This window comes from Canis lupus, chromosome 2 (assembly GCF_048164855.1).
Source record: "Canis lupus baileyi chromosome 2, mCanLup2.hap1, whole genome shotgun sequence".
NCBI classification, from domain to species: Eukaryota; Metazoa; Chordata; class Mammalia; order Carnivora; family Canidae; genus Canis; species Canis lupus.
Genome location: NC_132839.1, coordinates 76,693,237 through 76,837,415, shown reverse-complemented (window position 1 = coordinate 76,837,415; position 144,179 = coordinate 76,693,237). Strand labels below are relative to the sequence as shown.

At 35.3% G+C, this 144,179-nt stretch overlaps 2 long non-coding RNA genes across 12 annotated transcripts; one reads left to right on the top strand and one right to left on the bottom strand.

Annotated features, from left to right (window-relative positions):
• Window positions 1–46,397: 46,397 nt before the first annotated feature.
• On the top strand, window positions 46,398–95,663 carry LOC140622202 (uncharacterized). Of its 4 annotated transcripts, none has more exons than XR_012021944.1 (6): window positions 46,398–46,630; window positions 47,864–47,931; window positions 75,136–75,190; window positions 87,140–87,298; window positions 91,371–91,510; window positions 95,280–95,663. It is a non-coding gene; the product is annotated as an uncharacterized lncRNA (long non-coding RNA). The 4 variants fall into 4 exon arrangements; XR_012021945.1 differs by having other exon boundaries at window positions 47,864–47,990; XR_012021946.1 differs by lacking the exon at window positions 87,140–87,298.
• LOC140622212 (uncharacterized) lies at window positions 65,204–138,173 on the bottom strand. 8 transcript variants are annotated; one of them, XR_012021962.1, is made up of 5 exons: window positions 138,061–138,173; window positions 115,174–115,357; window positions 111,306–111,405; window positions 66,063–66,259; window positions 65,204–65,329 (listed from the first exon to the last, which is right to left on the bottom strand). It is a non-coding gene; the product is annotated as an uncharacterized lncRNA (long non-coding RNA). The 8 variants fall into 8 exon arrangements; XR_012021971.1 differs by lacking the exons at window positions 65,204–65,329; window positions 66,063–66,259 and adding exons at window positions 83,594–83,780; window positions 112,912–112,997; XR_012021968.1 differs by lacking the exons at window positions 65,204–65,329; window positions 66,063–66,259 and adding exons at window positions 105,549–107,182; window positions 112,912–112,997.
• Between the last annotated feature and the right edge of the window lie 6,006 nt (window positions 138,174–144,179).

Here is a 144,179-nt window from a genome sequence, read left to right as displayed (position 1 = left end):
TTGGTAGCCAGGCGAATGCAGGGTATCTGGGAAATAAAGAAACAGATTTTGTTTCTACACTCATTAGGAAATTCCATTTGGAGGTCTAGCAGCTGTTCATGGCGATAAGAAACCTCAAAATTGTTTTCTTTTAAAATCTATAATAAGCTGAATTTATACAATCTACCTAAAAGATTCTCACTTGTTTAGCTTGGGTGCTGAATTTTAATTACCCAGAGGTCTTATTTTCTGGCTCATTTCCTTTGTCATTTCATTTTCACTTTTATCTCCTTATAACATTCCTGGGTGCAAGAGAACATTACTCTATACTTGTCGTTAAATAATGTCAGTTAATACTTCAAGCCATGAAGAAAAGAGCCAAATGAAACTCACCTCCCTCCAAATTCCTGCATGGACAGATAGGGAGAAGAGTATAGGCAATATTCATTTTGAAAGCACTAAGATTGAGAAATTCTTCTCCCACGGGGAATACTAATAAGCAAATTATGTGTTACAAGATCCAGGAATCCTATGAAAGCATCGACTATATCACCTTCCAGTGCTATAAAGTAGCTAAAATACAAGTCTCTTTTGCGACATTGCGAAATGGCCCTAATCTTTCACCTTTCCCTGTATCCATCCTTGTTGTCACATTACTTTGTAGTGTCCCTCTCCTCCAACTCTAGCCTCAGCCACGTGACTTGTTTTGGTTAGCAGGAAGTCAATAAATGTGACCAAAGTGAGTTTTGAAGCATTCTTTTTCAGTTGGTCTTGCCTACTTTTGCACCTCTGCCATCGTTATAAGAATGCCAGGGCTGGATAAAAGATACATGGAGCAGTGCCAACTCACCGCCATCATCCCAGCCAAGGCCATCCCTGATCAGCCGGCAGCCAGCCAGACTACTCCCACATACATCTATCTATGAGTCCAGATGGTGGCAGCAGAGCTGCCTGAATGTGGATGCATGCGTGACCCTGGGCCAAATTAGCTAAACCATGTTACCAGATGAGTTAATCAATGTCTCTAATGAGTTGTCTGTTATGTAGCATTCATGTGGCAATAGATAATCAGTACAATAAGTATATGATAGTGAACTGATGATTAAATATGAACATTCAAGATATCTAAGTTTCATTTAATTTCCTTAAAATGACTTTAGGATACCAAGAAATCAAATCCACAAGAAAATGTTCAAATTATTCAGACAAGAAATGTCTCTTGTATTTCAAAACAGTTCTCTTAAGTGGCCCTCAACACAATCAGATCTTTACAAAGTTCTAATGTTTGAAGAGAGCAGCTATATGTGCGATTATTTTTTTGAAAATTTTTACATAAATTCAATTTAATTAACATACACTGTATTATTAGTTTCAGAGGTAGAATTTAGTGATTCATCAGTTGTATACAACGCCCAGTGGTCTTATATTAAGTGCCCTCCTTAATGCCCATCACCCAGTTACCCCAGCCCTCCCACCTCCCCTCAGCAACCCTGTTTGTTTCCTATAGCTAAGAGTCTCTTAAGACTTGCCTCCCTCTCTATTTCTGTCTTATTTTATTTTTCCTCCCCTTACCCTATGTTTATCTGTTTTGTTTCTTAAATTCTACATATGAATGACATCATACAGTATTTGTTTCTCTCTGACTGACTTATTTCACTTAGCATAAATACCCTCTAGTTCCATCCACGTCATTATGTGCAATTATTTTTTAACACATGCTTCAAATTCCTACATCATTTTAGGCAACCATATATTTACGAAAATCTTCCTAAAGTGGAGGTAATGAGAAAATTTTGTTGTGGGGAAAAGCCAAGATGTCCTACAATACTGAGTTTTGAAGAGACAGAATAAAGTCCGGGAAAATGGTTGGGTGTAGCTTATTTTGGGCCTCCTTTCATTTCACTTCTCTGAGTGTCATGCTCCTCCCTTCCTCACCAAAGAACATGAAAGAAAACAATTTATTAATAGCCTGATAAAGGAGACTCTCATTTTCTGTATCTGTCCTCTTTTCTTGACCTCCACCAAAACTTATCAGTCTTACATCTTCATGGCCATTCTTGGACTTTTAAACTTTGCCTGTGTATAGGATTTTTTATAAACAAGCCTCCAAATATTGTGAAGCATTTTTATGTTAAAATTGCTTCCTTTAAGAGATGAAGACTTACTAAAAGACATGAAATTACAACAGCATAATGGTAAGAAGAAATTGGTGTGAAAAGAGAATGATGGAAAAATAGTAAAATGGTATCAAAGTGTGCTGTGCACAGAAAGACAAGCCTTAGAGGCAAATTTTATGCATAATAATTCAAAGTGGGTAAGAAATTTGACAAAGTATACTAGTTCCCTAAGCAAAAGAGAAGTATCTTTTACAAGGTTAGTATGGTCCATGAGACAAAAATATACTGGTTATTTAGGACAAATAAACTTCCTGAAAATGGTCTGGAACAAATATTCCATGTATGTTTATTTGGGTGAGTGACCTCAAATATATCCCTACAATAAATAGAGATTACAGTAAGACAGTTTTTAAAAATTCCTACATGAATGCTGCAATAAAAGAAATGATATAAATGGTAAAAAATGTAGTGAAATTGTGCCACTTTCTGGCTGTCAGATTGATCCAAAAACAAACTTGAGAATACCTAGAGAGATGAAGGAATCTCTTATCCTTCAGACATTCTGTTATAAATATAGCTTCTCACATCCTAACTCCTGGCTCATAGACATTTTAAGGTTGTATTTTCAGATGCTGAAATAAGTTCAACTAGTAAGAAAGGTGATGTCATTCACCTCACTGGAAAAGTAGCACTATGTACTTCTTATTGTTTCTGAGTTTGCAGCAAAAAGTATGTGTAGGTTTTGAAGATTTTGTTTTTCAGTAATCTCTACACTCAATATGGGGCTTGAACATACAAGAGTCACATGTTCTTCTGACTGAGCCAGCCAGGTGCCCTGGTAAAATAAATTTTTAAAAGTGAATAAAATAAGATGAAATCAAGAGGGAGACAAACCATGAGAGACTTTTAATTCTAGGAAACAAACTGAGCATGGCTGGAGGGGAGGTGCATGGGGTTATAGAGTAACTGGCTGATGGGCATTAAGGAGGGCAAGTGATATGATGAGCACTGGTGTTATACGCAACTGATGAATAACTGAACTCTACCTCTGAAACTGATACACTATATGTTAATTAATTGCATTTAAGTAAAATAAAATTCAAAAAAAGAGAAAGAGAATTAATGAAATATAAACATGTTGATGTTTATCAACATCTAGCAGTTTGATTCTGTTTATGATTCAATTTTGTACTTGGCTTGGTTGGTTTGATTGCCAATAAAGTGTTATGTGTGCTCCCTAAAAAATCTGGGTCCTAGACTAGCTCTTCCAATTGTGAATTGTGGGATAATAGTCAATGTTCTTACTTCCTTAAAGCTAATTCTTTATTCAAGAATGGAGCAAATGAATAATAACCAATTCAATAAAATATTACAAGAATTAAATGTGTTGTTATATTCAAAATGCCTCTCACACAGTAAGCATTCAATAGACATAATTAACAGTAGTGGGCGTCATTTGCATCAAGTTTGGTATCATCACCACCACCACCACAGCCACCATCATTGCCATCCTTGCCTTAAACTGTATTACAGAAGGGAGACAACCCTGAAGGTATGTGGTAGGTTTATGACTTTATTCAGAAACTTCCATTTTGAAATATTTTATTTTTTACTTTCATATAACTTTAAGCACTCATACTGGCCATCTTATGATAAGGAAAATAGCAATTATCAGCCAACTATTCCAAAATCATGTTACATTAAAAAACAAAATCTACCTCTGAAAAAATAGAATTGAATTGTAGATTGTTAAGGATCAATGGACACGATAAATAGGAAAATGGCTTAGCAGGTAATGCCACCTTGATAATGTTTTATTTATTTTGTGTTTTGTATTGTTAAAAAGTAAGATTTTTATTCTCTAGAGTAATAACTTCTTTTTCTAACTATTCTTCTTTTAAAGTGTTTGTTTACCCATTCATTTATTTATTCAAACATCTCTAAAGTGCCAAATCTATGTCAAGCAGGCACTAGGGATAAGAAAGTAAGGTAGATCTTGCCCTCAAGGAATTCAGATGGGGAGGCCAGGTAGATATGCCAGAGAACTGTAGATCTGGCCCTAAGAGAAAGAGATGATTGCTATAATAAGGGCACACTTGAAGTGCCATTAACAAAAAGAACAAAGAGAACAGTTTATTATGGAAAAGGGCTGAGAGGAGAAGTTAAAGAATTTTTAGGACTCTGCACAGTTTCTTCTAATATAACATATGGATTCAATATTCATAATGAAACAGCTGCCTTTGTGTATATTTGTAGTTGATACATGCATGAGCCTATTTTCTATCCATTAGATTTTTTGTTTCCCAGGGAAGATAAAATATAATAAAGTTATAGAATTTTAAAGAAAGGAATGAGCTTAAAAGAGCTTTAGTCCAATATTGCAGTTGATTTAAAGCAAACTTAAATGAAACAAAACAGGTCTCAGATAGTTTAGGATATGTTCAATTTGGGGACACATATTTAGTGGGGAAGAGAAGCAAAGATATGCCCCATGTCTCCAGCCCTAATCCCAAGTCAAGATTTGGTCTGTAGAATGTCTCCTTTCTTAAACTCAAATCTGCATTTCATTCCGGGCCAAGTAAAATGCTAACCTTCAGGAGATGTTTACAAGAGATGCCTGTAAAATAATGGCTAGACTTCTTTTGGCCAGAACAGAACAGAATTCAGTGGAGCACCACAGCACTTTATTAAAAATGTGTGGTTGTCCTGAAACTGTTAATATAGCTCCACAAATTCATACCTTATGCCTTCAGAGTAATTTATGCACTGCCAAATCTCGTGTAAATCTCATTTCACAAACCATGCTTGAGGAATACTGAAATTGGTGCTATTCACAAGGCAATATTAGCAAATGTATTTGTCCTGTGCTAAATATATCCTTGTCATTTTTATTATCTACTAGTGTGGTTTTGCTTTTTACTGACAAGAAAGATTTATTCAAATAATTTCTTATGGCCTTCAGATCTATAGAAGCCACAGAATAAATTTATCTTGTTTTCCATTAATTTATTCTCTACCTCACCATTATATTGTCAGTTCTATTAACTAACTATAGATTTTGGTAGCCATTCCAAGATGCCCATTAGGCTTAGTTTAAAAAAGAGAAGAAAAGGAATCAACAGAGTCAGTGAATCCCCCGCAAATTTCTTTTACTTATAAGTGTCTATTTAATTTTTAAAAAAAGTTTTTATTATTAGGCATGCCTGATAAAAGGTATCATCCTGAGAACTATATACTTAGGGTACATTCTAATAGGCCTTACTGGTTAAGCTACTCAACTGATTTCTTAGCTTTAGTAAATGAGTATGATCCTGCACACAGAGATTCACAAACTGTTAATATTAACAAAATATATATAAACTTAACTGTCCTTCATTCTTAACATAGGCTTGAGAGTAAATCATCTTTCTATATCTTTTGATGAAAATAGCTACTTTCTCTATTGCTATATTGAAATTATTGCCAGACTCGATATTCCATTTTCACACTTCTGAAATAAGAAATTTCTCTTATTATTAAGGAAACTGTATCATACTGATCATGACTTGAAAGTCATCAAGAAATTGTATCTATGATTTCTGAAAATCATAATTCAAAGTTAATTTTAAGAATATTTACATAAATAATAAATGTAAGTACTACATATGATTTATGAAAACTCATTGATCTGATAATATTGCTGGAATTCTAGAGAGATTTTAAAGCTATTATTCTAAGTGGAATCTGTTTCAGTTGAGAACTGTAATGTTTTTAGTACATCATTCTGTATCTATGACTTGTTCTTTAACATTTCTTCTGTATAATATCTACACCTTACGGATGTTTATATTTCAGAGTTCTTATACCAACAATATAACCTTTCTCATGAAGTATTCAAAGAGCTTTATGAATATTTCACTATATATTCTTATCTCAAATTACTATAATGAGAAACTTTTTTGGAACATTTTGGTTGAAAAACATAAGTTCCACCCAACAATGTCTAGTTTTTTGTTTTGTTTTGTTTTGTTTTTTAAGATTTTGTTTATTTATTCATGAGAGAGAGAGAGACAGAGGCAGAGGCAAAGGCAGAGGGAGAAGCAGCCTCCATGCAGGGAGCCCGACGTGGGACTCGATCCCTGGACTCCAGGATCACTCCCTGGGCCAAAGGCAGGCACTAAACCACTGAGCCACCCAGGGATCCCCAACAATGTCTAGTTTATGTCAAAATGAAATTTGGAGACATCTACAACTGATAATTCCAGGATAAAGTTAACAGAAGGGGATCCCTGGGTGGCTCAGCGGTTTGGCGCCTGCCTTTGGCCCAGGGCGCAATCCTGGAGTCCCAGGGTGGAGTCCCAGGGTGGGGTCCCAGGGTCGAGTCCCACGTCGGGCTCCCGGCATGGAGCCTGCTCCTCCCTCCTCCTGTGTCTCTGCCTCTCTCTCTCTCTCTCTCTGTATATCATAAATAAATAAATAAATAAATCTTTAAAAAAAAAAAAACATGTCATATTCAGGGTACAAATTATGTCATCAGTTCTCTGTCTTCATACCTGGATGATCTCAATCCTCAGGAATGTTTTTCCTTTGTTGTCACATATGATACCTGCAAGCACTAGGGTTACTAATATTTACAGAGAAATGAGTCCTATTTTTCTTTTAAGACCAGAAAAAAAGTTCCAGGGATAACTCTTACTGGCTCAACTAGGTCACAGACTCATTCTTGAATGAATAGTTTGTGGGCAGGTTGTGAACTGCTTTGCTGGACTGGGTTTGGGCCACATGTCTTGCCTTGAAGCCAGAAGGAGGAGTCAGCCCTATCAAAGCCACACTAACAGAGAGGGGTAAAGTCGTGATTTCTTAAAGCAAAGTAGTACAGGAGCATATTAACTCAGCCTTATATAGCCAGCAATGACATTTATAGCTTCATCTTCATCTCTGCTTTCAGAGATTTTAAAAAGAAAATGTGATATCCCTGAGACATTCAATAAACCCATCGGCACACCTAACAAGAGCCATATTATGACATTTACAGCATTGTTGGAATCTGTACTCCTTACCAGATTCTCTGAATCCTGCCAAACGCCTGAATTTCAGAGGTAGCATTTTCTATCTACTATCTAAAGTTAAGAGGAGAATAGAAGGAAACCTTGCATGAACTTTGTAACTCAGAGAGTTGGTTGCTGCTATAGTTGGTCATAACTATACTTTCAGGAACTGAAGACTTCAATTAGGAAATGAAGACACATATAATGGAAAACTGATTGTGGATATTCAACTTTTGAATAATGATTATCCATTTTACAGTCAACCCAAAGGGCATTCCACCACTCAGTATCATAATGAATTCAATATATTTCTTTTCTTTCTAGAGACAATAGCCAGAACAGTGAATAGGATCTCAGGCAGTCATATCAGTTGATCAAGGAACACACAATACTTGCAGAGAAAAAAACAAGAAAAGGATGCCCATCTATTTAACAGTTACATACTGGTGCCTATTGTGTGTTGCATTCTGGGAATAGATTAATTAAACAAACAAGGGAAGCCTGGGTGGCTCAGTGATTGAGCATCTGCCTTCAGCTCAAGGGCATGGTCCTGGGGTCCTGGGATGGAGTCTCACACCAGGCTCCCCTTGAGGAGCCTGCTTCTCCTTCTGCCTGTGTCTCTGCTTCTCTTTGTGTGTTTCTCATAACTAAATAAATAAATAAAATGTTTAAAAAATAATGATTAAACAAACAAAAAACCCTGTCCTGATAGAGTTTGTATTCTAATGACTCGAGACATATTGACCCTTTTGTTAAACTTCCTTCTCTTTTTTGAAGTGGGACTTTGTTCTAAGTTTTTCTCTAATGTTGCACATTGGGAATCTTGGCTTGTTAAATTTATTAACACTGACAGAAGTACTGTTTGAGGTATGATCTGGAATGATGCAGAGTAACTTGAGGAGGCCTTGACTTAAGTTACAAGTCTGAACTCGGAGAAGAATAACCCCATGATATCCCACTCCCACTCTCCTGTTTGTCAGGCTTAATACATTTTTATAAATAACAATTCTATAAAAATCACAGTGAGCTGGACTAGTGTCTAATGTTTTTCCCTGATTATAGAGGAGGAAGAGATTTTTGTGCTTATATGTGGGATATTTAAAATACATTAATAGTGACATTTTGATAATCTAATCTATGTACAGAAAGAAAAGCAAGAAAGAATGTGTGTAGCGAATTGGTTGAAAGTAGATGTGGGAGTATGCTATCCAGTCAAACAGAAGACTGTTCTCCTCCTGAAAAATTGCTTTCTTACCCCAGCAACCTGGATCCTACAAGGCTGCCATATTCTTATATGACCCCAACTCTGGCCACAGATTATCTGTTGAGATATATGTTTGCATGACCAAAACTAGGCAAATAGGTAAAATTCCTGGTAAAATTCCTGGTGTTTTTAAATTTTGTATTAAAATAATCGTTTTTCCCCTATGGCTGAAGACATCATATTTAAGAACTATTGTTTTCATGTTTTGAACCACAAAGAGAGAGGCAGCCTGAGAGATAAGGCCCCACAAAAAGAAACAATGAAGAGAGGAAGCAAGCTCTAATGGCTCCTATCCCCCTATTGCAGTACTTCAGATAAAATTCTTTCATTACTGCAGATGGTTCAAGTTGGTCTTCTGTCACTGACAAATAAAATGTCCTAACTAATGCACAATTAAGTGTCATTAGTGTCCTTAAATTTCCTCAGACTTTGTCCTTATAGTTTTTTAGTTTCTTTTCTCCCTGTCAGTTTTAACTCTTGCTCTTTTTTAGCACTTTCCTGTCTAGTTGGGAAGTCAATTAACCAATTCTGCCAAAATTACATCTAAACTAGGGTTTCTAATTGCAGCTAAACTAAGATTTCTAATTGCATTGAAATTAAGTTTAAATACACTTTGTGAGGGTATGGACAGTTCTTTTTTGATCAGAATGCCTGAGCATTCCTAAATACATCTTGTGACAGCTATTTTGATAGCGTGGAGTCTTTTTGCTTTCTTGTACAGGGCACATGTCACATACACAAGGTTTGTTAGTGTGATCAATGTCCTGGTTTGCTTAAGATCAAGGGGCAGGGTTTTCAGTGCTAAAACAAAACAAAATCGCAGGCAACCTGGGACAAGTTTGTCACACTGGTTCTAGAAGTAGCTGCATGAAAATGGGAGGCACCTCTGTATCTTTAAGGTAAGTACTTGGGCTCTGGAACCAGATCCTCTGGGTAAAAAATTTGACTCTGCTGTTTAATGTGTCACTTTTCTCAAATTACTTAACCTGTTTGTATGCCAGTTTTCTCCACTGTAAAATGCGAATAATAATGATGTCTATTACTTAGATATGATTCAAGCAAATTAGTTAAAATCTGTGTAGCTTGAATATAATGCAAAGACTCAATTTTATTGGCTCTTGCTGTTATTGTAATGACTGAGTTTCTAGTTGCTATCACTAAATCAATGACATGCAATTTAAAGGACATTTCAGGACTGGACTGCCTACAAGCCTTCAATAGAACATATGTCCTAAAGTACTTTAAGTCTTTACCACCATCGAAAATTTAGTTCTTCTATTAATTTTGCACAGTGTCAGAAGAGATTTTATTTTTTTGTGGTTTGTTTACCTTTCCCTAATCTGCACTATATTATTAGAGATTATTCTATATTTAATTTAAAACTGAAGCACTTATTTTGCCCCATGAAGTTCCCTACTCTATCCTTTCCTCTAACCATGCAAAAAGAAAATGAGGAAAGGAACAAAAAGAAGAGGAAAAAGCAATCAAATAGTCATAAAATGTCATAATTCTAATTAGAAAAGAATTTGGTATTTGCTCTGAATTTAAATCCAAGAGAATTTACACTGAATCTACATCTAATGACTTTCTTTTCCTTTCTCCTTTTCTTGAAAGAACTCTTTCAGAAGATCATTTGATATAACACAATAGTTTCGAAATATTAAATCGAACATGACAGTGTCTTTTTAAGTGCAATAAAAGTTGATTCACACACAAAAATAATAATAATAATGGCTTTTGATTTTTATTGGGGAATTCGATGAGTTCAAAGACTGGATTAAAAGTATTTTGGGGCAGCCAGGGTGGCTCAGCAGTTTAGCACTGCCTTCAGCCCTGGGCGTGATCCTGTAGACCCAGGACCGAGTCCCACATCGGGCTCCCTGCATGGGAGCCCTGCTCCTGCTTCTACTTCCCTGCTTCTCCCTCTGCCTGTGTCTCTGCCTCTCTCTCTCTCTCTGTGTCTCTCATGAATAAATAAAATCTTAAAAAAAAAAAAAGAGGTATTTTGGATCTCATGTTTGCCTTTACAGTACTTTATGACTTAAGTACTCTTCTTACCCCTTTACACAAAAGATCAAACTGCATGAGTCTCAGCTCACAGACAATAATTAATTTCCAAAATAATATAACTATTATTTGAATATGTATTTTGTTTTAATGTACCCAGGCTAAAGTTGTAATTTTCTCATTCTATTACTTATAAAATGTTTGTCATTTTATAAGTAATAAAATGCCCAGTTCTGGCATTCCTCCAGGGTTGCCCTAATTACAGTTACTTACAGTTACTTTTGGACGTGAGATGACCCCTATTGATATCTCCAGTGTCACCTAGATTTGGGTAACAGTTCTTTCAATCAGAGCAGGGGTATTTCTAAGAAACTGTTAATCTGTCAAATATGCTCTGCTTATGTGTCTTATACTGATTCTATTCTGAAATTATATTGTGATTGCAGTAATGGACCCAATTTCCTGTGGCTCCAAACCTAAGTCCTTGCTAGCCACTCTGCTTTGTCCTTGACAAGATCTATGCTTCTCCCCACTCTGCCTGACTCTTTCAGGGACTAGGTCAGCAAACTAAGGCCAGTGGGTCAAATCTGGCTTACCACCTGTTTTTGTAAATAAAGTTTTACTGACACAGAGCCATGTCATTCAATTACATGCTATAACGACAGAGGTGAGTAGATGCAAAAGAAGCTATGTGTACTATAAAGCCTAATTATTTACTACCTAAAAACAAAAAGTTTGGCAGCCCTTGATCAACTAAACTATTGATCCAAACTAGTTGGATTCCTCTGGTGCAGTTTTCCATTCACCAGAATGAGATTTACTGGGTTTTTTTGCCTGCTAGTTGAGAGTCTTTCATGCTGGCCCTCCTCTTCAAACTTTATGATTAAACCTTCCATAATAATCTCCTTCATTTTTCTATACTCTGTGTCATGGTCATTGCATCTGGGCTATTGCAAAGCCTTATGTACGTTTCAAGGAAGCAATGCCATGTTATCTCTCGCTAGTCCACTCGTTCTAATCAACTCAACGGGAAGGTGAGATAAAATGTGTTGGCATCCTACAAATGGGACAATGACATCACAGATGGGTTTACTTAGGGAAGTGGAGTTATTCATTCTTTTTTCTCCCAATAACAAATACCATTTCCAATATATTTTCATGGTGCTTTATTTCCTTGTTTGGAAATGGTATTTAGGAAGGGAAAAATATAGTTGTTGTTTTTTTTTTACCATTGACATGTTATGGCCTTTATTTTTTTAAAAGTAATAAGAACAGAATTCTGAATAAGACTCCAATACACACATCTTTTCACAGGAGGCTAGGACTTCATCAAGCAGGAAAGCGATTAAAGCATAATCACTGTTATGTCAAATTAAAGCATTTAAAATATCATAGCCACAGCTGTAGAACTCCCACAGAAAAAGAGCTAAAATTAAAAATTCTCAGGTCCATAGCTGTGGCTCCCCATTGGTGGGCTGCACTTCAGATGCCTTGCCAAACCACCGAAGGTTGCATGACTGTTCTTTGAGGCAAGAAATCTTTCCTTGTTTCTTAATCCTAATTGGGCTAGTTAGAGCAGGGCAGGCTGCTACTGATTAAGACAACTCCCTGAGGATTTGGAACCAAGCGATGAACTGTGCAATTGAGGTCTGGTGCTTATGGCCAGGATGTCTCAGGGATGTGGCTGCTCCTAGAATAAGAAGCAGAAGGCCTGCAAATTCTTAGATAAAGACTCTGCTTCAGTAACTTCCTTATAAATAATACCTTCACTGGCACAGATTATAGAAGAACAATGTTCCCACTTGAATTTAGGGAGCTCTCTATTCACTGTAAATTGGGAAAACAGGGGAAGCAGTTACTTTATAATAAAGGATTTGTATTCTATGGTCATTTTTACCACAGAGAACATGAACTACATTTTATTTCTGATGTGATATAGAGCTCTCCTTGAAAAATCTGAAGCTGAGAACAGCACCTGTTGTACATAGGTGATTTTCCCCTCCTGGTAGATTCAAATTGCTGGCTTGATCTTCTGATTACTGAAAGCTGTTTCTCATCCATCTGTCATAACATATAACAAGATATTTAAAAGAATGTCTGACAACCAATATGAAAAGCTATTTAGTTCCTAGTCTAGCTTTTCCAAATGGTAGTACATTGATCAGTCAGGCAGTTTAATGAATCTGCCACCCTGCATCAGCAGTTCTTCTCTAAATTAAGTCATATTCCATGTAAAAAAAGCCTTATTGTTATTCAGGGCGCTTCCCAGCCACAGCTGTAAGATTTGATTAAATCAATATGTGCCTATGAAGAACAGCTTGTTGGGGGAAGGCAATGTGAAAATGCACAGGACAACAACAGAACAATGCAGGATTTTGTTTTACTGATAAAGTTTCAAGGTGTATTCTCATATTCTTGTAATGTCTCTTTTCAAAGACCTTTCCTTTGTAATTCAAAGTTTTACCACCTTTAAATGATGTGGATAAGAGCTCTTTGAAAGTGAGAAGATGAGTTTCAGAAGGTTGTTTTAGCTAAGAGCAACATGTTACACATATAAGGCCTGGAATAGTCAGTAAATGAAGCAAATTAGCCTCATTTATCCAATGACATTAATATAGAATGGAATTACATCATCTCTGTTCTTGTCTGCATGTAAATTATGGGTTCTGTCATTTTAATCCTATCAAAATGTGTAGGTAACTTTGAAGTGTTTGTAAAAAAGAGACCAGCCTCTATACAATTCCAGGCTCTCCTATTCACCTTGTATGTGAACTAAGCCATCACTTAACTCTTTTGTAAAATGAGTCACTACGTCCTTGTTCATTTCACAATGCTGTTATGTTATGTCTCTTATTTGTTTTTGTATCTTCAGGAGCTAGAACAGTGCCTGGAACATGATGAGCAGTCAAAATTTTTGAGAAATGAATTTAAGTCCTGTGAAACCCTATAAAGCTTCATGAACTAGTATTATTATTGTGTATTTTAAATCATTGAATGTGACTGATTGGATTATTAGCCTATGTCCATCAGCCTGCCCTTTTCCTTACCCTTTGTCACGTGACCCTGCAGTTCTCTAAGCCACTAACAGAGTATATATTCTTACCCCCTTGATTTCTGGCTTGGGCATGGAACTGGTGTTGACCAGTGGAAAACGGGTAAAAATGGCAGTGTTCTAATTAAGCCTAGACCTTAAGAGGTGTTGCATGTTACAGCTTGTTCTTTTGCCCTCAGTCATTACCGTGAGAACATGACATAACTGCCCCCTTGATCCAAGGTGGATGAGAGGAGTGTGAAACATTTCCAAACTGAACCTGCAGGTGAAAACTTCTTAGTCAAGTCCAGACTGGATTAGGTGAGCCGCTACTAAACTGCAAAATCGTGAGCAAAATAAATGTTTGTTGTCGTGTGCCCCAGAAATTTTGTAGTTATTTGTTAAAGCAGCAATAGTCAACTAATACAATATGCAATTAAATACTTAGTGATTGTGTATTGTGTGGTAATACACTCCTAGGAAAGGAAAAGTAAAAAGTATAAATATGGCATAGATATATCCTGACTCTCAAGAAGCTTAAAGGTTTTTGTGGTTACAGAAAATAAATTGACTACTATCATATGACACCAAATAAAATGTAAAAAATACACTACAAAATTAAAGATAGAAAAGTAGTGATAATGTGGAGGTCAGGGAAGATTTGTTCATTTATTCAACCAATGTTTATATTATGCCTAATACATGCTGGGTATTGGATAAACAGTGGTTTGCAAAACAGATTCAATACCTATCTTTACTGGTATTTCACCTAGTAAATGAAAAGAAGAGATAATGTTTGAGCCTGGATAAAGAGGATAAACATTTTTTTCCCCATTGGCAAAGATGAAGGAATGACAACTCAAGCAAAATAGACAACTTGTATCCAGGAGTGGATGGAATGATCTGAGAAAGGAGGAAGCAGATGTCTCTGCTAGACTATACAGTAGAGGGTTCAGGATCTTAGAATTCAATAATCAAATGCTAATTTTCCTTTGTGTCATAGGTATCTCCCCCAAGATACTCATTGAGTCTTCTAGATCTTTAAATATTTCTTTCTCCTAAATTTAATTTCCATACAATCTTCTGTCATTTGTATTCTATTTCTTAAGTGTTAACCTTGTTTTTACCACTAGGTTTTAACTTTGTTTCACTTATTAATTGTTGTATTCATTCATTATAATAATGGCACTTACTATATGCCAGGCATTGGTGATATAGCAATTAACTAAACAGTTTAGTTATCTCAAAGACCTTATATTAAATTGCCATAAGAGGCTCACATGTAACCATAAAGCAAAAAATTAAAATCAAATCAATATGCAAAATATAAATAGGAATATAAATGTACTATTAAGAAAAGTCATCAAACCACAAAGGAAGAGAGCAAGAAAAGAAGAACAGAGAGGAATTATAAACACAAACAAAAAAATTAACAAAATGCCAATAAATACCTACCTATCAATAATTACTTTAAATGTAAATTCTTCAATCAAAAGATGCTGAGTGATTGATGGGTAAAAACATAAGACCTATCTATATGCTGTCTATAAATAAATACATTTTGGATGTAAGAACACACACAGATTAAGAGTGAAGGGATGAAAAAAGATATTGTATGTAAATTAAAAAATAAAGCTGGAGTAGCTGTACTTATATTAGACAAAATAGACTTTAGAACAGAGACCATAATAAGAAACAAAGAAAAGCAAATAGTAATAATGAAAGGATCAATCCAACAAGAAGACATAAATTTGTAGGTATTTATACATCCAACATAGTAGCACTTAAATATATAAAGCAAATATTAACAGACCTACAGGGAGAAATAGATAGTAATACAGTAATAGTAGGGGACTTCAACCCATCATTTATATCAATGGTTAAGTTGTCCAAATAGACAATAAATAAGGAAACATTGCTGATAAATGACATGAACTTAACAGATATTTGTGGAACATTCCATCAAAACAGCAGAACACATTTTTCTCAATTACACATGGAACATTTTCCATAAACAATCATAAATAAGACCTACAGGGGATCTCTGGGTGGCTCAGTGGTTTAGTGCCTGCCTTCACCTAGAGCATGATCCTGGAGTCCCAGGATGGACTCCTGCAACAGGCTTCCTGCAGGGAGTCCGCCTTTCCCTCTGTGTCTCTGCCTCTCTCTCTCTCCATGTCTCTCATGAATAAATAAATAAAATCTTAAAAAAAAAAAAAATAAGACCTCCAAACAAATCTTAATAAATTTAAGAGGATTGAAATCATCAAACAGTTTTTCAGACTACAACAGTACAAAACTAGAAATTAATTACATGAAGAAAATGGAAAAATTCACAACTATGTGAACATTAAACAACAGGCTACTGACCAGTTAGTCAAATAAGAAATCAGAATAGAAATTAAAAAAATATCTTGAGGGGATCCCTGGGTGGCGCAGTGGTTTAGCGCCTGCCTTTGGCCCAGGGCGCGATCCTGGAGACCCAGGATCGAATCCCACGTCGGGCTCCTGGAGCATGGAGCCTGCTTCTCCCTCTGCCTATGTCTCCGCCTCTCTCTCTCTCACTGTGTGACTATCATAAATAAATTTTTAAAAAAATTAAAAAAAAATATCTTGAGACAAATTAAAATGTAAATGTAATATACTAAAATTTATGGAATGCAACAAAAGCAGTTTTAAGAGAAAATTTCATAGTGAAATGCCTATTTCAAGGAATAAGAAATATCTCAAATAAACAATCTAACTTTACATCTCAAGGAAGTAGAAAAAGAACAAATGAAGATTAATGTTAGTGGGAGGTGGGAAATAAAAAAAAAAGATTAGAGCAGAAATAAATGAAATAGAAACTAAAAAGATAATAGAAAATACGAATAAAACTAAGAGCTGATTTTTTTGATAAGATAAAATTGACAAACTTTTAACTACACTTACCAGGAATAAAAGAGGACTCAAATATATAAAATTAGAAATGAAAGGGAAGGTGTTATAATTGATACAATGAAAATACGAAGGATAAGAGCTACTAAGAACAATTATATCCCAACATATTGAGCAACTTCGAATAAATAGATAAATTTCTAGAAAAATACAACCTACCAAGACCAAACCATGAAGACATAGAAAACCTGAACAAAAAAAAAAAAAGAAAGAAAGAAAAGAAAAGAAGAAAAGAAAAGAAAAGAAAAAAGAAAAGAAAAGAAAAGAAAAGAAAAGAAAAGAAAAGAAAAGAAAAAAGAAAACCTGAACAGATTGGTTACTGAAGATTGAATCCATAATAAAAAAAAACTACCCAACAAAAGACAGTTCAGGACCAGATGGCTTTACTGGTGAATTCTACCAAATATTCAAAGAACAATTATTATCAGTCTTCTCAAACTTCCCCATGTTCCCTCACCAAAAATAGAAGAAGATAAAACTTTTCCAAACTCATTTTATGAGACTAGCATTACCTTGGTATTAAAACCAGATAAAGATTCCACAAGAAAAAAAAAAAAAAAAAGATTCCACAAGAAAAAATTATAGGCCAAGATCCCAGATGACAATGGATGCATAAATTCTCAACAAAATATTAGTGAAACAAATTCAACAAAACTCCTAAACCGTGATCAAGTGATATTTCTTCCAGGGATGCAAAAGTGGTCTAATACTGGAAAATCAGTGCTATACACCACATTAACAGAATAAAGGATAAAAATCACATGTTTATCTCAATAGATGTAGAAAAAACAGTTGATAAAATTCAACATCATGTATGATAAAAACTCTCAACACGTTGTTCCCTATATTGAGAATTTACTTCAACATAATAATGATTATATATGAAAAGACCATACCCATAATATTGGCTGGTGAAGTTAAAAGCTTTTCCTCTCAAATAAGGAATAGGACATGGATATTCACTTTAGCAATTTTTATATAACATAGTATTAGAAATCCTAGCAAGTGCCTTTAGGCAAGAAAAAGAAATACAAATCATCCAAATAGGAAACAAAGAAGTAAAACTGTCACTATTAACAGGTGACATTATATATAGAAAATTCTAAAGATTCCATCAAAAACTGTTAGCATTAATAAACAAATTTAGTGAAGTTATAGGATACAAAATAAATATGTGAAATCTACTACATTCCTATACGCTAATAATGAAGTATCAGAAAGAGAAATTAAGAGAAAAAATTCCATTTACAATGTCATAAAAAATTGAAAAAATTATCTAATGAAGTGTATATTAAAAATTATATGACATTAATGAAATAAATTGAAGAAGGCATAAATAAATGGAAAGATATTCCGTACTCATGAATTGGAAGAATTAATATTGGTAAAACGTCCATTCTAACCAAAGTAATCCACAGATTCAATGTAATCCCCACAAATATTCCATTGACATTTTTTACTAGAACTAGAATAATCCAAAATTATATAGAACTATAAAAGACCCTCAAACAGAAAAAGCAATATTGCAAAAGAACAAAGCTAGAGCCACGTATTTCCTGGCTTCAAACTATATTACAAAGCTATAGTAATTAAGAGTGGAGTGTTGGTATAAAAACAGATACATAGATCAATAGAACAGAATACAGAGCCCAGAAATAAACCCACACATACATGGTTAATTGCTTTACAATAAAGGAGGCAACAATAGAAAATGGAGAAAGGACAATATCTTCAGCAAATGGTACAAGGAAAATTGGATAGCCAGATGCAAAAGAATTAACCATACACATGGTCTTATACCATACACAAAAATTAGCTCAAAATGGATTAAAGACTTAAATATAAGACCTAAAACCATAAAAGTCCTGGAAGACAAAGGCGATAAGCTCCTTGACATAGGTCTTAGCAATGATTTTTTGGATTTGACACCAAAAGCAAAAGCAACAAAAGCAAAAATAATCAAGTGGGACTACATCAAACTAAAAAGCTTCTATTTTTTTTTTTTTTTTTTTTTTTTTTTTTCTAAAAAGCTTCTAAACAAAAAAGGAAACCATCAACAAAATGAAAAAAAACAACCTACTGTATGAATGAAAATATTTGCAAGTCATATATTAAAAAAGGGGCCAATACCCAAAATATATAAAGAACTCATACAACTTGATAACAACAACAAAAAATCCAATTTAAAAATGGGCAGAAGATCTCAAAAGAAATTTTTCCAAAGAAGACATACAGAAGGCTACAATGTATGTGAAAAGATATTCTACATAATTAATCATTGGAAAAATACAAATCAAAATCAGAATGAGATATCACCTCACACCTGTCAGAATGGCTGTTAACAAAAAGACCAGAATGCAGAGAAAAGGCAATTGTTGGTGTACTGTTTGGATAAATATAAATAGTTTCAACCAGTATGGAAAAGATTATGAAGGTTCCTCAAAAAATTAAAAATAGAATTACCATATAATTCACATTTCCATTTCTAGGTATTTATCCAAAGAAAACACTAACTTGAAAAGATGTATGCACCGTCATGTTCATTGAAGCATTATTTTGAATAGCAAAGATATGGAAATAATCTAATTATCCAGCAGTGGATGGATGGTTAAAAAAGATGTGATATATATATTATATTTGTGAATATATATTAATATATATCATATATTTAATATGTTAATATATATGAATAATTTCCTATATATATGCAAAATTATTCACTTTTTAGACATTTCACTTTCCAAAGGTTCACACACACACACACACACACACATGCACATGAAATTATTCAGTCATTGGAAAGATTAAATTTTGCTATCTGTGACAACATGGATGGACCTCAGGGCATTATGCTAAGTGAAATAAGTCAAACAGAGGAAGAAAAATACCATATGCTCTCTCTGATATGTGGAATCTAAAATAAATAAATAGATAAAAAAAATTTAAAAATAAACAGATTTGTAGTTGCCAGAAGCAATAACAGGGGGAGGGGTAGAGAAATGAGCGAGCTGGTCTTGTCTTGATTTGTTTTGTTTTAGTTTGAATAAATTGAATTCAAAAATAAGCAAGCAAAATACAAAAATAAGCCACCAAGGTGGGGGAGAAGATGAAGAGACACATTTCTTTCAAAGGAGAAATGATAGCACTGATAACCCATCAATAGAAATAAAAATGAGAAGATAATGAATACTATTTTTATTTTTTTAATTTTTTTTAAAGATGTACTTATTTATTTGAGAGCTCTAGCACACGTAGGGGAAGGAGAGACAGAGAGAGAGAGAGAGAGAGAGAGAGAGAGAGAGAGAATCTCAGGCAGACTCCCTACTGAGCACATAATCCGAAACAGAGCTTGATCTCATGACCCTGAGATCATGACTGAGCCAAAATCAAGAATAGAACACTCAACCAACTCAACCCCCTAGGTGCCCTGATGAATATTATTTTTAAACTGCTAAAAGAAAAGAAATGTCAACCCAGAATATTCTATTTTCACAAAAATGTCTTTTGAAATAAATTTGAAAGGGACATTCCTATTCAAAAACCGAGAAAATTTGTTGCCAGCAGATCTGCAGTAGAAAAAATACTACAAAGAGTTCTTCAGGTAAAATAAAAGTGATCTCAGGTAGAATCATAGACATGTAGGAAAGAATAGAAGGCAAAGCTAAGATTATATGTGTGAGTGAATAATAAATGAGTATTGACTGAACATAGTGATAATAGCAATCTTTTGTTAGTTGTAAAATACATGTGGAATTAAAATGACTAACATCAATAGCACAAATAATTAAAATGGTAGTAAGCAGAGATGGAGTCTTCTGAGATCAGAGCATTGTCTAAGAAGTAATAAAAAGTAAAATTTGTGTGAGACTATAAGATATGTAAGTTGTAATGTCTAGGAGAATCACTAAAGGAATAATAACAGACTGTGTGAGGAACAACAAATGGTTATAAAAAGACAGAATAGGGATCCCTGGGTGGCGCAGCGGTTTGGCGCCTGCCTTTGGCCCAGGGCGCGATCCTGGAGACCCGGGATCGAATCCCACATCGGGCTCCCGGTGCATGGAGCCTGCTTCTCCCTCTGCCTATGTCTCTGCCTCTCTCTCTCTCTCTGTGACTATCATAAATAAATAAAAGTTAAAAAAAAAAAAAAAGACAGAATAAAGAGAAAATGAAGGCTAGAGGCTGCAAAGGAGAAAAACAAAGACGGCTACAAAGGAGAAAAACAAAATAAAGTGCAGTAGGATAATTAAGAAACAAAATCAATGAGTAAATTACATGATATGTAAAGTGATAGATATTATAGAGAAAAATAAAGCAGCACATAGGAAGGGGACATTCTAAAGGGGCATAATTTTAAGTAGAGGAAGCCCTCACTAAAATGTTGTTATTTCCTGAAAAAATTAAGGGAGCAGAACATAAGGAGATCTGAGAAGAAAGCATGCCAGGTGGGAGAACAGCAAGTGTAAAGAGAAGTGGGATCATAGTCAATAGTTCAAGAAACAGTCATGACACCAGCATGACTAGTGTAACACGAGGGAGAAATTAGACATTGTGTCAGAGTGAACAGGAGCTAGATTGCATGGGGACTGGGTAGACTTGGATCTTTACTCTGAGTTAGAAGAAGAACCATTGGAGGGTTCTAGGAACGGGGCGGGGGTGTTGTGATCTAACTTACATTCTAAAGGCTCTATATTGATAACAGACTATAGAAGTGCAAGCACAGTTTAGAGGCTATAATTCAAGAGATGAATGAGAGTGGCTTGAACCAAGGTAGTAGCAATAAAGGAGATGAAAAGTGGTCGGTGTTGAGTGTATTCTGAGAGTAGAGACAACAGGATTTGATCAATAATTGAATGTTACATATGAGAAAGTAAGAGTTAAGAATTAGTTTAATGTGTCTGGCCATAGTGGCTGGAAATATAAAGTCGCCTGTTGATCTAGAGAAGACTGTGGGATGAACTGCTTTCCTGCAGAGTAGCAGGAATTTAATTTTAGACATATTATGTTTAAGATACTTATCTCTGAGTGGGGATGTATTCAGTCAAATTTATTAGTCTAGAATTCAGAGAAGAGATCTGTGCTACAGACATAAATTTGGAAGTTGTTGGCATGTTAGCAGAATTTAGGACATGAGACTGGATGAGATCACCAGATATATAATTGAAGTAGAAAAAAGAAAATGTCTTAAGACAAAGCCCTGGGAAGCCCACATTTCAGAAGTCAGGGAGATTAGAAATAACCAATAAGGAAGACTAAGAAGGAGATGTCTGTGAAGTAAGAGAAAAAACTGGTAGGATGTGGTATTCTAAAGCCGAGAATCAGGCAATGATCAACTGGGTCAAATACTGCTGACAGACCAAAGTGAAAAGGGACAGTGGCCGTGAGATGAAAGGTGTTTTAGAGAAAAATAATGCCGAGCACATAGGTACATAGTCACATAGGCACATAGGAAGAGGACATTCTAGGGCCTCTGGGTGACTCAGTCAGTTAAGTGTCTGCCTTAGGCTCAGGTCATGATCTCTGGGTCCTGGGATCATGTCCCACATCAGCTCCCTGCTCAGAGGGGAGCCTCCTTCTTTCTCTCCTCCCTGTTGGTGCTCTCTCTCATTAACTCTGTCTCTCTCAAATAAATAAATGGAATCTTTTTTAAAAAATAGGACATTCTGAAATGGTTTAATACTTGTACAATAAGAGAAAATTTGTAAACTGATGAAAAATATTTAGTAAAAAGAACAAATGGGATACAGAAGCAAAGGATAACTGCTAGGGCTATGTCCTTGATAAGAAGGGATGGAGCCTTGAGAGCTACTGCCGGTTGCCTGCATTCCATGGCCTAGAACAAGGCTAATTGGAGTTCAAAATACAGGTTGACAATCAATTTCTCCCATGCATTCAAAAAATCAGGAAGATGATTGTTCTGGAAAGTCACTGAGAAGACCTGAATGCCAGTTGACCCATAGGCTGAACCTGGATGATCAAAGGCTTCACTCCACACCAAGGACTTAGTGTTGAGATAGTGATGTGGTGTTGCGAACTCCTGCACAGTAAACTTGACTAAATCCAGTTAAGGCCTCTCTCTCTATTTTTAAGACTCAGCAAGTGGGTACGGGCATTCCCTCATCTTGCTGCCACTCAAACAAGCCTCATATGTACATTCCCTTTGCTTATTAAAACTGCCACCTACCCATCTGGAGTAGCCTGCCTCTTTCCTCGATCTCTCCCTGCCCTGCCCTCCATATACAGGGGCTAGTTTCAGATTTCACTCAGGAAGCTCCCAAGAGGGTCATGAACCAACAATTGGTGAATCAGCCAGCAGACTTAAGAAGTGGGCCTTGGGGAAAAGGTATCTGTGGGGGAAATTCCATGTTGGCCATCTACCTATACATGAAGAAAGGTGACATGTATGTCAGATGCTTGTGGACCACCACATGAGTATGGGGGCACCTGGAAATGCAGGCTGCTGTAAGTTTTTCTAAGCAGAAAACCTACATGGCACACTGCAACAAGAAAGAAAAATGGATGAGCTGCTGTAGTGGACCGGCCTCCCTTGTGGGCAGTTCTGTTAGCCACCAATGACCAACTAGAGACTAAAGATCAAATTACGAAGTCAGAAGAAGAGCTACTATTAGAGAAGGATATTGGAATGTCCACTAATCTGCTAGCTGCAGGGCTGACAGACACAGGAGAGCAGAATAAAAAGTTAGAAATTTTTGTGTGTAGCTCTGCAAAGCTAGAAGGATGCAAGCTGCCACAGGTTTAGATCTGAGTGTTCATGACAAAGATTGATTAAGACACTAAGAGAAGGAATCTCTGCAAAGGTTTCTAATACAAAGAAAAATTCTAAATAGCAAGTAACCCAAGACTTTCAGGAAAAACCTTACATTCTTTTTAAGTCCCATGAAGCTATAAATCTTATCATGTATTTCAAATATAAAAACACCCAGAAGTTAACCAAAACAATGCCCACAAAGACTGAATTTTTAAAAAGGGAATTGAGGAGGCTGACAAATAGAGAATGTGTGGCAGTTTCCTTGCCTCCTCAAAATCCAGTCCATAGTCTCCATAAGATCACAGTTATCACTGAAAAACTTTAACTATATGAATGGATACCTGATCCATGGCTAAGTTTTGAAATAAAACCTAAATAGATTTAGGGAGATGTAGAAAGTTTATAAAGAAAAGAATATTGAGAGAAAAATTTATATAGCCAAGCTAAGATTAAAATGGTTTTAGAATTTTAATTAAAAAAAAAAAAAACTATTTTGGTGCAAAATTAGAATTTGGTTTTCTCTCTGTTAAAAAGACAAAATTTTCTTAGATAATTGGTTTGCTCTTAAGAGAAGGAATATATATATATAATATATATATAAAGGAATATATATTATATATATAAAGGAATATACATATTATATTTATTATATAAATATTTTATATAATATTTAATAATATTTATTATATAAATATTTTATATAATATATATAAACATATATAATATATATATATATAAACAAAGCTTTGCCTTTACCTTTAACATAATAATAAATAACATAATAATAAATAACATAATAAATATTTTATATAATATATATATAAACATATATAATATATATATATATATAAACAAAGCTTTGCCTTTACCTTTAACATAATTTACCTAGAAAACAAAAGATTGTGTGTTTTGTATTTACTTGGTCTTTGGTCAGTTAAAAGCTGAGCCTTCTTTGTGGAAAGAACTAAGTTTTTTATAACTATGTAACTTTTTATATATGCTAAATTTCATAGAAAGCATTGTCAAATAAGAAATAATGCTAAACTTTCTTTAGGGTAAATTTACATAAAATTGCTAAAAATCTAATAGGTCCTTATATAATGCTACCATAGTTTTAAAATGTATGTCACGAAATAACCAAATTCCCCTGTCAATTGTATTGTAATGAACTTTCATCAGATCTTTGACCATGGCCATCTTTTAGTTTGTTGTCATTTGCAGACAGTTATTGTTTTCTGCGGATGCTTTGAGAGACAAAAAAAAAAAAAAAAAAAGTATTCCTACAAATGTGCTTTGTCTTCAAGGAGATTTGTGAAAAAGACTTGACAAATACAGGTTTCTGATAACTAAGATCAATGTGCCTTTATGTGGGAGAGATAATAGTGGTCCCAGTTCTGGAAGGGGACAGAAATCCAATATACCCCCATATAGCAATAGTTTCTCACAGTGTATATAGTACTCCTCTAGGTAGAGCCTCTCACTAAGGAGTAGCTCATTGTAGTAAGAACTTCCTTTTCTATCAATGAGTGCGTAAAAAATATGTTCCGTTGACTCACCTTTGTCTTGGTTCAAACTCCCACTTTGACTGAATGGCATGCCTATTTGCAGAAGAGGAGCATCCTGTCCACCAGCCCACCATCTCTAAAAATTGAATGGAGGTTCCATCTTCCCTCTAACTCACAAACAGAAGGGTTTATAGAAAAGATATACATATATTAAAATATATATTAATATATATATTAAAACAGCCAATTAAATTATCCTCAGCCAGATAGACTAAAATACTGTTCCAGGCTTTAATACATTTAAATAACCAACCAGTAGGGTGTATTGCCCCATATGCCAGACTGGAAATCCCTGCTGAGGCACCCCAAACTGTAAAGGTATGGGAATCATGGGAGACAGCAGCCATTGCCTTAAATCTCACCTGGATCAATGTGCTATGCTGCTGAGAACACCAGACCCCAACACACCTGGGAAAGGAATTATCTGCTAGAATTTATAATGGGACATCTGACCAGAATAAGTGAGTTACTTCACACCCCTGGGTGAGGGGAAACTATTCATTTTCCATTGCTACAAGCTGGCCTTGTTAAATCACATTATACCAGAAATAGAACATGCCCCATTGAAAGAGGGGGGGGAAAAAAAGAGATCCTGGTCTAGCATATCCCATCTCCAGTCCATCTCCCTATGCCTGTTAATGCTGCCTCCCCTGGCCAACTATATGGTAGGTCAAATTCCAAAAGCTATTAACTTCCCTCTCCTCAAAACCAAATAGGCACTGTTTTCCACTGCTATGATTATTTGACTACCATCTTTGTTTCCTCCATTGGTCTAGAGGACATTATAGAAGGACACATAGAAGGCCTTACTAAAATTCACCCAGCAAACCTTATATGGTAGCCAACAAACCTTGTCCATACTGAACACTGAAATGATTCTAATGAGAAAAGCTGTCCTCCAAAATAAAATGGCCTAGAGGACAGACATTATAGTACACATAGAAGCCCTTACTAAATTTACTCATAGACCTTAAATGATAATCAACAAAGCTTATCCTTACTGAACACTGAAATGACTCTGAGAAAAACTGTCCTCCAAAATAAAATGACCTTAGATCTTAGGTATTATTACTGCCTTGCAAGGAGCCACCTATGCTTATCCAAAGAGAATGTTATATGTTCATTCCTGGTAAGTCTGCTCATGTATCATTTTTACTGAATCACATAAGAACACAAGTAAATGCCCTGAGTGAGGCAACTCTCAGCTTAGGAGACTTAATAAATCAATGGTTCAGATCACAGGCTCTCAAAAAAAAAAAAAAAAAAAAAAAAGGTGTCACTAATTTTGGAAACTATTGTCACAATCTTTATTTTCTCTTACATGTGTCTGTATTGTTGTGGCATTTGCCTCCAATGCAGCCAGAAAGCCTCCAAAGGAGTTCACCTCAGTGCTAATGAATCCTCTTGCTGATTGCTCAAGTCAGCATATATGAGGGAGGGGAGGCATATGAAACTGCAAAACTGGTCACAAGAAAGGAAATGTTGGGGAAGGTCATCAAGATGTGACTGCCAGATGACCCAGAGCTGGACCTGGGAGACCATCCCCACCCCTGTCCTTAAAATACGGGTTCTGATTGCCTTTCCTCCTCCCAGGTGCTGGCTACTCCAAAGACATAGCCTTGAGATGATGAGATGAGAACACCTGCAGTATATGTGACTGACCCTAGTTAAAAGCTCTGTGTAAACTTAAGATTTGGTGGCAGATGTGGGAATCTACTCATCTAGCTGCCATCGAAGACAAGTCTCATATGTAAGTTCCCTTTGATTATTAAAACTGCCACCTACCAACTTGGAGTGGTGGCCTATTTTTTTGGTCTCTCCCTGCCTTTCACATATGGGGGCCAGTTTCAGATCTTACTTCAGAAGCTCCTGAGAGTGTTGCAAACCAAAAATGAAACCAGAAAAAGAACTATCTGGAAAATAATTCTTTATCCATTCATTTTTTTTTTCTTTAATTGAGATTTACTATGTGCCCTGCAAGGAAGGTACTGTTATTTTATCTATTTTACAGAGAGGAAACAGACATAGTGAAATCATATAATTTATCCCAGCCATATAGCTAGGAAAGGGTGGGGCTTTGCTTCAAAGAGAAAGATTATTTTTATTATGATAATGATGATAACAGTCATCATTAAAACAAAGTACAAGGTTATCGGAGTCCCTTCCAGAAATTCCATAAAAACATCCATTCAATTTTACTGAAGTGACTACTTACCAAGTATATGAACAAATATGTTCAGTGACCTTGAAATATAGAGTCTTAAAACATCATTGCACTTTCCCAGTATCAAGACACAAATTCTCCTATGAAACATAATGTAATTCTAATGAAAATGATGTAATTCTCTAACTAGTTAATCATGATACTATAAATATCTAAAGCTAATCACCATTATGTTGAGGACTGTTATACAAGTTGATGAATATTAATTACTAATTAGTATGCATCTGGATTTCAGTGTTCACATGGAACATGCATATAAAAGGATAAAATGAAAATGCATGGTAGAAATGAAATTAATGTTTTATTACCTAACTTCATCAAGCTCTGGCCCCACTATGAGCCCTGTCTCAAATGCATAACTTTTTCTTCATTTTATTCTTATCTGAATGATCATATTGAAATAAAAAAGAATGTTATTGCTCTTTAAATAGCAATATTTCCCAAGATAATTTTCATCCCTAAATATATTCTTCTATATCTCTTTGGGATTTGGAAAAATGAGGTTTTCCTTTTAGTATCTTGCCATCACTTTAATGAGGACCCATTCTAATGGAATCTACAAAAACCTTTCAAGAGAAAAAAAAAATTACTAAGAATCTCTTACAGGTCTAGAGCACTTTATACTTTTTAAAGTGTTTTTAAATAATGTCCTTTCAGTTGATCAGATCCTTATAACTCTCCTGGATCTGAAGAGCCAACCAGAGAGGGTCTGAGAGCAGATGTCAGAATTGGAGCCAAAGATTTATTAACAGTACCTCCTGGAGAATTGTGCCCTGGGAAGTGCATTGCAGTCATAGGTTGTGGGATAGTTGTGCTAAAGCAACAACTATACCAAAAGAAGTTAGTGTAGGCTTTTGATATGAGCTGTCATACACAGAGGGTTTCTGGAAAGGGAGAACGAGTGATGGACCCAGGGAGGTGTTGATGATGAAGAAACAAGCTCAGATTCAGATTCCCCACTTAGATTTTTTTTTAAGATTTTTGTTTATTTGTTCATGAGACACACACACACACACAACAGAGGCAGAGACCCAGGCAGAGGGAGAAGCAGGCTCCCTGCAGGGAATATGACGTGGGACTCCATCCTGGGTCTCCAGGATCACACCCTGGGCTGAAGGCAGCACTAAACCACTGAGCCACCCAGGTTGCCCCCCACCTAAATTTTTATAAGTCCTAAAGCTAGCTTTAGAAGTTGCTTCTAATAGATGTAATAGGAGGTGATTGCTTTATCTTGAAAGGAGACTCAGAGATGCTAACCAAGAGTTTATCATGTTACCAGTGAGCTGTAATTAACATCAAACACTATTTGGTCTCCTTCTACAATGTCCCTCCCTGACATTTAGAGATAATTCTATGGTATGTTTTATCAATTTGATTTAGAAATTTTAAGCAAAAATATTTTTTAATATTGATTAAAAGCATTCAAAAGATTTCATTTCTATTAAATTCAATTTTATTTCCTAAAAAAAGAAATAAAATAATTAATTAATTAATTAAAGTCAGAAATAAAAGGGGTTAAATGATACCTGTGAAACTAGTCTATAATTTTAAAATGTCAGGCTTTTTTCAAGTTGTAAAGGAAGAACACTAGTATTTTGATTGCCCATCATTAACTCAAATGGAATACTATATTTTTTTAGGTATTATTTAATGTGCTTGCAGATTTAGTTTCCCCCTACCCCCTTCTCAATGTGATATTAAGAATGATCTTGGATCCAAACTACCCTGGATACACAGTTCAAAAATGTGGTTATATTGTAATATTACAGTAATAGGAAATGAAATGAATTTGGCTTAGAGCTGGATTGGCTTTGCAGCTCTACCACTTTCTTGCACTATGATTTGATCACACCCGAGTCTTCATTTATTCATCTATTAAGGAGTGTAATACTACTTTCCTGGCAGTGTGCCTGTGAGTTTAATTTATAATGGTTATAAAATCCTTAGCCTGGAAACAGATACATAGATAATAATATGGTAGTTTTCTTCAAGCATAATTGGGACACAAATCTGCCTTCTTCTACAAAGAATCCAAGTGTTATCGTAATAGCTCAAATCAAGTTTTCAGAGGCCCTCTCCCAACTGCATCTTTCCTAAATGATGTCATAACATTCATGTTCTCAGTCCACTTCAAATACACCCATGTAATGCCTTGAACTCTACCATTTCTCAAATTTAACAAAACATACTATCACAATGCTTTTCCATCTCTTCCCTGAAAAAGAAAAGAAAACAAAAATGCTCAAGTTACTAAAAGTATTGCTCAGTATCAGGCAATTTTCTGTGAACATCTATCCCAAGAAAGCCTACCAGATTGCAATCACTTAACTCATTTAATGACTCCAAGACCTTGTTTGTAACTAAAATGTGTTCAGTTTTGTCATCCTAGTTATTTTCACTCAGGAAATGTTTTAGAAACTAATTTTGGGTCAGGTCCTACTAATATGTAATTTTGTATTCCTCATAGCAGTTAGGAAATGCATTCTCCAAGAGAAGTATTTAATAAATTGTCTTACTCTTAAAGGATGCTACTCAGTGCTTTTTAAAACTTATCTGAGGATAAGAATCATCTGCTGTCTGGCTAAGATGAAAATTCCTAGGTCCCAACCCAATTCAATGAATCCAAATGTCCAGGGAGGAGAGAGCACCGTAAATGGTTCATCTCTTTAGGGAGGCTTGGGGAACTCTAATTCATTACGGAAAACAGCTAAACTGCTTCCATCAACCCCCAAAAGACTTGTTAAAGTTACAGGAAGAGAAATAATCTCCCTTTGAAATGCAAAGAGAAAGAAGTAAGAAAGAATACATGTTCATATCAATCTGTGTGTTGGGGTATGGTAGAAAGTGGAGAATATTAATGATTAAATGTCTGATGAACTTTATTTTCTCTGAGAAATAGGACTAGCCCTCTAGAGAGACCACAGGAGTGAGATAGGCAGTGGATCTTCTGAGGCCTGCCAGAAGCCACAAAAGTCAGTTTAGTGGATTTTTGGCTTCCACCAACAATGTCTTCATAGTCATGGAAATGAAGTTTGAGATGACTGAAGCTCTGATCAACAGCTTGATTGCAACCCTGTGGGAGATCCTGAGCCAGAGTCACCCAGCTAAGCTACACCTGGATTTCATATCCACAGAATCTGGGACATAACACACATTTGTTGTTCTAAGTCATTAAATTTTGAAGTAATTTGTTACACCAGAGTGGATAACTAATACAACAGGCATATAAAGACAGAAAGACAAAACAGACATTGGCTAGAAATTAAAACTTGATATTGAATAATTTTTGTAATCATAATTCTATTTCTTTAATCTTAAAAACATTTATATGATTAATACTATTTTCTATTTCTCACCAAGTACGTAATTCAGTTTCTTATTTATAAAGCATGTAGCATATCATTCTCTTGATTTTTTTTCTTTGGGTGAAAAAATTCTGGTCTGATGTGCTTGCTGCATGCTCATGCTCAGGTACCAGTGAAAATAAACTCCCAGAAATAAAAGCAGAGGATAAAAGAAATAATATATTTTTGATATGCTCTAGGTCTTAAGTCCCTTATCCCTAATAGCATACTAAAGACAATGTAGCACTTGGTGATGACTGCAGTATTATAAATAACATATTTATAATATACAGATTTATAAATTCTTAATATTCAGATTATATCTCACACTCCGAAACAGAAATATTTCCCACTTTGTATTCTAGTAAATCAGTTAATTAATTTATCTCAAAACTTGTTTTGTATGTGTAGTGATGTTTATTAACAATAACATCTATATAAGTAGAATGTACTGTATTTTATATATGTCATGGACAATGAAATTAATAATTATCCTGGGAATTTAAAATTAATAACAAAGAAAATCAGGAATGGTATGATAGATTTACAGACAGAGCTCTTCAATCTATCGTGTACCTGATTTAGATAATGTGATTAAAATACTGATTAGATTGGCTTAAGGAAAAAGCAGTCTTTATGGAATTATAAATATTTATCCACTAGCCTTTTGTATTACCATAATGAACTTACTTATGCATGCCATGTGCTCATAGATCTTTGGAAATTATCCTTGACACTTGATTTATTAAATAATGAACACAGACTTCATAGGATATATTGTAATGGCACGCACACACAGCCACACTCTCACACATTGTTTTGTATTCAAGAACATCATTTCTCTCTTGCTACAAAGGAATACAGGGAAATATTTGTGTATAATGGAGAACATGAAAAATGTACTTTTAAAAATTTAAGTATTAATTGTGTAAGCTACTAGAACTGAACAGCAGCCTTTTATTTACCATATAGTAATGATCAAAAAGAAAGCAGCAATTTCTGAAAATTAGAACCTCAACATTTTGAGCAACCAGCTAGAACAAGAAGATATAAACTTGTATTTAGAGAATAGCTTGATTAATCATTAAAAGTGGTAAAAATTAAATAAGACCCTTAAAAAATTTCAGTGATAATTATTAGTAAGTGGGAAAAATATCTGTTCTAATTATATGAGCCTTTTCAAGGGTACTGAAGCTAATATATTTGGCTTGTTAAATATCTACTTGAAACATATCATAATTTTACTTTGTTAGGCACTCACTACTCAGTTACATTATAAAACAGCTACTGAGTCTTCAACATAGTTTCAAAAAATATCTCATATTGGAATCACATCTTTATGATTACCTTGCAATTTAAGAATTTTAGATCTTAGCCAAGTTAATTCATCTAATAACTTGAACTAGATTAACTGATTTTTGCATTTCATTTCGGGTAACTTTAGTTTGGAAGAAACAGATCACACACGTACATGTGTACACATATGCATACATATATTGTGAACACACAAACCACACATGCCTATACACATAAGCACACTTATGCAAACCACACATGCCCACACAAGAAGCAGGAGCAGACAACTGAAATGCCCAGCTCAGGGCATCATACAGCTGCATGTGACTATACAAGTTGGAGAAATTCAGATCATGCTGGGACCAACTCTGTGTTTCTCATGCTTACACCACCTTAACAGAAGAACTTAGATTACCCATCTATTCATTGCCACATAAAGAAATGTTAATACCTGCATGGCTCTCTTTGAAATGAATTTAAGTCCACACTATGGGTGGGGAGGAAAGAAAAATAGTCAGGTTATGGTCTATCCTTGTAGGATCCTGTAAAATCTCCTCTCAATACCTCTTTTTATAGCACTCATATCACCTAGGTAATTTTAAAGAATTGATTACAATATTTTTTTACTTCTTCCCTTTCTACTCAATAATCTGTTTCAAAATTTGTATCTCAAAAAAAAAAAAAAAAGAAATTTGTATCTCATAGAGACAACTAAATTTTTTTTGGCTAATATTTCTCTTATGTGTAACCTCTACCCTAAATATAAGGTCTACATTCCCTCCCACTTTTTAGAACTATCCATCTGGAATTTACCATAAGAACAAGTGGTACAAAAAGACTAAAACCAAATGTATTACCTTGTTTCCCTACTCCCACTTGTTTCCAAATAACCCTCTATTCCCATCTTTCCTATGTATGACCATTTTCTCAATCAGCGGCAGAATCTTTGAGTATTCATAGTTCCTTGAGTCTGTATTTTCTTCTCCAGCTTCACTGACAATCTTTGTACATGCTTGTACTATTATTGTATTATTTATTACCTCAGCTATTTTAATCACTCCTAAGTGGCTTCCATCCCTTCACATCAGCCTCTTCTGCTTATCCTCCATGTTATAAGATGGGATCATTTATTCATTTATCTCAAATGTGGATCAAAACATGACCCTCTTCCATTTGGAAGTCTCCAGTGGTGCATCATTATTTTCAGAATAAGGTAAGTGCAACAAATTATTTATTTTATGATCTTCTCCCTCTATGCAACCCCTCCACCATCTTGCCACAAAAACGAGTTGCTATTTTTTGTATATGCAGTATGTGCCCTTGCAGGGCCCTGAATTCATACAGAGTGCTTCATTATCTACATAACTACTCCCTTCCCTTCCCTTTTGGAAAATTTATATTTTGAGGACTCAGGAATCATTTCAACACTCCTCATTCCTGTTGGGCAAATATTTGAGGTCTTGAAAAGAATTATAAGATCTTGAGGCTGTACTGCTTTTAATTTAGCCCTTTCTATATAATGTTGTTAAAAACAAATAAATAATGACAGAAACTTATTACTGTACAAAACTGAACCATGTAAATAAAGGGCAGAAATTTAGACACCATTAAGCCTCATGTTTGCATGCATCTGCTCTCACTCTCATCTTTCTCTCTCCTGCTTCACCTCAGAATATTCACTTTATTCTCTACTGCACAGTAACTTTTGCCCATGGTGAGGAGAATAGGAACAAGGTCTCATTGTGTTAGACTGATATACTATTGACACACAAGATCTAAAATAAAATGCAAGAGATTGTTTTTCTCTAGGTCCAGTTATAAAAACTCTTAGAAAAGATTCATGGTGCTTTTCTTGTGCCATGTGTTCAATCTATCAGTGTGACCCAGAAGATCGGGTACCAGAATTGATAGTTTCTGATGTACATCCTTCTGGTGAGGTATTCAAGATTTAGGATGCTTTCTGTGCCAGTTCCAGGTAGAAAAAATGCTTGGCCTTCCTGGGTTACATACCTACCATGTGACTAGAGTAAGGGCAAAGACATCGGGTTCTGTCAGTAGAATGTAGGTTGTGTTAGAAGAGTCCCAGGTCAACAAAAATAAGAGTAACAATTGCTTCTAAACTCTTTACTTTTGAAATCAGTCTAATTTAGAGTAATGGAGTCAGAGTAATCATCTTAAAGCACAATTTCATTCATGCTAAACACCCACCCACACTTTTTGATTCTTCCAGAGCAGCTCCTAAATAAGAGTCACATCGCCGGGAAGTCATTCAACCTACCCCTGCAACGGGTGAGGTTGAAGTGGATTATGATTATCAGAAACATTTTTTTTCTTCTGAAGACTTCATCTGATTTATCTAAACAAAGCAGGAAAAGTTTTTGTTACTGAAGAAAGGAATTCTTGATCTTCAAAGATAATACAACTCCTAATAGGTATCTTCTTACATCCTGAATTCAGTGAAATGTTATAAACCCACATTCTATCCTGTGAAATTTTGAATATTTTCCTTCTGGAGGGACAAAGGAGTCTGTCACACATTAGCAATGTTTCTGTCTTGACAAATTGCTGTTTATGTTTCCTTTGTTTTATAAAGGTGATGTTTGTTTTTGGAATTTAAAGTGAGAACTATTGCTTTTAATACAAAATATGATCTCAAAGCCAACAAATGTGCTGTTGTATGTGTATACAAGTGTCAAGAAAACAGTAAGTTATTTCCAACAGTGAAAGATAATCTTTCTCTGGTAATACCACTTATAAATAGAACAATTGTATGAAGACTCAATTAGAACTACACAAAGGAAGATTTATAAAAAAGGGGTAGCATGTAAAGGCTTTATCGAAAGATCTGAAACATTTATACCAAATGTATAATTATTCACTGTCCAGTGCTTTTAAAAAAGACTTAAGCTGCCTAAAGAAAGGGAATATTAAAATAGGGGTGAGTTCTCAATTTTAGGTAATAGATTTGTAGTTTTCCTATTTCAAAGCTTTAGGATATCTTTAAATTAGTGGACAGACTCTGAAAGGCAGCAATGATCTCAAGTTACGAGTTCAGTCCTCAGAGTATGAGCTATCTGGCTTCAGCTCTAAGTTCAACATAAAACCCTGGTTTGTCAATCATAGTCAAAGAATGTGTTGCCAGTGATAATTCCCGCTAGTTACAAAAGGATGCTTAGTACAATTTATCTTTCTAGGGTCAGTTGCTCTTTAGGGCTTGGCTTCCCCAGTAAACTATAGCAGATTAATCTCACAATTTTCATCTCAGATGAGAACGTTTCCCACATCAATCCCCTAATGTTTGTCTCCACTCTATGATCTAGTCAATAAGCAATATTTTTACTTCAACCTAGACAGTACTATCAGAATAGATGCATCAGGTATCTAAGACCTTTTATTTTAGAGCCACAGTATGACTCTCTGTTCCCATCATAAGAAGGGAACATCATTTTCCCATCCTACATGTTGTTACATGGAACATTACTTGTACTTTGATCCATGTTTTATTCATTGCTCCTTAGAGGAGGAGGAGCAATTTTCTAATTGGAAAAATATTTTACTTGTATGGTTCCACTCTCCTTCCTGCTTGTGTGCGTGCGTGCGTGTGTGTGTTTGTGTGTGTGTGAGTGTGAGAGAGAGAGAGAGAGAGAATGAGAGAGCGAAAAAACACAGTTGCCTGTGTCAAGGTACAGTCTAGTCAGCTCTCTCCAAACTAGGTTAACTTTATTGGAACGGGCTCTGCCTGTGTGAGAAAGTCTTGGATCTCTTTTCTCTTGGAGTGTGGGCAGGGGGAGAGGAGTGGAATATGTAAATATTCCTCAATATGGCTAATATCAGCAACAATTTCACATTTTTATCTTTATCTGCTAAACTCTTATGCCTCAATTCAGACACAGAACAAATTTTATTTAGTAGACCTTCTAAGATATAAACATTAGAATACTGGCTGGCAGCTTTTGGGAAAGAAAGGAGTAGAACTTGAGAATCAAATAACTGGTACAACCTGGGACAGCGTCTTTAGGCATTACCTCAAATGAGATCAGTATTGAGTGATTTTAACCTTAGTAATTTGCAGTGGCTCTGTTGTCTGAGGTGGCTGAATTTTACAGTTGTGGAGATGATTTCCTGCTTGTACAAACTGGACAGAAATGTAGGAATTTGACTCTGGTAAATATAATTTGTGTGCAATTTTGAAGTTGGCAAAGTCCTACAGCTTTGACAGTGTGGATCACAGACTACTGGTTTATATCTGGAACGGGCCCCAACAAGTTCAGGCCATGGCATAGAACTCCTCAGGCCTGAGATGCAGGGGTGTTGATACGCAGTCCCCACAGTTTGACCGTGGCTTCTTCAGGCACCTATGCCATCCACAGAGTGGCTACAAGGGTTATTAACAAAGAGACTCTTTTAGTCCCAAGTAAAGCTCACTTTGCAAAAAGTAAATTCTCAATTACTATTTTATTGGAGGTTTTGGTCAGATATGCATTAGGAGACTAGGACTTTAAATTGAGAAGATGTCTAAAATCTACATGTGTCATAGAACGTTAGAAGTTGAGACTTAAATTATTATTCTCTGATAGAGATAAGTAATGTTAGATGTCCTACTTTGAATTCTGTTCCTCTTTAATGTTGTTTTTAATTACCTTCAAGGCCAAAAGAATGAATTGCTGTTTCTCCAGGTTCTTTTTTTTTTTTTCTCCAGGTTCTTAAGGGTAATGTTGAACCAGACAGCCTCAAATGTGTTAATTAAACTCAGAACTTGCCATGCTTTTATATTTAAGGGAATAGAAATTAAAGCTTTTACCAACAGAAGATTGGCAGAGAAATAATTCAATAAAAATGTTTCAGGTGAGTGATATCACCAATATGGTTAATAGGAAGTCCTACTCTCCTTCTCCCCAGAGGCACACCAATTTGATAGCAACAAATGGAACATTCCTTTTTGTGAAAAATCCAGAAACTAGCTAAAAGGCTCCTGCTCCCCAGACAAGTGTTAAATTGGTAATATAGAAACAAGTACTAAAAGCAGACACCCTCTTAACAAAATCCCCACATCTATCACAGTGCCCCATGACTGGGGAGGAAGCTCCCAGTTCCTAACTTCTCCCTCAAGAGTGAATGAGTTAGACTGCATATCTAGCATCCCAACTTTGGGTGCTACCTACAGGACTGACTTCTATCTTGCCTCTTGGAGAGCTGATGGAGCCTGGTTTATACTAGTTCCCTGGGGGACTACAAAGAACAAAGTGTCAGTTAAAACTAGCATGTTAGCACTCACTACAGCTCTTCTTTCTGGGTCAGGATAGAGTGAGTGGTAATATACTCCAGTTCCCAGATTCTCCATGAGAAGCAAAGGAGTTGAACTATGCTTATAATGCCCCAACTTTTTCAGGTAGAACCTGAGGACTATCTTCTATCTTGCTTGTCTCAGAGAGTTATGCTTATGCTAGTTCCCTGGGAGCTACAGAGAAATGAATTTGAACTAGTGTGATTTGAATTAGTAGGCAGGCATTTGCCTCAGTTCTTCTCATCTTCAGTGTGGCACAATAGTAGATAGGCAAAAAGTCCATCACCTGGCTTCTCTTTGAGGAGAGAAAGAGTTGGACTACACACCCAGATTCCAATTTCTCTGAGAGCTAATTAAAATATGGGCTTTTGTCTTGCTCCTCTCAGAGCAATGGTAAGATGCCTGAGGGCAGCAAAGAACAAAGATGGCAATTTGAACTAGCACAAAGGCTTGAGAGGCTTACAAAAGCTCAGGCCACATTAATTAATGACCTTTTCCTATATAAGGCCAATTTGGGAAGACTGAGAGAAGTGGCAGTTTCTTGAATGTATAGATAGCAACAAAGAGTCAAGAAAAATGAAGATACGTTTTCCCCCAAAAATGAACAAGATAAAACAAAGAAACAAATGCTAATGACTTTTGAATATATTTTACTGGGTAGAGCATTCAAATTAGATCAAAATGATTAATGACTTCAAGAGAGCTATACACGAGCAAAGGGAGATTTTGATGGAGAGGAATTTTTGAAAAGAACCAAAGAGAAATTTTAGAACTAAAGAACACAAATTAACTAGAAAAATTAATAGAGGAGTTTAATAGACTAGAGAAACAGAAGAAAGAACCAGTGGACTAACAAATAGGTCATTTGAAAAAATCCAGTCAGAGAAACAAAAAGAAAAACAAAATAAAAAAGATTTAAGATAGTTTTAAGGGATTTTTCAGACTCCATGAAGTAGATCATTAACACACTATGGGAGTCTCAGAAAAAAAGAGAGAGAAAGGACTATAAAGTGTGTTCAAGGAATTGATGGCTGAAAAATTCCAAAATCTGGAAGAGAAAATATACATGTAAATTCAGAAAACTCCAAAGATTACAAATAAGATAAAGCAAAGAAAACCACATTGAGGACCATTATATTAAAATTGTGAAAAGTCAAAGACTGATCACTTTAAAGCAGCAAAAGAAAAGTGATTTGTCACATATAAGAAAACCCTACACAACCACCAGTGGATTTTCTGACATTTTCCAGGATAGAAGGAAATGTGATATATTCAATGTGCTGGGGTTGGGGGCAGGGGGACTCTCAACCAAGAATACTCTACCTGGCAAAATTGCTCTTCAAAAATGAAGGAAAGATAAAGACTTCCCCAAACAAAAGCTAAAAGAGTTCATCATCACCAAAACTGTCTTATAAAAAACACTAAAAGGAGTTCTTCAATTTGAAATGGAAAGATGATAGCATTAAAAATATAAAACTCGGGATCCCTGGGTGGCTCAGCAGTTTAGCACCTGCCTCTGGCCCACGGTGTGATCTTGGAGTCCCGGGATCAAGTCTCACATCAGGCTCCCTGCATGAAGCCTGCTTCTCCCTCTGCCTGTGTTTCTGCCCCCCTCTCTCTCGTCTCTCATAAATAAATAAAATTTCTTTAAAAAATATATATATATGTATATAAAACTCATTGGTAAAGGTAAATATATTGACAAATACAAAATATGACTGTAATAGTAGTGGGTAAATTACTTTTACTTCTGGCATAAAAATTAAAAGAAAAGTATTAAAAATATAAACAAAATATATGTTAAGAGATATACAATATAAATATATGTAAATTATGAAATCAATAACAAGGTTATTGATGGGAGTAAGGATATAGAGATTTTGTATGCAATAGAAGTTGTTATCCGTTTAAAATAGACTGCTAAAATTATAAGATATTTCATATAAGCATCATAGATATTGGCTTTAAGTCATAGGAGATGAAGAAGAATATTAAATAATTATAAAAGAGTCAATCTGCCAGGAAAATATATTAATTATAAATATAGATGCACCCACCATCACAGCTCCTAAATATATAAAGCAAACATTAACAGAACCAAAAGAAGAAACAAGCAGCAATATGATAATGTTAGGAGACTTGAATACTCCAATATCAATAATGGATAAGACAACCAGACAGAAAATAAACAATGGGTTTTAATAGTGTAGATAAAATGGACCTAACAAACATACAGAACATTCTACCCAAAAGCAGTAGAAGTTACATTCTTCACAAGCACACAAACAATGTTTTGCAGGATAAATCACATTAATTCACAAAACAAATCTTAGCAAAATTTAAAGGACTGAAATTACACCAGTATCTTCTCTAGCCAGAAGGAAATGAAACTAGAAATCAAGACCAGAAGGAAAAGAAGAAAATTCACTAGTATATGGAAATTAAAAAATGCAATTTTGAATAAAAAGTGGATCACAAAAGATATAAAAAAAAGAAATTGGAGAAGATCTTCATATAAATGAAAATACAACATACTGAAACTTAGATTTTGGCAAAAGCAGTCCTAAAACGGAAGTTTATAGCACTAAATGTCTACATTAAAAAATAAGATCGATCTCAAGTAAATAACCTAATTTTACAAGCCAAAGAACTAAAAAAAAAAAAAAAGCAAGAATAAATACATGTAAAATCTGCAGAAGAAAAATCTAGAATTTTACTAGATCTGTAAAATCTAGTCTTTCTGCATAAAGACTAGAGCAGAAAAAAATTAGGGAACACAAAAACAATTTTTTAAAGATACAACTAAGAGTTCTTTTTTGAAAAGATAAATTGACAAAACTTTAGTAAGAAAAAAAAAGGAATACTCAAATAAAATGAGAAATAAATCGGAGACATCACAACAAATGCCGCACAAAAATGAAAAAGATAAGAGTCTACTATGAACAATTACATGCCAGAAAATAACCTAGAAGAAATGGATGCATTCCTAGAAGCCTACAACCTACAAAGATTGAATCATGAAGAAATAGAAACTCTGAACAGTTCTATGACTAGAATGGAGATTATATGAGCAATGAAAAAAAATCTCCTGACAAAGAAAAACCCAGAATCAGATGGTTTCACTGGTAAATTCAATCAAACATTTAAAGAAGAATTAAGGCTGATGCTTCTCAAACTCTTTCAAAAAAATTGAGGAGGAAAGAACACTTTCAAATACTTCCATTTTATGAGGCCAACATTACCTTGATGCCAAAGCCAGACAAAGACACTACAAGAAAAGAAAACTATCGGCCAATATCCCTGATAAATACAAATGCAAAAATCCTCAACAAAATACTAGTAAATTAAATTCAATGACACAGTTAAAAGATCATTCAGCATGATCAAGTGGGACTTATCCTTTGGATGCAAGGATGGTTAAACATATGCAAATTAATGTAATATGCCATATTAACAGACTGTAGAATAAAAATCACATTGGATGCAAAAAAAAAAAAAAAGCACCTGATAAAATATTGTTTTGTGATAAAAATTCCCAACATTTTAGTAGAGGAGAAATTAAGTCAACATAATAAAGGCATATATGAAAGCCTATTGATAACATACTCAACAATAAAGGCTGAAATCTTTTCCACTAACATCTAGAACAAGACAAGGAAGGATATCTACTCTCACCACTTCTATTCAACATAATACTGGAAGTTCTAGCCAGAGGAATTAAGCAAGAAAAAGAAATAAAAGCTTACTCAACAAAAAGGAAGACATAAAATTGTTTGCTTCCAGATGACATGATCTTATAGGCAGTAAACCCTAAGGATGCCACAAAAAACTATTAGAACTGATATAAGAATTCAGTAACATTCAGTATAGAAAAAACAACATACAAAAACTTAGGGTTTTTTTTTAATTTGAGTATAGTTGACACACAAGGTTACATTAGTTTCAGGTATACAAATTAGTGATTTGACAAGTTTATACATTATGCTATATTTATCACAAGTGTAGCTACCATCTGTCTCATTATGTCTCTAGTACAATATTACTGATGGCATTCTTTATGCTGTACCTTTTATTCTGGTGACCTATTAATTCTATAACTGGAAACCTATATTTCCCACTCCGCTTTATCCATTTTTTTCCAACCTTCCACCCAAACTCCTCTCTGGAAACCACAGGTTGTTCTCTGTACTTATAGATCTGATTCTGGTTTTGGTTTGTTTATTCATCTGGGGTTTTTTGCTATGTTTTTAGATTCCACTTATGAGTATAATAATAATATATTTGTCTTTCTCAGTCCAACTTATCTCACTTAACATAGTACCCTTTAGGTCCATGCATGTTGTCCCACATGGCACAATATCATCTTTTTTTGTGGCTGCGTAATATTCCTGTGTGTGTGTGTGTGTGTGTGTGTGTGTGCACAGACTACATTTCCATTATCATTTGTCTATTGCTGGACACTTAGGTTATTTTCATATCTTAGCTATTTTATATAATGCTGTAATAAACATAGGGATGCATATAAATTAGTTATGTTTCTAAACACTAACAATGAACCATCTGAAAAAGGAAAGTAATCCTATTCATAATGGTATCGAAAAGAATAAATTTAAGTAACCTTATACATGTAAAATCCTTAAACATTGATGAAAGAAATTAAAGAAGATATAACTAAATAGATATCCCATATCCATGTATAGGAACTTAATATTGTTAAAATGTCTATACTGCTCAGAGATCTGCTGATTTCCATGCAATCTCTACAAAAGTTCAATTGGCATTTTTAGACACCAAAAAAACAACCTTTGAATTCATTTAGAACCACAAAAAAACTCTGAATAGCCAAAACAATCTTAAAAAGGAAGAGCAAAACTAATGGCATCACTGTTCCTGATGTCAATATATATCACAAAGCTACCATAATTAAAACACTATTTTACTTGCATAAACTCAGATATATAGACTATTGGAACAGAATCGAGAGCTCAGAAATAAATCTATAATCAACTGATCTTTGACAAACATGTCAAGAATACACAGTGGGGAAAGGATCAACAATGGTGTTGGAAAAATTGAATTATCACATTCAGAAGTATAAAATTGGACCTTTATCTTACATCATACAGAAGAATCACATCAAAATAGATTAAAGATATAAATGTAAGACTAAGAATTATAAAATTCCTAGTAGAAAACAAAGGGGAAAATCTTCATGATATTGGCCTTGACAATGATTTTATGATTGTGACATCAAAAGTATAGGCAACAAAATCAAAAATAGATATGCCTACATCAAATTAAAAAGCTTTTTGCACCATAAGGGAAACCAATCAATAGAGTAAAAGGACAACTTACAGGATACGAGGAAATATTTGCAAACATATATCTGAAAAGAGGCTAATTTTCAAAATATATAAATAACAACTATAAATCAATAGCAAAATACAAATAATACAATTACAAAGTGTACTAAGGACTTGAATAGACATTTCTTCAAAGAAGACACACAAATATCCAGCAGGTAGATGAAAAGATGTTCAAAGTCATTAGTCATTAGAGAAATGCAAATCAAAATCACAACAAGATAGCACCTCACATCTATTAGCAAGGCTATTATCAATTAAAGAAGAACAACATATGTTGGTGAAGATGTAGAGAAAATTGAACTCTGTTGGTAACAATGCAAAATAATTCTGCTGCTATTGAAAATAGTATGAAAGTCCCTCAAAAAATTAAAAACAGAATTACATATGATTCAGCAGTCCCCCTCCTGGCTATTTATGCAGAAGAACTGAAATCAGCATCTCAAAGAGAGATTAACACTCTCATGTTCGCTGAAGCACTATTCACAAAAGCCAACATCTGGAAATAACCTAAATGTTCACTGAAACATAAATGGGTTTAAAAAATGTGACATATACATATGATTAAATATTATTCAGTCTTAAAAAGAAGGAATTCCTGCAATATCAAAAAAAAAAAAAAAGGATAAACCCGGAGGACATTATTCTAAGGGAAATATGCCAGTCAGAGAGGAACAAATACCATAAGATTCTACTTTCAAGGTATCTAAATAGTCAAACTCATAGAAGTGAACCATAGAATTGTATTTGCCAGGGGTTGCAAATAGGAGTAATAGGGAGCTGCTAATCAACAGGTATAAAATTTCAGTTAAGCAAGATGTATAAGTTCTAGAGATCTAGTGTACAACATTGCACATAGATGTTAATATTGTGTTGTTATATTTAATCTGTTAAGTGGGTAGATCTCATGGTAAGTGATTTTTCACAATAATTTCTTTCGAAAAATGCCAAATAAAAATTTAAAAGTTGCAAATAAAAAAGTTAAGAAAGATAATTTAAAAGGCTAGTGTCTTTAGGCATCAGATACCTGTCCAGAGAAACAAGTAGGCGCTGGAGTTTGGGGAAAATATACTTCCTTGTTATGGTTAGAATAGGATCAATAGGGCAGCCCCGGTGGCGCAGAGTGTGATCCGGGAGACCCTGGATCAAGTTCTACATCGGGCTGCCTGCATGGATCCTGCTTCTCCTTCTGCCTGTGTCTCTGCCTCTCTCCCTCTCTGTGTATCTCTATGAATAAATGAATAAATAAAATCTGAAAAAAAAAAAAAGAATAGGAGCAATAGAAGAATGTAAGTACAATAAAAGAAGATAGGCTGATGGAGCTGGAAAAAGAGAGATTTCCATAAGAAAAAGTGTTGACATAGAGAACAGACCAGAGATGATGTGGAAAACAGGAACTTAAATATCTATACAAAGAGAAAACAAAAAAGAATTTGTGCCAAATTTCTGTATCTATCTTGAAATGATTTAGGATTCATCCCTGGATGAAAAGGGAATTATAATTTATCAAATAGCCCTACCCTTTCACATCCAAACATTAGTTTCAGCCTACTTGATATTATTGGAAATGCAAATATCCTCTTATTTACTATACAAAATCCTTAGCAGCAAATTTAAGGCCCTTCTCAATCAGGATCTAGCCTGTCCTCCTAATCGCATCTCCTCGTTTGTTTATAATTCATTTATTTAATAACATTTATTTGACACTTAACAGTTGCCAGGCACTATGGTACTACACGGAATACAATTTTAACAAGACATATGCAGTTCTCCTGCAACATAGATTCACCATCTTGATGGTAAGTTAAATATTGCAGACAATTTTCAAAGTTTGTTTTTAGTTGAAATTTTAATGAGTAAAGGAGACACACAACTGCCTCAAAGTCATATTAACCAAAGGACTTAATCAAGTCTTCAGTGTCAAAGAAGTGCCCTGAGGAAATGAGGGTTAGGCTCCGGCTATAAAGATGAGGAGGCAAAAGGGGGAGTGAGATCATTCTAATTAGAAGGGAAACACAAGTGAGTCCTCAGGTAGTAAGGAGTAGGCATGGCCCCTTGAAAATATAAAATGTTAGAATATAAAAACTGCAAGGCAGCTAGAGCTCTAAAGAATCCTCCATTGCCAAGTCAGGACTAACGACAACTATAGAAAGCCAAGTCTTCATACCTGTGTAGAAGTAGGTGAAAAATTGAGATTAGTGGTGAGACTACATGAGTTCTGTACCAATGAAAGTCAATATATGCAGTGGTTTAAAGCTTGTTACTAGGGCTCCTAATGTAAGTGGAAGTAAGAAATGAGGCTGGAAGTTTTGATAGGGGCCAGGTTATGTAGTGTGAGGGAAGTTTAAGGCTTTATTGAATCAAAGATTTATTCATGAGAGACACAGAGGGAGAGAGAGGTAGAGACATAGGCAGAGGGAGAAGCAGGCTCCATGCAGGGAGCCTGATGTGGGACTCGATCCCGAGACTCCAGGATCACGCTCTGGGCTGAAGGCAGCCACTTAACCGCTTAGCCAGCCAGCCATCCCAAGGCTTTATTGAATCTTTATCAAACTTTATTGAGAGCAATTAGAAACCACTGAAGTTTTCTAAGATAGGGAGGACAGGATCATATTTGCATTTTTTGAAAGATCGTCATGGCTACAGTGTGAAGTATGGTATCCAGAGACATGTGTGGATAAAGAAAGAACAGATGGAGACTGTTGCTCCCATTTACCATTTCCTGAATGTACCTTGAGACTTCTCAACCCTGCATTCCTGCTCTTGCTTTCTTCTTTTTGAAATATGTTGCCTCTGCCAACCTCTGTTCCTATCTCAATGTATCAAAATTCCACATGTCCTTTATTGTCCAGCCACAATGCTACTCCTTCATAAATTTAACCATCAATTTTTTTCACAGATTTATTTATTTATTCATGAGAGACACAGACTGAGAGAGAGAGGCAGAGACCTAGCCAAAGGGAGAAGCAGGCTCCTCGCAGGGAGCCCAATGTGGGACTCAATCCCAGATCCCAGGATCACGACCTGAGCCGAAGGCAGACACCCAACCACTGAGCCACCAGGGTGTCCCAAACTTAACCATCAATTAAACTCAAGAAGATTCTGAGAGATCATATTAGCCTCCAGGAATTAATCCCCCTTACTTTCAATTGATCCATTCATACCTAGAACATTTTTGTACCACTCTGTCATCTTTCAGACAGTTTACTTTCATTTTGTTTTAGGGGCAAGGATTTTTCTCATCCTCAATATTTTTGAGGACATTTAGTATTTCTTATCCATCTACACGTATCCTTCTAACATCTAGGATACTGACTTATAAATAGCAGATGGTAATTTTTTTTTTTTTTAATTGCAGCCATCCATCACACAGATCCTTAATGCATGCTTTTGAAGGAGGTTGGGGCACTTAACAGAGAGATCCAGATGGGAAGTTCAGCAGAGAACCAGAACTGATTTCTGCAGAGCTTGTTTCATTACTCCCTTTCTGGGCTGCCAATATCACCTAATCCACACAGAAAGACTTAGTTTCCAGAGATTTCTTCAATTAGCATTTGCCTCTCTGATTAAGAAATAAATGCAACCTTTTGAATGTTTTACTGCTGGAGTTAATAAATGCTGTTTGTATGGTTGATGGATGTGATTAATAAAACCCATCAGGACAAAAAATATAAATAATTGCTTTGTGAAATGGAAAATGCTAATTGTGAGAGACAATCAACAAGAATCGTTGTGCTTGGATAGGCAGCACCAAACTATGTAATTGCTTAGTGCTCTCCCTTTGTTTTTACAGAAGTGACAACCAGTGATTTCTTGTTAGTCCACAGTTTTATTTGTACCATGCACCTGCTGCTTTTGAATATAATAATTAAATAGTTCAATTTACAATTCTATACCTTCTTTAAAGCCATCATAACTTTACTTCATTAAAAAGAATAAAGATGACAGCTTACAAAGTACCTGTTTTCGGTCGTACTACTCAATCACAAAGATAAATCTTTTAACTACCACATGTAAAAAACATCTCACTTCCCTTAACTACTTCTCGGAAGGGCAGCCGCTTTACATACTTGTAGCTTTTTCTCCAAACTATGTACCTGACACCAAACATAGGTTTCACATTTCCAAGTAAAGTCCAACATCTCTTCAGGTTTGTTGACATGTTTCCAATCCTGTAAGTGTCTCCCAGGCAACAGAATTCTAGGAGGACTAAACACAGTATATGAAAAACAGATGGAAATTGAGATGTTGATCAAGTGAATACCAAAAACAGTGAAAACTAGAAAAGTGACAGGCCTGACATCGATGTTTGTATCCTAACGATACTGCAAGAAGCAAGTAATGAAAATTGACAGCAGATTTACCTGCCTGTAATAGGCAGGACTGGAGACAAGCTGTGGGGGTGACTGGCTTGATTGATGTGGTATGCAGAATCATGCCCACCCCACCCCCAAGATGGCTAATTCTTAGAACCTGTGAATATGTTAGGTAACATGAAAAAGGGGAATTAAGGTTTCTGACCAGCTGATTTTAAAATAAAATGATCCTGAATTATCTGGGTGTGCCCAGATAATCTCAAGGATCCCTACAGTGTCAGATGGAGGTAGAGGAGTCAGAGAGAACTAGGACTACAAATGGACAGCCAAAGAGACATGCAACATTGCTGGCTTTGAAGATGGGGGAAGTGGTCTAAGGGCTTGGGAAGGTTAGTGACCTCTAAGAAGCTTGAAGAGGTAAGAAAACAAATTCTACTCTAGACTCTCCAGAAAGAAATGCAGACTTCCCAGCACCTTACTTTTAGCCCAGTGAGAGCCAATATGGGCTTCTGATCTCCAGCAGTTTAAGATAACAAATTTGTATTGTTTTAAGCCATGAAGTTTGTGGTAATTAGACAGCAGTAATAGGGAACTAATACGACCAACATTATTTGTCTTTTCTTCACTGGTATGGGACCTGGAAGCCAAGGGAATCCTAAAAATAAGCAGTTAGAAGATGGGTCACTATATTTTTGCAAAACCATAATGGAAATGGAAATATACTGAGGTCCAAATAGTTTCTAGAGCAAGGGAGAACCAAAACATATAGTGGTCTGGGCTATCACAAAAATATGGGACACACAGATCTTTACAGAGTCAATACTACCCCCTCTTCTTAATCCTCTCCTCAAATAGGGTGAGGTCAGTATTTCCCTGAAGTATCTGAGTGGAAGCCTCTAACACATGCAAGTAAGAACTGAGGCCAAAAAACATTCCCCATGACTCCTCCTCTCAGCTATCCTCTTTCTGTAAACCAGACACTACCACTGGCTGGGAAACTATTGAAATGTCAGTGCTTCCTCTGTGTCATACATAAGTTCTTGTCCTGAGGACCGAGACAGGTTGCTCTGGCACAAGGTAGGACATGGGGATCTCGATGAGTGACACATAGCCTGAAGTTGTGAACCATGAAATGGATGCCAGAGTCGGCAGCCCCCAGTGCTAAAAACTCCACAACTCAGATGTCCTCACATAGGATTCTCTGTCTTCCAGCTTAGACATATTGTCTCTATATCCTAAGGCAAATCCAAACTTCATATCCCACTCAGAATTTCTCCCTTAAGTTTCATTGTTTCTGGAAGCTCTTTCATGTGTTCTATGTTTTGTTTTTTTTTTTTCAGATACTGGCCCATTAGGTATAAAACAGATGGAAGCTGATGTGGAAGAACATATTTCACTTGGAAGAGCAGTACGTATTGTTATAGGCAAGTTCCGCTATGAAGAGAAAAGTGGGCCAGTTATGCTGTGGTAAGAAGTACAGTAAAAGTACTCTTCTGTCATGCAAATAATGCAATTTCATTAGACTACAGTCAGGGAGACATGTAGACATGGTCCCAAAGAAATGTAGGAAAGAATATAAAAGGTATAGATTATAACCATCTAAAATTATGATATAAACAAGTGTCTGAAAGTGAATACCCAGGTGCTTAGAAGTCCAAGGAAAAGCAGATCTTGTTCACACTCAAACACATAAACACACACAAAGAGGTGTCTGGAAAAAGGAATATAGTATGACATTACATGTAACATTGTTAAAACTGGGTCTACAACAACGATGGGGATAACTGTGGAATATGGTAAAATTGGGATTTGCGCTCTAACAGATCTGTGTGTCACTCAGGTTTGTGTACCCCATCCAGGTGTGTACACTAGACTACTAAAATTGTATGTATAGAAGATTCAATGATTTGAATAGAGAAAAATGGGCAGGCAAGACACAGTGCATTAGAGCTTAAAATGAGTTGTTGCTATGCAGATAGTTGTTGCTGTTGCTTTTAATATATGCCACTCATATCCAGAGACCAAGGAAGAGTTGAATTGGATCTTGTGTTGCCTCTCTTCTCTCCAAATCATGAAGTGCCCAGTGGAACTATACACCACAGATATATAAAGAATGAGAAGTAAATCTACCCCTTATTATATTGGAGTTTCCTGTATAATTTCTCATAGTAGAACTCTGATAAGGCTTGATTTGAAATTTTAACTAATTTTGAGGCCTAAGCTTTTCCTTCATGATTATTGTTTCCATGAAAACTTTATGTGGAGATGACCAGTAGGTAGAGGCAATGTGATTTGACCCTAGACCCCAGAATTTCCAGGGAAGGTAACTATTTGCCTAGTTACATATTTTCTCTGTATGTTTCTGCCTTTCTGTCTCAGGTCTCTCTCTCTCTGTCTCTCGTCTATCTTCCCCACTTTTTCGGCTTCCTCTCCTTTCCTTCACTCCCCTCCTGTCCTCTCTGAAAACCGCTAGATGCCCCTTTACAGAGAGAATACTGTTACTTAACTCTTGCATGCTTTTGTTTCCCCATCCATAAAATGGTCCCAAGGATAAGCTCTTGGTTATTGTGAGGATTAAATAAGACACCCTATAGCGATGCATTTAACAAAGTATTTAGCACATGGTAATGCATCCAAAAATGATAGCAATAACAATGGTGGAGCTTGTCAAAGAAAAAAATGGCACCAGAGACAGTTAAGGAAGAAAGACTTTATTCAGCACTACTGCAATGATAGAGGAAGATTGAACTCAGCTCCACTGAATCAAAAAGCAGGAGTGGTTTTTCAGCCCTGGAGTGAGCTAGTGGTGAAGTACTAAAGAATGTTGGAGGAGGGATCCCTGGGTGGCGCAGCGGTTTGGCGCCTGCCTTTGGCCCAGGGCGTGATCCTGGAGACCCGGGATCGAATCCCACATCGGGCTCCCGGTGCATGGAGCCTGCTTCTCCCTCTGCCTATGTCTCTGCCTCTCTCTCTCTCTGTGTGACTATCATAAATAAATAAAAAATTAAAAAAAATAAATAAATAAAAAGAATGTTGGAGGAATAGCTGGTCAATGTGATTGAACCAGGGATGTTTGTTAATTGGCAGAAGCTAAGGTCCTACCCTCCCACAGAGGCTGGGAGATAGGAGTGATATCTCCTTTGATGATTGCATTTGAAAGGCATGGCTCTCAGGGCCTTGAGAAAGACAATCTTGGCTAAAGACTGCCAGAGGCTAAGAGAAGATTTATATCTCAAAGGAGCAGAAAAAGAATTTACACTAAAAGTGCCCTAGAGTAAATGTTCTAAGAAAAGAGAGGTCAACAGCCTAGAGTGAGGAAGAAGCCTATGGGAAGTTGAGTCATGCTGAGGGGAACAGGAAGGCCTCTTGTTCATGATATTCCAGAGAAAGGTAAAAGTAACTGCAAATGTACATGGACCGTAGAGACAATGAATTAAAGTAAAATTATGTGCATTTCACATTTATTTTCTTTCAGATAGAGATTAGTGGAATTTAAGCACAAAACGTGCAGAATAAAGGTCTTGTGAGCACTTGTGGAGTGTTAATTATATAGGTGGAAAGCTTCTTCAATAAATCATATTTCTATTCTTTTTAATTTCTAGATTTAGAGATTTAATTCTAAATTTAGATATTAAATTTAGAGATTTAATATCAAAGTGAGCTAAAGGGGATATATATTATGAGAAATGAGAGAGGATATATAACCCATTAGTGCCACATACCTGGGTTAAAATATTAGTATATTCAAAAATAAATCTTATTTATTCACCTCTAAGTTTTTGTATGAATGTGTTATTAAAATACCTTTAATATTAACCCTCCTTCATATAGCCTCAGGCATGCTGAGAAGAATATCACAATAACTACTCATTGTTTAAAAGCATTGACTAAATTTGATCCTGAAAGTATTTCTTCTTTATGCTCTGTAAAATTCCCTTCCTTGAAGTGTGCTGAAGCTGAAGTTAATTCTAATTATGGGTAGGAAAGGCCACCCATTTTCAGCAACTAAACTAAGAGGAATATGTAGATGAATTGGGTATGCTGGCAAAATCAGATAGAAAAATGCAAATACCCTGGCAATTAGGTATGTAAGTCAAAGAAAAATATGCAAATGACCTAGTTTTCACACTAGAAACTTTTATTAAAATTCTACTTTTGAATTTAGGAATCTGTTAATTATTTCTTTCATAGTTAAGATGTAAATTAGTTTCTTTCCCCTGTAATTATAGTCATGATAATTGTTATTAAAATTTACCCAATAGACAACAATAGACAACATTTAGTATTGAGACCCAGTGAGTCTGGGTTCATAAACAACTCCATTCTCTAGGCATGTGGCCTTTGCCAAATCTCTTAATCTTTCTAGACCTCCATTTCTCACCTGTAAAATTAGGATAAATGTTACCTGTTTTACTATTATTACATGTCCTTCTCAGGAGAATTAGCGCAGGTGGCATTACATTTGCAAATGGGTTTTAAATTTCAAAGTAGTGAAAATATTTTGCTCTGGTCATTGATTATTGGGTGTCACACGAAACACCCTTGAACTACAAGTATATCTCATCTTGATTTTGCTGTGAAACTCTTGTAGGTGAAATCTAGGGTCTATCCTCAAGAGATTGACTTCAACTCTAATTCATGCCTGGAGGGAACTGAAAGTCCTTTAAAGACTTTTGCAGATGGGTGGTAAACTTACATTCTCCTGGTTATCTCTTCTTATGCCTCCTTCTCCCTGTGCTTTCCCTATTTCTCACTGAGTACTTTTTTTCTAATTTAAGATTTTATTTATTTATTAAAGAGAGAAGCATGAGAAAGAGAGCACACAAGCAAGGGGGGGGGGGTCAGATGGAAAAGCAGACTCTCTGCAGAACAGGGAGCCTGATGAGGAACTCAATCCTAGAACCCTAGGATCATGACCTGAGCTGCAGGCAGATGCTTAACTAACTGAGCTACCCAGATGCCCCTTACTGAGTACTTCGGATGTGAAATGGCTCCTTCTTCATGGTTTTTCCACAAACAAATAGACAAAAACAAAAACCTCACACACAGAAAGACATTTAATCAATTTTTACAGGAGATTTTGAGTCCCACAGCTTAAATCATATATAAGATATGTCAGTTCACTGTCACATTAGCCCCATCACCACTAGAGGTTTCTTACTGACTTTTGTTTCCTCTACTCAAGCATCCAATCATCTTGCTGCTGTTCCTTCTCCTCTATTTGTTCTTTTCCTTCAGGAGCTCAAGAAACAAATACAAAATTTCTATCTTTTTATTATAAAGAGAAGCTTAATTTTCTTTTTATTGCTTTGACTCTAATTGAAACACAAGCCTTTAGGGTTTCATGTTGTATCCTGATGTTCATCAAATAGCACCTGGCTTAAAAAAAAAAAGCCCCCAAATAACAACAACAACAACAAAAAGACAAAAAATAACAACCATAATAAAAATGCCCTAGTGCCAGGTCCTAAATTAAAGGGCTATTTCACCTTGGTACCCAAGAAAGAGTTGTAATAGTTAAAACAATTATGGAGAGATTTAATAAACTTCTTGTCTTTTTCTAATGAGAGTAATGGACTAACGTGTCATTTTAAGGCAACCCGGGTGGCTCAGTGGTTTAGTGCTGCCTTCAGCCCAGGGCATGATCCTGGGGTCCCAGGATCGAGTCCCGCATCGGGCTCCCTGCATGGAGCCTGCTTCTCCCTCTGCCTGTGTCTCTGCCTCTCTCTCTCTGTGTCTCTCATGGGTAAATAAATAAAATTTTTAGGAAAAAAAAAAAAGTGTCATTTTAGATATTTGTAGATTGATCAGGTGTCCAGAGCTTAGTGTCCAATGTGAGATGATTTTCTTGGGGCCAATTCTGAGTATGTATAGGTTGTTCATTTCCATAAGAAATCTATATAATCTTCAGCTTTGTAGAAGCGTTTGTTAGTGTTGCTAGAGCTCTATTTGAGATAGTAATTTTCTTGAAGATGCAATTACAGAATCATCTATTAAATTATATATAATACCATAAGGGCAAGAACCTTCTCTTGTCTTATTTTCTCCTTTATTCTCAGAGCCAAGTTCAGTGCCCAGGACCTGGTAAGAATTCAATAACAATATGTCATATGATGATAGTATAAACAAAGAAGTGAAATGTAGAAACAGAAACATAGAGTTTTATTAGGACCCCTAATGTCAATATTCCCTTTGGGGACTTTTGACCTCTGTCCCTCTAGTAATATTGCTTGACATTCTTTTTGTGAGTTCCCCTTACTGTAATTTTGTATCCTCCTAATGGCCCCATCCAGTTAATCCCTTTCTGCCATGCTCTTTTCTTTTTCTTGCTCCCTGTTTTTCACCCTTTTGCTTGTGAGGCAAATACTAGAAATGCTGATCCAGTCTCCTGGAGGAATATAGGACCTCCTTGAACCCAAATGAATCATCTGAGGGCTAATATTAAACATGTGCCTCACTGTTCAGTCCCAATAACCATAGACATTAATGAAGGCATTTGCTGGGATGAAAATGTGCAAAGGGAAATGAGAAGCACTGCTGTGTTAAAGGGTACATCCACCTCACTCTGCTTGTCTCTGAAAGAGCTCTTTCCTGCAGATTCAGCATGAAATTATGCCAAGTCTAATAGGCTTTCATTAAAATTTTCAGCTAACATAGTCAGAACATTTGTTTTTGATAGATTTGTAATGAAAACAACACAGGCAGGATAACTAAGAATCAATGTTTTCAGATGAAAGGGAAAAGGGTCCATGAAACAAGAACATCTAATAGCTCATCATTCTGATTTTTGACAGCATAAACACATGTACAATGTAATTACCAAGAAATGAAATGGATTGCTTTGCAAAGAAACCATATATTTGGAGGAGAGATTATGCATGTTGTTTTTTTATGGTAATGATCTTCACACATTGTTTTTGGTGATGGCTTTCTCTGGTCCAACGATTCTGTGGATGATCAAGGATCATTTTCCTCTTCAGAAGGACATTGTCAAGGTGATCAAGACTGTATCAGGATCATTTCTGCAATTATTGATTTGGATTAAAGACGTCTATATGGAATTTGTGTTTGCTACTACAAAAAGGAAAAAAAATATCTCTCGGTACTGGTGGGCAATTGGTAGTAAAAGGGAGATGGAGAAGTGGTTGCTACATTCAACAACTGGGAAGTCAGTTGCAAAAGAGTATAGCAGAAACATCCTCTGGCTATTTATAGACTAGACAATACCTGTTTATCTGGCTTGTCCCTCAGCAGAAACTCATTCTCTGGTGTTCAGGGCCACAAAAGAAATTGGGCCAGAAGGACAAAGTACTTGAGAACATTAGAGTCCTAATGTAAATACATTTCTATCACAGTCACTTACACAAATATAAATCAGAACTCAAAATAGCAAATTGAAGAAGAGTGAAAAATGCATCCCAGGGAGTGAAAAATTGTGTGTAGGCAATTAAGCTTTTGGCAGCTGCTATTTGAATTGGTAGCTAATAACATCTCCTGACATGTCAATTCCCTGCGGGTAAGACTGAATCTGTACAAATATGTGTTATTTTTCTAATTTTTTTCCTAAATAAAGTTAATAAGACTGATGTTATAAATTTCATTTGATTTTTGTTAGGAGTAACTACCTAGCGTTTCATTTAACAGAGACTCTCATGTGTCAAGATGAAGATTTATAGAACCATGTAGTAAAGATCCAAGTAGTAATAATTCACATCTCTAGCTAATTGCTTTGTAAAATGGAATTAAATAGATCATCATATGGATAACTATTAAGCTCTTTGATAATAATTGAAAGGTAGCATCTTGTAATTGAAAGGTAGCATCTTGCCCTGGTTAAGAACATGAAAGACAAAATCAATTTGAACCCAGATTAATGTGGACAAATCTGGACATATTCCATAGTCTTTTTCTGCTCGGTTCTCTCAACTATAAAATTGAGATTAATAATAATACCTACTTTTAGCATCTTTGAGAAGGAAAAATCTAACAAGTAGCATCTCCCTTCCCCACCTATGTTCTGAACCGACTGAGAAATAAGTGGAAGAATCAGCAGAGAACCTAAATATCATAAAGCCTCAGTAGGAAAAATCAGTTAAAGGTGAGAGATGACATTAAATTGTTCCTGCCTGTCCACTCCAGCTAGATCTTTGAATAGGGCATTGGAGAGGAAATTAAGTCTCAAGAACAGTCTCACTTAAAAATAATTGCTTCATCCTACTGACTCATAAAGAGACAAAACATCAGAAATCAAATCTCCTGTTTAGGAATTTTGAAAGACAAGCTATATATTTTTGAGTACATGGACCAGTGGCTATAGCCTAATGACCAGATAAGTCATCCCACTTTCATGGAAAGACTAGGGAGTCAAGAGGTAAAAATATTTAGTAAAAATCACTTCTCATGGAAATCCACCACTAATATTCCCTACCTTTTTATTTCTATAGACCATTGGGATTAACCTTTCATATTATGTTCATGTAGGAATATATCTAGTCCCTTGGAGAGACTCCTATCTTCTTGAGGTCACTCCATCAACCCCCACCATTCTCCAATGGGTATTTTCCCATGACTGCTGGTGGGCAGTGCAGATTTTGTCTCCAGATGCCCAGGAAGGGATCAGAATAGAGCATTACTCAAAACTACTTCCCATCCCAGATCATATCAAAACTGCATTTTCCATATGCAAAAAAGATTAAATTAAAATATTAATGAATAATAAATTAGATGAAGAATTGCATTAATGAATAATAAATTGCATGAAGATTCTCCAACTACAAAATTCTAGCAACACAAAGAAACCTTAAATTTATATAAATCTCACCCTGTAGTCAAATACTCAAGTCCAAAAATTAAATGCCTGAATTTGGGCCAAATTTCCTAGATTCTCCAAAAAAGTACAGATTTCAAGTCTCTCATGTCATGGATAAAACATGTGTTGTAGCTTTGTTTGGAGAATATGATCAGTATGCATAGAAATCTAGTAGGTGTTTACAGCTCCATGTTCCCAGCTAGACTCATTCTTTGGGAGCAATCTGGGGCCTGAGACAGGCAGGGTCTCTTAGTCTTTGAATAATTTAAGTAAAAGCAATTTGGGAATGTTCTTCACACTTTTCCTTCCCCAGTTAGTTAAACTAACTAAGGACAGACACAGAGACCAAAAAAGAATCAGAAATGCAGTTTCAATAGTAGTCCTAGTAAAATAGGACTTCAGGTGATGGTAGGACCACCTCTTTCCTTCCTCATGCTATGCTCCTGCATGTCCCTGTCCTACCCAGGAAGCTGCTCCTTGGTATTGAAATTAATTGTGTTAAGAATCACATACTGGTTAAAAACTAAATGTGTAAGTCTATGAAAAGTCTATGAATCTGTTTTTTTTTTTTCTTCCTAACGTTGAGAGTGATATACCATAGGCATTTTGGAAACCATTTTTTTAAACCATGTCTACTTGTTTTTTAGAATATGGGCTTCAGGGACTTCTATCTTTAAATTTCTAATTTATTTTCAACAAATTTTGTCTGTTCCATGAATTATTTAAAAACATTGGAAATATTAAATATTAAAATAGCAAAAGATTAGTTATATAAATGCTAAATATTTCATACAATCTTATGCAACCATTAAAAATGTTGTAAAGACAATTCTTATAAAATATTTGTAAATGCCTAAAACTAAATAGCATATTTTTGACTTTTAATGATGTCCATAATATATGGACATTATGACTACTGCATTAGTTTTTGCAATCATTTCAGAAGTGTTAACCCATATTTTATAATTATTTAGTACTGTAGAAAAGACATGATAAAAGTTTATTTACATTTTTTTTAATTGTGAGAGGAACTGTATATATACATACATATATAAAATATAGATACAGATATAACAAATATATGTGTACATATATATTTTTAAAGGAAATCAATTATAAATTTTACAACGCAAAAATTCACGCGGGGAGGGGGAAGCTTCCTTAAAAATCCCTTGCTAAAGGCAATGTGAAGTTTGCTATAGTATATCTCAATTTCCATGATATCCCAATATCATTAATATGCAAGTGATCATTGTCTAAGGATAATCATGACCATTTGATTATTTCAAGGAATTTTTACACAGTCATCTGCATATCCTATACCTTTTAGAGTGGGAAGGATAAAGTAGAGTTCAAGACTGTATGAAATCCTTAAGCCTTATGGATCATTCTGGATCATGTTTATACCAAACTCCTCTTGTCTAACTGGTGCAATGTGCTATTGCTGTATGAACTGACTCCTGCACCTTGTGTGTGTGTGTATGTGTGTGTGTGTGTGCATGCAGTCACCTTTCTTCACCTCATTCTGCCTGGTGCCCCTCACGTGTTTGTGAGATGACCAGCTACGTATGGATAAATCCAGAAACTAAAGCCATTAGGGGTTAGTTAGCAAAGGACAGAACAGGCAACGGTTGAGGCAGGAGAAGGTTGAAATGCATGGCCAACCATGGCCTTTTACCTACAGTACCCACAAGGACTGGTACACCACCTGGTTTTTCTGATCAGACCACTCAGATTTTACTTCCTTAGTTGTGTCTTTTTTCCCTTTTTTTAGAATTAGCCTGTATAATCTGGAGTGGACTTTTTTATGTTAAGTATTTCCATTCTATGTAATTCTCTCACTGCATTTTAGATGTCTAACCCAGAGTATGTTTTTCTGGATGAAAAGCATTTACCATCCTGGGAGGCCCAAGATACAATATACTGACGTCTTCAAATCTTGCAAAAAAAGGGTAAAATCAATCAAAATGCAATCTCATTCATTCTTTATTTATATTCATTCATTCCTTCATTTATTCATTTAGTAACAATTTAATGCATACTCTACCATGGTTTTTCTAGGTGCTATGGATAAAATAGGAAACAACACAGACAAGTTCTCTACCTTCATGAAAGTTACAACTGAGCAGGATACACTGAATATTGGTAAACAAGTTATTGTATAATAAGAGTTTCATGTGATGGTAAATGCCATCAAGAAAAATAATGCAGGAAAAGTAGATAGAGATTGATAGATGCTTAGGGAAGGCCTCCCTAGGGAGGAGACATGACTAAAAGAGAGCACCAAGCAAAGGATTGAAAGAAGAGATTTCCTAATGGAGGGAAATAACGAGTCCAAAGGCTCTGAGGCAGGAAGGACCTCAGTGTGCCTAGGCATCTGAAAATCAAGAAGATGGTGAATGTGGCACTGGCTGAACAATAGGAAAGAGATATCCTCAGAAAACAATTCCATGGGGTCTGGTAGGCCATGGGAAGGATTTTGGGTCTTAAACTGTGATATGAAGATATCAAGGAAAGAGTTGGGAGCCATGACATCTGATATATATACCAGATGTTGCTGAGTAGAGACTCTATTCTGGGCAGGCAGGCATGTAGGCAGGTCTGTAAGGAGATGACCACAGCTGGCCAGACACAAGACGATAGTGGCTTGGATCAGAGAGGTCAGTAGCATGAAGGGGCTGAGATGTGGCTGTATGGATTTGATTTGAGAGGGAAAAAGTCAAATTAATTTTGACTCAGGGGCTTGGGGCCTGAGGAAAATGGTATACGGTTATACCATTTGCTGAAATGGTAGAGACGGAGTAACTGACTTACATGACTGTTAATGAAGTGACAAATATAAAAGCTATTCAGATTCTATGTGGAACTATTTAGTCATAATAAGATTGGTATATATTTAGGATAAGATAACTGAAATTCAACATTGATCTATTTTTTAATCCTCCATAAACCCATTATCCTCACTACTGACAAGTGAAAAGTTCTGGCATATGACTCACTTATTTGTGAAATCACTTCCTCAGTACATACAGATGGTGTTTGTGGAGACGGTGATAGGGGACGGCCTGTTGGAGGAGCAGGGATCCTCCGAGTCATATGGGACTATCTCACCTATGGGGGAGAATGTGAGCTTGCTTGTGTTTACACCCCTGCAAGTCAAAGCCAAATTGCAAGCCTTTTACTGTCCTTTTCTCTAGTCTAACATTTAATATGTTTTTGCTGCCTTTTTTTTTCTTCTCTATATAGCTTTCTGTAACTGTTGTCATAGCAACAAGATAGTCTTTGCTTAGGAGAAATGGTTTGGACAAAACCGAATTATAAATCAACATCATCAGTAATATGACTCTTTTTACACTATTTTTATGAACTCAGCTAATACTGAAGAGTCATACTTTATTGAGATGTAGGGACATAGGACCCACTTTGTCTAATGCAGAAGTCAGCAAACTTTTATATAAAAGGGCCAGATGATAAATATTTTAGGCTTTGAGGTCCATACAGTCTCTATCAAAACTACACCACTGCCCTTGTTGCATGATACAGTTCTAAACAATATGTGAATGAATTGGATGTGGCTGTATCCCTGTAAATCTTTATTTATTTTTTATATATTTTATATATTTTACTTATATAAAAACAGGCTGCAGACTGGATTTATCCCATAGACAATAGATTGCCAATCCCTGATCTAATGGATTCCATCCTCTCACTTTCTAAGATAAAATGCTCAAAGTATATTTACTGTGTCATCCACAGCAGAGTTCCTGGGCCTTACCTCCGACCTACCAATTGGAATTTCTTTGGTTATGCATTTGTAACAGGCTCTACTCCCTAAGTGATGCCCAGTCAAGTGTATTTAAATACTGAGGTTTATCAAACCTCTATAAAAGCTTCCCTAAATAGAGTAGGGTGCAAATTACCACAAAGCTTCCTACATTCTAAAATCAATATCCATCCATTATAAGTGAAGTAACATATGAGCAGCGTGAATAGTATTTTCTTTAAAGGAGAAAGAAATTTGACAACATTTTAAAGTCTGAAGATTTAACTTGAAAATATGGATTTCCGGTTCCTCTTATAAATCATAAAATCTGGCAACACAGAGCCCACATTCTTGCAAGCAAAATCCTGCTAGAATCAAGTCATGAACACCTGATTTCAGAGAAAGTACATATGCTGACTTAGACCACACTCCCCACCACTCTCGACCATCATTTATGGTGTCGCAATTTACCCATTTCAGTTACACATCTGCCTTCTGTTGTTGTTTCATTTTACAATTAATGATTTAATAAATGCACTCTGAATTCTTATCAATCATGGTTTATCCCTGGCTGATATAGCCATCTTTCTGATATCAGAACATGAGGGCATGTGTCATAGCTATATATATATATATATATATATATATATATATATATGCAAATTTTTAGGCTGCCATTTAAATAGAATGCCTCTAGAATGGAAAAGATAAACTCCTCTTATATTTCCTGTTGTAGTACCTATGTTTGTTGTTTCTATTAGGCATTGACAGAAGGGACCCTGAATGATAAGTGACAAATCAAATGCATGTATTTTTATCATTGTCAAAATATTTCACAGAGACAGAAAGGATCGAGCTGCAATTTTGGTTTAATAAATTAACATCTGTTCCAGCACCCCATATTTAAAGGGAGAATGTGTTCTTTGGCTCCCTTGTGCTTCTAATGGGGACACTTTCAGACGAAGACTGGAAAAGGGGATAAAGATAGAGTGTGACTAGAAACATAAGCATTTCTGGCTTGCCAAAGCAAATGTCACTTTTCACCTTTTGTACTTGCTGACAGGAAGTGAAGTCTAACTCTTACTGGTTGACATTTCCTTTTATTCTGTGTCCTCTCACTTTCTGCACTCTACTCTGAGCCCCTGGGGGGGGGGGGGGCGGGGAGGAAGTAGGAGAGTATGGGGGAAAGGGGAGAAATCACACAAAGATAGAACTCCTTTCTAAGGAAGATGTTTCTATCTCTACGAAGAGATTTAATATGAAAAAGAAAAATATCACTTGGAGAGCATTTACTACTAGCTTTTTGTAAGAGGAAAGGCATTTATATCCACTCATAATTGTCTTAATTTTTTAGCCCACCACTAATACCAGGAAAGGATAACAAATGTTTATGATGTTAGACACTAGATTTGGTGTCACACAAAGATAGGTTTGCATGCCAACTATGTAACTTCAAAATTTTGAATAGTTACTTCTTTTTTCTAAGGGTTAGTTTGCTCATCTGAAAAATGAAAAGGAAAATCCTTTCTGCCTCATAAAAGTGTTATGAAAACTAAATGCATATAAAGGATTTAACGAAGGGCTAGGCATTTAGGAAATATTTCCTTTATCTAGTAAATATTTCATTTAGGAAATATTTCTGCCTAATTATAATTTTTATCTGTAAAATGTGGATAATAGAATCTAGCTCATCAGTCTATTATGAAGATTTACTCAAATCATACCCATGAAATATTTGTCAGAGAGCCTTACACATGGTAAGTCCTTGACATATGGCACTTATTGCTATTAAAATTGTATTATTGTAACAATTGTTAATAATAATCACAATCATTTGGGAAAAAAAAGAAATTCATTGTTAAAGAGATGGCTAATTGTGATCTAATTTTTCAAACTACCAAATCCAAATCATACTACATAAAAAACATTTTTGGTTTTCTTGGCAGAACATAGCATAATGTACTTAAAAAATATAGGTTTTGGAGTCAGGCAGATCTGAGTCTGGTTTCCACCCCTCTAGTTACTAGTTGAGTGAAGACATCAGATTTGTCATCTCCCTGCTTGAGTTATCTTTGAACCATAGGAATCACTTAAATTAGGCTAAAAAAATAGTTCAAACAGATTTTGTCAAGATTCAACGAGATGGGTGTGACCTTGATGTGAAGGCTTGGCAATCTGCCTTGGGTTCCCAGCAGTGCTTTAGTTTCAGAGGCTTTCCAGTACAGGTTTGCTTTCCACATGCTGTTGGTCATGTTCATATATATTTTTAAGTTGTTTGCAAAGACTCCGTACAGACTGCTCCTATCATCTAACACAGTGGTTCTCTCAGGGGCAACTTTCCTTCCTGGGGATTGTGGAGGCCGAGAAAAATTAAGGCCATCCCACCTAAAGTTTAGCATTAGCACAAGTACAGCCATCTTTCCCCTTAGTTTAAAGGGAAAAACTGCAGAATATCCTCAATATCCTCGGCAGGTAATCCCATATCAGAAAGACAACAGAGCCCACGCCCATGGTAGAAAATCCCCTAGACCAGCCTAATTCTTCCATCCCTTCTGGAAATCCCCTAGACCAGCCTATAAAAAACCCAGCTGTAACCCACTTCAGGGTCCAAGTCCCTGCTCCGCTGTGCCGGGTACACTTGGACCCAAGCTCGAGCTTGTAAATAAACCCTCGTGTGTTTGCATCGGTGTTGGCTCCTCACTGGTTTCTCGGATTCGCAATTTTGGGCACAACAGGGATATTTAGCAATGCTGACAGACATTTTCTATTGTCTTGACTGGGCTGTGGCAGGGGAGCGAGGTCGCAAGGAGAAAGAATTCTACTGGCATTTAATAAGTAGGGGCCAGATATGCTCCTAAAACATCCAACAAATACACAGGGCAGTTCCCCACAGCAAAAGATGTCAAATAGTTTAGCCAAAATGTCAGTGGTACCCTAGTTGAAAAACTCTGATCTAATACATTGATCTTTGCACTTCCTTCAACTTCATGGAGTTGAAAAGCTTAAAATAGACACTAGCAATGCCAAAACAGGTCTTAGAAACTGTCAATGTGCATAATAGGATTCTCTGAAATACTGAAGAGATTTTCCTATACTAAAATTCTTCCTTTACTCATCTCCACAATTGCAGATTCATTCCTTTGATTATATTTAATGCTTTTCTTAATAAGAAATGTATAGCAGCTCATCCATCATTAATCACCTATGTGTTTATTGCATATGTTGTAAAAACATCTAATATTTGCCTAGATAAGGCTGAAGAAGCATGGGTACAATAGGCTCTGAGACTGGAGGGTTCAAATACCAGTCATCCACAGTGACTGGTTTCAGTGCTCCAATATTTGACTGTTTGAGTCTCAAATACACAAAGCAGTTACATGATGTGTTTTTGTTGTTGTTGTTGTTGTTGTTGTTGTTGTTGTTTAATCCAAGTAAGTAAAGAACCATCTCTAGACCAAAATAGCTTCATAGAGTCCTACAGCTTAACATCATTACCCTGGCCTACAAGGCCCTCTGGAATGTAGCCCGCCCATGCTCTGATGTTGCCTCTGCTCACTCAGCTGTTGTTATGTTAGCCTTCTTGTTATCCTGCCAATAAACCAAGCTTGCTCCGGCCTCAGGCACATTCTTCTAAGTTTTTGCTCGGCTTCCAAGCTCACCTCATGAGAGCCTTGAACATCCTATCAAAAATATTACCTTAGCACCACCCTTTACATACAATATTCCCTTTCCATGCTTCATTCTTCTTCACAGTGCTTTTCACCATCTCACATTGATTGTATTGTGTATCTGTTTGTAGAGGTGTATTGCATGTCTCCACCATTCTAGAAACTCAGCTCTCATTGACTTGTAGTCTCTATAATCATCCTGCTAATCAGAATTCCATGGAATACAATTGGGCAAATTCTTTGCTAATCTGTATCTTTATACTTTATTTCCTCCTGACTTTTCCATTAAAAAATGAAACATGCTACATCGGTGTGTCACTAAAATATGCTAGAAATTCCAGTACCTATCAGAATTTTGGTTTGTCAAACTAGAAGCCCATGGATCAAATTTGACCAACAGAGAGTTTTAACAAAATTATATCTGAGTGGCTTTCAGAGGAACTTCATTCTCCAGTTCACTCCTGTACCTACTGAACTATTATCTTTATCTACATTAGGTGATTACATATAATACATATTATATATATGGTCATACCCACATGTATTTATGTGTGTCATATAGATATTAATATCTATCTAAAATATCTATCCTAAGCCCACCTATCTGTAAGAAGTGAAGGTATTATCATACCTGGTGACCTCACACATTTGTTTTTTTGCCTGGCTACCAAAGGCATTTGAGTTTATTTATAAACCCTGATCTATATGATAAACACACACACACACACACACACACACACACACACGCGCAATTTGCCTGACTCGACTGAATTGCATTTGTTGAATTCAATTGAACATTATGCATAAGTGGAGTAGGTGGCTGGCTGTGCAGTGCCTTGTGAAGACCTCATGTACCTCTCTTGCACCCGAGACTTGTTTTCCCTTTTGATTCAGTGATGATGAAATGTCAACGTGAAAAAGCTAGAACAAGCCACAGAGGTTTTAAACAGTCAGTGCAGCAGCCTATGATGCTACACTGGTACCAAGTACATGTTTCCCTGCAGGATTGCTCCCTTCTATCTCTAGCAACTTCTGATGGCTTTGAGGGTATAGGAAGAGTAGAAAGCCCATTATTAAACTAGGCACACCCATCGAGGAAAAACTGAAAGATACCACTGCTTAGGGAGGTTCAAAAAAATAAAGAGAAAATGGGAGAGAAGCTGAAAGAAACATAGCCTTTGATTTCTCCTAAACCGGAAACTGCCTATTCTTTACTTATTCAGTGCCCTGTTTGTCTACATCCTGATTTACTATTACCTAGTGGTAGCCCACTCACCTTGTTTGGTGTTGAATCTTATCTTCACAGAAAGAATATGAGCCTCTCTAAGATGAAGCAGGGAAGTTTGTTATTAAAATCATTTTTGCTGTTGATGCCCTGTGTTTCTTCTCAGTTGACCAGCAGCCATGCCAATTTCTAATGACCAAGTAATTCCTGTTTGTTTGAATTTCTGTTCTCCCTGCCCCCCAACACTCCCCACGCCCCAAGACAGAGTCTTCCCAAGACACAGCAAACAACAAATACAGTTTGTTCCCAGGGAATTTGTAACATCCTGGCTCTTAGTTTTGTGCCGGGAATTAACCCCACATCACACCCTGCTCCTCTTCACTGGTACAAGCTCCTTGTGGTTTGTCTCGCCTGTTTCTTTATTATATCTCTCACTTGGCTTCTGGTAAAGGGGCCCCAGCTCCTTACTTGACCTTCTTCCATCACAAATGTCTGCATCCTGATGATCCCATGGTTTTCTGTCCCAGACATTGGACAGACACAGATTCACCCTTATCCTGTATTTTATTTAAGTTTATTGTAACCCCTGGATGGTTTATTTTTTTTTATTTTTTATTTTTTTAAATTTTTTTTTTTAATTTTTAGTAATTTATGATAGTCACAGAGAGAGAGAGAGGCGCAGAGACACAGGCAGAGGGAGAAGCAGGCTCCATGCACCGGGAGCCCGATGTGGGATTCGATCCCGGGTCTCCAGGATCGCGCCCTGGGCCAAAGGCAGGCGCCAAACCGCTGCGCCACCCAGGGATCCCTGGATGGTTTAAAGTGATAAATGCTATGTGTGATTTTCAAGGAACGTAGATGATTATCAGTGGAAAACCGTACCTAAACTATTTGTTGATATATCTTTTTGTTTGTGAGAATTTAAAGGAAAACACTTTTCTGATGTATTTTTTTCCCTATCTGAAAAGAAAACCCTCAAGGGAAAAAACAGACACAGAAAATATCTAATCCTCACTCAAGGCTTGAATTTATATAATAACAAAGTGTAGAGCCCTGTGACTTTCTATTGTTCTGTGCTATGAAGAGGCATCAATCTTGCTTTAGACACTATTGTCCAGCTGAAACATCCTAACAGACCTAGGCTGAAAATAGGAGCCTCTTTACTACATAATCATGCCCTTAAAAAAAAAAAATGTTCTGTATATGAATACTCACCAGATTTTTTCCAGCTACAATGTAGCAGGCCAGAAGGTTGACAAGATTCATATAATAAGCCATGTAAATGCAGCTGATGGAAGCTTTATGATTGCTTTAAAGCACAATCCATCATAATCACATCTTCTGAAAGCAAATGAATGACATGATACCTTAAATTATAGGTTTCCTATGGAATGAAGAGTAATCTTTTATTTCCTTTTATTCTTTATGTCTCCCCACACTCTATTGATAATTCTGGCAGGAGGAATATGCATACAAGTTTTGTTCCTCTTTTAAATGACTTTAATTTAAAATCAATTTGAAAAGTGCCTTATATTAGGAAGCCCTATGGAATGCTGTTGAAAACACACATCTGCTGGGTAATTTTTTCATGTAATTATGTAAGTTAAATCTTCATAAACAAAGTAAAGGAAATTATAATCCCCAGTTCTAGGTTTTGCAAAATAGCCCAAAGCACATTTTTCCCTAATGAGTGAGTCAGAATTAAATTGAACAAATACCACCAACCAAAATTCAATTATTTCCTCCTTGTTCATAAAGAGCTGTAAGCAATGGCTCTTTAGTTAAAACCCATCACTGCGTGCAATGCTCCTCTGACCTAGAAGTACTATTTTAATTTTCAAGGCATGAGTTACTAAAAAGGACACAATTGTTTCCCTACCAATATCCTTCCTCTTTTTCTCCTAACAAGCCATTCTCTTTCTAACCCTGTCCCTGTTCATCACTTACGTCCATCTGTTCTCAAAGCTACTGCCTCTCAGGCCAATGGAATGAGAAAGGATGTGGACTGGTTAGCTTCTGTTGTGTAATAAACCACCGTAAGCTTGGTAGCTTTAAACAGTTACCATTTGCTTACTTCATAATTCAGCGAGTTGGCAATTTGTGTTGGTCTTAGCTGGTGATTCTTCTGGTTCAGCTAGGTTCAATTATGTGGTCGTGGAGAACTGCCTCATTGCTGGGCATCATTGGTCTAGAACGGTCTCAGCTGTGAAGATTCATGTCTGCTCCATGTGTCTCATCCAGCAGATAAGCCCAAGTTGTTCACATTGAACGCTGGACAGTTTTGCAAGAGAGAAAGCAATGGCATAAAAAAGCCCTTTGTAGTCTAAGCTCAGGAAGGTAGGGTCTTGAAAAGATATTTATACACCTATGTTTACAGCAGCATTATTCACAATAGCCAAAAAGTGGAAACAACTAGAATCCATCAATGGATGATGAATAGATAAACAAAATGTTGTACATACAAACAATGGAATATTATTTAGCCTTAAAAAGGAAAGATTACCTGTAGCTTTGTAGTAATTTTTGAAATCAGAGTTTTAGACCTCTATCTCTGTTCCTCTTTTTCTTTTTCCTTTTTAAAAGATATTTATTAATTCATTTGAGAAAGAGAGTAGGGGGGAGGGACCTGGGGAGAGGGAGAGAGAGAAACTCAAGCAGATTCCCTGCTAAATGCAGAGCCTGACTCAGGACTTGGTCACACGACCATAAGATCATGACCTGAGATGAAACCAAAAGTCAGATGCTTAACCAGCTGAGCCACTCAGACATCCTTCTTTTCAATCTTTTTCAAGATTGGGATGATTTTGCTATTTGGAATCCTTTGAGATTCTATATGAATTTTAGGATACATTTTACTATTTCCATACAACAACAAAAAAATGTTACTGGAATTTTGATAGGGACTGCATTAAACCTATAAAAAACACATGCATTTTTTAAGGCCAAACAATCTTGATTCTAAAATTTGATAAGTTATTGCAAGACAGGAAAATTATAATTTTATTTGTGAGCATAGATGTAAATATTAAAATTTATAAAATTAAAATATTAAATAATAAAAGAATATTAACTATTAAAATTCAATGATATAAAAAAATCAAGATTAGTAGAATTTATGTCTAAATATAAGGAAATAATATTAGAATATAAAAAAAATTTCTTCACATTAATAAGCAATAAGACAGGAAACCAATAGAAAATTAAGCAAAGGCTATAAACAGGCAGTTTCAAAAAAGGGAATTTCCAGAAAGGTAGGAAGCATACAAAGAGACGCTCATACATAAATAATGAAATAAATAATAAACAAAAATGATATATCCACCAATATGACAGAAAACTAGATAAAGTTGGATAATGACAAAGTTAGTAGAGATATGGCTGCATAGGAACCCCTGCACGGCTTACAGATGTGTGGACTGGAGGCCATTCTGTCAAAGAAACTGGTGGAATTCATTCAAATTAAGTATACCTATATATGGTGACCCAGCATATCCCCTCCTGGGTATATAGCTCAAAGAAATTCTCATATGGGCTTATATGAGGCCACATGTGAAAATATACATGGTAGCATTGTTTGCTGCAATGTGAAGTAGAAACCAATCTATCTGTGTCCACCTAATGTGGTATAATTAGAAAAACTTGATGATATGCTCATGTAGCAACATGAATACATTAAAACATAGTGCATTTTAGAAAAAAAATGAAATTTAAGGCATAATACAACTGCATGAATTATACTTTCAATATACACAAAGCATCATTACATATTTTGTAAAAACACTAAAATCCTTAAAAAATGCAGTGGTCAAACACATTAGAATATCCATGAGAAGGAGGAATGGGAGTAGGGAATGGGGAAAACAGGAATCCAGAACAAATAAACCAATAAATCAGACCATTGATAATTGTGTACTGAGAACTGTGCCTTATGTTTAACACAACTTCTTGCAACTACGAATAAGAGCAACAGCAAAGTCACAAATGGAAGCAAGATAGAGGACCTTACACCCATGTTTTAAATATTAGTAAAGAGAATAATAACCAAAGAGGAGAATCCAGAGATTTTTTTCACATTAACACAGACTTATAAACTCTTGAATGTAAAAGGGAACAATTCACTAAAAAAGCAAAATGAAAAATATTAGACAAGGAAAAGATATAATTGGTGGAAAAAAATGTTCCATGAAGTTTGGTAATGCTGAGATCTATTTTAAAGATGAACAATTAGCTTTAGGAGATTTATCATGAGACTTCATGGAAGCAAATGGACATGAGGGAGCCTATGCCAGTTGGTCTTGTTCTGAGTGGTGGAGGAAGTGTGTCAGCATTGACTAACGAGTTGGCACTGAAGGATGAGTGGTTGAGGGAGAGGAAGTAGAAGAGCAGGAGGTTGTTTTTCTCAGGCCTTGATTTGCTATCTCTCTTTAATTCTCACAGTTTCCCCCATCCCCATAAATATTTTCTTTCTACCCTGATGCTCAAGACAAAAACACCTGAGGATCAACTTCCATTTCTCTCTTCCCTTCATTCCCATATTCAACGTCTTAATGAGTCCTATTAGATTGCCTCCAAAATATACCCCAAGTCCATGCATGTTTTTCCATCTCTACTAAAATTTTTACCAAACTGTGTCATCCCTTGGATTGGTCATCTCAATAGTCCCTTGTTTTCCCTGCTTACCCTCTGATCCTCTAATCTATTCCTAATCCTTAGACAAAGCAATCTTTTGAAATGAAAATAAAATTACACCATTCCTCTATTATGATCCTCTAAAAAATTTCCATTATTCTTACAATACAATAAATTTCTAATATGGTCTCAAGGCCCTTGCCTAGTATTTCAACTAAATATTTTACTATTCCCACTACCATTTCCCATCTTCCAGCCACACTGGCTTTCTGTCTGTTTTCAGACACTCTAGCCTCATTTATACTACAACATTTTTGCACATCTTGTCCTTCTGATTGGAGTACCCTTCCTGTGATCTTTGTTTTACTTATTCCTTCCTATCTTCAGTTGCCAATTTCAACTTCAAAGAGGTCTTCTATGCACACACTTTCTAAAGGCACTCCTCCCAAAAAATTTGTTTCATATCACCTTATTTCATCTTACAAATGTGCTTGTTTGTTTTATGTTCCCCACACTAAACTGTAAGCCCTGCAATAGTTGGGTTCTTTTCTTCTCTCACTACTCTATCCCTGGGGCCTAGAAGAGGGCTTTGCACAGAGTAGACACCTAGAAACATTTATTGTTGCTGAATGAACAATGTAAGGATTACAAACTTTGCCAATTTTCAAGGGCCTAGTTGAATTTGAATACATTTAGCAAAAAGAAACAAGCTGGATGCTGGGAAAAGACTACGGTGGGCCTATTTTTTGGGAGATACATGTGAGAAGCCTTTACAGTGATAAAGACAATACAAAAGTTTTGGTTTTCTATTGATGTAAGAGAGATGGTGTCAGAAATAAAAGAGAATAAGTCAATAAAAAAACAAACTCTGATACTGGTAAAAATTATCATCATCATCATCATCATCATCATCGTATCTAAGCTTTACTTAATAGGCTATATACAGTTGGATATACATAGTCTATTGAATTTCCTTTCATCTATAGTATTTTGTAGTTCTTTGCTTATGTTCTTAAGGGATCATCTTTATGTCTATAACACTAAGGATCAGTCAAATCTTGCCCAAAATCTTATTTCTAGAGCCTCAAAAGATTTATATTTAACATTGTATTGAGTGAAGTGCACCAGTAATTCCCATTGAAAATAAAAGCTCACCTTTGTAACATTTCCCTCTCTTCTTCACTCTTACAACTTCAACTAACCATATTTTTGCTTCACATTCTTTTACCCTTAATCTCCTGGCAGCAGATACGGTTTGTTCATGCTTGTTCATTTCATATAGTTTTTTTTTTTTTTCCTTTAGAATTTTCTTCTTCTCTGGTTTCTATTCTTACATTTTTCTTAGTTTCTTGTCTTGTGAAATTGCAACAAACATAATCACTGCCTTCATGATGAGAACATTATTTGTTAACAGATGGCAGGTTTTCAAAATCTGAATCATTTAAACTTGGAGACGCTGAAAAAGGTAGTCAAATTGGGCTCTGCCTAAGACTGAAAAAGAAAGGTCATTTTTTTTTTTTCAAGATAAATTAAACTCTTATAAACAAAGTTACTGACTGCTAGGAGCGTTAAGGAGAGCATGTAGAAAGGCATGGGAATTCATTTGTCTCTCCCAATTAGTTAATGGATTTTGAACATTAGTCATTAGGTTTCTCTATTTTAATTAATTTAAGTAATTTGTATAATGAAATTTCTGTACATAAAATATTCCTAATAAGCATTTTATCATCTATCCCAGAAGGATTTCACGTAAATTAGTTCACGTAATTCAGCTCTGCTTCAGGAAGAAGGTCGTGGGAGTTGGAAGCCATGAAGCACTGAACTGAGAGGGCAAAGTAAAGAAGCACCACAAGGGGGATCTAGCAGAAGTCTCTCCCATGGTTGCAATTCACCAGGCAAAGGACTGGACACTGAAGAAGGAGGTTTATGAAACACTTAGTTTATAATAAATCTATTTTTGTCACTGTAGGAGTTTTGAAACTTTATCTAGTAATTATCCTCTAGTAACTTCTAAATATCTTCTAGTAACTTCTAGAGGATATGTAGGTATGTTTTTTAAACTAACTAAGATGCTTGATATCAGACACCATTTTTTCACTATCTCCTTAATCTTTATTATTAGAGGAGTTATCACACTGCCTATAAAGACATGCCCTGAATGAAAGTTGTGGGAACCTCTAGCAATGGAACTAGAATGGAGATTGTCTTCACTTTTTCTGTATTTTTTTGTGTTTAATTTTTAATTTTGAGTTAATTTAGACTTACAGTAGGGTATGGAGAGTTCCTGAATGTTCGTCATTCAGCTTCCTGTAATGTTAATATCTCATGTGACTATATCACAATTATCAAAACTAAGATAACATTACTATAATACTAGCAATTAGATGAACTGCAGACTTTATTTAGATTTCACTTTTTTTTTTTTTTTTTTTTGGCTAGTTCTGTTCCAGGATCTTTTTTTTTTTTTTTTAAGATTTTATTTATTTATTCATGAGAGACACAGAGAGAGAGAGGCAGAGACATAGGCAGAGAGAGAAGCAGGCTCCTCACAGGGAGCCTGATGCGGGACGCAAACCCCGGATGGGGATCATGCCCTGAGCCAAAGGAAGATGCTCAACCGCTAAGCCACCCAGGCATCCCCTGTTCCAGGATCTAATCCAGGATCCCAGATTGTATTTAGTTGTCACGTCACCATAATCACCCCCAAACTGGATGGTTTTTCAGTTTGTCTTCAGTGACCTTGACCTTGAGAAGTATAGGTCATTTATTTTATAGACTGTCCTTCAATTTAAATTCGTCTAATGTTTCTCATGATTAGACACAAGTTATGTATAATTGGGAAGAATGTCACAGATATGATGTTTCCTTCTCAGTACATCTTATCAAAGAGCACTGATATTAATATCTCTTATTATTGGAAATTTTAACCTTGATCCCTTTGTCAAGTGCAGTTTGCCAAGTTTCTCAACTACTAAGTTACCATATTGTCCTTTGAAATTAATAAATATTTTTTCTTGACAATTTCTTTGAGATTATGCAACTCAACTACCCACTAATCTTAGCTTTCATTGGTGGATCTTGCTTGCAAAAGTTATTACTGTGATGTTCTAATGATGATTTTCTATTTCCTTCAGTCTTTCTATACTTATTAACTGGAATTATTTCTCTATAAGGAAGAGTTATCCTTTTTCCCTCATGTATGAATATATGTATGTATGCTTTTATTTAGAATGAGATGTATGCATTTATATCATATAAACTCAAAGACTTATTATTTGCGTTCATATCTATTATTATTATCATTATTATTATCTGCTCAAACTATGCCAGTCTGGCTGCTGTACCCTTTGATATGTTTTCTTTCTTTCTTTTTTTTTCTTTCTTCTTTAGTGCAACTACAACAATATGTTGTAGGTTCATCTTGTATTTTTTATGCCCTGGCCCTGGAATCCACCTCTCCTCCAAGGAGCCCTGATTCCTTTTATTAGATAATGGTATATAGCAACCAATATTTGACCAGTAGGGGTGCTTATTGCTAAGTAGAGGTATCACTACTTCTAGCCTCTCTTAGTAAACAGAACTATATATATATATATATATATATATATATATATATATATATCCATGCACATAGATTCATCTATGTTTATAATTATAAGTAGTTCATACTGGCATCTCCTACTGTAATTCAACATCATTCTAGTCTTCCTTCTTTCATTATTTGTAGCTTCTTTCTCTAATGAATATATTATTCTTATTTTCTAAAATATATTTATTTATTTTATCAACCCTAGTAAACATATAAAGTAATTTCAAAAAAAATTCTTTTATTTATTTGAGAGAGAGAGGGCACATAGGGAGGAGGGGCAAAGGGAAAGGAGGGAGAGAGTCTTGAGCAGATTCCCCAAGCGGCTCCATTTCACTCCTGAGATAATGACCCGAGCCAGAATTAAGAGTCAGACTTAACTGACTGAGCCACTCATGCACGCTAGTAGTTTCAAATTAGTTAGAAATGCAAATTCTCAGGCACTACAGTAGACCTACATCAGAGACTCTGGAGGTAGATCTTACATTCTGCATTTTTAACAAATCCTCCAAAATATTCTGATGTATGCTGAAGTCTAAGAAACTTTGGTCTACTCACTAATTCAATCTTTTTAGATTACTTTGGGCTAGTGAGGATTTGGGGCCAGTTTAGAATTACAGTCAATTTCTGGTGACTATGGTTCATTACCATCTAGACAAGTATTGCTATAAACTTGCACATCTTTTTGAAAAACAGCAATTCAAGGTCTTTGAAACTGGAAGCAGTATCACAGAATCTCTCAATGGTAGCTGTTAGTATAGATCTGTACTTCTTAGTTTCTAGAAGGTATTCCCTGATATAGGAATTTTTTATTGAAAGACGGCAAACACAAGTAGGCAGGCCAGGAACACCTATAAGGACAAAGATTTATAGTGTTAACTCATCCAAAACTAAGCATTCTTCAGGAGTAATGGAGATACTGTTACAAATGGATCAAAAAATAAATTGGACATTGTTACTTGGCAGTTACATGGTTACATTGGTAAAAGATGACTTGATATTCAAGGCCAAATTCAACTTAAACTTTTTAAACGATGTATTCCTAATTATCTCCATTCCATCCAGTACTGATCATGCATTCCTTTATGTAACATTGTGCATCAGAATTCACCTCCGATTATAAACACAACTGTAAGCTCCTTAATATCTGACAACTCCAAGTATGGTCCACAGAGCAGTAGCAGCAGCTGCAAACTTGTCAGAAATGCAGAATCTCACACTCTAGCCTATAACTGAGTTAAAATTTGAATTTTAATCAGATTCCTTAGATAATTAAAATGCCATTAGAATATGAAAAGCACTGCTTAAAGAAAAAAAGGAAAGTGACTTACTTTAATATCCTCACTTTAGAGTTTGGCAAAGAGTAGGCCCCTTCAGAACAATTTTTGAATGATGTGGAATGAATTGACCAATATCATTTAAATTTCTATAAGTGATTGAATCTATTTAAAATGAATGGCAAGTTCTAAGATAGGGACCAGGCAGTCAAACTAAGAGTATTAATGGGGCAACACAAACATCTTCAAATGCCATTTTATTAAAACTCTGTGAAGGACACTGGGTGTTACACTATATGCTGGCAAATTGAATTTAAACAAAAAATTAAAAAAAACAAAAACAATAACAACTGTGAAGGGCAAATAACACAACCACAACATATGGATCATGAACTTTCAAACTCTGCTTTACAATTGGCCCTATCATAGTGGGTAGGTTATTGATAACATTTTATGATTGATCTATGTACTACAGAATAGTTATCAGCCCGAAGAGATCTGCAAACATCCAACGTGTTCTTTTAATTGAATAACATGAGATCATAATAATTTTTTAAATAATAATTATAGGGACACCTGGGTGGCTCAGGGGTTGAGTGGCTGTCTTTGACTCAGGGCATGATCCTGGGATCCAGGATCGAGTCCCATATCTGGCTCCTTACATGGAGCCTGCTTTTCCCTCTGTCTAGGTCTGACTCTCTCTCTCTCTCACTCTCTTTATGTGTCTCTCATGGATAAATAAATAAAATCTTTAAAAATAAATAAAAATAAAACAAAATTAATTATAATCATAATGTTTACAGAAATGTATTGGATACTCACTATGACAGGCATTATTGCATTAATTTTTACAGTCATATTATGAAGTCATACTACTGTCCTTATTTTACAGGTAGAAAAAAGATTTATAGAAGTTCACTTAAGGAAGAGCCACTAGCTAGACTCAACTTTGATTTCACAGACTCAGTTCTTAACTACTCCAACATGTAAATGTTGGCTGAGAAAACATGACGTCTTTGTAACCATACCTGAGTTCAGTTGAAGGAGCACGAACTCTGACACACAACAAGCCTCCTTCCCAGTCCTAACTTAGGCACCAGCAGTGTGGGTGTGGACAAATTATTTAACCTGTCTTAAATTTTTCAACAAGGGCTAATAACACATACCTGCTTGGGAGTTTTTGTAGAGATTAATCACTTGTAATAGAGGCTGAATTGGGAAAAACTATTTTTGTTATTTCTTATTATTAATATCATAGTAAACAGCTGTACCTTCAAGTCAAAGTTAAAGGCCATGGAGTGAAAAGATATGATATGAGAGTACTAATGTGATGAGAAATCCAGCCAAATGAGAGAACTTTCAGGGGGAGCTCTTGATAATTGCTCATTTTTATCTGCAGTAACATAAGAAAGCAAAAGCGATGCAATAAGCAGACTCAGCTGCTTTTTATAACCCGAAAACATTCCAGCAAGCAACATGCTCCTTCAGCTCAATCCCTTCTCACCTTAACCCTCAATCATAATGATCCACAGTGCCATTTTACAGAAGGATGTAGTTCATAAAAAGTAATATAAGCCATATTTACAGTGAATTGGTACTTACCAAAAATAAACAACTGTTTGATGAATTAACATATTTCTCTTTTTGTTCTGTAGCATACATTTGGAAATGCCAGGACTATTCCCATTGAGTTAGATAAAGGACTATAAGGTGGGTGACTTTTTTGAGTTTTGACTTATTTAATGTATTATACATTAAAAACTTCTGAAGTCAAAGGATGCAATATATAGGACTCAGCAAGTGTCCAAAATTGTTTGTCAGTTTGTTTAGCTGCCCTTTAGACATGCTGTTCACATTTATAATGCATTAAAAGGACAAAAAATAGAAAGTAGACTACATGGTAAAATTAATTGCCAGCCGAGCTAGCAAGCTCAGTTGAATACTGGTATTTTGTTCTAGGATATGTAAGCATATAAAAAGCAGAATGGGAAATGGAGGCAGAAAAATAGGAAAAGTCAGTGGTGCCAAAAAACTATACTGCAAAGGAAAACAAAACAAATTTACTGTGATCTTTTTCTTTTGTCACTGGAAAATATAGGGTCATTTTTTTTTTTCTTTTTTTATAGGGTCATTTTTAATGGGGTTGTGTGAACCAGACTAATACCATCTTGATCAAATCCTCCCTGATGACTACCTTGTGACTTGAAACCTTCCCCTGTCCCCATGTTTCTTTGTTTGACCACACCCTTAAGTATCCCCTTGGGGCATAGTAGCATCCTTGATCTGCCCTCAGGCTATCATTGATTCCCCCTGGTGGTACCAGTACCTCCGCTCTAGGACTATAAAGACAGGTATTAGGGAAGTAGGGTTGTGGACATTTACTCCTCTGGAAGCTGCCCAAGATACCCTTCTGTCCATAACTATTTCTTGTCAAGCTGGACTTGCCAGCCTTTTTCTTCTGTCTCCTACGATTCCATGGCCTTAGGAGATCCTTTGCCTAGACCCTTCCTTCATGAACAATGGTCAACTAGAGCCAGACTGGCTGAGTTCAGTGCCTGATCCCTTCACTTTCTAGCTGTGTGACCTGTGGGGTCTGGGGGAGACTGTCCTTTCCTATAAAATAAGGTTTCATGATATCTACTGCAATAGGACTTAGCTGTTTAAATGACATTTCTTCAAAAAGCCTTTCTGATTCCCTTGATGAATATAGCCCTTGAGCTTTACTCTACCCTGCTTTAGCTTTTCCTTCATTACCTGACCCTTAGCTAATACCTGATACTACATTAAATAAGCAATATTTGTTTCATTATTCTCTGTCTCAAATGCAAGCCAAATGTGGGGAGAGATATTTTTCCTCCCTATTATATGCTTAGTACCTAACAAATGACCTGGTACATAATAACCACGCAATAAATGTTCATAATTAATTGATATTAAAGTCAAATTTGTAAAAATGTTGGCTTATATTTTACAATCACAAAATGTTTGTTCATTCATTTAAAACTTTCACCTTAAACATTTCATTATTTTGAATTGATGAAGAATAAAAAAATAAATAAAAGCTATCAACTTTTAGATAATTGAATTTTTTCCAGACTGATTTTCCTTTTTTTACCTGTATGGTATTTTCATTTTAGCAGTAAACATATCTAAGGGGCATAAATGGAACTGGGTCAAACAAAATACCAAAGACAGCCGTCCCCAAGTGTTAGTTGAGGTTCATTTGGTTATAAGCAATAACAAAAAACCTATGATGGTTTATCTAAGAATAAAGATAAAAGAGTGTAGGCTGTTCATTGGAGGAGACTGGAATATCTCCCAGAATCCTAATAATAGCTACCACTTGTAGGTGTCCATTATGTTCCAGACACCATTCTAAGTTCTTTATGTAATTACCTTATTGCATTCTTCCATAGTCTGTGTAAGGTATTTACAGCTATAACATGCCTTTTATAGATCAATAAACTGTTATATAAGCCTCCCAAGGTCACACATCAGTAAGTGACAGATCTGGGATTCAAACCTAGACAGCCTGACTCTTGGCCCTGTGCTCTTATCCACTCTGCCATGCTGCATCCCAGATGCTCATAAATAGTGCATGTCCAGGCTTCAGGAAGGTCATGTACTTAAGTAGCTCCAGGGATCTCATGTTATTTCTAGGGCCCTGACATGGAGATGACTCATTGTAGTGACTGTCAGTTTCAAATTCTTAGGAAAAAGAAATAATTGGCTTAGATATCTGCCCTGCATTAATAAACAGAGGCCATTGGCTTAGGGACATGAAATATAGACATGGCGCTTCAGGGTTAATTCTTGTGGTATGAAGCCTTTCTGAGATAAAAGATAATTATTGTAAGCTCCAAGAATTATTTAATATATAATGTTTGAAATAGGGATGTAGTTATGGATTTAGACAAATAGGAACATTAATAAGCACAGGAGAAAAATAAATTCTGGTTAATATGTGTGACAACCTTAACTGCTACATATTACAACATCCATTTTGTAGGTGAGAAAACTGAGAGCAAGTAGGTTAATTCATACCCATAGCTAAAGAGCTAATAAATAACAAAGCCAGGCTTTTATACACATTTATTTTTTGTAGGCTTGCAGGGTTCTTGTCTCATGGAGTCGAAGAATGGATCTCAGAGACACAAAAGGGTGAAGTGAAAGTTTATTAAGTGAAAGTGAGAACAGAAAGGAAAGGAAAAAGCTCTCTAGAGTGGGAAGGATCCCAAACGGGTTGCCACTGTGGCTTGCCACTGGTAGTCTGTTATTGTAAATTGACTAGGGAACTTAAATTTTCTTGACATCTCTCCCACTGATAGCATTATGTTTACTTTTTCTTTGATTTTCAGTGGTCCAGCCATAGCTGTTATAGAGATATCTGGCCTCTGGCATTTAACACAAATGAGGTAGTCTCATTAGTCTCATTTTATTCCCTTATCTCTGGTTTTGTATACTTCATCATTTTTCCACATCTGGGATTTCTATGAGCCTGAACACACAGCCCCCTGCATGAGCCTAGTCAAGTAGCCCCCTACATATCTCTCCCTACCTAGCCCCACCTATCCCTTATTCATATTGATTCCAAAGTCCATGCTTTCTCTACTACACTGTAATCCATCCTTTTTGGATGGCTAAAAATTGACTTGCGAGACATGGAAAAGGGGCATTAAATATGGAGCATTTATAAGAAAATTTTAATAATCTTCCTTTGTGGCCCAGAATGACAATACACAATTTTAAGAGCTGTGACAATTTTAAGAGCTTTCCTTTCATTTGCCTAAAAATTCAAAATGCTCTTCAAATAAAAAATTAAATAATTTTCAAGCTCTACATTAATTTAAGTCCATTTAATAACTCTATAACCAGTTAATAAAGAAGTAAGAACTGACTCAAGATAGTATGAAAGAAGGAAGATACTATAAAAAAAAAGTATTGAAACAAATGACTAGTAGGAAAAGCTCAAGAAACCATATAACACTATAACACATACTATTCATAAATTGTATTTCAATTTGAGATATTGGAATGATAAGCCATCACTGCTGACCTTGGCTGTATCAAAATCTTGTTGATTCCTAATTTGAAATAGGAGCATAATCTGTTAAGAGATTTGTTCTAATGAGAGATGGGGGGAGGGGAGTAATTCTCTACCTTCCACTCCTTCCAAGTATTAAAACAATTAGTTAAAGACAGACATTAGAAAAAGATAAGGATCAAACTCCCAGCTGTATTGCCAGTGAAACTGAGTTACACATAATAAATTCAACCTGTGGTGGAAAATGGCCTCTCTACTCCTATTATTTTACTTGAAATTATTCATCCAGTCCTGGGAAGTTGCTGGACATGAACACCCTCAACCTTCCTCCAAAAAGCCTGCAAAGAAAGTTTATACATGGGGTTTACAAGGAAAAAAAAAAAAAAACAGAAGATCCCTGCACCACCTGCTGACAATGACATTTCCCATTACCCACTGATAAAATTATCAAGAGCTCCTTCCATCAGGAGACAACTCATTAAAGAGGAGCCCAATTGGTTGGAATATTTATCATCACTGATTCTAGATGAAGAGAAGTTACTAACTTATGTCCCATTGAGATAATTCAGTAATATTTTTAGCCAGTCATCTATCCATCTATCCATGTACATATCTATGTAGCTACAGATACATCTCTATATCTAGAAATCCAAGTATCTAGAAATCTCTATCTATCATCTCTTTGTCATAAGAAACTCTCTAGTCCTAAAAATAGTGCATGGATGATTTTGTGTACCACACTCATTTTTCAGATGTACAGCCATTATGTCCAAATATTAAACATACTAACTAGAAAGATGTGTGTGGAGGGAAATAAGTAAAGATTTTGTGCCTTGATTTCATGGACTTCAAGCCCCCATTTGCTGAATATAAAATCTAGCTGTAGTCATTCAGAGCAAGTATAAATTATTCCAGGTACTATGCCTTTCAAATGTTTAGTAATTTATAAATTCCATTTAGAAGTGAAAATCATCCACCCTGGGAAGAAGGAAGTGCAAGACAAAGTAATTAGTATGAAATTGACCTCCTAGGGCCCCCAACTCATTTCAAATGGATATTTTAAAAATCACACTAAATAATAAGCACAATGCTTTACAAATTTAAAAATACATGAAGCCCTAATAAGATGGGAAAGATGCTCTCTACTCTGAGTTACTGAACATCTATATGCTGAACAGACAAGATGCTGTAAGCATTTGAAGCTCCATTTCAAAGACCAAAACTTAGAGTTTCCTAAACTCATAAGCAACGCATCATAATCTTCCTTAAGCTGGTCATCAAAGTATAGATGAAGGGCAAAAGGTGCTTAAAGAGAACTGATTAGACTTTCTATTACTGTTATTGTTGCTTAAGATACACTAAATTCTCTCTCTGGCAATTCTTTCTCTCTTTCTGTCTCCCTCCCAGTCAGAAAATTGCTTTGTTGAATCTTTAACATTCAAGACTTTTTCTGGATGCCCAAAATTTTTCATAAGATTGAAGGGGAAATTTCTTGTTTTTCTTGCTCCTCAGCAAACAAAATAGCCGAAAAATTATACTCATTTACTATTTCATTCTAAATTTCTATAAACCACCCCTCTATGTAACTATATTCCAAGCTCTTTCTGAGTGTGTAGCCAGGAATTTACCACCCCATGGCACCACAATATGGCAGAGAAAACTAGTGTTTTTTTGCAGACCTGGGTAAGTTCTGGAGATCTGCTATGCAACATTATGCCATAAGTTAACAATACTGCATTATACACTTAAAAATACGTGGAGGATAGATCTCATGTTAAATGTTCTTACTAAGTAAAATAGAAGAAGGAGGAGGAGGAAAAGGAGGGGAGGATGAAAAGAAGGGGGAGGAGGCGAGGGAAAGGAGAAGGAGAAGAAATGCTATTTATAAATTCTTTAAGAATGGTGCTTCTTAGCTGAGGATGGTATCAGATTTCTCTGAGAAATTGTTTAAAGTACACATGATATATGCCCAAGCATAATACCTGGACTTTTGTTTATAAACTGAGGTCTGAAGTCAAGGAAAAGCTATGCTTAATTTGGAAAAATCTACCCACTGAGATCACTATGTTTACCTCTGGCTGGAAACCACTCTTCTTCAAAGCATGAAATTCACCCGTGAAATAAAACCAGACCATTAGTCAGAAGCGTATGGAACTATATTCTTTGTAGCTGTCTTTCCTCCCCATATTACCTAACCACAAATTATGCCATTGGCTTTGTCTGGGTCAACTCTTTCCTGTCCCTTCCTTATGTGCTTAATTTCCAGTCTGCTTTCCTCTGTTCTTCAGTTAGAGATACTTTCAGCATCATTACCAAAATGCATGTTGATCTTTCCTGCTGAGCATTCTAAGAAGGATGCATTTTTTGAAACAGAACTTTCATTGAGTATTTTCAAAGCCTGGGATTGGCTTGCTTCTAACTGCCTCCATCTGTTGCTGTTCCCTAGATAGAACGACCTGTGTCACTTCATAGTGAGATCCATATGTCCACAGGGCATTTTCTTCTTCCACCCCATTCCTTGAGATTGTAGAGTGGAATCCATGATTCCTTCCTTAAATGTTTGCTAAAGTAGTGCCATTTGATGTGGAACCCTTCTTCATTATGCTAGACTCTCTCAGTGTAGCATGGGTTACAAAGTCTCAGAACAAGTGTGGTCTCAGGACTAGCAGTATCAATATTACCTGGGAACTTATTAGGAATGGGAAGTTCTTGGACCCTGGTCCAGACCACAGAACCAAAAACTTGAGATATCCAGCAATTTTCAACTTATCAAAGCCTAATTCTGAGACATGTGAAGTTGGAGTACCACTGTCTTAGAATGTAGTCATTCTTAACCAGGAGTACAAATCAGAAATTTGCCTTTCCTGTCTTCATCCATTAAGTGTCATTTGCCAATGTAAAAATAAAAACATTTCCAACTATTTTTTTTTAAGATTTTATTTATTTATTCATGAGAGACATAGAGGCAGAGACACAGGCAGAGGGAGAAGGAGGCTCTATGCAGGGCTCTATGAACCCGACGTGGGACTCAATCCCAGGTCTCCAGGATCAGGGCCGAAGGCAGAGCTAAACTGCTGAGCCACCCGGGCTGCCTGATTTCCAACTATTTTTAAAGTTATTTAGTGGAGCAGCATCACTCAAATTCAGAACCATTTTCCATGAATCTAAGGGACTCAGACAGTCCCTAAAATCCCCGTCCTATTATCCTAAAGGGCACAAGACAACCTATTGGAACTGCTATTTAAATACTCTAATAGCACATGAATAAGATATAGGCAAGTGATAAACACTTGCCAACATGCTTTCTGTTCTAACAATAAGAGCTTCCTCAAAGGAATTCACTTTATGTATAAATCTTTATTACATAGTAATAAAAATATGTAGGCCAAACAAGAATGTTATAAACTGAAAAAGTTATTAAACATAGAAATTAGAAGGAAATAAACCACATATTCTAAAAATAACCTATTTGGCGGGGGGCACATTTGGGGGGCTCAGTTGGTTAAGTGTCTGCCTTTGCCTAAGGTCATGATCTCAGGGTCTGGGGATTAAGTCCCATGTTGGGCTCTTTGCTCAGCCAGGAGTCTGTTTCTCCCTCTCCCTCTCCCTCTGTGTGCTCTCTCTCTCTCTCTCTCTCAAATAAATACAATTTAAAAAATAAAATAAATAAAAAATAAAAATGACCTATATTTAAAACACCTTTTAGAAAGTAATGAAAAATTTAAGTATTACTTGTAATAGCATATGTATTATATAGATCATGCTTTCAAAGTTTTGCCTGAGTGGCTATCACAGCTCTGCCTCAAGCAATTCTTCAATTTCTATGTTGTAATTTCAATGTGAAACTCCTGGAAGAAAATATAATTAAGTGACTGATGCAGGCTTCTGAGTTGGCTATGTCACAGACAGCAAGTCAAAATGAGTGATTGTTTCTTTACCCCAAAGGGAAAGACAACAGCACGCTGGGATCATTTTCATTCCATGAGAGACAGACCATGTCCATCCTCCTGGTATCATCTTGAAATGCCAGGAAAAGAACTGATATGAGAATAACAGTAGTCTTACTTCTGCTTCTCAAACTTTGGGCAAGTCATTGAACATCAAGCAGTTGCTATGAAACTGTTTCTCAGTTTTAAATTATCACCCCCTACCCACCCACAAGAGATTTTTCAAAAAAACTTTCCAGTCTCCACCTCCCACCACCTTAATCAGACTCTTTAGAGCTAATGTCTGGGCAAGTACATTCCCTAAAAATTCTGAGGGGTTTCTGATTTGTACAACTGGTTCATAATGACTATATTCTAAGACAATGATACTCAAACTTCACGTTTTAATCACCTGGAGGTTTTGATAGGTTGAAAACTGCTGGACATCTCAAGTTTCTGATTCTGTGGTCTGGACTATGGTCCAAGAATTTTCATTCCCAATAAGTTCCCAGGTAATAGTGATACTGCTTTTCCTGGAACCACACTTCCAAAGCATTGTTCTGAGATCTTGTAACTCAAAGTGTGGTAACCTGGCAACTTGTTAGAAAATCTTATCTAGGAGATTGTTAAAATGCAGAATCAGGGGATCCCTGGGTGGCTCAGCAGTTTAGCGCCTGCCTTTGGCCCAGGTTGTGATCCTGGAGTCCCTGGATCGAGTCCCATGTCGGGCTCCCTGCCTGGAGCCTGCTTCTCCCTCTGCCTGTGTCTCTGCCTCTCTGTCTCTCATGAATAAATAAATAAAATCTTTTTAAAAAATGCAGAATCATAGGCTGTACTCCAGAACAACTAAATTGTAACCTACTTTTCTTTTTAACAAAATCCCCAAGTGATTCATATGCATAATAAAATTTGAGAAGAACTTGTCTAGGTTTTCTTGAAATTTCTATGATTTGAATTTTCATAATGAGCTGTTGGCCTGCTCATATCAATGACATATATTTTATCAATATACTACAAAAGCAATAATTAGCTTTATTTTTTAAAGCACTTAAAATCAAAATTAACTTCTATTAAAATATTAGTAAATATTTCCTTTTTTTTTTTTTTAACTTTTATTTAACCACCACCATTTCCTGATCTGATATTTGAACATAATTTAGTTTTATCTTGAGGTTCTTAGAAGTGGTTTCTTTCACAACTTGGCTCTTGGCACACTCAAGGTTCTGCTTAAATGACTCATTCATTCACGTAGTTCCCGCTGTGTCTTACAGTGCATTCGTGCATTCATATTTTATGTTGGCTCTTTTATCCTTTCTCCGTCTACTTCCTGCTGGGGTGTTTAGGGAGATTAGTTCATAAAATTAGTATATATAAGATATTACCAAGAAGTCCTCCTACACCAAATATTTTACAACATTGAGTCAACAAAGAATTATCTCTCATCTGCCTTCCACCGCCTACCTTAAGAACTTAATTTTTTTTAATTTCCCTAAAAACAGGTGTGTATAGTGCTATGTAAAACTTCATATTTCCTGTTTTATTTAACTAGCTATCATTTTCAGTGAAGCTCCTAAAATACTTGTAATTTTGGCATTGGGTATCAGTGGAATTAGACTATCACAAATATATATGTATAATAGTTTAGTAAATTTATAACCAAAGTTCCTGTTCTTTCTGCAGTATCACTTTCATGCCTCATTTTCAAGCATTGTATCTCCTGTAAAGCTGGACCAGGATAAGTGAGGAATTTGCATAGCCTGGAGCACAAGTGCCTCCGTAGAAGCTATGTCCTGGATTCCTCAGTTACCTCACCTTTTATCCTGCCCCAATCTTCTGTAATAGTTATCTGTCACTGTGTAACAAATTATCCCAAATCTTAATGGTTTAAAACAACCGACATTTCTTATTACACAGTTGTGGGGGCCAGCACTCACTCGAGGAAAGGGGATTGCAGAAGAATGTGACTATCAGGCATCAGGGATCATTAGGGTCATCTCAGAAGTCTTCTCACCAACTCCCTCTTACACTCTTCAGAAAGCTATCCCTAGTTCTTTTCTGTCTACTTCACTTCCTCCTTCTCCCCCCTCTGCCCCCTTTCTCTTCTTTTTCTAATCCAACATATATCATCATGCCTGGCAAAAAGGAACACTGTACCTATTGGTAAATGGATGGACTTGGAGTTTCATTATTTTACTATTTATTTGAAAGCTTTTTATTCTTTTTTTGTCTTTTTTTTTTTTTTTTCCTCATCATAAGTGTACTCTTTAATCCCCATCCCTTATTTTCCCCATTCCCCTACCCATCTCTCCTCTGGTAACCATCAGTTTATTCTCTGTAGTTAAGGGTCTGTTTCTTGTTTTTTTTCTCTCTCTCTTTTTCTTTTGCTCATTTGTTTTGTTTCTTAAATTCTACATTTGATTGAAATTGTATGGTATTTTCCTTTCTCTGACTTATTTCATTTAGCATAGTATTCTCTAGCTCCATCAACATTATTACAAATGGTAATATATCATTCTTTTTTATGGCTGAATAGTATTCCATTCTATAAATAATATTCATATATATATATATACATTACTTCTTCTTTATTCATTCATCTATCAATAGACACTTGGGCTGCTCCCATAGTTTGGCCATTATAATAATGCTTCTATGAACATAGAGGTGCATGTATCCCTTTGAATTAGTGTCTTTGTTTGGATTATTGTATTTACTTTAAAAGATTTTTAAGTTATTTCATATATTCTAAAAAGCAGGAAATCTGCTCCTGCAATCTGGGAGCTAATCTGGTATTACCAAATAGGCCTTGGTGTCACCATGACATCACCTGGGACTCAGAGCTAGCCCGCAGTGTTCTTTCATTAAATGTAAACATTTCACAGGACATCATCATTTAAGACCATTCAGTGACTAATGAAGTCAAACAAAAAAAGACCACTGTCCAAATGACAAAAATGACCACTCATATCCTTATTCTGACTGATTATGAGTAGACTGTGACTTCATTACCAGCTATAGCATTACTCTTTCTTTGTCTTCTCATTTTCTAAATGAGAGTTATTAAGATACCCAATGATAGAACTATCCTAAGTCCCTAAGAGCATCCAACCCACAGCAAAGCCTTACTACCTCGAAACCTCCTCAAAATCACTTAACCCAAGCCCAACTCTTGCAATAAGCCCTTTCTAACATACTCTAATGGAGACACTGTCCATGTGTCCCTTTCACTCTCATGATGACAATTCATAAAATTAACTTTCTTTAACTACAGCTGCCCTATAGCCAAAGACAGCTGGTCTTTGGCTATAGGGCATTGGTCTTTTCAGTCACTCATCTTAAAAGTGATATAAATTAACCATTATGTACTATTTAGGAAGTATTTGTTTGCGATTATATAATGGTCTTTGTTTCTTTTATTATTTTTTTCAAAACTTGATTTATGAAAATAAAATAAAGATAGTAGTGTTCTATTTCACTTGCTGTAGGCACATGAGATTTCTGATGACGGGTCATCTGGTTCTGAACAGCCATTAAGCCAATACTATAACCAGAGTGAAAAACACTAGCCTCATTCTCTTTTGATTCTTACCTGTTCAATTACTCCTATTTCCAAGTGCACATGGGTAACACTGAACACAGTACTGATTGCCAACAAGAATTGAAATATATTTCCCTAGGAAATCACCACAGTATTGTTCTACCACTGTAATTTTGGCCTATTTTCTCCAAAAGCACTCTACCTATGTGATAGCCCCTGACTAAGCAGGAAATAGTTACATTGGAGTCTAATATTCCCAATCTTTAAGTCAATCCATGATAGAAAGTTTAGCATTTATAGAGGTATGTTACCTCCTTTGTAGTTCCGGGATATTTTTAAATGTAAAACTTGCATAAAAAACTAAATGCTATTAAACTGAATTCCATACCTATAATTAAATTTTTCTGAGCTTTAGATTAGTCATATGTAAAGAAATAAAAGTTGGCATAACAAAGTACTTACATTGCTGCAAGGCAGCCAGCTTTTATTAATGGTGGGTTGAATATAAATTGAGCTCACTATCTTTAGGTGTATAGATAATTAAAGAAAGTATAACAGTGCCATTGTTTGATGACACCTCTGATTTAGTCATTTTAATTTCATTAAATTGTGTTCGACATTTTTTAAAAGATATTGTCGAGCAATCAATCAGAAAATCATACATGATTCTTGCTACTTGTCTTGGTAATAAAAGTGAATTGGATCTATGACTCAATCATTTTATAGGTGGTCAGTCATTATAAATGTATTTTTTATTAAATTTATTATAAATGTTAAATTTCTTAGATTGTAATGGGAATGAACCTACACTTTGTAACTATTGGATTTTCTTTTTCTTTTTGTATGAGAAGTAAATAGTTAAGAAGTAATAGAAATTCTACAAAACCAAGTAAAGCAGAAGAAAAAAAATATGCCTTAGGTATACAACAACAAACACTATTTTTGTACCAAAACAATAGTGATGTTCTGTAAAGAAGTCTAATTTTTTTTAGATAGGGGAGTGGGAGTTGCTTGCTTTTTGTTTTGTTTTCTGTTTCTGCTTTTTAAAATCCAGACATAACCTTCCTTAGGTCATAGTATTAAAAGATTAAATCACCATGTAAAATATCAACCAAAAAAGAGTGATCAAAAGTGTTGGCCATATGTTTCAGGGTACATGATAGCTGGCAGAGGAAAAGGGACATTAAATTTGTCACTAAATTTTGAGAAGAATGCTTTCTAAGTGTTCCAATCAAAAGTAAACGTGTTTCCAGGATTTGAAAATAGAAGAGGATGAAAAGATCTCTAAAGCATAAATCTAATAAATGTTGGTAAGTGATGCCAATGACGAAAAAAGAGTGAATATGATATCTTAAAAATCATCAGTAGGGTGGCTCTAGCAGGACCAAATTTAATAAAAGTTAAAAAAAATTAAATGGAGAAAAAGGCACATAATTTAGGATGAATATAAGAAAGGCACAGATGTCTCAGAATAGTTTCTAGAAATAGAAATCCTAGAATAACCTGAGGCTTGTGAAAAAAGGTAAAGGCAAGAAAATGGTATTTTTCCCTTATGTTTGGAGATGTAAGAAAAGGAAGAGTTACAGCCATTGCTTAGCACAGATGATGTAACATGATGGATGACAAAATGAGAAGCTTCTCAAATTTTGTTTTTATCATCTTCTCTATTCATGCTTAAATCGATGATCTTCAGACAAAAAAGTTTAGAATGAACTTTGGAACAAGAAAAAGGGTGCTGAACATTAGTAGCAGGAGCTCTTAGTATTTCTATAGCTGGAGGTAAATCCTAAATAGTCTTTGGAAATGTATTTTATCACTTCATGTGGTGCCTTATATTTAAAATATTTTCCCTAATAATTTAATGCTGGTAGTTTTATTACCAAAAATCTCTCTGTTTTACAGCCACATTCCAGTGCTAGTTACACATATTTTTTGTCTCTATTGTAATTAGGTAATTTATCAATTTAAGGATATTGCCTGTCTATGACATTAGTTGTTTTGGGTTTTTTTCACACCTGAGAAACCATTTGCTATTCAACCTTTTATTATAACTGGTAATTACCTACTCAATCCACTTTAGGCTTCATATAGATCAGTTTTATGAGACAGTATAATCTACCCATACCTTCTCTTAAATAAATACAGTCTAAGTAGAACATCATATTTGGGTTTTAATATATAAAGATACTTTAGTAGACTGAATCAAATTTACTTTTGTTATAGTTTTGGTTCCTGCATATAAACTGAAAATGGGATATATGCATCAAAATATGTTTCATCCTTTGCATTCCATGCAACAGAGATAAATGGTGATCCAAAGGCTCTGACACAGTATCTTGTTTGAAAAAGTCTTCATTAGCAGTGAAGAGAGCAAGGGAATGAAAATAGGGATTCAAGAAGCAGAGAATGCTTGATTATCTACAGTGATGAGAAAATGGGTGAAAAAGATGGGTAGCTTGAAATGAGGGATGGGGAACGATCATAACTAGGGTCTTGAGACAAATGAGGAATGTTTGCAGTCTGCTGTTGAGCAAGAGTAAGGCAGATGCCTGCTACCAGGAGATAATGCCAGAAAAGGGAGGAAAAGTCAACTAAGGATGTGAGGAAGGAGCCCAGAAAAAGAGCCTCGTGTAGTGGCTCAACTAAGGAGAACTTATGATAGAACCACAGGCAAAGAATACATGGCTTCAAATCCAGCTCAGACTATTTTCTAAAAGAAGGAAAAATATGATCTTTGCTGACACAAACATGAAATGTGGGTGTATAATTTTCTGTATATGAGGGTGAGGGAATTCCAGGATGGTCATTATTAAAGCCACTTTGTGTTACTAGACATTGTCCTCCTCACTGTGGCCTTCTTGAGGTGAGGGGATGTCAGTCTTCATCACTGCATAACAAAGTGTCCCTCATAGAATGAGTATTGAATATGTATGGGATTGAATCTTAAGTCTAGTTTAGCAAGAATAGAAAATTTTGGAAATACAAAAATGCCTAAAGAAGAAAAAGAAACTCACACTTTAACATTTCTATGTAGTAGGTAAGTTTAATTTTCAGTGCAATTCTTTTTTTAGCTTTTTTTTTTCTATGCACTTGTATAATTTTACATTTTTTGATAGCTCGGGGAATTGCAAAAAACAGTAAATACATTCATTTTCACTAAATATATTGTGACCATTTATTAGCCATTTAGTCTTTCTCTAAACCATGAATTTAACATCATGGCTGCATATTAGTTCATAAATTCATAATAATAATTATTATTATTATAATTATAATAATGTTATAAGTGGCAGTTGTGGTCATAGAAGGAACAATAGTAGCAATAAAAGCAGTAGTTGTCAACAAATCCAAATATATTACATACTTATTGTATGCAGAGCAAATCCCAAAAGTACTCTATATGTATCATTTTAATGTTCTAAAGGCACTATAGTATGGATATTATATGTCATCCACTTTATAAATGGAGGGAACAGACTTTTAGAGGCCAACTAATTTGTACGCTTAGGTGTGTTAAATATACCAATGTTCAACCCTAGCCGAGACCGATTGAATTAGAATGTGTGGAGTCATTTCCAGGATCTATATATTTAAGAAGCAACATGGATGACTCCCAAACTGCCCATTTTGGAAAACACTTTGGCAATGTTTTCACCAGATTTACCTAAGATTTAAACCTGGTCTGATGCCAAAGGCCTTAGCACTATACTCTACTGCATCTCAAAGTGTAGCTCACCATGATTTAAGCAGTCTCATTTTGGTGTATTTAGATTATTTATATCTTTATATAACTAGTGCTGAGATGAGAACCTCATACAGTAGAATTTTTTTCAGATTATTGTTTAGTATCAAATTCTATAACTAAAAAAAAGTAATAAACATTACAATTTAGCTATTTCCCTATCAGAAAGGGAGACAGAACGTAAAGACTGCTAACTCTGGGAAACGAACTAGGGGTGGTAGAAGGGGAGGAGGGCGGGGGGTGGGAGTGAATGGGTGACGGGCACTGGGGGTTATTCTGTATGTTAGTAAATTGAACACCAATAAAAAATAAATTAAAAAAAAATTTAGCTATTTCCCATAGTAATCAGATGAGATAGCAGGAGGTCACCATAGATTCTACTGATAGTAGCAAACTTGAAAATTACAGTGATGACAAGAGAGAAGGAGAGAGAAAGAGATTTAGTTCATATTTGAATTTAATCTCCCAAAACACTATTAGGTCAGTTATGTACATTTCATCATACTCTGAGTCCTCATTCTTTTTTTTTTTTTTTAAGGTTTTATTTATTTATTCATGAGAGACAGAGAGAGAGAGAGAGGCAGAGACACAGGCAGATGGAGAAGAAGGCTACATGCAGGTAGCCTGATGTGGGACTCAATCCCAGGACTCCAGGATGAGGCCCTGGGCTAAAGGCAGTGCTAAACCACTGAGCCACCCGGGCTGCCCTGAGTCCTCATTCTTAAAGTAACTTTTTTACCCCATTTTTATGAATGAAACTCCCTCAGAACTTTTTAAGCTTTACATTTTTCTATAATATCATTTAAAGTTGGTGATAATTTTAACATTAAAGATAAGATGCATGAGAAAACTAAAAGAATACCTACAAATAAAGTAGGTAGCTTATTCTTTGTCCTTCTGAAAATATAAATGGCAAAGGACAAAAATCATGTGACATATTAAGTCCTATTGGGGCATTTTTTAATAACTAAAATAGAGTCATCCTATAAAAGAGAGTAGAAACAGAAAATTATTTGTAAGGTATTTATGATATAAAGTTTATAGTAAAACCTATTTTATAAAAAAATGTATAAAAATAAAATCGGAAAGAGATAGTAATGGCATTCCTGTCTACATTTATTTTTGTCTCTCTTTTTAAAACAAGTTATAAATTATTTGGATACTTTTTTTTAGCTCTTATTATTTACTATCTATACTATAAAAGTTGGATAAAACAGATCTTAAATTTATCCACTTTCAATCTGGAGAGCAGTTCTGTTACTCTGTAGAATATATTGTTTGTGTCTGTCCAGAACACTTCCAAGGAAATCTCAACATAACAGTTTTGTCATATATTTTGTTTTAAACAATGACATGAATTTGCCTGACTTCTTACAATGCTGTCACAATTTTAGACTGATGATATAGCTACACTATATATTGATCTTCAGTTAAAAAAGAATGTAGGCCCAACTAGACATCAATCTCTTCCTTTATTTCCTCTTATATAAATTTTAAGGAAATAAAATTCTGTAATTTAGAAATTGTTTCCCAGGGACATAGTTGACTTTCTTTCATAAAACTTAAGTTTTCAAATCTCATGATGTAAATGTAAAACAAAAAAAATTCACATTTGACAAATTTAATAAATATTTATTTAGCACCTACTGTGGGCCAGAAAATCTACTCTAGAGCTACTTCAGTAAGTTTTAGAAGAAGGATCTAGGAATTACTGCTGGATTACATGTGGTGGAAGAAAGCAAGAGGAATCAAGGATAGATCCTAAATTTCACTTAAGTAGGTAGGTAAATATCCATGTTCATTTATAAGATGGGGAAATCTCAGAGAACAGATTTGTGGAAAAAATCAATTGTTCTAATTTAGACACATTATTTCTGAATGTCTGTTACATCCAAATAGACATATCTAGCACATGATTGTCTTCTAGTCATAAATTTAGATGAAAATTCAAGGCTGGAGAAATTGAGAGTTTTTAGTATTAGGACTCTTATTCTCATTATACTTTTACTCTCTGAAGTCACTAGGAAGATGGCACAGAGAACAAAGAGAAGAAAACAAAGTAGTTAACCCTAGAGGTCAAACAAAGGATGGGAACCTCAACAAGTGAACCTGAAATGGAGTGACCAAGGAGATAGAGGGATATCAGTAGAATGTTATCTCATAGGAACAAAGATAAGAAATCTTATAAGACAGAGTAGTTCTTTTTTTTTTTTTAATTTTTATTTATTTATGATAGGCACACAGTGAGAGAGAGAGGCAGAGACACAGGCAGAGGGAGAAGCAGGCTCCATGCACCGGGAGCCCGACGTGGGATTCGATCCCGGATCTCCAGGATCGCGCCCTGGGCCAAAGGCAGGCGCTAAACCGCTGCGCCACCCAGGGATCCCAAGACAGAGTAGTTCTGTTGAATACTATTGAGTTTAAGAAAAATTCAGACCCAATAGAACAATGAATTAAGCAACATGGAGGTCATTAGTGACTCTTACAAGAGTAGTTATAAGTTTGGAAATAATAGTTTGAAAAAAGTAGGGGAGATCAGGAAGTGGTGAAAAAAACATAGGAAACCCTAAAACTAATGTTTCAGGAAGAGGGAAATAATTAAATTCATATGGACACTTACTTTGTCTTTAACATTTATTTGCTGTTATACTTTACAGATATTATATTTTCTCTCAAAAGTAAAATATTTCCCTTTGAGAAGGGATTCTTAGGAAACCTTCATCACCTTAGGTCTGAAATATTTGAAAAATAGCCAAAAAAGCCAAGATTGAAGGAGACCAAGAAAAAGGAGAATAGTAAGCAATTAAGTCAGAAAGGTAGCATATATCTGAGCATGTAGGATCTTTGGACCAGGGTAAGGATCTTAGCTTGAATCCTATGTAAAAATGAGTAACCATTGGTAAGTGTTGAGCACAAAAGTAACATAATTCAAAGTATACTTTTAAAGGATTGATTTGGTCCTCTATTGAGTGTATATATACTATAGCAAAAAAGACAGGACAAAGACTCAGTAAACATGAGATATTATTATTCATTTTATTATTTCATAGTGTCTTTTGTAGAACTACCCTAGAACATACCATGAACTTTTAGAGTCACTTGATAGAGGAGGAGGGAAATTTCAAGGTGTCCACTCCAATGACCTAATCACGTCTGAAAGACCCCCGTCTCCTAATACCATCACATTGGGGGTTAGGATTTAATATATGAATTGAAGAAAGACATAAATTTTCTCTTTCTATAGCAAATTTTCTCTTGTTTGTATAGCAAATACAAACACAATATAAATTAAACACACATACATATATACGTGTTCTAGAGAATAGTCCTTTGTCAGCTATATATGTAGCAAAGATCTTCTCATACTTCATAAAATTATCTTTTTACTATCTTTAAAATAACTCTTAAGTAAACAGGGTTTGTAATTTTAAATAGTCAAGTTTACCAACTTTATGTTCTGTCTTTTTTAAAGATTTTATTGATTTGAGAGAGTGAGAGAGTAGAAGTGGAAGGAGTGGGGAGGAGCAGAGAGAGAGGGAAAGGGACAAGCAGACTCCCCATTGAGCAGGGAGCCCAGATGCAAAGCTTGATCCCAAAACCCTGAGATCATGACCTGAACCAAAAGCAGATACTTAACTGACTGAGCCACCTCGGCATCTCTGTTATGTCTTGTTTAAGACTTCCTTCCTTTTCCAAAGTGATGAAAGATAATACTTTTCTGTATTATATTTTTTAAGCTTTAGAGTTGGACTTTAATTTTTTTAGATCATCTGTGACTGATTTTATAGTATGAGCTGATATAGGGGTCCAATTTTATTCTATCCTTATAGACAACTAATTATCCTAACACTATTTACTGATTAAGTTATTATTCTCTATCTTTACCACCAAATCTCCTTAAAAAATTAATTCTTGACATTAATATAACTACTTAATTTATTCTTTCTCAAGAGTACATTAGCTATTAATGACATAATTCTTCAGTAAACATTTTACAATCATATTTTTAAGTCTATCAAAAATGTAGAGACATGTTTGGCATTACATCAAATCCATAAATGAATTCAGGGAATATTGATATCCTAATGTTGAGTATTCAAAACTATAAACATGTTTTTTTTTCAAGATACTTTGAAGATTTTATTGTCTAACTTTTTATTGCTATACAGGAAACAATATATCTTGTACTTTTTATCTAGTTACCTTGCTGAACTCTCTTACGAATTCTAATATTGTAGTGGATTCCCTTTGGCATTCTCTATGTACAAAATCTATAAATAATAGCTTTTTTTCATTTTCAATCTTCATATCTTCAGTTTCTTTTCTTTCTCTCTTAGAGCAGTAGCTATAAACGCCAGTACGATACCGGGAAGAATTTATATTATCAGGCTCCCTTGTTTCAGATCTCAAATACAATGTTCTAACATTTCACTGTGAGTGGGATGTTTGCTGTATGTTTTTGTAGACTCTATCTGGTTAAAAGAATTCCTTTCTCCACTCATACTTCTATATGCGAGAATTAGAATTCATTCAATCATAAATGAATTGTGACTTATATCAAACTTTTTCTGCATCTATCCTGATGAACATACTTCATTTACTTGTGTAAAGACAACCTTTGTAAAATGACTGGAAGTGAGAGTGGAGAGTTAAAGATTTCCATGAGAGACATTTCATCTTCCCACCCTTCTGCATTCTTACCCTTTATATATAATCCCTTCGTAATTTAACCTGGATGCTTTCCTCACCCTGCCTCACTAGAATCTCCCTCCTATATCCCATATAGACATCGAATCTTTGTAGTTCTTCTCAGGAGCTCAGTAAAGTTTTTCCTACCCAACTTGTAACCAAAACACATTTTAAACTATTTTAAACCTTTCAGGGACACCCAGGTGGCTCAATCAGTTAAATGTCTGATTCCCTTGATTTCAGCTCAGGTCATGATCTCAGGGATATAAGAACAAGCCCTGCATGGGGCTTCATACTGAGCATGGAGCCTGTTCAAGATTCTCTGTCTGTCTCTCTCCCTTTTCTCTCTCTCTCAAAATAAATAAGTGAATTACTTGAAACCTTTCATAATAGCTTTTCTAAAAACAAACAAAACATAAACATGAGTTTCTTCTTCAGTTCAAATAAGATTCCACATAAGATAAAATGAAACACACTATGGTTATTATCAGCTATAGATTTTGATGTATTATTCTTATGGTCTTAAAGAAGGATATAAAATATATTCCATTTTCTCTGGAGTCAGCCTTAATGAAGCATTGACATTTAATTATTGTTCCAAATAGTCTAAGTCAGACATTAGGATGATCTGGGGCCCACTCAGCCATTTATGTGTTATTAGGTACTCAGAATATGTCTCTGGGCATAAAATTGGCCTGAATACTTAAAATTCTATTACTTCAAAATTATTTACCATGACTTTTTGGATGTTGAGGGCAGAGGGGAAAAATCATAAGGAATGCATAATATATGTTTACTTTAAGATGTTAAAAATAAATGTTTTAAATTTGTTCTCTTATGAGATTTTTTTTTTTTCTCAGTTTCAGGCTAGATGGCCAAGCACATTTGCCATTTCCTATTTTAATCCTGAGAAAGAAATGTTCATCTAAGTGTGTTTCTCCTATGATGAACTTTTAGGACATCTGTCTGGGATCAGAGGTTTACTAACACATTACAAAACTGCCTGCTGAACTGTGTTGGGGAAATTTTTTCTTCACTTAAATATGTTTGAAACGGGATCTTGAGTGGAAAATCCCTGTACATGTAAAAGCATTTATTAAAATTAATAAGATCTATTTACAACATTTGTAATAGTGTCAGAGGAAAGGCAAATAATAAAACAGAATTTTTTTCTTGCCACAATAATTCTCTTGTTTGGAAAGCCTAGCTCTAAGGCTCTCATTTTATAATATGGTTAATGAGAATAAATGGGATTTAGAAAAAAAAAAATGAAGCTTATATCCTTCCTCTCCTCATTATTACCTCTGTGACCTTGAGCAAGTTGCATGTACCTCTTTGAATTTTGATTTTCTTCTTCTATAAATAGGTTTAATAACATTTACCTTTAATAATACTGCAATACTGCAGTGAGGACCAGAATTAAGGCATATATTTGACACATGTAAGTAATCAACAACTGGTAACAAGTATATTTGACAAAGAAGAAAGAAATGAACCTTTTGGAAAATAGATATTATAAAATAATTACTTTGCCTTACAAAAGAAGATTTCACTTTGGTAAAAATTTTATTTTTCAATAGTAAATTTGGCATAATAATTTCATGATTCCAGGATTTTAAAAAAATATTTTATTTATTTATTCATGAGAGACACACAGAGAGAAGCAGAGACATAGGCAGAGGGAGAAGCAAGCTCCCCATGGGGAGCCCAATGAAGGACTCAATCCCAGGACCCCGGTATCACCACCTGAGCCAAAGGCAGATGCTCAACCACTGAACCACTTAGGTGCCCCTGATTACAGGATTTTGTAAGAATTTAGTGGGATAATGGATATAAAGTGTTTATAACAGTGTCTGGTAAAGAGCAGATACTCAATAAATGGTTGCTGCTATTAATGTTATTATTAGTAATATTATTATTACAAACAGACTTCTTTTTTCAACAAGAAATTCATTCCTAAAGAGCAGATAAGTTTTGTTTAAAAATCATTGCACAGAGAGGTTGCTTAAAGTTCTGGGGCAATGTTCAGCCATTGCCAGGTGGTAACCATAGGTAATATGAAATGAACAATACAACCTAAGGCAGATCAATGCATGAAATTTTGAGTGATTTATATACAACCTAACTCAAATTTCCAGAGATAACACATTTATGGAAACAAAGTATAAATTAGTGATTGGAAGATACTGCTCAATGTTGAGAAGAGACCAATGAGATGAGAGGTAGAAGTCAAAAAGGACTTTTTTTTCATTTTTAATAATAGATGCTTTAGACAAACAACAACTAAAAGAATGTCAACTGTTGCTAATGTCAACAGTTATTCAACAATTATGTTAACAAAATGTTAACACTTCCTAATTTAGAATACAGGTGAATAATAAAATTATTTGTATTTTATTTTATTTATGCTCTTTGTATTTTAAATTTCTCAAGATCAATTTGTAAAGGTGTTAAAAATTTCAAAGAAGAGAAGCCAGGTGTATGTATGACTATCTCCAAGACTGATATAAATATAGGAGAATGCTCTTGAGATGAAGGATACTATTGAATGTTGGAAAGATAGCATTCAGAGAGAGTAGCAGGCTGGCTCAGCAATGAAAAGGAAGATTATGTGTTCTCAAAATTTGCCTGTTCCTAGCAGATGACAAAATCTGCTCAGAAGCCATGCCCTTGGGTATCATTTGCAGAATTGTTTTAAATACACCCATCATTAGGGAACCAGTTCACAGAGGTGACAGCATAAGGGAAATCATCTTTCTTTGCGATCATGTCCTGGATCTTTCCAAATAGAAGAGGTCAGCTTCAGGTCCCTTTGATGACAGCCTCACTGTTTCATCAGATATAAGCTGCATTCTTAAATGCTGAGGGGAAAATAAAGCATCCATCTGCCAAGTGTGATGCTGACCTTTCCTCTGAGAAGATTTCTTTGGACAGTAAGTACCCAGCTCTGCAGTTTGCCTTGAATTTGACATAAACAAGGTGCTGAATGGTTGTCTAAAAAAAAAAATAATAAATAATAATAATAAAAAAATAATAATAATAAGTGGCAGGCCAAGCACATTCTATGTTTCTCTCTGGGAATTCTAGTATTTTTCTTAAATGCTATATTGATTTCCCTTCATTTTAGCAAATGAAATTCATATAGTCACACTGTTTCATTTTCTAGTAACTAATACAGATTTCGTACTATAACAAAATCCAACCTTATCCCATTTATTTTTCATTTTGTAGTTGAATTAGTTGATTTCTAGTAATTGCTTCAATTAAATGGCTCCAGGCCATCTGTCAATTCTTTCTGTTGCCTTTCTAGGTGTCTAGAGAGGACATTTGTCTGTAGGTTAGGCATTCATAGTTTTATCAGCAGCTTGCTGAGATTTATTGCCAAAGGCCTTTACCTTCCAGTCTTATAGGTGAGGGAGGGCTGATAGGTAATTTCTTTTAGCATATGAGATAGATAGATAGGTAAATAGATGGTAGATAGATAAGTAAAAATCTTTATCACTTAAAAATATTGGTTTATAAACTTTGATTAGATTCTTTCTATGAAAACATCTACTTCATATAGCAAGGAAGACATGTGTACCAAACACATTTTCTGCTGTAGCCTCCCTTACATCTTCAGCAGGAAGCATTTCTACAGAGAAGCAATACTTCATTTCAAGGACAGCCTTTTAGGAATATTAACAAGTTAGGACATGATGCTCCAACAAAAATAATTAACACCTCCATTCAACTCTGAAATTGTTCTGTAGAAGTTGAAAAATAACATGATATTGTGTGAGTTGATAGAATTTAATTCCAAAATGATGTGAGTTTGTTCACAAAGATTCGACGTTATTAAAAACTCTTTTTCATTGGTTTTTGTCACGCTCATATAGTATTCTAAATGGATTGAGTTATTGTAACACTCAGACATATCTAATCACTCCATAAAGTCCCCTCTTTCCCAGTGTTAAATATAATAGATTTTAAAATTCTTACCTCTTATATGCTGATTTTTGCAATTCTCTCTTCTACACATTGTTTAATAAGATCGCTGATCATATTCACTTCTAACTCACTAATTCTTTAGCTTGTATTTTTGCTGATTGCTTTTCAATAACAAGAAAAGTGCTAAATTACCTCCAAATAAATTTATTTGAGACTATGTTAAACATTCCCCATCAATTCATCAAATTCATCCTCGGTTTTACAATGAAAGGACTGATGCTGAAAGAAATGTCCTCATTAATATTTCCCACATTACAATCTCATGAAGAGATTATACTGACATTCGTGTAAATGGAAGAACAGAGATTGAGTAAGCAAGGCAATCAGAGGCAGGGAGGTCAGAAAGGAGGCTCACTTTGCCTTATGTTTTTGCATTGTGCAGGCATAAGATTAGCAAAATGATATATGAGATACCATTAGAGAAATTCAGAAGATAAAATGGCAAATTACAATTGTAGTATTAAAAAATCAGGTAGAAGATAAAGAAGCAACAGAATGGAAAAATACACATCATCAAGCAAAGTCAATTCAGTTCCTAAACTTGCAGGTTATTCAAGATTGATTCGCCAATCTTTTGTACATTCATTTCTTCCTTCATCATTTGTTCATCTGAACATTAGCTGAGAGTATACTATATACAAACACATGACTGAAGATATTTCTTTCCGTATCAACCTCTTCATTGTAAAATTGACAATGAATTTAGTGAACTGATGGGGAATACTACCCTTAGCTACTCCAAGCTTTCATGGAGGCAAAATAGATTTGAATCAAGTAAACTGACTTTTGTTAATATCATAGATAGTTAATTACCTATACGAAATATGAAAGGGCCTTAAGAAAAAACATTTCAAGGATATGTTGCCTATAAAATCGTGCTACCTGGCAATACTCTACACTGTTTATGAATAGAGCATGTGTTGTGTTTGGCTAAACTTTCATTTTGAAGTTTATTCCTTCCCAGCGCACATAACAGGTAATCTTAGGGAAGTAGTACTGGTATGCCATGGAGTGGAGAAGAAACAAAGACTTTCTCTGAGACTTGAAGTCAATTGTGAATAAGTGAGACTACTGGATGCTGTTGTATCCTGAGTCTTTTGAACATTGCTAAAGAATGGGATGCCTGTTTCTTCCTATTGATTTTGGGGAAATGAGATCCAGCTATTTGCCAGCGTGTCCTGGACACAGTCCTTCCCAGAGGCAGAGGTCTGGTCTGCATGACCTTTCAAGGTCCCTCCCAAATCTGTAACCTGATGCCATGAACTAAAACTTGGTGTTCTATTCCAAGACAAGGAATTAAATATTTATAGATAAGTTTTTCATCTAATGATCTTGTTTCTTTTTATATTTAATTCTAGCAGTTGGTTTGAGAAAGCCTAAAGGTTCTATTCAAAATTTTATGAATCCCTAGGCCCACCAGGTTGTTAATTGGACGGTGTATTACTATAAAGGAAGTGAGAAATGCTTGGCATAATTGTATAACGTTTGTTTTCTCTGCTCTGTGGGAATTCTCAGGGGTTTCATTAGCAGATGGTTAGTGAAAGCCAGCATCCTGGAGTCTGGACTGGTGAATATCATTCTTCTTAATTATTCAACAACTAGCCTGCACAGGTCAGGTCTAAAACACAGATATTAAATTCAGAGTATCCTTAATAATAAATTGCCTTATCTAGATTTAGATTTTTATTCTCTTCAATTAAGTAATGCTAGGGGTGTGAAACACTAATTTATCAGAGACGTTGAATGTTATTTACTTGTGAGTCACCATTAGCTTAGATTTATAAACTGGATTTTATTCAAAGCCATTTAGTCACCATTTATATACTTAGCAAATATACTGAAAAGCTAAACTAAGGCATTTCTCCAAAAAACAACTTATAGAGGCAGATTCTTCCCTTAGGATTGATGCAGTGATTGATTGAATAAGTAAGATAAGACACCAAGTAAATAGTTAACTATCATAGTTAACTATCATGATAAGCTTGTTGAATTGATGGCCTTGATTTGAATGTCAACCTGATCAAAACCATTATGCCTCTGGCTACATTTTGGCTCTGGCTCTTTATTCCTTAGAAAGGGATACAATAATTTTGTAAACAATTGGCCATGTGTCAATGTTGAAACTTGGTGATAGTTATGTAAGAATTCATTATTCTGTTGATTTTTTTTTTGCATTTTTTAAAGTTTCCTATATTAAGAAAAAAAAATTAAATTTATAAAGAGCTGTGCTTTAAGGATATAAAATGGAAAATAACAAATGTGGTAAAAAGTAGTAAATATTTGTTGTAAATGTCAAATATCTAATCCAAGCCTTAGCTGTCATGCTAGATAATGTTACTTAATAATGATCTGCCCTGAAGCTTTATCACATTCATGCTGAAACTAATGTGGATTTCCCACTGGCATAAGCATACTCCAATCTCAAACTCCTGAAGTCAAGGGATCCAGCTCTCTGAGGCTCCACTATGGCAAGCAAATACTCTATAATCAGTTTTATCCAGGTTAATCTGATTGTACCAACTCTCCTGCTTAATACAAAGAAGGAGCCTGATGACGCATCTTTACATTGACTCTTCCTTCTCCCTTCCCTCATTCCACTCCTCTCTACTCATGGTCTTTGGTATTGATTTTCTAATAAAGACTAGGATACAGGCTTTGCCTTAGGCACTTCATACTGCAGTTACAGCTCTGTTGGAAACTTAAACAGAGGGGGGTACCGAAGAAAACTTAACGTTAAAATATGTTTTATTGGTGTTTGGGGGGAATACCTTGGCAGTGTGTCCTTATCACATATCTGTGGAAAGAGAAATCATATATGTGGAAAAAAAGATTACATCTCCTTGAAAAACAAAGATGCTGTTTCAGAGTAGTCATCTTGGTATAGGACATAAATTGTTATGATGAGAACAATCTAGCAGTATTTTCCAAAATACAATTCTGGACATGCACCAACACAGACCATATTCCGGGCCATGAAAACACCTTAACAAATTTAAAAGAATAGGAAACATATGCTTTCAGACTATAAGACAATTACACTAATGTATGCTTTTAGACAATATTAGACTTAAACTAGAAATAAATAACAGAAATATAGCTGGAAAATCCCCCCAAATAGTTGGACATTAAAGAGCACACTTCCAAATAACACATGCAGCAAATAAGAAACCTCAAGAGGAATGAAAAAATATTTGAACGAAATGAAAATGAAAATATAACATCAAAATTGTGGTATGCAGTGAAAGTAGTATAATTCACAAGTCCATAGGCCATTGCCAATTTTTTTTTTTGCTCTACCCCTAAAAGATAAGCTAATGATCTAAACCTCTAACCCAGCTTGGCTATGATATGATTGGAAGCATATTTGGATGAATTAATTAATTAATAGACACTTCCTCTCACCTAGAGACCATTTCTAAAATTTCAGCTGTGCTACTTAGGAAAAAATAATCCACACAGCTGTGGGAGCTAGATTTCTAATTCTATATCTGTTAAAATTCTTAATAGGACTGCTTTATTCTATTTATGTCCACTGCATTAGTCACCTCTTGGAAGAGTATTTCAAAAGCTTCTAACAAGCCTTTTACAATCCACCATAAATTTAAATTATTTTAGTTTCTGGGATTTCTTGTTTGTGTTAGAATTAAATTTGCTATAAGGATATTCTTATTTTATTGGAAGATGATACTCTGGATACCGGAATTTTCTTTGAAATTATGCAAAGAAAAATGTGATTTTTTAAGAAAAAATACAGTTAATTTTGGAGAATGAATTTTTTCTACAAGACTTGAATGGAATTGCAATTTTCTGATTTGAATTAGTTGTTCTTTTTCCTTTTCCAAGAGCCAACACATATCACTGAAAGAGGTCCTTTAAGGGGTCCATTGTGAAGTTTCATGTATCATGGCATGACCTACGATGTAAAAGGGGTCCATTTTGAAGTTTCATGTATCATGGCAAATAGTAAACTTGCACATTTAGACCTAATTTTAGATTAACAAGTTCTGCCTTGGTCAAGGAAACTTAGCTAGGGTGTGCTTCTGATACATACAGGAACAAAGAGGGTTTATGATAAAAGAATATGACATTAACCCAAACTGTCTTTGGAAGGCTCCTGCACTTATCTGTCATGCCTGATGGAATGTTCACATAAAAGAGATGTGGTCTCAAGGTGAGAATGTAATAAAAAAAGGCTCAAGACACTTGTTCTAATATAAAATCAGCCATGGGAAGTGTTCATATGACAGCTTACCCCAAGAGAGCAATTCACAAGATGCAGAGTGCATGATACATGAAAGCTAACTCTATGATATAACTAAGCCTTATGAAAGAACAAAGAGAGAACAGTACATGGATATATTAAGTTAAGCCACAAACAAAATTAAGAGTGATCCTGAGAGTTTGTGTATTTATATGCATGTATATCCACATGTGTATATACACTTTTGTTTTGTGTATACATATGCAGGTATTATTTGCTGTGCATACATATTTATATATAATACATCATATGTTAGTAAGTATATGTAACATATAATGTTATACTGTATATATTAAATAACTTTACTAAAATATATAAGACTGAAAGGTCTAAATCCAATAAAACAATATTTCAATAAAGGAAGGCTAAAGGAACAGATAATTCACGAAAAAGAAAAAAAATACAACCAAAAAACTGAATAGAGAAGATGGTGAACACTATTAATAATCAAAAATAGGAGTTTCAATTTCATCGAAAATTCAATTAAATTTGGAATCACGGCAGCCCTGGTGGCGCAGCAGTTTAGTGCCGCCTGCAGCCAAGGGCATGATCCTGGAGACCCGGGATCGAGTCCCGCATCTGGCTCTCTGCGTGGAGCCTGCTTCTCCCTCTGCCTGTGTCTCTGCACCCCTCTCTCTCTCTCTCTCTGCATCTCTATGAATAAATAAATAAAATCTTTGAGAAAAAATAAAATTGGAATCATTTAACTGATAATATTGGTAAAAAAAAAAAAAAAAAAAAGTTTAATAGCAAGTCCTGGTAAAACTGCAGACAAACTGGATTTCCCAAAACCGCTACTGGGAATAGCAATGGACTCAAACACAATGGAAAGTTTGGAAGAACTGGTATCTATACCCTCATCCTAGAAATTGTATTTATAAACTCTCTGGAGAAAACTTGGAGTTATAAAGAAGGCTTATAACTTTATAACCCAGAGTTGTAAAGAAGCTTATTTACTGTGGAACTATGTTTAATGGTTAAAGTAAATAATCTAAGTTCCGTCAACAGAGAAACAAAATACATATAAATATTTTTTAAGCTAGACTTCTGACACAGGTCTATTTAAGTGTCCATATTAGTAGATGTCAAAAATATGTTAAATGAACAAAGCGAGTTGCAGGATATGTATGCTATATAAAATTACATGCAGGTTTTAAAAAACTTTACAAAGCAATACTTCCTCTGTGTGTGTGTGCATAGATGATGAACAGGTATATATGATCTAAACAAATATTAAATTCATGGTAGAAGAGGACACTCTGGATTGATAGAGAAAGGGAATAGGAATGTTACTGAGATGAGAAACACCGTCTTTATTTGTAATGTTTTGATTCTTTTATTTTAAGGAAGACAAATCAAATAAAACATAATATTAGCAAGAACTAATTCTGGAGAGTAGTTACATGGGCTTTAATTACTTTATATATTATGCTCTGTCTTTTAAATGTCTTTCAGAAGTAAGATACATTGGGAAAATATAAGCACCAATGATAGTACATGAATGAAGTCATGGGCTCATCTAGGGATCTCTTTATCTCATAATTATTTTTATTCTTAGAATAGTATCTCAAAATTGAATTTTTGACCAAAACTATAAATACAAAGAACAAACTGATGGTTGCCAGAGGGCAAGAGAGTGGAGAGTTGACAAAATAGGAGAAAGGGAATGGAAGATACCGGCCTCCAGTTATGGAATGAGTAGGTCACAAGAATAAAAAGCAGAGCATAGGGAATACACCCAATGAAATTGTAATAGTGATGTAATGGGACAGATAGTAACTGTGAACATAGTATAATATATAAATTTTTCAAATCAGTAAGTTGTACATCTGAAACTAATATAATATTGTGTGTCAGTTATACTCAAATTTTTAAAAATGACTTTTTGTCTCAAAATATGAATTGCTATATCAGTGCTATGGATAATTCTCATTAATTTCCTTGGAAGAAGGCATCTTGTATGTTAGTAAATTTATGTTACTGAGACAATGCTAATATTAGACTATAGGTGCAATTAATCTTTGTATTAATTGGGAAAAATTGTGTCCAGCCCTGCCCAGCCCTGCCTGTCCACCATATAATTACACACAGACACACAGACATACAGACACACAAACACACACACACAAGAAGGCTAATGTAATAGTGTATATAACCAAATAACTACTACCTAGGTTCAACTTAGGGAATTATCAAATAAGATTTTAATTCTATCCCCACTCTTCTATGCTATTCATTATGCTATTAATTAAGGTAATCATTTTCATTTTTTTAAACTTTGTGCACTTCATCATTTAAACAGTAAACTAAATATCAATACTTCCTGAGACTTTATACTTGGGACTTCTACAAAATACCATAGTTTAAGAGAAGTTTATAAAGAACAGAAATTTATTTCTCACAGTTCTGTAGCCTAGGAAGTCTGAGACCAAGGGGGTAGCAGACCAAGCAGTCTCTGGCAAAACCTGCTTCCTGGTTCATAGATGACATCTTATTACTGAGTCTTCACATGTCCAAAAGGATTTGGGATCTCTTTAGGGTCTTTTTTATAAGGGCACTAATCCCATTCATGAGGGGTCCACCATCATGACCTTATCACTTCCCAAAGGTCCCACCTTCAAATACTGTCATCTTGGGGATTAAAATTTCAACATATGAATTTGGGGGTGAAGGAGACATAAACACCCACTCCATTATACCCATTTATGAATTTGCTTAATTATTTGCTTATTATATATTTATTCATTTATTTATAATCTATATACAGATACTATTGTATTAATTTCTGCTAATACAATTTGTATTAAATGTCAGAAAAATATTAATTTCTTTCTCTTCTTTAAAGATTTTATTTCTTTGAAAGAGAGAATATGAGTGATGAGAGGGGCTAACGGACAAGCAGACTCCCTGCTGAGTGAAAGGCCTGATGTGGGGCTTGATCCCAGGACCCTGAGGTCATGACTTAGCTAAAGTCAGATGCTTAACCAATTGAGACATCCAAGTACTCTAAGATTAATTTCTTTCTATCTTTGTGTAAGGAAGTTCAAGTAATCTTATCCTGAACATGCCGAGGAGAAACATCTCCCATTCTATTTTGGAGACAACAGGACTATAGAACTATGGGATGAAATATAAATCCACTTTGATCTGTTTTGCTCTCCAATGTATGTCTATGAAAATTGTTAAACTGTGTTTCTTTTCTCCTCCTATTTCTATTGCTACTAATAGCTGGCACTTACTGACCTACATCAACAATGGTGCTTTTAGCCACTAGTCTACCCAGGCTCATGCTAATGCCCAACACATCCTATGTCTTAATTAAACATTCTCTGGTGCCAAACAGTTCATCCCACCTAACATATTTAAATCCTGCTAAACCTTCTTCATCCACCTGTGGGCTGACCTCTGTGATCCCCCTTTTTATAATAATTCCAGTCATGTGTTAAATTATGAATCTAATCCATATTACTTTGTGTTTATTTCCACTTTTCTGTGGTATTTCGAAGTTGTGGTTTGTACATTCTTGGAAAGCTGCTTCCAGTAGTCCTATTTCAGTATAATCCCCCAGCATGTGGGCATGTCAATTCTATGTAATATTGAACCCATGGCACAAAATACAGGGGTTAGGTGCTCCTTGAAATTTTCTTGGAAGAATGAATGAACCAAAAATTATATATTTATAGGGAGCATTTTAAAAATATGGAAGGATGAGTTTTAAAAATGGACATTCAGATTTACCATAATATGAGTTTTATCCTTTGAATATTTCATGTCCTTCTAGGTTGTCTTTAGATTCATTTAAGCTGAAGATAGAAATAATAGGAAAAGTAGTAGGATATTTAGTCTAGTGAAAAGTATCTGCCCCACCTCGCACCAGGCAAATACATTCACAAGGATCAAAATCCTAGAGTTCAAGTGATATAAGCTGATTCTTCCCAAACCCTGAATTCCTAAATCTAGCAGGAACTTCTCAGACCACAGATAGCTATTCTCAGACCACAGGTAGCTATTCTAGGACCCTTCAGAACCTGTTTGGTGACATTTATATGCCTGCGACTGTTCCAAGGTCAAAGTTAGATGAACAGGAGCACATCCTCTGATGTAGTATTTCAGGATATTCACTCCCACAAGAACTATGGCAGAAAAAAAAAAAAAGAAAAAAAAAAGAACTATGGCAGGAAAAGTACATTCATTTTTCTCAATGCTTGGTGTGGAGACTGATGTTTTGATTTTTTTTTCAGTGTGGATGGAGTAAATAAATAGTTGTGAACTCAATTGCACCTGATAAAAGAATGAAAGTAAAAGTTGCTACGTCCAAATCTTTAACTAAATTTCAGAGGAAGAACCTAGGGATGAGTTTATATGCTTTTAAATGGATTATAGTATAGATTTTTGGAAATTTTGTGTGCTTTTTATATGTTTCCTTGGTTTTAGTCAATAATTACTTTCTTCAAGACATCGCAAATGCATTTGATGAAGCTTTTCTACATGTGATCTTTTGTCCATAGATACCTGTAAGAAGAAAGTATACTTCTCAATAAACTGATTTTAATTATACATAATCTGTTGAACAAGAAGAAAAGTGTACTATCCTGACAATGCAATATATTGAAAACTAAATTGGTTTTTCAATTATGATTAACACAATTTTATTCTTCTTTTTATGACTACTGCATATAATGAAGAAAACCATGGGTTTTTATTTCCACCATTTATTTACATTTTTGCCACCACATAGTATTTTAATATAGATGATCTAATTCCTGTTTATCCTTCAGGTAACTAAAGAATGAAATATTCAGGGAGGGTGGGATGGTGGTTGGGTGGAAAGACATATGATATGGGTGTACAGTCCAATGAGACATTGCTTGACTCTAATGTAGAGATTGTATAGTGGAAAACAGGAGCCAAACAATGTACAGATAAAGTTAAGAACTTGTCACATAGTATCAACTTTTTATATTTCATCCTATTTATTCATGTATTTATTTTACACAAAAAAATCATTGGGAAATCAAACCCAAAATGTTAGCTATCACAGGTCTGTGTTTACTGCCTAAGAAAATACTCCCCCTCTTCAGGCAGGATTAATGTATTCAATAGAGTATTTATACTGGAATCTATCTCACCTCTTTCTGTCTCAAGATAGTCAATGGTAACACATAAGAATAGGCAAGTGAGTAAACATGTCATTTTTTCAAACTTCTTCCCCTAAGGGGGTTCTGAGCTTGGCAATACATGGGAAATGTACTAGATTTAAAATTTTTGCCTATGTGTCTCAAGGTAAGATGTACTTTTCTTTTTTGCCCTTTGTACTTTGTCCAATAGAACTGAAGTATGAATGCATATGTGCAGGAAATCCTGAAAATTCTTGTGTCAAAAATATAATTTTATATATTCAGAATGTCCTTATATTTTTATGACAATTCAACACTTTAGTTAGAACCCTCAATCCTACTGTTTATGCTTTTATGTCTCTAGCCTCAAATTCTTCTGTGAATATCAAAAAGATTTGGGGGGGGGGGCGGGTAGAGTGAATAGAACAACCAGCACCTAATTGTTGGCTACTCATTCTTTCCAAGTTATTTATTGACCCATAAGAATAGGCTCTACTATACCAAATTTGGCTTATCAGTTATCAGCTGACTAGTGATGATTTGAAGTTCTTACATGGTAAGGCTTTCTGCAAGACCTTGTCCCTCCTAAGGCTTCTCTAAGGAGAGAGTATTTATGAATATATATTTTCTTAGATGATAGGGGTCTTGTAGAAGAGAAGCAGGGCATTATTGGCATTCTCCACAGCTGTTGCGTTTGCCTGCTCCCAACCCAAACTAATCAATTAGAATATTTTCTTGCTTGCCACAGTATGTGGTTCAAGGATAGACAAATGATTTAAGCCAGAAAAGGATGATGCAATCACAGACTGGCAGTTTTGCCAAATCTTCTGGGAAATAGACCCTGCCCACCAAGATATAGACCTAGAGTTCCTGGTGGCCCTCTTACCACCATCTGAGGAAAAATGTAACTTACTTAGAGCAAAGGGCACAGGAAGGAAAATCAGAGCCAAAAATTAAAAAAGGTCAAGTGTCTGACATCACTTAAGCATCTGATCAACCATGTCAGAAGTGAAATAGGCCACTGGAGTTTTCAGTTACATTATCCAAAATATTTTTTTTTCCTTAGGTTATTTTGAGTTGGGCTTCTGTCGCTTGTAACCAAAATCTGAAATGTATACCACCTATTCTGTCTAGAAATTAGAGGGGGCCACTTAAAGATTCCTGACTGCCAGGAAGCCTAGAGTTTGGCCATTAACTGAAGACCATCTTGCTTAAGTTTCCCTAGGAATAGCCTCCTCCTATTGCACTCTATCAAAGTTCCTCCCATTCGGGTGGGGAGAGGCAGAGGGGAGTATCCAGAAATGATTACGTATGAGGAGTTAGTGAAATATTTGAGACTGTCCTGAATCATCATGGGTATAAAAGATAGAATAATAGAGTATATGTATTAATAGTGACAAAAGTGTTTTGAGGATATTCAACTCCAAATGAATCTTGTCTTCCTGTCAGATAACTAACATTTATGGTGAGTTTATCATTTGTCAAACATTATTTGAATTCAGTTAATCCTGTCAAATTAATCAAACAGGGAGACAATTAGGTTGATATAGCTCTAATGTTTTGGCAACGTATGTAAACAAATTGAAATCCAAGCCTGTAAATGCCTCAAAATTATGAAGTCGAAACACTGAAGACAACCAATCAAAAACAGCCAATCATAATCATAAACTGTAAGCTATGGCCAATCAAATAATTTCCTTTCTTTGCTTCCAAACTTTCTGTATTGCAGTCTATCCTCTGGTTCCTGTGTGCTGCCTGATTCAAATTGATTTTTGCTCAAATAAACTCTTGAAAATTTAATATGGCTCATTTTATCTTTTAACAATCCTCATACAAATCCTTTGAGGTAGGTACTATTATTATCCTCAATTGGCTGATGAACAAATTAAGGGCTTAAGTAACTTGCTTAACATCAGGCAGCCAGTAAATTGGCAGAGCCGTGAGTTGAATCTAGTATTGCTCCTGAGTATGAATGTGCTCATGCCCTGTCTACCAGAATTAATTGTTAAAAACGTAGGAGACGTCCAAACCTTATTATCACTGAAGGGAAGGAATGGATCTGAGTATGTGCACACACACAAAAGAAATTCTAAAATAATTATAATAAACCCATGTCATTGAACTGATATATGCAGACAAAGGACCTATTGAATGAACTTATTTTGCATTATAATGGAAAGATTCACCTCTTCCAAAGGCTCCTGTGAAAAGATATTTGCAAATTCACTAACTTTTACAAGTTTAAATTGGATATACTTATTGGCCTTACCTCACCTCTCTTTTTCTCCTCCTGCCAGCTAGGACTTGGAAACTATGGGTAAGCCCACTCTGATCACATGCATGGTGAAAATGAAACAGTTGAGAGGAATCTGGTTCTTGAATGATATCAGGAAGCAAAGTAACTTGTCTACCCTGGACCACCAGCCCTCCTTGCATTTATTTGGAGGTCCCTTTTTACCAAATCTTATCTAGTATCCTAATACAGATCCTAATCTAAGACAGCTTCATTTGGTGTGGAGAAGAGAAGAATGATTTTAGGGTTTTTGAGGAAATCGAAATAACAAGACTAGGTGACTGATGGATTCTGTCAGTAAAGGGAGATGAGGGAATGGAAAATGAGCCTGAGGATTTTCGCTTAGAGGACAGGGATGAAGATAATGCCATTCATCAAGTGAGAGATGTTTATGTCTGGAAGGAAGGGTGGAATAATGAATCATGTTATGAATATGTTAAGATGGACCTGCCTCTGTGGCATCGGGGTGAAGATTTCCAATAAATGTTCCATTCCCTGCTTCAACTAGAACAGATACAAGTGGATCTGTGATTTATATTTTGGCTTTCAGTGTAAGATTTCATGGTTCTGTGCCTAAATATACATGTTTGGTTCTCAGGAAAAGGTGGAGAATTTTCTCATGCAATTAGAAATATAAGATCATAGATAGAGATAAACAGACATGTCTATCTTATATTTATACACAAATAAACAATATAGCTACACTATTTGCAAAATATGTATCATGCCTTTTTCTTAGAGTAGGTATTCATATTAATTTACCATATAATTTGAATAAAGAATGCACATTTTGGGAGCTGCCACCATTTTGAAATGTTACTTGATATCCTCTTTCTAATTACAGGGAATGCATATGTTTCCAAAGGAGTTTCTAAAGATCAGTATCTCTCTTCTTTAAACTTTGCTAGAGAAATCTCTTAACACATATTTAAATGTTAGACTATGCCTAAATAAATTTTTAAAAAGTAGAAAATTTTTTCCTTAAGACAGCCTTTTATAATACAAAACTTGTGAAATATTTCTTGCTCTACAAATTTCACCTCTAAATATAAGCACTTCCATACATTTGTACACGCCTACACACATAAAAGCACACACCATATCCCCTGAATTAAGATCAGTAGTATCAGAAACTTCAGCCTGAAAGTGTCATTAACAAGAGAATGAAGATCTCTGGGGGGAAAAGAGCTTTTCATAGTTCTGAAAGCGTTATAATTCAACATACCTTAGCTGAGTTGATTGTGGCCTGTCCCACCAGGCCAGGAACTTAATGAGTCAACTTTGTGGAATAATGGTCAGGTCTTTTGTCTGCTACTAGTCTCCTGCTAGAGACAAGAGGAATGAAACAGTGAGAGAAGAGAAGCAAGCAACATGGAGAAAGGAAAATCAAAGCAGAGTAGATTTCTCCAGACTACCAAATAATCACAGCTGGAAAATAGAATCTCCATTTCACATATGGGAAATAGGTTGTCAATAACTAAATCACATGGTATTCTCTGTGAAGAGGGGGTTACTTTTCACCCTTAAAATGGAGCACAGGAATGCTAATAAAGCCTTTAGGATTCCTTGAACGAACGGGAATTTGCTTTCCGTGTTGCAAAGGGTGGAGAGAGTATAAAAGAAATTGTAGCATTCTTTTTATTGCTCTTGTTATGTTTTCCAATAAAAACGAAATTGGAATAAGGGTGAAGAAGCTTCACTGTTTTAAGGTGATTTCCAAAAAAAACTCAAGAGTGACATTCAAACATGGGTCATTATTCTCAAGACCTTGAGCCTACTTTTGGAAATTGTTTTGATAAAGCACAAATGAATTTTTGATGCCTGACCTATCACAAGCAATGCTCACAAGAGAAATTTTCTTCCCTATCATTTTATTGCATCAGTAAGGTGCTTCATTCGCTCTTTCAACTGTAGAAATCTTTTTATTGACCACTTCTATATCATATACTACTTGACTGCCTCTCCTCTATCACATCCTCCTGGAAAATTAGCTGACCGAGGTATGCTGAGTTTGAGATTTCAAATGTAAAAATGACCAATTTTAAATACAAGTATTTTCCCCTTTAAAGTATACTTATATGAAGTATTTAAATGTACTCAAAATTAAGAATATACAAGAGGTACCCCTAAGATGATCTCCTTAGTTGTATAAAAAACCAGATATGTATACATATGCACATTCTTTATATTGCAGGAAATCGAATGGTTAAAGGTGTAAATGGATCTTCATTTTAAAACAAAATATACAGGAAATAATGATGAATAAAAAGATCTTTTATTCCTTTTCAGGCCTATTTCAAAATTTAAGCATTAATCAGTATTCACTTATTGAGAATTTCACAACCACAATGTCGACAATTGTCAATAGTATATTGAGGCTGACATTGAAACCAGACATAGATTCCAGCCCAGTGAATGTATTAAATGTTAGTTACTTAATAGTTATGTAGGGAAGTCAGTGCAATTAGTGTACACAGTAGATACTTTCCATCCTCAAGTGGAATATAAGCATTCAGGTCTCTCCCGAAAGAGAGACACATTATTGTGTCCAATAATGGACACATATATTTGTGAGTTAAGAGTGATCTCAGAACCACTGGTTGCTCAGTGGCCCTTCTGAGTCCATATCTACATATATAAGGTGGGAGCATTTCTGAACACAGGCTAGTCTAAATATGTTGGGGACCAGCTCACCTGGGCCAGGCCTTCTCATCTATTTTAGAGATATGCAATATATAATACGAATTCAAAGTAAGGTACATTCTGATGTGTCAGCTCTTTTTTATCATCTTAAGTCTTCTCAGGCTAACAAATTTCCTACAAGGATTTACCTGATCTAAAAGCTGCAGCATTATAGCAAGGTCAGTTATGAGATTCTGTGGAAGCTGTGAAGTCTTTCAATCAGCTCCGCACAATCCTATAAGAATACACATAAGATACTACATGGATAGTTTTATACAATGAGAAAAGCATGTATTTAGGGGCCATATCCAAATCTTAGGCTCAGTACTTATTTACATATGTGACTTAAGGAAATTTTCTTAAGTTTATGTAGCTTAATTTTATTATTTGCTAAGGGTTATAATAGCATTTACTATTCAGTGTTGTGGGAATGAAATCATTTAATCTATGTAGAAAGCCTGGCCAGGAATAAAGTAAGTCTGCCAAAAATATTTGTTCCTTTCTTCCTCTATGTACTCACATAAATTAAGGTGCACTTACCACTTTTGTACTCAAAATACTTAGTGTCTGATTGTAGGAAAAAGAGCTTTATTCTAATAATGTTGTTAACTTTAGTTGATTTCATATGTAGGAGGTTGTATATGCCAAGCCCTGACCTGAATGTGACATTTGGAGTCTCTCATTTAATCTTTACAAAATGTAAGAGGGAGGTACTTTTGCTGTCTCAATGTTTATTTAAAAGCATTACAGTGACAACACCTGAATTTTGATGTTTTTCAATAATAAACAACAAAGCATTTTTCTGTTTACAATGGCTGCTAAAATTCTACACTATGTATTTTCTCCTAACAAAAATGTTGAAGCTCAGAATCCATTTGGAACATGTCATTCTTATGGTAATTGGAAAGTGAGAGAGAGAGAATGGGAGGGAGAGAGTGAGAGAGAGGGAGGGAGGGAGAGAAGATGGGAGGGAAAGGGAGACTGAGAAAGAGAGAGAGACATGAACCACTGTTTTTCTTAAACTTCTATTGAACTCTCATGCTATTGGCAAAACAAATCTTATGGTCAATCTTGACAATAAGAGAAATATACTCCACATACAGGGAAAACATGGCAAAGTCACATTGTTGCAGGCAGAAAGATTTATAGTCTACCACAAGGTTAAATTTAACATAAGCCCAAAGCTACACCCCAATAAATGGGAAAATCGATGTAGAGTCTTAACTAATAATTCTAAGCATCACATGCCTGGTGATGTTACTCCTGGAGACAAGAATTGGTAAAGAGACAAAAAAGCAGTTGGACAAGAACTTTGCCAGTTACTTGACTTTCTTCTTAAAAGTAGAGGGATAGAAATAGATAATTTTATCTTGACTAGAACATCATGAGAGGGAGTGATGGTACATATATACAGAAAGAAAGGCTGTAGCCCGATTTGCAAAGGTGAGAAATCTAACCTGAGTGATTGATTATTCTCTGTCCTGTAGTCTCTGAATAGTGTTTGAGGAGAGGGGTTCATATGAGAGGGGTTTTATTAGCATCATTCTGTGTCTGTCAGTCAATAGATATGTTTAAATGACAGTAGCTGGAGGGAAGGCATTGTGGTAATCCTAAGTGACATGTGGAAGAAAGAAAATCTTTGTGGCAGAGAAATGCCTTAATTAGAGTTATTAAGAGATGCTGCATTTCAGCCATTCACCTGACTTTACAAGAGTTACCTCTTTTAATGTTCCTTGATTGATTTTATGTGTGTGTGTGTGTGTGTATTACAGTGTAGCTACAAAAATTATTGTAAATAAATAGTCATTACCTTTTTTGAGAGAAATATCAGTTATATTAATTGTTAAAGTTTGTTTTCCATATAATTTCAAAAGCCTTAGGAGAAATTCCAATTCTTTAACTCTGGTATGCAGCTGTAAAATTTATGTGTTCTATTTTATTTAAATAAATAAGATAAGCCCCATTTTAATTAATTGGGGCTGATGAGAAAGGTCAACATTGATTATTTTTAGCTAAAAGAGAAACTTAACATTTAAGAGACAATTGGAGTGAGAACACCTGAGGTTTTACACATAGACACAGAGAAACATCCCTTCAACCTTAACACAGTTAAGGTGTAGTTATGACTCCAGTCCCTCTCAGGAAAGAATTTGCAATTACAGTAATCCCCACCTGTCCATGAGGGAAAAGGCCCCCAGTGGATGCCAGAAACTACAGATAGTACCAAACCCTATAGGTACTTGGTCTTTACCTATGCATACATACCTGTGATAGAGTTTAATTTATAAATTAGGCACAGTAAGAGTTTAACAACAATAACATAAAATAGAACAATTATAACAAAATGCTGTAATGAAAGTTAGGTGAATGTGGTTTCTCTTTCTCAAAATGTCTTACTGTACTTTACTCACCCTTCTTCTTGTGATGATATGAGGTGATAAAATGCCTATGTGATAAGATGAAGGGTGGTGGGTGATGATGTAGGCGCTGTGATGCACAGTTAGGCTACTATTGACCTGTGGATTCATCAGAAGGGAAATCATATGTTTCCAGACCACAGTTGACCACAAGTAACTGAAACCATGGAAAGTGAAACTGCAAATAAGGTGGGGAGGGGGGTCTACTGTAAATATTTGTTCATATTGATTAAAGAAACAATTGGTATGTAAAGGGCTAAAACTCAAAATCTCTGATGCCCGTGCCATAGCCCTAATAAATATGACAATTCCCACCTACGGTTAGTAGTCAATCACCCTTATTTAGATAAAGTTTGCATTATTGCTCTGTGCTCCACACAAAAATCTGTATCCTGAATATTTTGGATCCTTAAAACAAACAGGAAATAGGTTATTATAGTGAGGGCTTGAGACTTTTGGTTCTAGAATCAGTACAATTTGGGTTTCAACGATAGCTCCTTAATTTTGTAGCTCAGTGAGTATCTAAACCCATCTCATTTGTAACATGGAATATTAAGAGTATCTGTTTCATAGAATTTTGCAGCTTTAAATAAAGTAATGCATTTTTCCATGGCAACGATTTCTAATAAAAGCCTCTCTAACCACATATTTTTAAATAACCATATATTTTATTCCTGCTGAGTAAATTTATAATTTGGATTCTTTTCCCAAAGATAAGGACAATAGATAGGAATTCTTTTCCCGCTTCATTTAAAAACTATGGACTGAGCCCAAATGTGCTTGATACATGGGACTGAAGCACATTTGATCCCAGCCCTCATGGATTTTCAATGATGTGGAAATTACAGACAGAACTCAGTCCTAGTATATTGGGAAGTGCATTCATGAGCCATAACCAAGTCTCTTTAGTTAGCTTCTTAACTTGGGAAACTTCCTTTTCCTTAGAAAGTCTTTTTTTGATAGCTCAGCTCTTGATTATACACTAAGTCCTAAAGTTTTCATAGACTCTTTTTTTTTTTTTTCAAGTTTTCACATGACTCAAATAGTGCCAAAGTAATTAGTGGATCCTCAGAAACCTTCTCTATTTATCTACACATGTAAGACTAGTCTGGAGAATCTAGCCCAATTGCTCTTGCTATATAATTATTTATCAATATTTCCAAGGTTTTATCTCTTCTAAGCTTGAAACACACAACATTCAGTCCATTATATTCATTCTTTAATATTCTCACGTATGTATTGAACAAATAGTTATCGAATGTCTCTTTTATGCTAGGCCCTATTCCAGACACCGGAAATAAAATAGTGTGCAATACACTGAAGTTTCCTGACCATGAGGAATTTATATTCTACTGAGGAAGATACAATAAAAAATAAAGCAAAATGAAAAGATTACCATAAGGACATGGAAGAAAATAAAGAATTCTATGATAGAAAATAGAACAGTGCAGGGTGATAAAATAATTACATAGGATGAGAGCAAGAGAAGCCTTTCTGAGGAGAAAGCATTTTTCAGTTGATACCCAGAAATGAGAATGTGTCATTCATGTGAAGAACCTTCCAGGGGGGCAGGTTGACAGATATAGGACTTGGAGATGGGAGATAAGTTAGCATGTCTGGGAACATGAAGACGACTGGAGTTACTGATTAGAATAAACTAAGAAAGAATAGCATGAGGTGAGTTGAGGGTAGGCAGGGGCTAGGTGATATAGGGTTATGACCTATAAGGAATTGGGATGGTATATTCTAAGGGTATTAGGATACTCCTGAGAGGTCCAAAGCAGTGAAGTCACATGATTACTTTTACAACTGGATAATAGCCTACATGTATATGGTACTTACCAAGAATTATTCCAAATGCCTTTACATCTGTTATTAACTCATTTAATCCTCATGGCAACTCTTGAAGTAGGTATTATTATCATTCAATTTTATAGAATGGAATATTTACTGTGAGATTAAATATCTTGCCCAAGATTGCAAAACTAGTAAGTAGCAGAACTGAGATTCAAACCTAGGCGATTTAGTTCAGAATCTTTGTTCTGTATTTTACTATGTTGCATTAGTTTGTAGGTTTTGTCCAAACCCCTAAGCAGGGATGTTCAGCAAATATCTTGTGTGCTAGAATCAGTGGAAATAGCATACTTATTTGTAGTTATGGCAACATATTATACGTAGCTACTAAAATCATAGAATTGTACAATTTAAGGAGACATGAAAGATTGTTATATGATATTTATAATGACACTGTAAGAAGATAAGCAACTCATCTCAGATTGCACATAGCTAGTTACATAGGCATCATAAAAACTACCGGGAGTTTTGTTAGGGCAGACATAAATAATTTAAGCAATGAATATATGACTATATTTCAACATTCTTATGAAAATCAATATTGGGCTATGTAAATTAATCAGATTTACATGAGATCCTTTTAATAAAAGAAGGTTTAAATTATTTCATGATAAAGTATTGTTTCAAACTGGGGAAAACAGAATTCTCTTCAATACTGTATTACATAAACTTGCAAACATGAAATATCTGATATTGATTAAATAGATTAAATCAATGTTAGAGAAAATGCAAAGATAAATTTTACCTCATTTCTTCTTAAAAGCTACACATTCATAATAGGGTTGCTATAGTAGCAAAGATACTAATACATCTAAGAAGACAACAAGTTCTAATAAAGTTAACTGTCAAGATTCATTTAATGCATAATAGAAGACAATTTATAATCACAAAAATACAATAATAGATGAAGCATTGGTTAGACACAGTAGGCATTTACTGAATCCCAAACATTGAGTATTCACTCTGAGTCATGTAGCCTTGCAAAATGTATGCTAAGTTTCTATCCTTATGGAACCTATGTCTTAGGCAGGGGAACCAGTCAAAAAAATTAAACAGCAAAGCATCAAAAACTACTAAGACGAATAAGAGTTGTGAATTCGTAAGTACAAAAACCAACACAAACTTTGCTAGTAAACAAAGTACGGTAGTCCTACTTAGGCATTTTGAGAATAAATAACATCATAGTTATCAGGAGCAGCTAAACATGGAGTCAATGTAAACAATTGGTCTGCAACTCACTTCAGGAAGTATATGGCACACCAAAGATGTGTTCATCTGTCACATTTCAAAACCCATCTTCATTATCATTCAGTATCTAGTAAACACCTCTCTCAATATGAGGACAGGCTGTGTTTCCATTAGATTGGAGTGATAGGATCCCAGTCCCAAGAGATTTACACAAATGACATGAAAAACAAAGAAAATTAACAGCTATGTCAAATACGTAACAGAAAATTGACCAAGTGGAAAAAGAAAGAATGTGTTTGACAAAGGCATTCACAAAATAGGCTATAGAAAGCAGGGTCACTTTGGAAGGGAGTAGTGGGGCGGGCGGGGGGGGGGGAATGGTGCTTGTCTTTGGCAGTTTGTTCTCAGGTCCATTTTTCATGCTTTTGCTTCTTTTTTTGTATCACAGCACCACGGAATCCTCTAAGTTGTGTTTTCCTTGTTTTTTGTTGGTTGGTTGGTTTGTTTTTGTTTTTGTTTTTGTTTTTAATTAGGCAGCTTATACTAGTTTAGCCAATGGGAGGAAACAGTAGATGATCAGAAAACCAGAGGGAGGAAAGGGAAAACAAATACCTTTCTTGCTTTCCCTTTGCTTACAGTAGTGTCTTTCATTTGCTGGGATGTCTTCCTTGTTCCAGATCCTTCTAGATGGTTCTATTGTAATTCCAGCTCTTACCAGGTGACTCCAAGTGCCTGGGTGCCACAACGCTATCCCTTCACCTAGATCTTCTAGTCTAAAAACAGTGGCTCCTTCCTGATGTGTCTCTGCTGCTTCAGTATCTCTAATTAGCATTTCAGTTTTTACAAGACTATACTCAATGCCCTGTAATAAATCCATCTGTTTTAAAGAAGTAGGTTTCCTTTTTTTACTGGCTGGATACTGATACAGAAAAGACACAGAGTAATGTAGAAGAATCTATACATATTTTAAGTTCTTAGAATATTGGTCTGTCCTTTGGGCTATCTGAGATTGGGAGAAAGATGTAAGCATTATATGCCTCCAGTTCCCATTAATTCCTCCTTCTATTCATTTGCCAATATATAAAATGAAAATTCTAACATCTACATTCTAGGATTATTTTTTTAAAAGATTTTATTTATTTATTCATGAGAAACACAGAGAGAGAGGCAGAGACATAAGCAAAGGGAATAGCAGGCTCCCTGCGGGGAGCCCCATGTGAGACTTGATCTCAAGACCCAGGGTAATGACCTGAGCCAAAGGCAGATGCTCAACCACTGAGCCACCCAAGTGCCCTACACTCTAGGATTATTGTGAGGATAAGATAAAGTTATGCAAAAGAAGTTCTTAGCATTGTACCTGTCTCATAGTAGGCCTTCTAAGTAATACTTTACTTCTTTCCATGATTTCTTTTTGCCTCCAGTCATTAATATCACACTTATACCCTCCATGAAGTGGCTCCTACTATACAGGGTCTTGGCTAAGACCTTTGTGTGTATGTATATGTATATGTATACATATATCTATGCATGTCTGTATGTGTGTGTATATATACATATGGATTTTTAAAATTTAATCATTACAGTAGTCCTAAGAGTTAGTTGCCGTTATTATATCCTTTTTCAGGTAAGGAAACAGGCTCAAAATGCTAATTGACATGTCTGAAGTCATATAGTTACCAAAGGTAGAGCCAGTATTCAAATTTATGTCTGCCTAATTCTAAAGTCTGTGGTCTTTACTCTTCTAAATGACCTTCTATCACTATAAAGATGGATCATATCTGGCTCTCAGATACTCTGAAACCAGGAAAAACACATAATTCCAATATTCCCAACTATTCCTCAACTTTTTACCTAAGGTGTTTTTTAGGGTCACCTATGGCTTTGGAAACAAGGCTTTTACCACAATGTTAGTGATGGATAACATAGCATATGAGATTGAAGTGTAATTTTAAGATCAATCAGAATGTCATAAAATATCTGTATAGTATATAGTATTTAAGAAAAATAAAACACTAAATATGGAAGGGTATTAAGTATATTGTAAGAGTATATGAAGGTTTGGCACAAAAGTATTTATAGTTTTTTTAAAGGGAGGCAAAGAAAGACATTTGTTTTTGAAATTATAAGATTATAGACATTTTTTAGTAGCCATCACACAAATAATAATGTCTGAATTATATATTTGTGAAAAAAATATAATTAAAACCATGAGAGGAATATTCTTTCTTTTTTTTAAGACTCTGCTTCAGCAAGATGTGAAAAAGAGAAGAGGCTATGGAAACTCCTCTGATTCCAGATATGATGATAGAAGAGGGCCACCAGGAAACCCTCCCAGAAGAATGGGTCGAATTAATCATCTATGTGGCCCTAGTCCTCCTCCAATGGCTGGTGGATGAGGAAGGTAAATGTCTGCTCTAAGAAGCAGACAACTGGACATGCGCATTAATAACAGAAGGAAACCATCAAGAAGTAGAGTGCTGACCATACTGGACAAGTAATTGAATGTGTATGCCCAAATAAGGATTGCTCTGTGCCTTCACAGATGAATGAGGTCGTGCTGGGAATTCCCTCCCCAGGGATCTGGCATGACTGACATGCAGTTGTATAAATGCACATGTTTGTCTCATAGTTTTATGAAAGTATTAATATAGTTTTTTTAACACTGAAAGCAGATTTATTGAAACAAATAATCCAAAAATGTGAAATAACCATGCCAAAGACCCTCCAGGAGACATGGGATGACATAGTAGGAATATGAAGCAAGAACAAGAAATCAATAAGAGATACCGAGTGGAAATGTAACTATAAAAAATATAACTGAAGTAAATAATGAGATAAATGGCAAGATAAATTTGAAGAAAAATGAAATGGTAAATTAGAAAATCAGACGGAGGAAACCATAGAAAATATAAAAGGAAAGCATAAAGATATTAAAAATAGAATAGACTATAGTAGGACAGTATCGTGAGACAGTAAAGAAGATAATCCCTAACTTTGCCTGGGAAACCCAAGAAAAGCCTAAGGAACAGAACTCTTGAACCGAGACGTAAAGAATGGTAGGAGCTCGCCAGGTGGGCATTGAAAGCAAAACCATTTCAGGCAGAAAACACCAGTACGCACAGATGCATGGAGGCATGAACGAACATAATTGCTGTGATCTGGGAAGGGCAGGGAGGCTGGCATGTCTGGAGCAAAGGCCACTCAAAGGAAAGTGATGATGGCTGATGTGGAAAGGCAAGCAAGAGTCGTGTTGGAAGGATTCTGGGGAGGTACATAGTATAATTGTCCCCCATTTTAAATCTGAGGAAGCTAAGTGAAGCTCAGACAGCTTGAGTGAGTTACCCCAGGTCAGGCCTCCAACTTGGGGGCTCAGGTTTTTTAAGACTCTGTGTATATAAGCATATGTTTATATGTTTATTTATGTGTATACATATATATACACAAATATATATATATATATATATATACATATATATATTTGATAATTAAAGAAAAGATCACCAGAATAGGTTCCTAAGCACAATTATGTATTTAATTGAAGAAGATACCACAACACATTCAAAATTGTTCTATGAAGAATAGTAGTGCTTTATTAAAATAAAAAAACATTACTACCAAAAAAAAAACCCAACAACAAACTTAGGAAGTTGTTCATGAATCATGAAAGACTTTAAGAAAGTTTAATCAGCAGTATTGGCGAGAGGGAGAATTGATTGCATTGCAGGAGGGGGAAACACCAGAAAAGTAAATTGAAATAAGATGTGTGGATCACTGAACTAGGAAGACTATCCATGAAGAAACAGATTTTTTTTTATAATAAATTTATTTTTTTATTGGAGTTCAATTTGCCAACATACAGAATAACACCCAGTGCTCATCCCGTCAAGTGCCCGTCACCCATTCACCCCCACCCCCTTCCCTCCTCCCCTTCCACCACCCCTAGTTCGTTTCCCAGAGTTAGGAGTCTTTATGTTCTGTCTCCCTTTCTGATATTTCCCACACAGATTTAAAAAAAAAAAAAAAAGGAGGAGAAACGTGCAGAATATCTTCAATCACAGAAATGAAGTGTGAATCAAGAATATAGTGGGTAAAAAAAAAAAAGAATATAGTGGGTTTCTCGCCTCTGCTTAGATGTAGAGTGTGAAAGAGCGTCACTACAAATTTACAAGAAAAAAATTGGATAACCTAAAAATTCACAACTTTTCTTGAACCCCTACAAGGGTGAAAGTTGCAGAGCAACCAACTAACCTAAAATCTAAGTAAAGACAGATACTTCCAAGGAGAGAAGGATATGAGTACTTGCTTCCCTGGGACAGACACTGAGTGACATACAAGCAAGTAAGAAAAATTCACTAAAATTTCTTTTTTAATGAATTGCCACAGGCCAAGCATTGGTTAGCATGATAGTATAGAAGACTAGAAACCACAGATACAGGGAAATTAGCAATTTACAGAAACTTCTTCAGTGGACTTCATTGAGTGTTTACAAAGAAAGATTTGGGCTGGTACAAGACAGGAGAAAGCTTCTACCCTGGAGCATGCAGGGGAGGGGATAGCAGTGGATATGAACAAGTCATTAAGTGCCACCCAGGATCCTTTTTCCTGCTCCCTACTATAGAACAAAAGCTTTAAACCTCTGTGGCTAGAGCAGCAAACTCTACTGCCTTCAGGGCACCAGTAAAGAGCCAGTATAGCTGGGGGAAGGTAGGCGATAATACCCTCTACCCCTGGGACAGAGGCAGGAAAATGTACTGGGTCTAGACCTTCCCTACCACTGAGGAGGGAAGAATCATTAAAAAGATCCCAACCCCAGTACATACCAAGATTGAGGATCCAGGAAAACAAACCTCTTCACTTTCCTCCTCCCACCCCTCACCAGGTGTCTATTGTTGGGGGGAAAAAAGAGAAGGTGGTAAGAGAATTTTGAAGCACAGGCTCAGTGTGGTTTTGTTAGAGTATCTCCCTCTCAGCTTTGAATAGCATTCAGAGATACACCTGAATAATGCCTTATGGTATTTTGCTACCCTTAATTTGGTTGAAAGTCATATTTATTAATTGTATAATTGAACTAAAACCTCAGTGTGATTCTAGTATAACTTTTACTCAGCTAAATCTTATTTTTAAAACAGGGCAAAAATTCCATCTTGGTTCTTAGTTGATTTCATGTTGAATCTCACTCCAGTCTTGAACATAGGTTGAGGAGGTGATTTAGCTGAGTTTTAGGCCCCATGCCCACTCTTCTGTACTCAGCACTGATGGGGTGGGCATCTGCCAACTATGTTTCCTATGATCTGTTGCTAGCTGGATTTCTATTAAGTCTATGTTCTGCCAATAGGAAGACTTGTGAAAGGTCAAAAGATTGAGAGAAAGCTTTTTGTTTTGAATCCAATAGTATGGCACTTGGTGGTGGTTGTTGGAAATTGCAGTGTCTACAGCACAGGTAGGATGATTTTTGGTTCAGCAGCGTGGATGGAGGTAGTACCTATTGAGAAGTTCCAGCCATGGTCAAAGTAATTCCCATTTAGCAGATCCAGAACTGGTCATGATGGTGTATCTGGCAACTTGGCTGCAGGTGCTTAGACTCTAGTCCATAGTTATAATCAACTTTGGAATTTACATTATCCATTTTTAAAAAAAAAATTTATTTATTTACTCATGAGACACAGAGAGAGGCAGAGACATAGGCAGAGGGAGAAGCAGGCTCTCTGCGGGGAGCCTAATGTGGGACTTGATTCTGGGACCCCAGAAGGGGGTCTGGGCTGAAGGCAGACACTCAACCACTGAGCCACCCAGGTGCCCCTCAAGTTTTTTCTTCTGCAGTCACCTTTCCTTTCTCTTTTACAATTTCACTCCTTTAAATACCTTTATAGACAACTCCTTGCTTTTAATTCCCTCTGATTGATATTCCTACAGTGATTTCTTTATTCCTAATATATTTGGTCTTAATTCATAGACATTTAAGACTAGGAGTAGTGGAGTAGTTGGAACACAGTACTGGGACTGACTTGCCAATGAAGGCAAAGAGTTTTGTGTCTAATATATATTATCTGACAAAGAGAAGTCCTAATCACACTTATGCAAAGTTAAATTTGAAGTGAAAAGGTGAGTATTGATTTAATGGTGCCATTTTTTAGACTGTTGACCTTCCCTTATTGATCTGTCATCAGTAAAGTGGAATTAATATGGCTATTTCTTAACAAAATGAACATTTCCCCACATATTTGTGGGAATATCTGTTCACACTTGTATCTAGGCCTTTGGACATGGGAATTTAATCTCTTCCTTCTTCCTCTGTGCCTCAAAGATTAATAGATACTTCATCTGTGAAGCCTTCTTTGACATATTTCCTCAATGCTTCAAAGATTAATAGGTACTTTGTCTGCCAAACCTTCTTTGACATAGCTCTTCCTCCCTGTTGTGTGCCTATGCCATGAGCTTTCCTAGTACATGTACTTTACTGTCAGAACATTTAACTGGCTTTATGATATTTGCTTAATTGTTTTTACAAGTGAGTTCCATGAGGGCAAAAAAACCTTTTTCAACTTCCAACCATACTGCAGTGATAATTCCAATTGCTTCTTTGGATCATGGCCCATCTACCTGTTGCCAGAATAATTGTTGAGTTCTGGGATGACTCCAAATATCCATTAAGTTACACTGCCTCCTATCTCCAACAGTACAGGAAACACAAAAAGCATAAAATATGTTTCTAAACCCTAAAGAACAGACAACTGCTTGTGAAATTGAGGCATGTGGAAACTGAGAAACAGCTGTTGTGTGAGCTGTAGGAGGACTTGTGCCACAAATCATAGTCCTTCACTGACCCCAGACACTTCTGTCATGAGTAATCTTCCTGGACTTTTCCTTTTCATAGAGAGAGATGTGAATGTAGGATGCCAGGTCCCATATGGACAAACTTACCTGCAGCTTTTTCTTTATTACTTTAAATTCATAAGGTCCCCAAGAGAAGTTTATGCAAATATGCCAGAGGTATTTTGTCACAAGTGACATTTGCATGACAATCTTTCAAGTGGTAAATTTCTACTTTCACGTACAGAAGAATTACCACTAATTTGTCTTTTCCCAACTTAATACATGCTGTCACAACAGCACTTTGGTCTGGCTATGACTTACGGAAGCTTGTAACATTTGACTTTCTTTTTTTAAAATGTGGAACAATGGTTGGGAAGCTTTCTAACCATAAGGCGAGAGTGCAGAATGTCTTTCTCTTACAATCTTTATGTCTAGTGACAAGAACATTTGCCAGAAGCTGTTCCAAAAAAGCCAACTCCCACTAGATGTAGTAAAAGTATAAATATAGACTGATTTTATTTGGAAATTGACTCATGCTTTTTACATAATTGCAACTAGATGAAATTAAAGCTTTAGAGATTTGAAATTCCAATCAATCTGATCTGAAATAAATGTAAATCCTGCAATAAGTGAATAAATTGCACATTTGCAAAATGATAAATGGCAGTTATCGAATTCGACTAAGCAATATTAACCAATAAACTTGAAACATTGAGAAGGGGAAAAATTACATTTGATTGCATATCAGTAAATCCTGCGGGGGGCGGGGGGAGACGTTTTGTTAAAGGTTATGGAAATTGTACAGCAGGCATGTTAAATTATCATGGATGGGAACGTGTTCCTTACTTGGGTACTTACTCTGACTTCTTGTTCATGTCAAACTAAATTCCAGTTTAAAGTTGTAATGTACTAAATTCCATCTCCACTAAATTTATATGACGGGCTTGTCACTTCTGATGACAGTTGTCTTCAGAAATGAGCCTTTCTACCAGCTTTTGACATGTGACTGTAAAAATTTACGTGAAATTTAGATCTTAGTGCTGTGGATTTTTTTTAAACAAGCTTTTATTCACTGGATAAGTTTACTTTGACAAAAAAAAATGAACACTGAGAAATTCTTTAAATTAGAATGTTCTTCCTTGATACAAATTCTACTTGGTTCCAAATATTGCTCAATAACACAGTAGATTCATCTACAATAGTTTTACTATGCATTATCCTGGCCAAGGTTATGCTTTTGGATTGTATATTTTATGAACAAAAAGATTTGGAATTATAGCTCCCTTAGGACTAAAGGAATACATGCAAATGATAGTTCAATGTGTTTGGTTATAAGCATCCAAACAATGAGTCAGATACTCCTTCATGTAAGTCTGTTTCAGACTTTGATTGGATAAAAATGAATGAAACCCAATCCTTAAAGAATTTATAGTTTATTAGGAAAATCAGATAGGTTTGCAAATAATTTCAACTCAGGACAGAACTTTACAATCACTTAGGTGAAATACAGATGAGGCCATAGGAGAATTCAGGTGATAAAAATAAAACTTTTGGCTGAAGAATGAAGGAACTCAATTTTACAGCAGGTTGAATTCTGTGTTGGAAAGAATATGTCCAAGTCCTAACTCTCAGTACCTGTGAATGTGGCTTAATTTGGGAATTTATAGCCTTTACAGATGTAATTAAGCAAAAAAAAGAAAAAAAAATCTCTAGATTAGATAATTTTAAAGTTAACTTGGGCCCTAATCCAATGACTGGTGTCCTTATAAGAAAAAAGAAAGATTTGAGACCCAGAGACACAAGGGAGAAAACAAAGATTAAATTATGCTGCCATAAACCAAGAAAGACTGGAGTCCCAGAAACTAGAAGGGATAAATGAGAATTCTCCCTTAGAGCCTTCAGAGAGAGAGTGGCGCCCTGACAACATTTTAATTTTGTATTCTGGCCTCCAAAATTGTTAGAGACAATTTCTGTTATTTTAAGCTCTGAAGCTTGGAGTAATTTGTTATAATAGCCCTAGAAAATGAATATAATACCATCACAGAGATGACATATGAGTTGGATCATGAAGGATGGATTGTGTCTGGACATTCAGAGCCTATTACAGACCAAGATGTATGGCATCCCTTGCAGAGGGAATACTTGAGTAAAGACTTGGAATTGGGAATGTCTGAAAGAAAGAGGAAGTGAGTTTTTTTTTAACATCCTAGAATAATAAATGAATGATGTGGGGAAGTAGAAGAGAGCAAAAGAAAATGGAGATGGAAGTATGGGAAGAAAAAGAAAAAGAATTGTGAAAGGAACAGAAAGGTTGAAACTCAGGATAGGGACACCTGGGTTGCTCAGTGGTTGAGTGTCTGCCTTTGGCTTAGGTCATGATGCCGGGGTCCTGGGATTGAGTCCTATATGGGGCTCCCTGCTCCACGGGGAGCCTGCTTCTTCCTCTGCCTATGTCTCTGACCTTCTCTCTCTGTGTCATAAATAAATAAATAAATAAATAAATAAATAAATAAATAAATTTATATCTTAAATAAAAGAAAGGAAAAGAAAAGAAACAAAACCCAGCATGGAAGCCATTGGAGAAGAAATGCACCAGAATAATGAAAAATACTCTATTGGCTGAGGAGCATGAGACCTAGAGAATGCGATTCCTCATCACTCGTGTCCCTCTGAAGCACAGACATGAGAGGGAGAATATTTTTGATAGGGAACAGCCAACCACTCCATTTGCATGCAAGCGTACTCTAATAACATAAGAAATAGATTAATCTTGTTTTAAGTTTTTATGCAATTTTAAAATCAGAAAGTGTGATGCCTCCAGTTTTATTCTTCTTGCTCAAGATTGCTTTCATTATTTGAGGTTTTGTGGTACAATATGAATTTCAGGATTGTTTATTCCATTTCTTAAAAGAATGCCATTGAGATTTTGATAGAGATTGCATTTACTCCTTAGATCGTTTTAAGTAATATGGAGATTGTATAATATTAATTCTTCTAATTCATGAACACAAAATGTCTTTCCTTTTATCTGTATCTTCTTTAATTTCTTCTATCAATGTTTTATCATTTTCAGTGTACAGTCTTCTACCTATTTGGTTACATTTACTCCTAAGTATTTTATTATTTTCGTTGTTATTGTAAATGTGATTCTTAATTTCCTTTTATTTATTTTTTTAAGATTTTATTTATTTATTCATGAGACACAGAGAGAGAGAATGAGGCAAAGATACAGGCAGAGGGAGAAGCAGGCTCCATGCAGGGAGCCTGAGGTGGGATTAGGGGCGCTAAACCGCTGAGCCACCCGGGTTGCCCTTAACTTCCTTTTCAAGTAGTTTGTTGTTTATGTACAGAAATGTAAATGTTTGTCAACAGATAATTCAATCTTAAAAAATAAGAAAATTGTACCTTTTCAACAACATGAATGAACCTGGAAGTCCTTATGCTAAGTGAAATAAGCCAGACACAGAAAGACAAACTGCATGATCTCATTTATATATGAAATCTAAAATAGTCCAAATGATAGAGGCAGAGAGTAGAATGGTGGTTGCCAGGTGCTGGGGGAAGGGGATCTGGAAAGCTATTGATTAGAAAGTACAAAGTTTTGGGATGCCTGGGTGGCTCAGGGGTTAAGTGTCTGCCTTTAGCTCAGGGCGTGATCCTGGAGTCCCTGGATTGAGTCCCTGGATCGAGTCTCATATTGGGCTCTCTGCATGTAGCCTGCTTCTCCCTCTGCCTGTGTCTCTGCCTCTCTCTCTCTCTCTCTCTCTCTCTCTCTCTGTGTGTCTCTCATGAATAAATAAATAAAATCTTAAAAAAATTAATTAATAAAAAGTACAAAGTTTCAACTACTCAAGATCAATAAGTTTTGGCGATCTAAGGTACAGTAATATGACCATAATTAAGAATATCATATTGTATATTTGAAATTTGCTAAAAGGATAGATCTTTAGTGTTCTCACCATACACACACACACACACCCAAGGAGATGATAACTATGTGTGGTGATGGATATGTTAATTTGCTTGATTATGGTGGTATTTTACAACGTATAAGAAAACATCAAATTGTATGCCTTAAACATATACAATTTTTTATTTGTCAATTATACCTCAATAAAAGCTGAAAAATATGTCTTTACATAATTTAAAAGGTTTTGTACATAAACTGTTTTTCCAATAATTAGTTTCCTGATCAATTTCCTTTCTGTTTAGGATTTACTACTCTATGCTTTCTTCTGTGCTAACCTCAATCCACTTACCTTTCTTATCTTATGTGGGTTTGTTTGAATTGTTTCATATCTTCCAAGAGAGAAAAATGTATTACTTTACTTTCTTATCTTTCCACTGATATTCCTTCAGAGATAAACATTTTTTTTATTTCAAACAGTTTTTTATAAGACTTTTTAAAAGTAAAATCAGACATTTTGAATTATGGATTAAGCAATAATTGAGAAACATGTGACACTATTCAATGATAAGTCTCTTTGCCTCACTACTTTGATTTTTAAGCATAGAATATTGAAGATTGGAAAACACTTTTATATACATTATCTTATTTGCTCATTTGCTCTTTATAATAGTGAGCAATGGTATGTATACTAATAAGCTGCTTTATTTTTTGTTAAAGTCCTGATTTATAGTACATGACAATTTCTGTGGCATAGATATTCCAACCATGGCCAATTTCAACCTACCAATGATTTAGAAGTGGGCTTGTAAAATTCATGAATATTTACCGGTCAGCTCTTGCAGTCAATCAGCTTCAGCACATTACTGAATATTGGGATTTATATGCCCATTTTATCAAAGAAAAACAGGAGCCAAGACAGACTGAGGAATTTTCTCAAAATCACACAGCTAGCATGGAGCTCAAGCTATCCCATTCTGTGCAATAAATTTTTTATACCATGACTCCCTTTATTCCAAACAATAGCAAGTTTTCATCAAAATTGCCTTATTGTAGATCTCTTGCCTATTCATAAAATAATTTGAAGTATATACAGATTAAAATATATCTTTAAAAAAATAGGGATCCCTGGGTGGCGCAGCGGTTTGGCGCCTGCCTTTGGCCCAGGGCGTGATCCTGGAGACCTGGGATTGAATCCCACATCGGGCTCCCAGTGCGTGGAGCCTGCTTCTCCCTCTGCCTATGTCTCTGCCTCTCTCTCTCTCTCTCTCTCTCTCTCTCTCTCTCTGGGACTATCATAAATAAATAAAAATTAAAAAAAAAATAAAATAAAAAAAATAAAAGGCATCTATAGACAAAACTAAATGATTATATTAAAATGAAGCAAGGCAGTCAACAGCAAAAAGTATGGATATTTATTTACACCAACATTTTTTTTCTTGCAGAAATTTGTCATGAGGTCTATTGTTTGGAGAACATTTAATGAGAGCAAAGTGTAGCCCTCTAGTTATGATTTTATAAAATATGCAAACTAAATGTTTTCTCATAGGTGTTCAAAGGCAAAACATCTAATATTTACACAAAACTTATGGAGGCAGTTGTGTAAAGATTGAGATATAGGAGATTAATAGAAAAAAAAAAAAACAACTGCGAGAAGTAAGCCTTCTCTTAGACTGACCTCAAATAAGACATTTTTAAAGGCAACTTTTATTCAAAACAAATTGATAATCTACTTTTTTATAGGTCTATGAGGCCACTAATCTATATTTCTCAATAAAATGATAGGGAAAAGCTTCAGCATAAGACATAAAAGGCAGAGGCTGTTTCATATTTGGAAAGTTGAACAGCAGGAATATATGTTCAGAAGATGATCAGAGTACTTTAGCTGAGAAATAAGTTACAGATTTTGTCATAAGGAAAGACTATTATTTTCCAAAATAAGCCTGAAATTTTCTCCTTCCTACCCACCTCCCCAAACAAATCATCGTTCGATTTGTCATTCATTTATTTATGCGTTCATTCAACAAATAACTACATGACCACTATAGTATGAGGTATCCTGTTGGCAACTGATGATAAAGTTTGCTGTCTAATCACAACATCCTTGTAAGAAAGAAATATTTTCTACTCGAAAGAGCAATACATCATTTTAAAAATTGTGGGCATTACTTATCTGATTGGATTACAATTTAAATAAATATTTCAAATCAATGTTTACCAAATAAATTTAGAACAGAATTTAAAACTAGGGCTGCTTCTTCTGCTGCTCTCCTTCTCATTTGGTCATTCCCATCACCCCAGCTCTCCAAGAGGAGAACAATGTTCTACACCATCTACCAGACACCAGGTACTGCGAGTCTGTCAGGTTAGATATTTTGGCCCCTACCACTCTCAGAAATCAAAACAGAAATGAGAAAACCTCTTTGGCCATGTGGTTAGTCTGTCTGGCTTTTCTCTCTGGAGCCACACTAACAAGGTCAGTTTCCTCCATCAGTCACCTCATCTTAAGAATGTCAAACTTAATACTTGTTGCCTAGGAGCTGGAATGCTTTGCACTCAAGCCTGCCTGAACTGTGACTGCCTCTACTTGAGGTGCTCATTCTCTTTTGTAATTAAAATTGGTCTTTGGGTGTGCTATTGAGTCCCTTGTTGCTTCGGGTTCCAGCTGTGCTACTTTTGATTAATAACACGTCCAGATTGTATGATGATAACCTGCTGTGATCAGGATTACTGTGTAAGTGCACAGAAACTGATAGAAAATTAATCAACTAATTGCATAACACCTAAAAAAATTAATTGCGGCTTTGCTTTTAAAAAAATAGAAAGATCAAATGTGTACAGAATCATTATAAGTAATATCAAAGAAAACCAAATTAACTCAGTTCATTTAAACAATCATAATAGGATCCAGTGCTTTATAAAATCAGTGGTACACATAAAACACTTTTTAAATGGCGGTTCTAATGACCTACAACCAATTAGGAGAAGGCAATATGCCTACTCTAAGCACAAACTGCCATTATGTAGAGTTATCAGTACAAGGATAGAGACTAGGGAATATTTTTATGTGCTGAATCTTCAGCGTGAAATAATATATTTATTTGACACTGTTTTTTTTAGAAAGGTTTTTATCTAGAAGGACACAATAGCTAGTTGTTAAAAATATGACTCTGAAAATAAAATGCCAGGATTTTACTGCTGTGGCACAAAGTTGTGTAACTTTGGGCAAGTTATTGTAATGTTTCTATGCCTCAGGGTTTTTTTTTTTTTTTTTTTTACTCTTAAAATGTGGATATGTAAAGACCATGCTTTCATGGATTATGTGAGGACTAAATGAGTTGATTCTTATAAATTACTTAGAGCACTATTCATCATGTTCTAGGGAAAAACTAAGTGTTAGCTCTTATCTGAGGGCTGTTCTCAGGGCCAGTTTCACAGGTGTGTGAACTGTACCCATGCTCTGAAGGACCATGCTTAGTTTAATGCTCCACTATTGCTGCCTTAAAATTCTTAATACTATTTAAACAAAGAGCCCCACATTTTCATTTTGCCTCACTGCCCAAATCCTAGTTCCTACCTTAGGATCTGGATAATTATCAAAGTGAGCTTACTCCCTGACACCAATTTTTTTTTCTTTCCTATCACTAACTTCTCACTTCTAGAATCCAAGGAAGAAGGACTATTAAATGAACTTTTGCATATTATAGAATGATACATACATAAGGCCAATTTCATTGTGCCCCCTCCATCATATTTTCTTTTCCTACAGTTAGGCATAACACAAGCTATTCTGGTAGACACATATGATTGCACAACTTTGCTTTATCTCACCTAAAAGAAAAGAACATTCACGGCAAAAGAGCATTTTTAACATAAGTTGTATGAGAAGCAGATGTATTTTTCACATTTTACTTAAACTAAGAAATAGGTTTCAATGTTAACCAATCTTTATGTCTGGAAGATCTAAATATGGTTCCAATATTGTTCTAGTTTTGTGGTATTATTATAATGCATTGGTGAATACTGAGTCATGATGGCAATAGATGACCAATGTTCTTCCCATGCCATTCATATTATTTGTGTATGTGTGGTGTATGTGTAAGAGGTGTTGAAGTATATGTATATGAGAGGGAGTATGGGAGAAAGGCACAACTGAATTACCAAAAAAAAGAAAAGGAGAAGGAAGAAGAAGAAGAAGAAGAAGAAGAAGAAGAAGAAGAAGAAGAAGAAAGACCATTAGCTGATCATCCTCTAAATTTGGAATGTTCATTTTAAGGCACAAGCATTCAATATGAGATGTTTGTTGTCAAGCCATCTGGAGTGATATTGTCATTATACGTGGCTAATTGTTAAACCTTTCTGTCCATATATATGCATCAGAGATATAAAATATCATGAATCAATTTTCATCAAAATAAACTCATGTAAAATACTGACAAATTTTAATCAATTATCTATAAGAAAACAGTAAGAAATTAAATTATAAAATACAAATAAGAGGAAAAGAGGAAAAACTCTCCATCACAATATAATTGAATAAAAGTCTTGGCTTAAGAGTGACTATAACTTATTAACCACTGTATTCTGTGCAGAGACCCTCTTATTATGTTCCTGTGTTGTTGGCATTATTGTACCTCTCAAACATTAACGACATTCCAGGCACTGTGCTATAAATAGATAAATGATTGATTGATAGATTAGATAGATAGATAGATAGATAGATAGATAGATAGATAGATAGATAGAATTCATTTGCCTTAACAGAATACTACAAACTGGGTGGCTTTAAGAACAAAACTTTATTGCCTCACAGTTCTGGAAGCTACAAGTCTATAATCAAGGTTTAACAGGATTGGTTCCTTCTGAGGGCTATGACAAGAGAATCTATTCCAGGCCTCTCTCTTTGGCTTATAGATGGCAGTCTTCTTGTGCCTTTTCTCACTGTCTTTTCTCTATGCAGGTCTAAGTTGGTTTTTCTGTTTGTAATGCAAGTTCCTGACTTAAGCTTTGATTTTTGAGACATCCACTGCAAAGATGGCTATCTCCAATAAACATACTGCCAGCCATACATTAGAGAAAGAACCAGGCTGCCCCTGCTCCCAGACTCCTTTATCTTAGAGATCTTGGTTGATTTTGAGAACTGTCCATGCACTTTAAATTCCTGCTTTTAGTATTAAATTCACCAATAAAGAGTGAGCTCACTTCTAAGTGTCCTCCCTTGACCATAATAAAAGCAGAACCCCAGGCTTGTGCTCTCTCTCTCTCTCTCTTTTCCTACCCCAGACCTCATTGTATAACCCCAGGTGAGTCATGTAATTTCCAGGAATTATAAATAATAAACTTTTCTTTTTTAAAAGTGTTCTGATGGTTATTGCTGAGGATGTCTTATAGTCATAATAAGAACCACAAAGGCCAATCCAGCCATAACATTGGTAAAAAATAGGCTGAGACTGGCACAAAACAATGCCTGTGTCCAAATTTCCCCATTTTATGAGGATATTAGTCATATCGGTTGAGGGTCCCACAATACTCCATCAGGACCTCTTCTTAACTAATTACATCTGCAAACATATTTCCAAACAGGGTTGCATTCTGAGGTCCCAGGGGTTAGGATTTCAAAGTATTGATTGTGGGGACACAATTAAACTGAAAGGAAAAAGGAAGGAAGGAAGGAAGGAAGGAAAGAAGGAAGGAAGGAAGGAAGGAAGGAAGGAAGGAAGGAAGGAAGGAAGGAAGGAAGGGAGGAAGGAAGGGTCAGTCAGGGAAAGGTTAATACCATATGATTTCACTTATATGTGGAATTTAAGAAACAAAAGAACAAACAAATAAACAAAAACCCAGAATCTCAAATATAGAAAACAAGCTTGTGGTTGCCAGAGAGGAGGTGGGTAGGAGATGGGTAAAATAAAGGGGATTAATAGAACACTTATTTTGATGAGCACTGAGAAATGTATAGAATTGTTGAATCATTATCTTGTACACCTGAAACTAATATAACACTATGTTAATTATACTTCAATTAAAAATAAATAAATAAAAAGAAAAAAGATACAATTTTTGCTTAGAAAGACTTTATCTGATAAGCAAAACTCAAACCTGAACTTTGTGTAATGACAAAGATGTGATCAAAGTAGTGCAGGGGTATGAAAGACTGAGCAATAGATTGTTCTTTCCGGAAGATGTAGAAAAGCATTGTTCACTGGAAAAGTGACATGTGAGGTGGGTCTTAGAGAATGAGTAGGAGTTTGTCCACAGGAGAATGCAGGGAAGAACGTTCTAGGCAAGCCTGGAGCATGAGCATACCCATCAAACCATGAGGGTATATCCCATGGATAAGGCTTAGTTACGATGGCTTTTGTTGATTAAGTGGTTAATATGAAAGAACTGTGATGGAATGTCACTCTCTCTTCTGAGGCCACCTCCAAAGCACAAAGCCACGATGAAACAAGTCCCCTTTGGAAAATATGCTCTCTAACCCCAAATAAGAAACGGTGATCATTCTATAAATCAGATTATCAATTATTAGTTTTGAATTAGTTTTCTCTGCTTTCTATGTGATGTTTTCACCTCAGAGAAGTCTAACCATGATCTCTGTTAAGTCTACAATTCTGTGAAGATTTTCTTGAATTTATTGTCAGATAATCTTGGTGTGATATCTTCAGCATATAAACATGTGGCAATCTTTTTAAGATTGTAAATATCAAGAGGGCACTATCTCATATTACATAGTGGATGTTGTTGGTGTCACACTAAAATACCTTTCATAAAACCCAGGGCCAAGTAAATGATGGCTCATAGCTGCCCCAAGTCCTCTTCCAGTAAATGACATCATGCAAAAGGAACCTTCTACACCCACATAAAGCTGACCTCAGTTTGACTGACTGGCACGGGGGTTCAATCAGCATCCTCCTTGCTTCAAGGTGGGGCAAAGTCTATGCTACAAGTGGTGCTCTAGGGCTTCCCTATGATCAGAACAAAACTAAACTCTTTCAAAACTACTTCCTGTCTTAATTTTCTTTCTCTGTTCTATCCTCATACCTCATTTCTTTCCCCTAAGAACAATTGAACAAGAATCCCTGTCTCAGCTTCTGTTCCTAGACAATAACTGGGCATATGTATGTTTTGGGGGGAAATTTTTTTTTCAAGATTTTATTTATTTATTCATGAGAGACACAGAGAGAGAGAGAGAGAGAGAGAGAGAGGCAGAGACACAGACAGAGGGAGAAGCAGGCTCCATGCAGGGAGCCCAACGTGGCACTTGATCCCAGGACTCCAGGATCGTGCCCTGGGCTGGAGGAAGGCACTAAACTGCTGAGCCACCCAGGCATCCCCTTTGGGAAATATTTATTGAACTGAAATTCAAAGCATAGCAATTATCAAAGTTACTAGTCTTAACAAAAATCCATCTATACAAATAAGCATATATACTTTTTTATGGTTCTCCTATGATTATTTTATAAATAATCAGTTTGCATTAAAATTAACTGTGGTTAATGATCTTCCCACCCTTAATTGAAATAATTTGTCTAAACACAATGAGTAAAGTAATTCCTCTTTTTTTTCCCCAACAAAATAGTGTACTATACATTGCCAGGAAGCAGAAAGTTTGATGCATGCTTAAGCATTCTCTTTCTATCTCCTAGAACATTTACTTTGTACTGATGGTTTAGTACCTTAATTTATAATAAAATGAATTAAATTCATTTTTTTATATAAAAAATAATCACTATAATCAATTGAAACAACAAAAAGAGATATAAAACACAATTGGATTCTGTGCAAATCTTATTAATTTTCAGCAAATGAAATAGAGCTCAATTTTATTATTAGACTTTATTATGGAAAAGATATCAAAAGAATAACACATTCTAAAATTTAATCATACCAAATCCTCAGCAATTTTTGAAAAAGAAAATAATAAAAACAGCCTTGAAAAGTCAAGATTGATTTCTTTAATATGACTACCCATTGTTTAATTACATTCCTGGATGAAAGTTATTAGTACAATATCAGTATCATGTTGAGCAATTTTTATTGTACAGAACTATGTCAAGGACAAAAGTAGGGAAGGTGATGAAGAACTGTTCTTTTTTCTCTCTGAACATTCTCTCAGTACTTAATCTGAATATGATATTTAGCACTTATATGTATATGGATTATGAATATCAATCTTTGTGTAAGTGAATAAGATAAAAAGTTCTTCACACACACTTCAAGTTCCCTCACACCAGAGACTTTTCATATGCCTCTTGGTCCTTCATTCTTGATTTTGTGTACAAACAGGGTAAGTAATTGAGCAATCTTGTTTTAAATGCTTACACTCCATGAACTTCCACATTCTCATCTGTAAAATGGACATGATATAAGCCATGTGTCTATCCAGAGTTATTGTGTGGGTGGTATACATAAAAACTCATTTTGAATTCTAAAATAAAAGACAAATGAGTTACTACTCCCATCATTTGCTCTTCTCCATTAACATTGTCAGATAGCCTCTCTTTTTAATCTGGAAAAATATTTATATTTTATTGGATTCTCCCTTTTTTTGTTGCTTACAGAATCCAGGCCAGAGTCTTTTCATTGAGCTTCCTAAAGAAGCATGTGGTTTTTGGAGCCAGTACATAATTTATATTATGGTGTCCAAATCACTATGACTTTTTCATTTTAACTCCAAGAAAAAAAAAATGGAGGTATTCAACCTCAAAACTTCAATAATCTCTGAAGATTTTACTCAAATGCTAACATCATCAGAACACACGTGTGTGGGTGACTTTACAAGTTGATTTACCAAAAGACCAGATTTATTATATACTCTCTAACACATTAGTTAATACCATGAAAGTGACCGATGTTTGGATAATTTCAATCTTGATCACGTTGTATAGAAGCACAATAGAAACATTAGAGTGAATATCACGACTGATTTCTCATATCCTAGAAAATCCTTTTAAATCAAGTCAACATGAATAAGGTATGACTGTAAAATGAAGCTTCATTTTTTTCCTGAACCTAACAGAATTTATACCACTAAATGAGTATCATTCTACTTATTAAAGTTTGTGATCATATTTTCTTAATTATATAAGACAACAGCTTTAACATTATTATTAATATTTTACCTTTTGTTCTAGATATAACTTCAATGATGGTGAGATTTGCTCAAATCATTTTAAAAATTCACCTGCTAGAACTGCCTTTTTTTTTTTTTTAAGTGCTGCTCCATTATTACATCAGACATTTTCGCATTCTTAAAAACACAAAAAAAATGCATGTGTTTGCCTTAACATAAAGCTAATACCCATATAACACAATTTCATGAACTCACAGATTTTCACCAGCAAAATGATAATATAATATAAATTAAGAAGTAAGATGTTACCAACCCTTCCCAAGATCCTGCATGTGCTTGTTCAAGATCTGGAGATCCTGCAATCCCCTTAAAGGCAACTACTCTCTAGAATGTTGTGATAATTGATTCCTTGCCTTTAAATAGTTGCTAGGTGGAAGCTAGATATGACAGTGGCCTGAAGCAGAGTCCAAAATTCTTTAGGGAGGAATGAAAAACTAGGCAGTTAGTTAGACAAGAACGGGAGGCAATGACAGTGATAAATATGTTACATATTAGAAGCCTGGGGGTGAGGGGTATGCAGGGCTCAACCTCCTGACCTTGTGGCTTCCAAAATCCTGGAAGAGCCACAAGTGCAGAGGATGCACTCTGCTCTTCCACCTCTGCCGCAGGGTAGCCCCTAGAGTCATTATAATGCATTTCCATTAGGATTATAGCCGGCAACCCATGGAAAAAGGCTGCCATGATGGTTCTGATATAGGTCTTATAGGGTCAACAAGTCCCCCTCCCAATCTGTGGGAGGAGTCCCCCAAAGGATTCGAAGTGGTCACCATTAGAGACCACCCAATGGACCCCCAGTCCATAAAGACCCAACAAATATCCAATCCCAAAACAACCTCAGGTCAGTTCCACCTCACAGAACTTTCCCACTGTCCCACCTTAAGTGTTTACACTGCTTTGTGCTTGCTACTTCCCTCCTGGCTGTCTTTATTTGAGCTCAGATCCTCACTGTACATCTTTTCATGGGAAATTCAAGAACCGACACTTGGATTCACACATGCAGACTCTCCCACTGGTAACAGTTTCACCATCCATGTATTCATCTCAAAGCAAGATGATGTATTTTAAAACCTGTAAATTGAACATGTATCATGTATACTCTTGAGTTTTGATTCCTTGTCTCATCTTAATATTTGTGAGATTTATCTTTGTGTTACAGTTTTGTTTTGGTTTTCTCATTTTCATTGAAGTGTAACCGCACCACAATTTGTTTATTCATTTTAGTGTTAATGGACATTTGGATTATTCCCAGTATTTAGCCTGCAATGCTTCTATAAACATTATGTTTATAGCTTGGTACACATATGCAAGAGTTTCTTCAGGGTATATATGTAGGAGTTGTAATTGCTGGTATCATAGAAAATGTATTTCTTTAATTTTACTAGAGAAGGACAAACTGGTTTCTAAATTGGTTGTTCCAATATATAAAACCATTAGCACATTGCTTCCCACCAGAATTCAAAATAGTCATTGCAATTAACACTTGCAATTGTCATTGCAACTTTTTCATTGTTGTCAATCTGTTGTATGTGGAATATCATCTCATTGTATTCTTAATTTATACAAACCCAAGGCATTCATAAGATATGAAATCAAATAGGGGATACCTCCCCTCAGTGTAAAATCCACACCTAGATACATCTTTTGTACCTATTGCATTGTGCCATAGAAGTAGCTAGAGCAGACACCCTTGCCTTGTTCCCCATCTTAAAGGGAAGGAACTTATTTTTTCACCATTAAGTATAATGCTAACTGTGTTTTTTTGTTTGCTTGTTATGATTTGGTTTTGGTTTAATTTCTGACATATAACCTTTATCAGGTTGTAGAAGTTCCCTACTATTCCTAGTTTGGTCAGAGTTTTTATTGGAAAAGGGTGGTGAGGTTTGTCAAATACTTGTGTTGTATCTAATGACTGAATCATGTGGTTTTTGTTCTTTAATCTATTAAAGTAGTCATTTCATTAATTGATTTTTATATACTAAAGCAATCTTGCATTTCTGGGATAAATCCCAGTGTTTAATTCTTTTCTGGATTTGATTTGCTAGCATTTTGTTAAGGATATTTGCACCTATGATCATGAGAGATATAAATATTGCTTTATAGTTTTATTTTCTTATATTGTCTTTGGCTTTGTTACTGGCATTATAAATGGAGGTGAAAAATCACTCCCCCCCCCCACATAACATTCTTTTCTGAAAGAGTTTCATAAAGGAATGAATGGTGTTGGTTCTTCAAATGTTTTCTAGAATTTACCATAAATGTCAACTGGTCTGGGCTTTCTTTAGGGGAAGAATTTAAATTTTAATTCCTTTACTCATTTTATATCTATTCAGATTCTCTATTTTTTTCTTTAGTCAATTTTGACAATTTGCTTCTTTCTAGAATTTTTCCATTTTACTTGAACTGTTTATTTTGTTGATTTTAAATTGTTTATAATACATCCTTATAATCCTTTTCATTTCAATAGAGTCTAGTACTGTTTCCTCTTTCACTTTAATTTGGTATTTTGTGACTGCTTTCTTTTTTATTTGTCAGTATGATTAAAGGTTTATCATTTTTGTTGATCTTTCCGAGAAATTAACTCTAAATTTTATTGATTTTCTATAGTTTTCTATTTTCTCTTTCATCAATTTCTTCTGTAATCATTACTATTTCATTCTTCCTTCTTACTTTGGATTTTTTTTTTCTCCTTTTTTCTGGTTTCTTAATATGGAAGTTTAGGTTATTGATTGGAGACTACTTATTTTCTGATATTGGTGTTGAAATCTATAAATTTCCCTCTAATTAATATTCTAGTCACATCCCATAAATTTTTATATGTTGTGTTTTCACCTTCATTGAGTTCAAATTATTTTCCAATTTCCCATCTCTTTTCTTCTTTAACTCATCTAGTGGTATTTCTTGTCTGAAAGTCTATTTTGTCAGGTATTAAAATAGCCACTCCAGCTCTTTCAGTTACTGTTTACAGGATATATATTTTTTTGCATTCTTTTACTTTCAATCTATTTAAGTCTTTGCATTTAGGGTGTGTGTCTTATGGGCTTCGTAGAGTTGGATGTTGCTTTTTATATCCATTTTGACAATCTCTGTTGGGTTATTGAAAAAATTTATATTTAATATAATTATTAATATAGTCAGCTTCATATTTGCCACTTTATTATATATTTTCTATATGAATTCAGTCTTTCCTCATCCTCTTTCTTTCCTCCATTCTTTGGTGTTAAATATTCTTTAGTGTACCATTTAAATTCACTTTTTTAAAACTATATTTTATGAGTTATCTTCTAAGTGTTTGTTAATTCCAGGGATTACCCTATGAATCTTAACTGTCACAATCTACTTCAAATTAATTCTAGTTAGTTTCAGCAAAATTTAGGACTTTGCTTCAATATAGCTTTCTCTTCCATTCTTGAGCTATTACTATTGTAGATGTTACATTTATATGTATATTATAAACCTAAGAATACAATTTTATAATTATGGCTTTAAACAATCTTCTGTCTTTTAAGGAGCTTAAGAGATAATGCAAAATATCTTATAGAGTCTTTTATGTTAGCATACATAGTTACCATGCCTGGTGTTCTTCATTTCTTCCTCTGGAATTCAGTTACCATCTGGAATTGTTTCTTATCAGCCTGAAGGATTTCCTTTAGTATTTCCTATAAGGCAAGTCTACTGGCCATACATTTTTTCAGATTTGTTTTGTTTTGTTTTGTTTTATTTCAAATAGGCTCCACACTGGAATGTGAAGGGTTTGAATTCATGATCCTGAGATCAAGATCTGAGCTGAGATTGAGTCAGACACTTAACCGAGCTATGCAACTCCCCCAGATTTTTCAATCTTTATTTGAGGTTCTAAGTATTTTTTAAAATCTGTAGCTTAGTGTCCTTCATCTATATTGAGAAAATTTTCAATCACTGCAATTGTATGTTTATGCCTTTTGTACTTACTCACTAAAACAGCATTTTAAAAACATGCAATGTAATATATATGGCTGGTCAACGTATTCTTCTCCAGGTTTTGGCAACATAGTTTTAGGTACTATGTTGGAAATTTCTGGCCCAATTAAGGAAAAATATATGGTGTATAATATAGTTCTTTATCCCATGTGGTAAACTGAGCTACTACACACAGATTTTAAAAAATATAGCACACTAAAAATCTCAAACTAGAGAAGAGCATATATCCTTGGAGAGCTGAAAAAACCCTCTAATCTGAAAATTTTATGTAAAGAGAGAAATATTAAATAAAGATATAATATAATAAGGATGGGATATGATATATGACATGATAAACACAAACTCTTTAAATATTTTTAAACAGGGGCAGCGGGGCTTTATTTTTGACATTGTTTACATAACTTCAAAATGCAAATCTATCATTTTATGTTTCATAAAATCCATCATCAAACAGCTTTTTTCTATCCTTTCCTTGGTCTCACTAATAAAAAATGCTTTGTTAAAGGCCTGGTTCCACAGCTTTTTAGTAAGCAGAATTCCCAATGACCTTTACTGTTGGCTGCATAGACATTCATCTCTATAAAGCTCACAGGGCCAAGTGCACCAATATTCATTAGGGAAATTACTTCCAGTGCAGAGAGGTCAGCAAAATTTTAATGAACATTTAGATGCATCATGATTCTAAGTCACAAAGGAAGATAATCAAAAGTCTGGTTTTAAAGAACAGTCCAGCAAATTATTTTATGCTTTCTTGAACCTGGCCTAATTGACCTATTCATTTGTATTTTTTGCAAATACCTTATACACTCCAGCACATGCACCTTCCAGTGCACCTTTAATCATGCCATTCTGCCTACGTAGAATGCCCTCTCTACTTATTACCATTTGTCAAAATGCTTTCTGTTCTTCAAGTCCTACTCAAGTCTCATCCCTTTCATGAGCCTCCTACAATCCATTTCACACAGATCAATAGGATTCCTCCCTAACTCCCAACGCCAACTGCACTTGCTATCATATCAGTATCATTTGGTTATCATTGTCTTATGTATTTGTTTTATCTCCTTTTATTACAATAATCTATTCTGTTTACATAAGTATCTTACAGATTATAAAGTGTTTTATAGCCCTTTCATCATTTAATTTTCAGAATGGAGTCGTGGACAACAGAAGGCTTTGATTTAATATTTTGATTCTTAAAATAAAAGCTTTGGAACTTTAGGAAATCCATTTCATTTCTTAGGCTCAGTTTTCTTCTTTGTAAAGTGGGTACATATAAGGATTAAATGTGAATGTATAGCTAGATAACCTACGAAGTACCTGGCTCCCAGTAAGCACTCAATATACATCAGTTTCTATGCTCTCAACAACTGTATGGCAATGTTATTATCAAAATGTATTATCATCTGCTCTGTCTATAGACTTTTTAGAATTTTTTTTTCATGCAAAAGTTCTTTGTAAGTTATATGGTCAAGTTTCTATACCTTTTTTAATGGCCTCTGGATTTTGAATCACAGAAAGCCATTCCCTATCCCCGTATTTTCTATTTTCTTTTTTTAAAAAGATTTTATTTATTTATTCCTGAGAGACACACACACACACAGAGGGAGAGACACAGGCAGAGGGAGAAGCAGGCTCCATGCAGGGAGCCTGACGTGGGACTTGATCCCGGGTCTCCAGGATCATGCCCTGGGCTGAAGTCAGTGCTAAACCACTGAGCCACCGGGGCTGCCCTCCCTGTGTTTTCTTATAGCATTTGTATAGTTTCTTTCTTTTTCCTTTTTTTTTTTTTTTTTTTTTTTTAACTTTTAGCTCCCTTGTCTACAGCTTTAATATTCACATTTACATTTTTTACATTTAGTTCTCTTTGGACTTTATTATTTTTAATGGTGTAGGAAATGGATTTAATTTTATCTTTTTCATAACAAGACTACAGTTTTCCCAACATCATTTATTAAAGAGCCCATTTTCCCCCCAGTGATTTGATACTCTGCCTTTCTGATATTCTAGTTTTCCAAATGTGGTTGGATTAATTTGTATTCTTTCCGTTCCATTTTATTGGTCAGTCTGTCTATTCCTATACAAGTTCATATTGCTTCAATTATAGAGGCTTTTCAGTTTGTTTTCCTACCTGCAGAGTTCATTTCTAACCAA